This window comes from Kogia breviceps, chromosome 11 (assembly GCF_026419965.1).
Source record: "Kogia breviceps isolate mKogBre1 chromosome 11, mKogBre1 haplotype 1, whole genome shotgun sequence".
Lineage (NCBI taxonomy): Eukaryota > Metazoa > Chordata > Mammalia > Artiodactyla > Physeteridae > Kogia > Kogia breviceps.
This window is the reverse complement of record NC_081320.1, coordinates 53,218,447-53,362,625: the sequence shown is the minus strand read 5'-3', so window position 1 is coordinate 53,362,625 and position 144,179 is coordinate 53,218,447.

The following is a 144,179-nucleotide window of genomic DNA, read 5'->3' as shown; positions in this document are numbered from 1 at the left end:
TGCCGACTGGCACTCCCCAGGCCGAGAGGCTTGTCTGCTCACCTGCCGGGGCAGGCGGTGGCTGGGAGCTGAGGCTCGGGCTTCGGTCGGATGTGGAGAGAGGACTGGGGTTGGCGGCATGAACACAGCCTGAAGGGGCTAGTGTGCCACGGCTAGCCGGGAGGGAGTCCAGGAGAAGTCTGGAGCTGCCGAAGAGGTAAGAGACTTTTTCTTGCCTCTTTGTTTCCTGGTGTGCGAGGACAGGGGATTAAGAGCACCACTTAAAGGAGCACCAGAGTCTGACGCGAGGAGCGGCTATCAGCGCGGACCCCAGAGACGGGCATGAGATGCTAAGGCCGCTGCTGCCACCACCAAGAAGCCTGTGTGCGAGCACAGGTCACTCTCCACACCTCCCCTCCCAGGAACCTGTGCAGCCCGCCACTGCCAGGGTCCCATGATCCAAGGACAACTTCCCCAGGAGAACACATGGCCGTGCCTCAGGCTGGGTCGATGTCATGCTGGCCTCTGCTGCCACAGGCTCGCCCCGCATCCATACCCCTCCCTCCCCCCAGCCTGAGTGAGCCAGAGCCCCCGAAGCAGCCGCTCCTTTAACCCTGTCCTGTCTGAGCGAATAACAGTCGCCCTCAGGTGACCTACACGCTGAAGTGGAGACAAATCCAAAGCTGAACCCGTGGGAGCTGTGCGAACAAAGAAGAGAAAGGGAAATTTCTCCCAGCAGCCTCAGGAGCAGCATATTAAAGCTCCACAATCAACTTGATGTACCCTGCATCTGTGGAATACCTGAAGAGACAACAAATCATTCCAAATTGAGGAGGTGGACTTTGGGAGCAAAGATATATATATATTTTTTTTTTCCCTTTTTATCTTTTTGTGAGTGTGCATGTGTATGCTTCTGTGCGCGATTTTGTCTGTATAGCTTTGCTTTTACCATTTGTCCTGGGGTTCTGTCTGTCCATTTTCGTTTTTTTTTTTAACTACTTAAAAAAAAATTATTTTAATAACTTCATTTCATTTTATTTTACTTTATTTTATCTTCTTTCTTTCTTTTTTTCTTTCTATTTTTTCTTTCTTTTATTCCTAGCTATGTGGATTAAAGGCTCTTGGTGCTACAGCCAGGCATCAAGGCTGTGCCTCTGAGGTGGGAGAGCCAAGTTCAGGACACTGGTCCACAAGAGACCTCCCAGTTCCACATAATATCAAACGGTGAAAATCTCCCAGAGATCTCCATCTCAACGCCAATACCCAGCTTCACTCAATGACCAGCAAGCTACAGTGCTGGACACCCTATGCCAAACAACTAGCAAGACAGGAACACAACCCCACCCATTAGCAGAGAGGCTGCCTAAAATCATAATAAGGCCACAGACACCCCAAAACACACCACCTGACATGGACCTGCCCACCAGAAAGACAAGATCCAGCCTCATCCACCAGAACAGATGCATTAGTCCCCTCCACCAGGAAGCCTACACAACCCACTGAACCAACCTTAGCCACTGGGGACAGACACCAAAAACAAAGGGAACTATGAACTGTCAGCCTGCGAAAAGGAGACCCCAAACACAGTAAGTTAAGCAAAATGAGAAGACAGAGAAACACACAGCAGATGAAGGAGCAAGGCAAAAACCCACCATACCTAACAAATGAAGAGGAAATAGACAGTCTACCTGAAAAAGAATTCAAAATAATGATAGTAAAGATGATACAAAATCTTGGAAATAGAATAGAGAAAATACAAGAAACGTTTAACAAGGACCTAGAAGAACTAAAGAGCAAACAAACAGTGATGAACAACACAGTAAATGAAATGTACAATTCTCTAGAAGGGATCAATAGCAGAATAACTGAGGCAGAAGAACGGATAAGTGACCTGGAAGATAAAATAGTGGAAATAACTACTGCAGAATAGAATAACGAAGAAAGAATGAAAAGAATTGAGGACAGTCTCAGAGACCTCTGGGACAACACTAAATGCACCAACATTCAAATTATAGGGGTCCCAGAAGAAGAAGAGACAAAGAAAGGGACTGAGAAAATATTTGAAGACATTATAGTTGAAAACTCCCCTAATACGGGAAAGGAAATAGTTAATCAAGTCCAGGAAGCACAGAGAGTCCCATACAGGATAAATCCAAGGAGAAACATGCCAAGAGACATAGTAATCAAATGATCAAAAATTAAATACAAAGAAAAATATTAAAAGCAGCAAGGGAAAAACAAGTAACACACAAGGGAATCCCCATAAGATTAACAGCTGATCTTTCAGCAGAAACTATGCAAGCCAGAAGGGAGTGGCAGGACATATTTAAAGTGATAAATGACAAAAACCTAAAACCAAGATTAGTCTACCCAGCAAGGATCTCATTCAGATTTGATGGCGAAATTAAAACCTTTACGGACAAGCAAAAGCTAAGAGAATTCAGCACCACAAAACCAGCTTTACAACAAATACTAAAGGAACTTCGCTAGGCAGGAAACACAAGAAAAGGAAAAGACCTACAATAACAAACCCAAAACAATTAAGAAGATGGTAATAGGAACATACATATCGATAATTACCTTAAATGTAAATGGATTAAATGCTCCAACCAAAAGACACAGACTGGCTGAATGGATAAAAAAACAAGACCCGTATATATGCTGTCTACAAGAGACCCACTTCAGACCTAAGGACACATACAGACTGAAAGTGAGGGGATGGAAAAAGATATGCCATGCAAATGGAAATCAAAAGAAAGCTGGAGTAGCGATTATCATATCAGACAAAATAGACATTAAAATAAAGACTATTACAAGAGACAAAGAAGGACACTACATAAGATCAAGGGATCGATCTAAGAAGATATAACAATTCTAAATATTTATGCACCAAACACAGAAGCACCTCAATACATAACACAAATACTAACAGCCATAAAAGGGGAAATCGACAGTAACACAATCATAGGAGGGGAATTTAACACCCCACTTTCACCAAAGGACAGATCATCCAAAATGAAAATAAATAAGGAAACACAAGCTTTAAATGATACATTACACAAGATGGACTTAATTGATATTTATAGGACATTCCATCCAAAAACAACAGAATACACATTCTTCTCAAATGCTCATGGAACATTCTCCAGGATAGATCATATCTTGGGTCACAAATCAAGCCTTGGTAAATTTAAGAAAATTGAAATCATATCAAGTATTTTCTCCGACCACAACACTATGAGATTAGGTATCAATTACAGGAAAAAAATCTGTAAAAAATACAAACACATGGAGGCTAAACAATACACTACTTAATAAGCAACAGATCACTGAAGAAATCAAAGGGGAAATCAAAACATACCTAGAAACAAATGACAATGAAAACACGATGACCCAAAACCTGTGGGATGCAGCTAAAGCAATTCTAAGAGGGAAGTTTATAGCAATAAAATCCTACCTTAAGAAACAAGAAACATCTCAAATAAACAACCTAACCTTACACATAAAGCAACTAGAGAAAGAAGAGCAAAAAAACCCCAAAGTTAGTAGAAGGAAAGAAATCATAAAGATCAAATCAGAAATAAATGAAAAAGAAATGAAGGAAACAATAGAAAAGCTCAATTAAAACTAAAAGCTAGTTCTTTGAGAAGATAAACAAAATTGATAAACCATTAGCCAGACTCATCAAGAAAAAGAGCGAGAAGACTCAAATCAATAGAATTATAAATGAAAAAGTAGCAGTAACAACTGACACTGCAGAAATACAAAGGATCATAAGAGATTACTACAAGCAACTCTATGCCAATAAAATGGACAACCTGGAAAAAGTGGACAAATTCCTAGAAATGCACAACCTTCCAAGACTGAACCAGGAAGAAATAGAAAATATGAACAGACCAATCACAAGCACTGAAATTGAAACTGTGATTAAAAATCTTCTGACAAACAAAAGCCCAGGACCAGATAGCTTCACAGGCGAATTCTATCAAACATTTAGAGAAGAGCTAACACCTATCCTTCTCAAACTCTTCCAAAAGACAGCAGAGGGAGGATAACTCCCAAACTCATTCTACAAGGCCACCATCACCCTGATAGCAAAACCTGACAAAGATGTCACAAAGAAAGAAAACTACAGGCCAATATCACTAATGAACATAGATACAAAAATCCTCAACAAAATACCAGCAAACAGAACCCAACAGCACATTAAAAGGATCATACACCATGATCAACTGGGGTTTATCCCAGGAATGCAAGGATTCTTCAATGTATGCAAATCAATCAATGTGATATACCATATTAACAAATTGAAGGAGAAAAACCATATGATCATCTCAATAGATGCAGAGAAAGCTTTTCACAAAATTCAACCCATTTATGATAAAAACTCACCAGAAAGTAGGCATAGAGGGAACTTTCCTCAAGAAAATAAAAGCCATATATGACAAACCCACAGCCAAAATCATCCTCAATGGTGAAAAACTGAAACCATTTCCACTAAGATCAGGAACAAGACAAGGTTGCCCACTCTCACCACTATTATTCAACATTGTTTTGGAAGTTTTAGCCATAGCAATCAGAGAAGAAAAAGAAATAAAAGGAATCCAAATTGGAAAAGAAGAAGTAAAGCTGTCCCTGTTTGCAGATGACATCATACTATACATAGAGAATCCTAAAGATGCTACCAGAAAACTACTAGAGCTAATCAATGAATCTGGTAAAGTAGCAGGATACAAAATTAATGCACAGAAATCTCTAGCATTCCTATACACAAATGATGAAAAATCTGAAAGTGAAGTTTAAGAAAACACTCCCATTTACCATTGCAACAAAAAGAATAAAATACCTAGGAATAAACCTACCTAAGGAAACAAAAGACCTGCATGCAGAAAATTATAAGATACTGATGAAAGAAATTAAAGATGATACAAATAGATGGAGAGATATACCATGTTCCTGGATTGGAAAAATCAACATTGTGAAAATAACTATACTACCCAAAGCAATCTACAGATTCAATGCAATCCCTATCAAACTACAAATGGCATTTTTCACAGAACTAGAACAAAAAATTTCACAATTTGTATGGAAACACAAAAGACCCCAAATAGCCAAAGCAATATTGAGAAAGAAAAATGGAGCTGGAGGAATCAGGCTCCCTGACTTCAGACTATACTACAATGCTACAGTAATCAAGACAGTATGGTACTGGCACAAAAACAGAAATATAGATCAATGAAACAGGATAGAAAGCCCAGAGATAAACCCATGCACCTATGGTCACCTTATCTTTGATAAAGGAGGCAAGATTATACAGTGGAGAAAAGACAGCCTCTTCAATAAGTGGTGCTGGGAAAACTGGACAGGTACATGTAAAAGTAGTAAATTAGAAAACTCCCTAACACCATACACAAAAGTAAACTCAAAATGGATTAAAGACCTAAATGTAAGGCCAGACACTATCAAACTCAGAGGAAAACATAGGCAGAACACTCTATGACATAACTCACAGCAAGATCCTTTTTGACCCACCTCCTAGAGAAATGGAAATAAAAACAAAAATAAACAAATGGGACCTGATGAAACTTAAAAGCTTTTGCACAGCAAAGGATACCATAAACAAGACCAAAAGACAACCCTCAGAATGGGAGAAAATATTTGTAAATGAAGCAACTGGCAAAGGATTAATCTCCAAAATTTACAAGCAGCTCACGCAGCTCAATATCAAAAAAACGAACAACCCAATGAAAAAATGAGCAGAAGACCTAAACAGACATTTCTCCAAAGAAAATATACAGATTGCCAACAAACATATGAAAGAATGCTCAACATCATTAATTAGAGAAGTGCAAATCAAAGCTACAATGAGTGTATATATATGTCCATGCCACTATCTCACTTTGTCACAGCTTACCCTTCCCCCTCCCCATATCCTCAAGTCCATTCTCTAGTAGGTCTGTGTCTTTATTCCCATCTTACCCCTAGGTTCTTCATGACTTTTTTTTTCTTTTTGCTTAGATTCATATATATGTGTTACCATACATTATTTGTTTTTCTCTTTCTGACTTACTTCACTCTGTATGACAGACTCGAGGTCCATCCACCTCACTACAAATAACTCAATTTTGTTTCTTTTTATGGCTGAGTAATATTCCATTGTATATATGTGCCACATCTTCTTTATCCATTCATCTGGTGATGGACACTTAGGTTACTTCCATGTCCTGGCTATTGTAAATAGACCTGCAATGAATATATTGATACATGACTCTTTTTGAATTATGGTTTGCTCAAGGTATATGCCTAGTAGTGGGATTGCTGGGTCATATGGTAGTTCTATTTGTAGTTTTTTAAGGAACCTCCATACTGTTCTCTGTAGTGGCTGTATCAATTTATATTCCCACCAACAGTGCAAGAGGGTCCTCTTTTCTCCACACCCTCTCCAGCATTTATTGTTTCTAGATTTTTTGATGATGGCCATTCTGACCGGTGTGAGACGACAGCTTGTGGGAAGTAGCCACATAGTGTGCTATGCGCACTAAGATCAGCTCGGTGCTTTGTGACCACCTAGAGTGGTGGGATAGGGAGGGTGGGAGGTAGGGAGATGCAAGAGGGAAGAGATATGGGAATATATGTATATGTATAACTGATTCACTTTGTTATAACGCAGAAACTAACATACCATTGTAAAGCAATTATACTTCAATAAAGATGTAAAAAAAAAGTATAATGAGATATCATCTCACACTGGTCAGAATGGCCATCATCAAAAAATCTACAAACAAAAATGCTGGAAAAGGTGTGGAGAAAAGGGAACCCTCTTACACTGTTGGTGGGAATTTAAATTGATACAACCACTATGGAGAACAGTATGGAGGTTCCTTAAAAAACTACAAATAAAACTACCATACGACCCAGCAATCCCACTACTGGGCATATACCTTGAGAAAACCATAATTCAAAAAGAGTCATGTACCACAATGTTCATTGCAGCTTTATTTACAATAGCCAGGACATGGAAGCAACCTAAGTGTCCATCAACAGACGAATGGATAAAGAAGATGTGGCATATATATACAATGGAATATTACTCAGCCATAAAAAGAAACAAAATTGAGTTATTTGTAGTGAGGTGGATGGACCTCGAGTCTGTCATACAGAGTGAAGTAAGTCAGAAAGAGAAGAACAAATACCATATGCTAATACATATATATGGAATCTAAGAAAAAAAATGGTCATGAAGAACCTAGGGGCAAGTTGGGAATAAAGACACAGACCTACTAAAGAATGGACTTGAGGATATGGGGAGGGGGAAGGGTAAGCTGTGACAAAGTGAGATAGTGGCATGGACATATATACACTACCAAACGTAAAATAGATAGCTAGTGGGAAGCAGCCACATACCACAGGGAGATCAGCTCGATGCTTTGTGACCACCTAGAGCAGTGCGATAGGGAGGGTGGGAGGGAGGGAGACACAAGAGGGGAGAGATATGCGAACATATGTATATGTATAACTAACTCACTTTGTTATAAAGCAGAAACTAACACCATTGTAAAGCAATTATACTCCAATAAAGATGTTAAAAAAATATTTGGATATAATGCTCATTATATATATTTACTCCACGGAACCCTAACTCTCCAGAGAACAGTTCATATACTCATTTACTCATTCCACACATGGTGACAAAGAGTCAGCTATGTGCCAGGCGCTAGTCTAAGCACAGAGGGCACCTTAGTGGACAAAACCCTGATGCTTACTGAGCTTACATTCTAATAGAGAAGGTGAACCATAAACAAAATTAATCAATAAATTAATATGAAACTATCAGAAAACTATAAGTGCTATGATGGGAATAAAATAGGGTGATGTGAAAGAAAGTGAATGGGGGATGGTTATTTGTTGGGTGGTCTGGGAAGGCCTCTCTGAGGAACTGACCTTTAACCTGGTGTCTTACCAACCACACTTTTCTCTACATATAAGTCAAAATGGACTCAAAATGGAAAAACGGGAAGGAACATATGGCAGCATCAAAAAAGAGGAAGCTGATATTCAGCATCTGAGTGAGACTTTCCAAAGTTTCATTTGAAAAATCATAGTGATAGGCAAAAAGGCCATGTTCACAATATTCCCACTTAAAAAGCAACAGAGAGCACACCTTTGCCCCTCACATCTGTTGAAGACTGTTTGTAGCCAGAGATTCATCTTTCTCATGCCTTCATGCCACTCATGTTAGACCATATTTTATTAAATCCAAGATCCCATCAATTGTGAGGTGCAAACGAAAGCTAGAGATTCTAAAATGTTAGCAGATGAATGTCTAAACCAGAGTAATTCTTACCCTGTTCTTTGTCTTCAGACTAAGTTTATATTTATTTCCTACTGGAGATCTCAGTACACTCAGCTGACTTCGTTTCATCCTCCCACTTCCTGCCACACCTTCTGAAAATCCTTTAAGATCATTATCTTTTATTTTTGAGGTACGCAGGCCTCTCACTGTCGTGGCCTCTCCCGTTGTGGAGCACAGGCTCCGGACGCGCAGGCTCAGCAGCCATGGCTCACAGGCCCAGCCACTCTGCGGCATGTGGGATCTTCCCGGACCGGGGCACGAACCCGTGTCCCCAGCATCGTCAGGTGGACTCTCAACCACTGCCCCACCAGGGAAGCCCCTAAGATCATTCTTTTAATGCCCACTGGGCGGTAGTTCAGGGACAATGAGAATTCTCTCTTCTACACTGACCAAACTGTCTTAGTTCTGAACTTCTCTCCTGAACCATGTCTCCTACCCAGTTCCACCATGTTCTTAACTCTCTCCCTAGCCTTTTCTATTTATCATCCTCAACACACTCTACGGACTTGACAGCCCCTGTTTCCCAACCCCCTCAATGCCCAGTTGTACCTGGTATGCTAACTCAGATAATCAGTCTGCCCAGATGATTTGGCCCAGGAATCTGGTTCCCACCCTTTATGGACAGCAGGAGGGCAGCAGCCTTGCTCAGGACACAAGAACATGAGTTCCATTCTACTTTACTTAGAACCATCAACCTCCATACCTCTCCTGCTCCTAAAGATTGAAAACTTTATTGATAAAATAGCAAGTTCTCTATCCTGGTTCCAAGGAGAACCCTTAAATAAAAATCAATCAGGGACTTCCCTTGTGGTGAAGTGGTTAAGAATCTGCCTGCCAATGTAAGGGACCCAGGTACGAGCCCTGGTCTGGGAAGATCCCGCATGCCCCAGAGCAACTAAGCCCAGGCACCACAACTACTGAGCCCATGCGCCACAACTACTGAAGCACCACAACTACTGAAGCCTGCGCACCTAGAGCCCATGCTCCACAACAAGAGAAGCTACTGCAATGAGAAGCCCGCGTACCACAATGAGTAGCCCCCGCTCCCACAGCTAAAGAAAGCCCACGTGCAGCAGTGAACACCCCACACAGCCAAAAATAAAAAATAAATAAATAAATTTATTTTAAAAATCAATCAAATCATCTCTTAATTTGGGGAAAAAAGGATAAGAAATGTAAATTTTTCATTTAAACAGTAGAGAATTTATTCTAAGGACTAAGGGGAGTGTGAATAGTGGCAGTATTAGATCAGATCCTAATGCAGAAATGCCTCAGAGTCTTGTTCATTCCAAAGCAGGAAAAGGAACTGAAATATCTAATAGTTTTCAACAGTTTGTCATTGAATACAGTGATGTACTTTGCTCTCACGTTCTGAAAGAAGAACCAAGATATACTGAGAGATTTTCATGAGCATTTCTAAGTAAAAGTGGGTGAAGTGACTAAATCATCAAATAACTGAAGATCAGAAAACAAGGAATGCACCAAAATCTTCCCTATTTAGTCTGAAAGTCAGTAAAACCTGGTAGGGAAGGTCAGAGAATTGGAACCTTTGGCTGTGGCACTGTCTCAGGGTCTGCGGATGCTGAGCTCTGATTATACCAGGCATGTCTGAATGGGTGCTGAAGAGATTGAGTTCACTGAGATTATTCTCCACACGATTTAGGAAGAGTCACTCCAGTGATACTGAAAAAGAGTAGATGGACATTCCCCAAAACTGCTCATCTGATGAAGCCAAAAATCTCTATATAGTCCAGTAAATCAGCAGTTCTGTTCTTATGGACAATTTTGAATGATTGACTGTTGGATATATAATGAGACTCCATTAAAATGAATAACTAAATAGGGAATCTTGACACCTAGAATTCATAATCCATCTTTTTCTTTATTTCTATAAAAGGTACACAGTATATTTCAATTAAAAATTCTGATGATTTTTATTTCAAGTTAAAGAAAAAAACAGAGGAGACTCTCATTAAATAGGAATAATGGTGAAGGGAACTGTGGCTGTGATTAGCTCTGCTCAGGGTTGGAGTTAATATTGCTTCTCCCCTGCAATATTTTAAAATTACACTTCTGATTTTCTATTTGGAGACATCATAGACCTGTTCTGGTAAATTGCCACACAACCCCAAGTCAAATACGTGTTAAATATGAGAAAAATGCTATCATTTTTATCTGATTTGTGGTTCATTCATGCACTGTTATCTACTTTTAATTAAATAATATAAAATACACATGGTCAGCAGTTTGACTTTTCATTTCCTTACAGTGTCATTCATTCAACTCGATAGTTCGCACCCACCCTAGAATTACACAGTAAGGCTGTAACCCTTGCATCTGGACAATGTATAAGCCCCTGCTAAAAAGAGCCACTGTCCAACTATACCTTCACACACACACACACACACACACACACACACAAACACACACACACACACACAAATGGGGAAGAATATGGTCCATCAAAAAAACAAGTGTGCTTTTTTAGTAATGGAGAAGCAGGCTTCATTGTCTGATTTTCTTCTGTTTCATCCCCTTCCCCAGTGTCACATCCCTTGTTGATTTATAACGTACTAGGTTCCTTAAAGATCTGGTGTGACTCCCATGGAATTGCTTAAGGCAGTGGAAGAAAGAACTTTACTTGCAGGTTGCTAAGGACTTAGACTGTTTCTACTTCATTAAGGCTGTTCTTCCATTGGACAGTTCGTGTATTGATGTGCCTCAGAAATCACTTGCTTCTTCCTCAGCCTCCTACCCCCACCCTTACTTACATTCCTCCAAAGCCTAAAGACACATTGAAAACAGGGAATTGAAGAAATAAAAACCAAAATACTTCCATCCCGATTTTTGTTATTATTACTGTTATCATCATCATCAAATCTAGCAAATTTATTATAATGACCTATTTAACAGGACACTGTTTGTTCTGTATGCAATTTTTTTTTCAATTTAGAACTAAATTAGGTGGGAACTCTACAGAGAAAGTCTTGAATACTGGGTAGGTGTAGGGTCTTTGCTGAAGAAATACACACTCAACCTTGCTCCGGAGGAAATGGGCACTGTCCACGGGAATTTATTTTCCTAGGATATTACTGAAATTCTCTCAAAGACAGAGGTTTTCAGGATAAGCCAGCTCTATTTGAAACCCAGAAGAAAAGAGATTCGTTCAGTGATAATAACCAGGAGGTGACCCGAAAAGGAAAACCCTCTTGTAAATAAACTTGATTTATTTACAGTTAAATGTGTGATTGCAAAAAAAAATATTTTCAGCCAAACCACAGAACTTCTGCTTAATAATAATAATACTTAGCACTTACACAAGCACTTTATATCTGCGAAGTGCTTTACAAACATTAACTAATTAATCGTTAATAACACCTCAGTGAGGTAGGTAAGTATTATTCAAGTATTCTCTTGAATGTTCAAACCAGGGTTACAGAGAATCCAGAATGGGTTGTTTTATATAAGAGAGAGAAAGAGAGAGAGAGAAGGAGAGAGAGGGAGTGCGTGTGTCCTGCTCCACTCTTACTAAATACTTGGAGTATCTTATAAATGGAAAGACAGCTCGTCTGGAGAATGTCTGAAGCCTTTCCAAAACTGTGGCTTTGGAGTTTCCCTAACAGAACCAAAACAAACTCTGAGGTGGTTTCTCCAAATCTTGCAAGGGTTTGAAGTAATTGGTAAGGAGTGGTTTACACACAGGAAGCCAACTGCCCCCTCCCATCCCACATTCTTCACTTCTTGGTGTTCTGGTTCTCGCCCCTGTTTGATAATCAAGACTGAAATCTTACTTTTCAAAGGATTTGGCTCATTGGTCAGGAGAGGAGTTTGGGACGGAAGGCACCAAAAACATGGCCCAGCACAGAGAAGTCTGGCACCCCCAGGGATAGATGAGACACGGGCCTGAAGAGCAACGGTTCTGGCACCTTGCAGTAGGTGCCAGGAGAGTGAATAAGTGTGCTGTAGAAACCAGAGAAATAACCACCAATGGCCAAGGGTGGCCTTGTGGAGCAGTGGCATTTGAGTGGCCCCTAAGGGAGGGTCAGGTGAACATTCAAAATGCCTGTGACAAACAATATTCCCATGATCCTTTGGCTGAAGGCATTGTGACCTCAGCAAATAAAGGCCACTGTTGAAGCACTGGTCTCTTTCCTGGGTCAGATAACATGCTGCCAAAATGACCTTGGGTTTTTTCATTGATTTCTTCGTTTACTCATTAATAATAGCTGTGTATACTGAGCATTTCCTCTGTGAAGGGCACTATGTTGAATTCTTTAGTTTTATTTGGTCACTTAATCTTCACCACAATCCCCTTAGGAATGTTCTACTATTAGCCTCATTTAAAGATCAGTAAAATGAGGCTTTAAAAGGTTAAGTAACTTGGTTAAGTCACACAGCTAGTAAGAGTTGGGATTAAAACCCAGACTCTTAGATTCCTGACACCACTCTCTAAACCATACTTTATATTTTCTTCCATTCATTTGATTACTATCTGAGTGTAAGCCTGGCCTAGAATTAGGTTCTAGGGTGTAAGTGCTGAGCAAACAGACATGATTTTCACCATGGTGGAGAGCCAGACATTTAAAAAAATTCTCACAAATAAATATGTCATTTCAAAATGTAATCAGTATTGTGAAGGAAAAAAAAATCAGAGTAGTGTGAGAGATAAAGGAAATAGAGATTCAGAGAAGTTCTCTGCAAGTAAATGACATTTAAACTCAGACCTGAAAGATGACAGGAGTTAGCCAGGCAAAGAAGAAGAGCATTCCAGGCAGAGAACGACAGGCGGGAAGGCCCTGAGGTGGGAAGGGGTTCAAGAAACTGACAGTAGACCCGTGCAGGGAGTAGACAGTGATCCAGGGGGACAGGCGCACAAGACAAGGTCAGAGAGGAGAGCCGGGGCCAGATCATCAAGCGGGGCCTTATGAGCCATATGTATCAGTTAACATTAAGTTCAGCTGCATGTAATCAAAATGCAAAATAACAGTGGCATGAAAAAAACAGAAGCATATTTCTCTCACACATTAAAGAAATCCAGAAATAAGTAGTCCAGGGCTGGTATCATAGCTTCACAGCCTTTATGACTAGGACTCCTTCTACTTTTCTACTCTGCCATCCAGCAAGTGGCTTCTGTCTGACAGGTCCCCTCATGGGCCAAGAAGGTTTGTGGAGATCCAGCTATCACATGTGTACCAGGCAACAGGAAGGAGGTTTGGAGAGCAGGCCAAAGGGGTGTCTTAATTTGGCTTCCTTGAAAGTTCCTTCCCAGAGCTCCCAGGCAACATTTCCACTCATATCTTTCGGCCAGGTATACATAACCACACCTGCTTGCAAGGGAGGGAGAGAAATGTAATCAGGCAGATTCTGTTAATCAGGAAACAGGGGAACATGGATATCAGCAAAGCCACTAGTAGTCCCAGCCACACCATGAAGGAGAGTTTGGATCTTATTGTCAGTATGATGCAAAGCCTACAAGGTTTCAAGGAGGAAGGTAACATTACCTAGTTGGCATGCCTAGAAACTTTGGCTGCTTCATGAGCACAGACTATAGAGTAGGTAAGAGTGTAAATAGAGACATCAGTCAGAAGCTACCATAAGAGTCCAGGAAAGAGATGTTGTGGCTTTGGTAAAGTCAGAATCATTAGAAATGGGAAAACCTGATCGAATCAAGATATATGTCAAAGATAGAAAGAACAGAAATATTGATATGTATGATATGGGAGCTGTGGGAGTTTTCCAGGATAATGCCTAAATTGGTGGTGGCAGATACAACCATATGGCTGGAGGTTTCACTTACAGAGATGGGACTTACTAGAAAAGAGGAATGTTTGGGTGCTGGTGGGGGAGAGATTTCAGTTCTGGACATCTTAAACTGAAAATGCGAGTGAGTTATTCAACTGAAGATGTAAAGTAGACAGCTGTACATTTAGGTCCAGGACTCGGAAGAGAAGATGCAGTTAGTGATAAATATTTGGGGAGCTATTGGTGTCTAACTCACTGGGAGTAAAATAAATTCTCTATGGGAGAGAACAGAAGTAAGAAGAAATGGATATCAGGGTCTTGGGGAAAACAACAAGTAGGACCAGGCAAGGAAAGAAGATAAGCAAAGGAGGCCAAGGGGAATGACCAGCAGTGCATAAGGGAAACCAGGGAGTATGGGGTCATGAACACCAAGGGAAGAAAGTATTGCAGATGAAGGAAGAAGTCAACTTTGACAAATGCTACTAAGTAGAGATCAAGAAAAATGAAAACTGTATATCAACAAATGGAGGTCATTGGTGACTTCTTGAGAGAACATTCAGTAGTGGTAGAGAAAAAAGACACTGAAGAACAACTGTGAGGTAAGGAAGAGGAGGAGGAAGTATCTGTACAAACTTCTGTTGTGTGGCTTAGCCATGAAGAAGAGTTAGAGTAGCAACTAGAGGGAGGTATTGGGGTCAAGGGAAGATATTTTAAGAGTGGGAGGTACTAATGCTTGTTTGCAAGTCACTAGAAAGAATCTAAAAGGAGGAAAAGGAGAAGGTACAGCAGAAAGAAGGCTCACCAATGAAAATCACTGTCTGAGAATAAAAAAGGAATGACATCTGGGACATACATGGAAGGACCAGTATTTGACTGAGGAGAGTTTTCAATGCCATGGATGGGAATCAGAAGAGACAAGAGTGGAATCATATATATTTATAGTTATGGTGGATATAAAATTAAAGAAGTTTTCTCCAATGCCTTCAGTTTTCTCTATGGAAATGCAGATTACAACCACAATGAGAAACTTTTCCCATTTATCAGATTGGCAGAGAGAAAAGAGATGAGTCACATGCTACAGTGGTGAGCTGGAAGACACTGGCGTTCTTACACACTGATGGAGGGAGCGCAAACTCAAGCAATCTCTGTGGAGAGCAGCCCAACAATATCTATCAAAAGTGAAAATGGGGCTTCCCTGGTGGCGCAGTGGTTGAGAGTCCGCCTGCCGATGCAGGGGACACGGGTTCGTGTCCCGGTCCGGGAAGATCCCACATGCCGCGGAGCAGCTGGGCCCGTGAGCCATGGCCGCTGAGCCTGCGCATCCGGAGCCTGTGCTCCGCAACGAGAGAGGCCACAACAGTGAGAGGCCCGTGAACCGCAAAAAAAAAAAAAAAGAAAAAAAAAGAAAATGACACACCCTTTGACCCACCCAGAATATTTCTAGGAACTTATCTTACAGATAAACCAACACATATGCAAAATGACATTGATATAAATGTGTTCGTCATAGCATAATTTGTAAAAAACTATTGGAAATAACCTAACTATCCATCAATAGTAGACTGATTAAATTAAAATACATCTATACAATGGAGTACTATAATATTATACAAAGAATGAGAACACATTCTGTATACTGACATGGATAATCTCTGACATATTGTTAAGTTTAAAGAAAAGCAAAGTGCTACTATATATGTAAGAGAGAAACAGTTGAAAATATACATGTATAGCTGCTTTTACATAGTGCATACATTGCATATATATATGCATAAGTTGTCTCTGGAGAATATACACTGAGAACATTGGTGCCCACATGAAAGAAAACAGAGAGTATGGGGAACTGGGGTAGAATGGTGACTTTTGTACCTTTTGAATTTTGGAAAATTTGAATGTATAGCTTAGACCAAAATAAATAAAATTATGTTTAAATAAATTTAGAGAAAAAGCATTTATCTACATATTATGAGGCATTGTAGACCACTGAGGTGGGATACAGAGATAATAGGAGAGAAGAGAAGAGGATGCACTGGTCTGTGAAGTGTAGGAAGGCAAGCCTACCAGAGATATGCAGGGAAAATGCCAGGCAATGTTGAGAGCCCACCTGACAGTTGTGAAGGTCAATTATAGTGAAGATGCCCTGCTTGGTCATGTGACAATTTCCTCTTCTCCCCACCTTGTCCTCCTCCTCTCCCTTTCCCTCTTTCTCTCTCTCTCTTTCCCTATCTGTGTCTCTTTGTCTCTCTCCCTCTGTCTGTCTGTCTCTCTCACCAGAAACGCTTTGCTATTTAATTATAGGCACAGAGATAAAAGGTTGTTGAGCTCATCTCGACTGTGTGTTTTCCTGCCAAGTGGAAATAAAAGAAAGGGGGCAAAGGTATTTGTAAGACTATGAATATAATAAGCTAGATACATGGCATGTGGAAGTAACAGAGAGAAAGTGGAGGAATCAATGAATTAGGGTGATAATGAGATCTAAACGAGTTATAGTGGGAATCTTGTGTAGGTGAGCTGTAAGGAGAAGGTTACTTTTACAGTTCCTTGAGTGAGCAAAGAATATTCTTCCTTTTGGGGGAGGTGGTTAGTGGAAAATGGTTAGATTAAGAGTAAGGCAGGGAGAGAAAGGGGGAAATATAGGGCACCTGGGAGTCATGAGAGCACTGGGTCTGTGGCCCAGAAAGGGATGCAGGATGCAGAAGAATGGTTTCTCTGGACCATGCCCAGGGCACTTAAGTGGATTAATGTCTTCCAAGGTCAGTGCTGTCAAGGCTTTGTGCTTGGACAAGAGCAGCCTAACAGCTCAACTTGGAGATGGGAGGGTTACAGGAAGATTTCTTAAACCATATTTAAAATTGAAAGGGTGTCCTTAGATATATAAAGAAGGGCAACTCTAAGAGCATGACAATTTCATTATCAAGAAAAATATCATTATCATTAGCCTTTGAGAAAGAAAGCCCCAAAAGGCACTCCCATTGAGACCAGCTACGGAATTATCACTACCTAATTCACAATTCTAACACTCTTTGATCCTTAAACTCACATGCTTTCAATGGCTCTAGGTTACCCATAGATTTATTTATTTATATAAATTTATTTATTTATTCATTTTTGGCTGCATTGGTTCTTCATTGCTGCATGGGCTTTCTCTAGTTGCAGCGAGCGGGGGCTACTCTTCATTGTGGTGCACGGGCTTCTCATTGCAGTGGCTTCTTTTGTTGTGGAGCATGGGCTCTAGGAGCACGGGCTTCAGTAGTTGTGGCAAGCAGGCTCAGTAGTTGCAGCACACGGGCTTAGTTGCTCCGCAGCATGTGGGATCTTCCCAGACCAGGGCTCGAACACCTGTCCCCTGCATTGGCAGGCAGATTCTTATCCACTGAGCAACCAGGGAAGTCCTACCCATAGATTTAAACTAAACCCTAAAGAACATGAGAATAAAGCCTTCTATCCATGCCCCAATCTTCCCTATTCAAGCTCAGCAACTTCAATTCCCTGCTTACATTCAGATGGATACACACATGAGCCCCAGAATATTCATTATTATACCTGCTTCCACACTTCCGTTCGCGTCATTTGCTGACTTGGAAAAATCTTCCTCCTTTCTATCTAAAGTCAACATTTCCAAAGTCCATGTCAAGCTCCACCTTCCCCTTCAGAGCCATCTGTCTAGCAACTTACAAAGCCCAAGAACTCAAAAAGCAGCCCAGCTTCCAAGAATGGTTCCCAGCTCTGTTGGCCAGAAGCCGGTGGAGAAAACTCATTCATTCATTAGCACTGAAAGAGATGCAAACACTGGACTCAGGTCTCCCCAGAGGGTTGTAGGCAAGAGAAATGCCTCCTCTCTTTTTCAGGGGAACAATTTCAGGCCCTTGAAGATCAGGTTTAAGCCATTTCCTGACTATATACCAGCACAGTTCCTCCACAACTCCAGCCTGGCTCAGCTCCTCTGGAAGATTCAAATGTAGTTTCTGAATTAATAATACCTTCCAGCTTTGATATCTTCATTTGAGAGTTCCAGAAGAACAGAGTGTTTTTAAAAGGAAATGGGAGAAGGCATGCTCAAGGGGGACATTATGGTAGAGAGAGAAGAGCTGTAACTTTCAAAAACGCATCTGGATGAGTGAAACTAACTTCCTATGACTAATGTCCTCTAAACATGAAGCTAATGATTAAACTAAAAAAATGCAAATCCCCAAGGTGTCATATACTGCTGGGCGGACTGATGGAAAGGAGCCTTGCAAACAGTCCCAACAGTGTGTGGGGAGCTGGAGAGGAGACATAGATGAAAACAACACTACCGTATGGTACTAGCCAACAGTCAACAACTAAAAAATTCGAAAGCAAGGGACAGAGAGAAAACTCCAAAGCTACAGAGCAATGTGTCTCTCTTACTCTCTTATTCTGGCACTCCTCTGGAGGTTCTCAGTTGATGGGGGATGGAGAACACAGCAATGTCTCAGGAGGCAAATCTGTAGGCATTCCCCATGGGGCTCTGCTTAGCAAGCCACGTGACAAGTGGTGATCTCTACCTGCACAAAGATTCTCCATCCTAGGAACACAAGTGAGTGCTAGGTTTGTGTGACCTCCTAACAGCCACCTAGATCTCCCCATTGATTTTCTACATGTCCCCAAGAAATGGAATAGTCCCGCAAGTCAAGAGGAGCCTGGAGTTGACAGGACATCCCAGAATGTCCAGCAAAGACCCAATAGGGGGTTCCTGTACCTTGGTGTCAGCAGTAAATAAGAAAGGTCTACCTTCGGGGTACAGGAGACTTAGCTACCCTCTGACCTGTTAGGGTCTGAAAACTGTAATTAGTGCTTGATTTTAGGTACCGTTTTTTTTCAAACTACCTCTAAGCAAATAGCTGATTTTTTCCTTTCCTCATCAACATATTTGTAACTGCACAACAGAGATTCTTGATCTGGAATATAAGGCCTTCTGAAAGGTCTAAGGAGCCCCCAAAATTGTTGGCCATATTTTGCATGTATGTGCATTTTAGGAGAAAAGAATCATTGCTTATATTCAATTTTCAAAGAGATCTGTTACCTAAAATTGATATAAAACTATCGGTCTGTTTCATGCAGCCAAGAAGTGATGGTCTTAGTTACAGAGAATATGAGATTATGTTTTCCAGATATGTGAAGGTCATGATAGTGGGACTCCATTAGAATCTTGGGTTTGGGTTCAGAAATACCCACGTCATAGACTGTCCTTTTTAGAGTAAAAGAGATACGATATGCATTTTTCTGCTCACAGTATACAACTTAATCTGAACAAATGCTATGAATAAGGACGCTTTAATTTAGTCTTCTAAGTGAGATTAATGAATGGAATGACTTACCCAGAAGTCATCCCCATTACTTTACAAACAATATTAAATTATAGACCTTAGAGGAGATATCACAAGCCAATAACATACCATTCAATGCACACATATCCTTACAGTCTGTTGTATTTTATTAATATGGTGATACAATTTTACAATTAGAAGAGAGCACAGAAACCCCTCTCTCGTTGTGCAGAAGAGGAGGACGTTAAGACTTAAGGTCACAGAGCAAGTCCTGTGCCAGGACTGGAGAAGGGTGGAATGGCCTGCAGCAATAGGGGAGCTATTTAGGGCCTTTGAAGCATCCTTCAAGTCCTTCCATGGAGCCCACTGACTGCCTGTATGAATCTGAGGCTGGTCTGCAAGGCTTTAGTATTAAACTCTACACTCAGAGCTGCTGCTCTTTTTAGCAATCCCAAGTCCCAGAGAGCTCTCATCAGGAAAGAGGAGAAATATTTGCAAGAGCATGTTTGAAAGAGAACTGGATTAAGCAGCATCCACTCCACCACTCAATCTGTTTAATATGTTGGTTACTTTCTCTTACCAGGCCTCAGTTCCTTCATTTAAAAACTGAGGGGGTCTGGCTGGTCAAGCACGAAGACCTTTCAGCTCTGAACTACTAAATTTTATATTCTGGCCTGTCATGATTCATTCAAAGATAGGGAAATGGGAAGTGGCCTCAAATTTCAAAAGTTAATAACAAACATATCAGGTTTGCTATATGCTATTCTAAGTCCTTAACCTGAATTAACTCCTTGGATCCTCAGAAAAACATCTGAAGTCACTCTTACAATCCTCATTTTTCAGATACGGAAACTGAGATGCAATCGCTTAGCTAGAGAGGTACAGAGCAAGAATTTGAACACAATATCATGACTATTCATGTTCTGAACCACTACGCTATGCGACCTCTCAAAGTAGAAAAACAATATGCCATGGAGGAATGAGGTAGGTAGGGCGGGCCAACGGCAAGAAGAAAGAGAGACAAGGATGCTGGCCAAGGCAGGTGGTTCAGCTGCCCCAAGCTTTGGGGTTCAAGCACCACAATGGAGAGTGTGGCAAGAGATCTAAGCAGGGAGCAGCCTGGCTCCGCCTGTCTGGGTGTGTGGATTTGGCTCCCTTGCCGATAGCTTATGTCTCTCAAAGCATGTGGAAGGCTCTGAGAAGAACCGGCAAGCAAGGCTTTGTCACAGACACACAGTGCAGCTTGTGTGGTCCTGAGCCCACCAAGGCCAGCTTCTCCAGGCCAGGACTCTCCAGGCTTGTGGCTGTAGGGCTGGGATTATGGGAGGATGTGAGGCCTTGAGGGTTGGTCTGAATTTCTTTCCCCTGGAACTCCCCAGACCTGACCACACAGACACACAATCTCCAAAATGAATATCCAAGGAACAGTTTCTTCCTTTTCTGGACTGCGGATGTCAAATAATCAAAGGTGTGTTTCTGATTGGGATCCATGTGTGCATGGGACTGTGCGAAAGAGAGGGAGACGGAGACACAGAGAGACACAGAGGGAGAGAGACAGAGACAGAGAGAGGGAGGGAGACAGACATAGAGAGAGAGAGAGGTAGAGAGAGGGAGGGAGAGAGACAGACACAGGGAAAGAGAAAGAGAGAGGCAGAGACAGAGACAAAGAGATATGCAGAGAGAGAGAGAGAGAGAGAGCTCCAGACAGGCAAGACAGACAGACAGACAGCTAGAGACAAGGCGGAGGGAGGTGAGGGGTGCAGGGAGAGATGGACAGAGAACTGACTCTCAAATAGCCTCCAAGCTTGTTTAAAGCTTCTAGTTTAAATAAATCTAGATTCTATTGTGGTGTTTTGGAGCCTCTGTTGGTGTCTTAAAATCAGTGTTTTAGCTCCACCTAACTCTAGCAGGTTATTTTATTTTTTTTTGAGTTACAGTCTGGCATGAAAGTGTCAGTTTGTTATGTGGGTGGGTAATGGTATGCTTTTAATTAAGGAAGCAGAGACTAAATTAAACCACATCAAGTGGCTAGTGTTTAATTTCAGATTGTGGGTCCCTTACCCTGCGCACAAGGAGTTGGGCTAGATCATGATTCCCCTTTAATGGTTATGGCTGAAAAACTCCATCTCGTGACCAGCTTCATAACTGATTAAACACAACTGTGGACTCCCATGATCAGGAAGTGCAATTTTGCTGGTGTCGCTTCAAATCTAAAATACCCCCAGGGTAATTACAGGCTCAGAGGCAACGCAGAAGGCTTTGAAGTAGGGAAAGAAAAGATTAGGGCGTCCAGGGGATCTGTGCCTGTTCATTTGTCCTTCATGGCAAACTCCTGAAAGCCTTTGGGGAAACATGCCTCTCTGTCTGCGGGGGCTCGGGGGTTCTGGACGTCCCTGTCTCACTGCAGATGTGAGAAGGATAGTGGTGTCCAGGTCATGGCAAGCTTCAAGGGTCACTGTGGGATCCCTTAGGAAAGGCTGCCTTTTCCTGTTGGCTCCTAATGCAAGTTTCATGCAGCTCTGATTCTCTCTGTCTTGGGTTTGGTTTGCCCGACCGGCTGAGACTTGAGCCGTCCACTCGAGGCAGGGAGAAGTGCACTCTGTCTGACCAGCTAAATTATTTACCTTGATAGCAATTATCAAACACTACAAGCCACTCTCTAAAGGCCTCTTTGCAGTTCATACAGGGAGGATCTAAACCTTATTCAGAAATGGAGAGAGTGGAGGGCTCTTTTTTATTTTTTAATTAATAATAGGTTAGAAGTAAAAACCATTATTAGTGACAGTACATAATGGGAAAGCCAGAGCTGCACTGTTAAGAGGACTATTTAAGGAAATGTTAATGAATTGAATTTGAAGTTCTCCGTAGTCAACCTGGAGACAACTAATGGTTTCAAAGTGGAAAAGTGAAGAGTTATTAAATGCTGTATATTTATTGCACTAATAATCAGATTGCCAGAGGCTGGAAAGATGCAAATAGTGGTCCAAGTCCTGTTTAACCATTAGCTGTGGAAATGCAAGAGATTCACTGGGGGGAAGTTAGTGCAGCAAACATTTGCCAGTGCCACTGTGATGAATAGTTCATGGATTAGGACCATAACTACTCCAATCCCAGGAAAGCCCACTTCAGCAGAGGATAGAATCATAAGTTTTTATTGGCACTTGGAGAGAGACAAGGACAATATTTCTGGCAGCTGCCATTTTACATATTCTAATGATTTGTATTTTAAAAATAAATAAATGAGAAGAAAAAAATAGAACACCCTTTCCAGTTGCTCAAGTTTTCCAGTTCTCCCTGAAGGAGGTAAAAGCAAGCATGTCCTGGCATGCAAGAAAGAGCTCTTTCTAAGGCAGAGGCCCCTCTGAGGCAAAATGGCAAAGAGCCTCTGGCACCTTTGTGATAACTTCCCTCAAAGAGTGATTCACTTTACTTTGAACAAACCTCACAGAGTAAAACATGTGTGGACTCTAAAAACAGAGCTGGAATTCTGGACTTGGAATTCTGGATTTGCTACCTCCTAGATGAGTGAACCTGGGAAAGTCATTTTTCTCTCTGGACCTCGGTTTCTTCATCGGCAAAATGGGGACAACATGAAGTGTAGACTCCATCCCAGTCCACTGGAGAGAGGATTCACTCAAATGAAAAATACAATAGTTGCACAAAGTAAGAGCTCATTCCTGGGGGTGACAGAACAAAAGCAGGAGACAGAGCAGTTCCTGATTCTGCTGTTGATGGCAAAGAAAAATGGTGCCAATAGAGAATGTTTCGAATATGGTATTTGCTGAGAGAATAAATGAGGCTCCAGACCAAGGTGAATAGGGTCAGATTTGGGAAGTAAAACACTGGAACAGCAAACAGGCACTAGCTGAAGAATCATTCTCTCCCTCCCAGACCCCTCTCCAAAATGTCACGTTGCCGTTAGGAACCCTACACGATGATGAAGATGTGGGAAAGGATATCCCTTAGAGCCTGTAATTTAGAACTACCAATGATTAGAGGAGATCCGAATTTTCCAGCTATAAGGAAACTTAAAGATCATTTAATCTGAACCCCTTGTTTTATGATGAGGAAATTAAAGCATGAGAGGTTAAACAAGTTACCACAAGCCATGGCAGAACTGAGATAAGAGCTCATGTCTCCTAATTCCTAATTTAACAATCTTTGTATTGTTCCAAGTTAAATCTCTAAATATAAGATTTGTAAATGCCTAAGAATAGAATCCTTTTGCCCCCATAGACCAGGGGTCAGCAACCTATGGTCTGCAGGCCAAATCCTACTTGTTTTCTGTTCTGGTAAACAAAGTTTGATTGGAACACAGCCTTGTCTATCCATCTGTATTCTCCATGGCTATGTACACAACACAATGACAGAGTTGAGTAGTTGTGACAGAGACTGCATGGCCCACAAAGCCTAAAATATTTATTATCTGGACATTTGCAGAAAAACTTCACTGCCCCCTCCCATAGATCATTAGGAGGTGGGCATTACCAAATGAACCAGCCTTCTACCCATGGGGGATGAGATTGGTAATTCAATCAGGTGACTATCTAAATGCCTTGCTGAGTAAACCCGAGTAACCTAAGGATGGATGGTGGTGGAACTGGCTGGAAGCTTTGCTGAGGAAGCTGATATCACAGAAAAGATCAGTCCTGCTTTCCCAAGGTCAGCCTACTCAGGAGCAGGAAGGCCTCACACTCCACATGGGTCATGGGGTTGGAGGACCTTGAGACCCTCAAAGTTACCTTGTAACTCTGTCATTCAAACGCCAACCAACAGACCTTCCACCTCACTCCCTGGCAACACACTGCTTTTTTCTAGTCCTCCAGGAAATGCAACCTAAAGGAAGGTGTGCACATGTCCCCTGCTTCAACACTACCAGCATTACCTCTGTTTTCAGTCTTGGAATAATCACATGTATTTAGCAGTGACAGTCCATAAATCTAACTGTTCTAAAAAGAAAAAAATTACTGATACTTGTTCTCTACCTGGTCAGGCTGATTCTTGGACAAAGGGAAGTGTATTTCACCAAACAACATGCTCCACAGTGTTTAAGGTGTACATTACTAGCATTTGGCCTGCAGAAAAACAGTCCGAGTTGCTATATAGGAAAGGATTCATAAATGCTGTTACTTCTCTAGCAGATAAATATGATTCTAAACACTGACAAATGATTTAATTAACATGATACCTTTCTGTGGACACTCTGGGGTTGGCTCAGAAGCTGGGTAAAGCAAAGCTGTCTGCAGATATCATTCTGGTTATATTGCTTGTTACTGAGGAATATTTTATTTGTGCAAACCTGAGATGTTTTTCTCCTCCCCATAAAAAGGAGGTGACCCCTTGAGTCTTGAAAGTCAAATCATCACCAGAATTAATATTTAATATAATTATAATAATATAATAAATAATTTACATGATATATATTGTAATATAATTAATAACACATCATTTTGTATTTTAAAAACTAAAGGAAGCGGACAGATGGTCTGAAGACCACTTCCTGCAACCAGGTGAGACTCAACTTTCAAATAAAATCCAGCTTTCCTACCTCCAATGCCTCAAAAGATGAGGTGAAATCACATCTGACAGCCTCAAGTGAGTCTTGGGTGCTATATGCTCTCACACACCCAGCATCCCTCTGACAAAAAGAATGCTGTGGTGAGTAGGAAGCTAACACTGTAAAGTGGAGAGAGTAAGAAAACATTCTGTAATATCAGCCAGAAGGGCTCCTCTGAGACCCACGTCTGCAGCAGTGGGCAGGGGAAACAGCTCATCTCAGAAGTACTGATAAACTGTGATATGTACAGCTGCTTCTCTGCCAAGACAAGATCGAGGCCTGGAAGTTGTTGATGCTTTTGGAAAAGCTCCCGCAGGAGGAATCACTTCTCAGAAGGGTTGGATACCTGGCTGGGAAGGAAAGGTGGTGGTTGCATGGGTAATGTGGCTGCTGTCCCCGAGTCTCTGGAGTGTCTAAATGCTCATATTGCCTGAGTATGTGCATATCTGAATGCCACATTTGGGCCAGTGAATGAAGCGAGCCTAAGACAATGATGGAAATGACCTTTTACTAATTCTAGCATCATTTACATGGGCAGCTGAGGCTCCATCCTTTCCCAGGGCTGCGCTGGGATGCTGAGCACTTACTCTACTAGCGCTGCCAGAACAAAAGGCTTTGGAACTCTTCGTTGGGACTACTTGTCAGAACCTTTTGCACATCCTTTGGAAAGGATGTGCAAACATCCTTTCCAAACATCCAGTAGTAACAATTTTTATCTTTTGAGAGTGGATTTGACTTTTGGAATGAGTCCAAAAGTTGCTCAGAACCAAGCCTAGCAAACAAGGTGAGTGATCAAACTGGAGGATTTAAATCAAGTATGCAGGATTTAAAACGAGGTTCGACCGTGAAACAATGAGTCTGCTATGCTTGGTTGGCTCAAATCCTGGTTTTAAAAGTGGTGGTAAAAGTCATGTTTTCCACGGCACCTTGAAAGATGGCAGCCTGTGCATAGGGCCTGATACTGAAAGACATGCTCACTGAGATGTCACTTTGCCTGACATAACATTAGTTCCATGATTTTTATTCCCACCAGGTATGTGAGAAGTCAAGGACATACTAGTGGAGTTTCACTTCACTTGGACAGCTGTAAATGTCCACATATCCACAAGGCAAGGGGAGTCTCCCAAAGCCAGGTCTTTTGTCAGAGTTGGGCAAACTATAGCCCAGGAGCCAAATCTAGACCACCAGCCCACTGCCCGTTTCTCAAATAAAGTTTTACTGGAGCCTAGCCATGCCTAGTTGCTTATGTATCGTCTACACTGCTTTCACTCTACGATGGCAGCATTGAGTAGCTGCCACAGAGAACCTGTGGCCAGCAAACCCTAAGATATTTACTATCAGACCCTTTACAGGAAGTTTGCAGACCCCAATCCTTTGTGATTGAGTCTGTTTTACAAGCTAATTAAAGTAGGAAACGTATGGTGAACTATCTTTCCTCTCCACTTTTCCTCAATGACATTTGACCTTTTTTTTTGTATGGAAGGGAGTAATAACATAGAATGTGGCATATACTTTTATTAGTCTCATAGGGCTGCCATAACAAATTACCACAATCTAGGTGGCTATTAACAACAGAAATTTATTTTCACAGTTCTGGAGGCTAAAAATCTGAAATCAGGATGTTGGCTGGGCCAGGCTATGCTCTTTCTGAAGACTCCAGGGGAGGATACTCCCTGGCCTCTTTGTAGCTTCAGGTGGTCACCAGAAAACCTTGGTGTCCCTTGGCGGAACACACATCACTCCACTCTCTGCCTCCATCTTCACATGGCATTCTCCCTGTGTGTCTGCGTCTCTGTGTCCAAATTTTCCTCTCCTTATAAGGACACTGGTCACATTGGACTTCGGGCCCCCTCTAATTCTGTATAACCTTATCTTAACTTGATTACATCTGCAAAGACCCTATTTCCAATAAAGGTAACATTCATAAGTTCTAAGACATAAATTTGGGGAGGACACTATTCAACTCAGAACAATCCAGTACTCGGTATTCGACAAACGTTATTTTTGTGCTCTTCATGATATTCTCTGACCATGATATATTTCCAATCCAGGTGACCCCCCCTCCCTCCACAGCAGCTCTGAGGAGCTTGTCATTCTGTCCTTTGTATGCCCATGTCTGTCCTCTTCTACTTAGAAACATAAATATCCACCCTCTTCACAACTATCTAATGCTCCCTTTTTTACTTCCTCCAGAATATCCACATCGGGGAAAGGCCATGAATCGCATTCTTCTTCTTTTTATTTCTCAAATCTTCACAAAACCAAGACTTCCCAAATCTGGGCTTAGGGTCTCAGTGGCCTTCTCTGATTTGTCTTGTGAGCAAGACCCAAAAACTCAGTCTATTCTTGGTATGACCACAATCACTATCTAACAAAGAGTAGCAATGCTGTCACCATTCTCTGCTGTTCTCTTTTCTCTGTGATTCTGTAGTTATATTTATTTATTTTGCTATTTCCGATAATACTTGCTTTTGTCTAGTGCTATCAAGGAGTCATAAATGTTAAAGGAAATCCCCACCCACCAATAGACAGTATCAACAATGTTAGATTGCCAGAAAAAATACAGGACTCCCAGTTAAACTTGAATTTCAGGTAAACAAAGAATAATCTTTTTTTATGTAAGTATGCCCCCTGCAATATTTGTACAAAAAAAAAAAGTCAGTCCTTGTTTATCTGAAATTCAATATTATTTGGGAATTGGGTAAATTTGCTAAATCTAGTAACCCTAAGTAATCCATTGGCTACTTATGAGTACAAAGAAATTCACTAACTGTACTACACAATATATTTACTTCCCTTACCCTGCTGTCAGTACCTCTGAGGAATCAGCTTTTAAGGCCAGTTGTTACCAAATAACACTTTTCAATTTTTCTTTTTCTTCCTGCATCTAAGGAGAATTCTCTAAGAATTCTGGCAGCATAGTCTATTGGTACCAGTGGTATTAGCATCAAACTGCCATCACTCGATAGCCATATGGCTTTGAGCTGGTTACTTAACCTCTCCCTCTAAGCCTCAGTCTACTCATCTGTAAAAGAGAGATAATCAGAGTTGCTATGAAGATTTAAGTAAACAGTCTATGTAAAACAAAATACAGTACTTGGCATATGAAAATCGTCTAATGAAAATCATCTAATGTAGTTCTATCACTTAGAATCATTATTACCCAACAGACTTTAATTGCATGAGTTGGGCGGGGTGCATTTGACCTGGACCTCAAAGTCACAAGGGCATCTCATATAGACTTTTAGCATACTCTCCAGATGAAATTACACCTGGCCTCACCAAGATACCCTGACAGGCTTGAAACAATGTGCTCACTACATAGCTTTAAACTAGTGTCATACAGTTATATTTTATGGGTATTATTTTATAAATATTATTTTATAAGTTCTGTGATTATTGTGTAAATAGCACATTTCCATCGCATCATAGTTTGGGAACCCTATTTTGGACCTTTCTTACTTTTAAAAATACTGAGACCCTAAGAAACTACAGATAACAGGGGCCTGCACTAATCTCTGCTGATAAATCTATGAATCCACTGCTGAGGGTGATGAGCGGTGGCCCACTCCAGCCCAGAGCATCTAGCCAGTGGGCACACAGGTATGCCTTATATGGGTCACAGGTAAGGCCTCAGGAAGACTGGAGGAGCCAGAGCCCTGGGCCAGTGCTCCATCCATAAACAGCTCATCCATCTTTTCCAAAGTGCCCTACCAATATTATCATTTAACATGTGTGCCATGATGTGGAAAATGGTGGGAAGCACTGTTCTAGCCTCCAGCGGAGCTCACAGCTTTCCCACCTTGACCACCAAAATCCACCCTTGAGGAGAAAGAGGAGTTCTGAAATGGATCAATGACAAATTGAATCTTTAGAGACATACAATTTGGGTCCCCGTATTAAAGGTAGAGGCTTTAATGGATGGGAGGAGTAGAGGGAAAGTAAATAAAACAAGAAAGGGGCAAATTATTCTTGGAGTGCTTCTCTTTCGCCTTCCTCACTGAGTTCCCTGTTATAGGTTCCAACTAGCTCTGTGATCAGAACGTCTCACCCTCCTGATCCCAGATTAAAGGTTGGGCAAAGAGAAGCAAAGAATGAAGGCTCGGGCCACCTCTGCTCTGTCCTTTGAGGAGGAGACTTGTTTTTCTGACATGCCCATTTCTTTCCATTACAGTGAGAGGTAAGATCCAGACAACCCAGGTCAGGAGATGTGTGGGCAACGCAGGAGGTAGGTATTCACCATCTCTGAGACTCTAATCTGAACAACAGGCAATAAAGCGGCATGTCAACGCAATGTCTCCAGGTGCAGTGAGAAAAGTATGGCTTAGGGCTTGAACAACTCTTGGGCTGCAACCCAACACAAAATCTGATTCTGTAACTTTGGGCAGTCTTTTAAATTCTCTGAGCCTTATTTTTCTCACATGTGTAATGGGGATAATAACCCCTTTCTCACTGGGATGTTGCAGGGATTTAAGGAGTTAAAGTAAAAAAGAAAAAGCATAGCACCATTCTGCCTGATGCACAGAGGAACTTAATAAATGTTAGTTTTCTGCCATGTTCCCCTCTCTCTTCCTCATTTTTCTCAGAGAATTCTAAGGAAATATGTTTCCACAGAGCTGCTGCCCATAGAGGCAGCCTTGCCCCCTTGGCTCTACCTTCCAATTAGGTTTTACAGTAGCTGCCTCAGCTGACCCCCCCAAAACCTCCAGTCTCACTCTGCATTTCTAACGACCATACAATGGAGATTCACAGGTACATCAGTCATTCGGCATCTAAAATCTGCTTTAACAATTCCAGTTTTTAAAGAGAAACCTTTCCGATCTTTTTAAATAGTTCAAGCATATTTGAACAAAAGATCTCCCTTCTAAATGATGCTCTTCATTCTTTCCTGATACTTCCTATTCCTGGGCTTGAGTCATCCTGTAGTTAGTCCCTACTCAGAGCCAAGCTAATCTCCCAAGACCACAGACCTAACCAGGCCTCTTCCGTCCTCAAGCACTCTCCGGAGCTCCCTAAGCACCTTGGCCTGGCCAAGCAAGTATTTCATCTGTGGTCACTCCTGCCCCAGCATTCCGACTTCAGCTAATGGAAATGCTTGCTGCACGTGACCCTCACTCTCTCCTGCCGTTCCTTTCTGCTGTTCCTCCTTTTGACACGCGTAACAACCCCCTCCAAAAAAATGCCTTCCCAATCATCCATATTGACATTGTTCCCTTCAACTTCCACACCAATTAACATGCTCTGCATTGAATGACAGATATTTAAATAATAATAATAACCATTTCAACCTCTTATATAGGCCTCACACATCCACAGGTGTATGATATAAATCCTCTAATATTTACATCTGTGTGATCTTATCAACTAGATTATGATCCCTTCAAAGGCAGAGTTTCTATTGCCTATTTCTCTGTATACTCCCCAGGGCATCTCACCCATTGCTTTTAACATAGAACCATGTACAATTAAAAACTTGGTGAAGAAATGAATGAATGAATGAATGGGTCTCAAGAGGGAAGTGCCATAGTCAGGTGCTGTTGAGAAGCAAGGTTGATGACCTCAAAGTTCCTTTCACCCTCTTTAAATGGTACTAGTCTGATATAACTTTTTATGCTATGTATTTATTCCACACATATTTAATGTTCACACACTATGTACAGACTAAGTGCTTGGATGTTGTGATTGATGAAGGGCCCCAGAAATGACCCTGATGTCTCTGCCCTTGAGAAGTCTTCATCTAGTAAAGGGACTTGAGGTGTGGTCATAAATATATACTGACAGGGCAACCTCAGATGAACAACATGAGGCAAGAGATATAAACAAATGCTCCAGGAGTTTGAAAGAAATGCAAACCTTTTGGTTTCGAGAGCTTCATCCAGATCAACAAGAGCCCGAGTTTACAGGAGCTAATGGGATCTGAGGATAAGTGAGTCCAGGGCAGTGGACCCCAGCAAAGTTATGGGTATGGGAACAAAGCACCCCATTGCGCTATACCTTGCCATGAGGTGACACATTCAGAGACAACCAGGTCCCCTGGACTACAGGGGAAAGAGGGCCTATAGTACAACTCAGTGGCTATGGGTCTTGGAATCCTCTCTGTAAAATGGAAATAAAATTAGCTCCTCCATAGGGCTCATATGAAATTGAAATGAAACACTTATCAAAGGTCTTCTGATACCTTAGGGACATCACATACGTCCAATAAATACACCTAGCATATTTATTATTACATGATTTCTTCAACTCTTAGCTGCCATGGGTTGGAAGGTATATCTTTGATTTAAAAACAGTGTTTTAGGGGAAAAAAGCTCTACATGTAGACTGTAAGAGGGATGCTGACCACAGCTATCTTAAAATGCTAAAAAGCTATTTCCTAGAATTGAGATGGTAGTAGACAGCCTGTTGCAAGAGTCTGTTGATTTTGCTTAATTTCTTCAGAATTTAAAGCTACACCAAGTCCTTAAAAGTAAGAGACCTCAGGATATTTGTGTCTATCAAAGTAGAGTCCTATAGCTCAGACCCCAGAGGATGGACTGAGACCTACACAGACACACAGACACACAGACACACAGACACACACACACACATTCCAGATATGCAAACCCAGGCACAAACCACCCTTCACATAAACTTGCTCATTGTCTGAGCAGAATCGTGTTCTTAAAAATAAAACTGTGAGTAGGAGTGCTTGCGTTCTGGAATAGTCTCCCTTTCTTCCCTTCAACCCATGTTCCTTGGCTACATGCTATTATGTGATATTCAGGACTGTCAAACCTTCTGGAGCCATGAGCATTTTGCAGACAACCAATCTCAATATGCATTATCAAAATTAGATCTTTTCTCTGCAGATGACAATTATGTGTGATATGGTTACACGCTTACGAGTCTGTGACACCGTATTGTTGGACTTGGGATACTGACTTTTAACAATGTGTTACCTTATTATATTTGGTGTCGCATTATGCCTGGATTGCAGCATTTGTCCCATGACCCCACTCAGGCTGCAGTTAGTTTCTCAGTAAGTGTGAAACAGCTTTGGGGGAAGAGTGGGTGAAAGGTAACTTGGAAATGATTTTCTTTTGCGACTGTCATTTAACTATCCTGTTCCTCAACAAAAGAATTTCAACTATGCCAGAAAAATACAAGTTGTATGTTCATCAATAAGACTGCCTCTAAACAGAATGGCAATTCTGGTTAGGAGTTCAAACATTCTGAAGGTCTTGGATACCACCCCACAGTCACAAAAGAGCTGACTGCAGGGTAGGGAGAGAGAGAAGGAATAGGACATAAGAAATCCTTGTATTCGTTTCTATAAACACAAGCTCAATGCAGTTTAAACTCATAAACATGCTAAAAGGAGCTAGAGGTAGCCTGTTACTTTGTCATATATTTTTATAGGCCTTTCTGAATGGTTTCAGATTTGATGTAGTAACTGCCTGTTACTAGAAATAAACTGTAAGTCAATTCCATGCTGCCATAATTCACTGCCCAGGGTTGTTCAAAGAGATTTATTTAGTGATGCCCATGATGGACAGCAAGTCCCTTGATACTTTCGTTGTCACTTGGTGTTTTGTAGTGCCTCCAGCTTGCTGACCTCCAGAGACCTAGAAGGAGAGGGCCTTCCCCAGGTGTCACTGGTCCACCAAGTCGGTAAAAGACCTGTCCTCACAAGAAAGCAAAAGAGACGTTCCCTCCAAGTCTCTTTGGATCTGTCTGCTTCCCTCTTTATTTCTAGAGGTTGACAATCATTGTTCCCATAAAAGTGACCTGCTTCTGAAAGAATAAATTAAACCAAGGTCATAATACCACCCAGCAGGAATTAGGTGCCTGGAAAGTAGCAATACCTCATCTCCTTGGCTGGCATTTTCTTTTGGCTCAAGACTTTGGCTGCATCTCCACCATGTCATGCACCCAGATGGAAAGTGAAAAATCCATTCAGCCATCTGGCTGTTTCGGTCTACACAATGCCATGCATCTGGGGCCATCTGGGAGAAGGACTGAAGTTTTTCACTTTCTGCCTGGTTGTTTGGTGTGGTGTAGATGCAGCCTTTTACTATAGGCTAAAGTACCAGATAACCCCCTGCCCCATTTGAAAGGCTGAAGAAAGAGTCCAGGAAAACAAGGCCGATAGCAGTATTCCGGAAAATAAATCAAAACATTGTGAATAGCAGTGTAATACAAACTGCAAGAAATAATAAAGGATAAAACTATTGCTTATTAGACAAAGCAAACACAGAACTGAATCAAGTGATTATTTGTCAACTTAGTTTGTCCCAGACAGCTAGTACAATATTCTCAAGGGCATATTATTACAGCTCTTTCCTATGGTTGGACATTAGTCTAAGAGACATCTTAAATGGACTCCTGTACTTGGAATTGTGGTTGAACTAAAAAATATATGATTTCTACACCCTAATTAGTATCTCCAACAAGAGACTCTGTTTCTCAGAATTAACTCAAAAACAAAAAATAGAGGAATTTATGAAATGCTTCTCAAGAATCATGTTCATCCTAATAGAATTGCTATACAGCTTTCAGAAACTTGGTATATTCACAATACTAGGAGCTTAATAGTATGAGGTGGAAAGCTGAGAGTAAAGGGTGTATACATTGTGAGAAAGCGTAGATAGTAATTGTGCAAATGAGGGTTTCCCTGGTATTGTAATTAAACATCTTGGAATTCAGGGGTACTTTCTCTGCCCCAACTCATTTCTGAAGCTTATCTCTGGCAAGTTCTGGCAGCTTTCCCTTAGCTTCAGTCTCTGCAGACAGCAATGCTCAACTCAGTTTCTAGAGTTTTCTTCCCATATTCTGCTGGGCAAAATAATAAAATGGTTAAATAATAGGAATAGATAAGAAAAAAATCACGATTAAAACTTCCAACCTAGGGAGGCAAGGTGGGGACTAGGTCAGCAGGCTATCACGACATGCACCCAAGGACTTGAGCCCAATCTTGGCCCTGAAGTCGACTTTAGATTTGCCAGAAAAAGGATGGAAGTCATCTAGGGCCCAAAGGAGAAAAGAAAAGTTAATTTATGAAAGGTAGGCTTACAGGAGCTGCTTCTATCCCAGCATTACAAACGGGAATCCCCCTGCACACATTTAAATGGCATGTTCACATTTTATGAAACAGACCCTTAGTTTTAATTGCTTCTTGGACTATAGGCCAATTAAGGATGGGTCGGAAGGGCAGGGATCATTCCCACAGCCTCTGAGGTTCTGAGAGGTGGAGTTTGCCTAGCCTGAGGCATTCATTCCCACTGGTATTAAAAAAAAAAAAAAAAAAAAGACAGAATACACCATTAAACACCTCTGGTAGGAATGCTTACTTTACATGGGCAGAAAGCAAAAACTGTAGACCAAAAGTTCCCCTTTGGCCCCATCTCTTGCTTTCAAATAAAATCAATTACAACATTTCTCCTTGTCTGAGCCATGGAAAACTAAATACCTATATATACAGACCTGGTACTGTATCTTGAGAAACTGCCAATAGGTTTGCAAGTCCTCCGAGATCTCCCCTCTTTTTATCTATAATTGATCCCTTGCACCTTTATGCAATACTGAGGTTAAAGATTAAGTGTTTTTAAAAAATATTACATGTAATACCAGCTGCATAAGATACACATCTTAATGGACTCCTAGTTCCCACAAAGCAATTCCAATATTGTAAATTACTGAAGTAAGTAGTAAGACCCAACTGGGAAGAAAAATACAATCTGTTATTAAGTTATACATTATCCTTACATACCTTGACTCATATGTAGTTTTCCCCTGCTTTGTTATTACATAAGAAAGTTAAAATTTGTAAATTTAGACATATAACATATTTTACCAACCTTTTCCAAAGTTTTTAAAAATCAGCTTTAGATCTGATCACCAGGATAAGTGAGACAGTCATTTGTACCCCATTTTCAGTGCTGAACATATCTAAATGTTCATTCTGAGGAGCCCATGGGGGGAGGTGAGACAGTCAAACTAAAAAGCAATAGCAAATAGCATTTCTCGCTTACAGGTCACTGGTTCAAATCTCACTCCAGCCAGCAGGACCCCAAACCACGAATGACCATTTAGTTGTTCAGAGATCTGGTGAATTGAGTTGCTATGGGACGTCTGGCTGCCAACTCAGCTGGACATCTCATCAAAATGAACACATTTCATAACCCACCCCTGTTCCTCCCTGCTTCCTTCCCTTTTCCCATATTGTCCTAGCTATGGAGCCCTTACCAAGAAACCCCAAGTGACTGGGCCTAGAGGCAGAAACCCTGCCCTCCCATTTCAAGAAATGTAATCTGGGCTTCCCTTGTGGCGCAGTGGTTGAGAGTCCGCCTGCCGATGCAGGGGACACGGGTTCGTGCCCCGGTCCGGGAAGATCCCACATGCCGCGGAGCGGCTGGGCCCATGAGCCATGGCCGCTGAGCCTGCGCGTCCGGAGCCTGTGCTCTACAAGGGGAGACGCCACAACAGTGAGAGGCCCGCGTACCGCAAAAAAAAAAACAAAAACAAAAAACCAAACTACACACACACACACACACACACACACACACAAACATACACACTGCCCACCATCTGCATTCTATATCTATAATCCACCAAACACACAGTCATGAGGAAGTCCAGTCACCATCCACGGTCTCAAGAGGCAAGTCGCTTTCTCTGCTTATGCTATTAATCCAGTAGCTTTGCTGATCTCAGATTTGCTTATAATTTTTTTTCTTAGTGTAATATACACATCCACCCCACTGTGCAGATAACCAACTAACTGAACAATATGAAAAAAAATTTCCCAATTTACGATAAACAGTACAATAAAGCTTTTGCATTTTGCTAATGAAGAATGAAGCATCGAGATAAAAGTAAAATGATTTATCAGATTTTGTTCCTGTGCCATTGAAATAAAATAGTAAACCAGCTTGGCAGTTACTACAGGGACCCAGCATGTGCTCATTAACTCTTTGCCAGGTACAAAGGTGTCCTAACAGCTCTGTTTTAATTTCATGATCCGGCCCATAATCCAGTGCTAAACAATAATTAGTATTGACTTGTTAAACAGTAGTTGAAGGTTTCCTTTAAGCACCTCAAATATACTTTACTTTCCATAGACAGAGAATCAAAGGAAGGAGGAGGCATAGTTAGGAGAAGAGAGAGGGAAGCCTGAAGGCATTTGTAACGTTTTTAACTGTGAAGAAAGAACTGTTCTTCTGCCTGGGAACTCTGCACATATTTATGGTATTTATGCATTGTTTCCAGACCCACGCCAGCACTTTATCCCACCCCATGCCTGCTCTTCAGAGCCATTGTGCTTTCCTTCTCTAATAGCTTGCCCCCACCCAATATTCCCTTTTACCTTGTCAGACCGACCAAATGTTGGACAACTTTCTCCACTCTTCTAATGTAGTTTAAACTCTTTCCCACTAATGGCTCTTTCATCCTATGCATCAAGGTTCACTTAAAATCAGCAATGAACGAAGACCTGTGGCACTATGAATTTTCCGTTTCATTTATTGTCCAATTGTGTATTTGGATAAGCAAGAGGGGACAGTGACCACATTTGCTGAGGAAGTGCTGAACGCACCCAACTACCTGGGCAGAGGAAACAATGAGCTACAAACTGCCATGTGCTTGCTAGAGAGCGGCAGGTGCACACGTGCACACACACATGTACTCTGCAGTGCTGGCCTGCAGACTCACCTGGAACACTGTCCCCTCATGCACCCGTCTCTTCAATCTCTTCCTGGTACACCATGAAAGAAAGAAAAGCATTCGATGTGCAAGGTGTTGTGAATTTATCACCCCAGGTTATTTCCACTAGCCTCATCCCCTCTGCCCCTGAGTGGCATCAGGGGTTCAGGATCCAGATACTGTTCCATTGCTTGGACAGCTGGATCTCTGTGACAGAGGGATGCAGGAATCCTTCTCATACAGACTGCATGTGCCAGATTTATATTTCAAGGCAAACCAAGTAGAAGCCCAAAGAAATATCCATCCATCCATCCAGTGTTTTTGAGCACCTTCTAATATACTTTAGAGAAGAATAAAGATATGGTCCTGGGGCTTCCCTGGTGGCACAGTGGTTGGGAGTCCACCTGCCGATGCAGGGGACGCGGGTTCGTGCCCCGGTCCAGGAGGATCCCGCGTGCCGCGGGGCGGCTGGGCCCTTGAGCCATGGCCGCTGGGCCTGCGCGGCTGGAGCCTGTGCTCCGCAAAGGGAGAGGCCACAATGGTGTTACAACCTGGTCATGGAGGCTAAACCATGAACCAGGAAATCGAACAGGAGTTCAAAGGTGTAACTAACAAAGAGCAAAGGGTGGAAGCACAAGCACGGGTGTTTAGAAAGAAGACTTTAAAGAGGGTGGGGATGGTTAGATTGTGCTTCTGGAAGACGGGAGCTTGTGCTAGGCCTTGAGGAGTGGGTATTACTTTAAAAAGAAGAGGGGAGGAGGGGGAACACTCTAGACACAGGAAGCAGCAAAAAGACTCAGAAGCCAGAATCAGCAATCTGTCTCTCTAGAATGCAACAAATAAGAGAGCACACTAGTAGAACTCTACATTTTATAGAATATGTCCATGTTCCTTATCTTATTTACTTCTCCCACTGACCCTGTGGTGTAATCATAACAGGAAGATTTGGCATAAAACAGCACTAGATGATGGGAAACCTGTACAAGGTCATTGCAATAATTTCTAAGAAATTGATGAGGGCTGCTCTGGGGACTGAAGGACATTGGATGGATGAGAGAGAGGTTTAAGATGAAGAATGAACAGGTTGTACTGACTGGAATGGTTGTAGGAGGTGAGAAAGGAGGAGCGTGTAGGACTATTAGCAAATTTCCCCAACGGGTGACAAGGAGAGTGGCATTACTCAGTAACAGTCTATAAGGAAGAAAGAGCAGCTTGGAAGAGTACAGAAATGATTATTTTATTTTGTATTTAGTGAATTTCGGGGGACTGTGGAAAACCCAAATGGAAATGGCCAACAAAAAGTAACAGGGAGACATCTGGTACTCAAGGTCAGAGGCAGACTGGAAACACAGATTTAGGAGTCATTAGCATAAATGTGGGGTCGTAGGGATCCCCCATGAGAGGGGAGACAGCCAAGTGTTAAACCTGGGGCATTCCATTTAAGGGGCAGAAGACGGAAGAGTGCTCTTTTAATTAAGACCCATTATGTACGGAAAGCCCTTGTCAAAATGTAAGAATAATGTGTGGAGGTTCATGGATCACATATTGAAAATGAAATTGAAGAAGATGGGATCTTAGATCTTCTTCACACCTGCCCCTTCATTTTTCCAAGGAGGAAACTTGATAGTGTGAGGTAGTGGCTGCACCATTATTTATTAATTCCATTAGAGTCTAAGAATCTTCAGGTTCTTGTGGAGTTATTTTATTAACCAGCTAGAAAGCACAGAGCATAGCCTGAGGAGCAGGAACATTCAAGTTGCACTTTTGTTGGAACTGGGAAGGGAAGATGCAGATCATGGAATCCTATCTAGGAAGGGCAGAGCTGGATGGGGATGTCCTTGGAGAAGGGAAGAATACCAAGGTATCCAGAGGACAGGATGAGGCAAGAATGCCAGAGAAATAGTCATGAAAACTGGAAAAGAAGAACACAGGAGGATGTACCAAAGATGTTTCCTCAGCGTCAGCATGCACCATTGTGAATAAGCCTGAAGTTGAAGTCTAGATGGTCTGTTTAATATATGCAATCTGAAAAGATCTATTTAGTCTTACTACCACTAGCTCTAAATTCCAGAGACAGTGTAAAGATAATTGTTTTGAACTATAGCATTTCATATCTACACAGAGATATAAGAATGGAGTTCACCCAACTCATGGAACTTTATCAAGCTGAAAGGTGGTCTTGAGTAATGCCAAAGAGCCAGCATTTGGCAAATTCACCTAAGACAAGTTGTATGACCCTAGGCAGGTTACCTCACTTTGTAGAACCTCAGTAATCTCATGTATTAAATGGAAATAATCTACCAACCTCATTGGGTTATTGAGAAGATAATGGATGAAGTTGCTTGGTAAAGGTAGGCTATCAGTAAATATGAATTCCCTTCCCAGAGGTACTTCTTAATAAGATATTCAACGTACATACACACACATATACACCATTCAAATTTTCCAATAGATTATTGCAGGATTCTAGATTTAAGAGAAAACTCACAATATATAGAGGAAGAGCCTGCAACAGATCTTTGTACCAGAATTTGAATGGAATGTGATTTGGTAGAAGCTATTTATGGCATAAATAGGGGATTCCACTGTATGTCATTAGTAATTAAGATGGAAGCAAACCAGGAAGATGGGTCAACCTAAAAGAAATACATATGTACACACACACATATATATACATACATACATACATATGTACACACACACACTACCTAGTCACCCTGAAGAAAGAGGTTTAAAGATTAAATTTCCAGACCAACCTCTTCTTATCTAGGTGAAATTTTTGTACCTGTAATTAGTTCCCTCAGCCTTCAATCTAAGAATCAGCTGGTTAATTGTGCATGCAAGTGGCTAACAGCTCCAACGGGGGGATGGTGCAGGCCTAGAGGTCACATACTTTGTTCTTCTAAACACGTTTAGTTGTTACATATTACAGACATACACACACACACATACACAAAGGAGTGAAAAAAAAGGAAGGAAGAAAATATGATTTTTAATACCTCAAGAGACATAAAATGGAATAATTAAGCCACAGCCTATTTAAAAAAAGAGTAAGCCTAAGAAGTATTATCAGCTTTATGACTCAGCTGGAATATCTGAGAATTATCTGTGAATGTTTTGGAATCAAACTGAGTCCACAATAGAAAAAGAGAGAACAATGCAGAGAATCCCATTCAAAGAGCCAATGGATTACTCTGGGGTCTGGAAAGAGTGACTCTCACTTCTCAGAGAAAACAACTACAGTTCAGATAGAGTTAGGGGGGTGGGCACAGTGAGTGGGATAAAATGACAGAAAAAAGTTTTTGTGGTCAAGGTCGGGCAACCTGCTTACGGCATAGCCATCTCTACTGTCTACCGTTAAGCCAACTTGATTCTCCAAACCTCATCCACAGTCAGCCTATTATGCAAGCACTCATCAGTGTCTTGAGATATTCATTCCAGCTCCTCTTCTATCATGCCTCTCTGGACTTGTCTTTACCACCCAGCACTCTGGCTCCTGGCATTAATTTGCCCCTCAAAAATATTAAGGGCATTTTCTCCAGCAGCTCTCCCCACTTTGAATGGACTACTTTGAGGTCATATAACTGTTTGAACTTGGCTCTTTGGGGACCTAATTCTTGGTTCAAACAGTGTTCCCAATAAACATGCCTTATCACACATGATATAAGAAAATGGGCCACCAATCCCAGTTTTAGACAGTTGAGTTATTTACAATTAAAATATTGTTCAATGCCTCAAGTTGGCTGGAAACTTCTATCTGGTTGGGCAGCTGAGGACCTAGAAGCCCAGCAGACTCAGCAGATTGTAATTAAAAGGTCAAGGACTTGACTTGTAGATCATACTCAGTTTCTCTACATGGACCTGGTTTAATAGGATGGAGCATACAGAGCCTTGCTCAATCCTATTCTCATATGAAGGCAGTGTAGGAGAGCTGGCCTTGGAAGTCAGAACTACAAAAGCAGAAAGCACTATTTTGGAGCTACCTAAGGAAGGCAAGCCAAAGTGTGGTATTGCAAATGGGGCCTCTGGACCTAATGAAAGGGGCAGGGGCACTAAGAGAGGAAAGAGGCTTCAGCACTGATTAGTTGCCTGATCTTGGGCAACTCACTTAACCCCTCTGAGGCTCAATATCCTCATCCATAAAGTGGGACTGATAGTAACACCTGTTCCACATATTCAATTCATCCAAATAAATATTTATTAACCATCTACTGTGTGCCAGGCTGATCATGAAAATAATCAGAGGCGTATGTGAAAGTGTTTTGCATATTTTTATACTTATGTGTGTGTGTATATATATATATATATATATATATATATATATATATATATTTTTTAGTTTAGAGTTTAATGGGCTCAAGGCCATCTGCCAATGGACCAAGAAAATTCCAGAGATACAAGATGAGAATTCTAGGACAAAACTGTAAGTGACAAGATTTGTAGAACTGCTCATGTCACTTGAAGGACAATCCTAAGGCAAAGTCCAAGGTTGGTCAAATTCACTTTGATGGTCTCCCACAACTCCTTTCCATCGTCTCCCCATTCTTGGTGCTTCCCCCCCTCCCCCCAGTCTTTCCACTCTTCATGACAACCCCAGGTCCCCTTTTCAGTGCACCACCCTGGCTTGCCTATCTTAAGCAACTCCAAAGAAATTCTTCCTCCTCACCAAAATACCTCTGTTCTGCATCCCCTCCTCTTAGGTCCTGATTGTTCAGTCTGCTAAATTCTATTGACACTAGTTCTCACCATGGTGTCAATGACTGATAAATGTCTATTCCCTTTCTCTGGGCCATTTGCATTTTAAATAGGGATTCCTGGGGAGTCTTTGCTTTAGGGGAAAGAACAAGTTGAATGGTAGCCATGCCAGCCAGAAACTTTTTTCTGCTGCATAAATAATATCATACAAGTCGCTGCCAAATTTGTCTATGCATAAGGCTGCATTAGGTTCCAGGTCTGATTCCCTTGGGATGTCACTAAGAAGAGGGGAAAGAGAGAGGAGAATGCGGAGTTTGACACCTTGACTACCTAGAAAATGCACACAAATGTCAGTTGTCAGATGAAAGTGTCTGTACCTGTCCAGTGTCCTGCCCTGTGCAGGTCTGGCTTGGGCCTAGGCAGAAAGTCACGGGAAGCTGAATTTTCTCCCTTTAGTCCCTTGAATTCAACCGTCCTCCCCACAAGCCATCATTGTACCATCAGGGGTTTCTTGTTACAATTTAATTTTTCTCAGTTGCACACTGGGGTTCTAATCTGTATCACACCAGCAGTGGGAACATTTTTAAGAATCATTTCCCAAGATGCTTTTAATATAGCTCCAGTAAATTGTACCTCAACCTGTCCAGCTGCCTGGGTCATTTAACAGTGACACACCCACTGAGACCTGAGGGCCCCTAGAGGTTTACCTCAGTGCTTTTCTGACAAAAAATCCTGCCCACAAAGGGGATAAAGCTTTTCTAATGTGCAAGTACTACAGGGAATACGATGGGAACTGCCCATCAGAGCCATCTAAGATCTCTTTAAGTTTCGTTATGGGAAAGCCTATACACAGGATTAGACAAAAGGTTTTGAAGATCCGCACTGAAATTATACCAGCTTCGGGGGAAGCTACATTCAAAAAGAAAAAAAAAAAAAAAAAAAAAAAGCCGGTAATTATTTAAAGCCCTAAAACAGACGGTATAGTTTATCAAGTATTTTTAGCCAAATTCAGCACTGCTTTCAGTGACTTAAAAGCACACTGCCAAATGTAAACAAAGTTCTCACAGGACAGGAGCCAGTGAGAGATCGCCCCTGAATCTGCAGAGTCAGAAGGAAAATATAATTAATCACAACTCACTCCCAGCTGGCTAGCTAAAATAATACCAATGAGAAAAAGTGAAAAGCTAATAGGAGGATTTGGGGGCAAGGGTGGGAGGGGAGAGGGGAGAGGCAGCTCCCTCCTTTCCTTTCCAGAGCTTGCGTTGGTGCCATTTGGATCCAAGCCTGTGAAACAAACAAGGGTTTTGTTTTTGTAGGTTTTGGTTTTCATTTTTCATAATCCAGTTTATTTGACCTTTATTTTTCTGATAATAAAGGGAAAGGGAGAATGTGGCTGAGACACATTCCTCAAAAGTATAGCCGGTGAGACCAAAGGCCTGGGAAGCCAGGGGCCAGGGCAGCCAAAAGAACCCCAAGGATAGTCCAGCAGCCCCCTCATTTCACTCTCCAAGAAAGTTGGTTTTTTTGTGGGGGTTTCTTTGTGGGGGAGTGGGGGGCTTTTTAAAAAATGTATTCCTTTCAGAAATTTGAGGGGAAAATAAATTAAGGAATGGGTGATCTGCCCTCAATGCTTAGTGGGAAAGAACGCTGCCGGCTTAGACAAGCTTCCTTTCGTTTCCTGGGAAAGACAGAATTCTATTTAGTGTCACAAATAACAGAAAGGTCCTTCTGAGGGATGCAGTCGGCTCCTCTGTCCTGCAAACTCATCATCAGTGCATTACCCAGAGACTTGATGTCCCCACACGGCAAGCCACATGGCAGTGGGCACCCTTTCAAGAATGGTCCCCGAGGGCTTCCCTGGTGGCGCAGTGGTTGAGAGTCTGCCTGCCGATGCAGGGGACGCGGGTTCGTGCCCCGGTCCGGGAAGATCCCACATGCCGCGGAGCGACTGGGCCCGTGAGCCATGGCCGCTGGGCCTGCGCGTCCGGAGCCTGTGCTCCACAACGGGAGAGGCCGCAACAGTGAGAGGCCCACGTACCGCAAAAAAAAAAAAAAAAAGAATGGCCCCCGAGGTCCCTATTTGCTGACAAAGCAAGGAGGAGGACATGACCACCTCATCCAGTTCACGAAAGTTCGGAAACATTAGCATCTTTGCCTCTGCTTTTCATCAGTGCCATTTAAGTGAATTTAGAACAATAATTTTATTAAAATGTTTTAGATGCCATATCTCCAATCCATAAAATTTATTGTACCTTTATGCAGAATTATTCTTGAGTTGAAACATATAAATCAATTTATAAGGTCTAATGACACACAAACGCTTAAAAACTAAAGGCAATGTAGTAAATTCAAATTACCATTACAAATGTAAGCTTTGTAGTCAGTGTGTGACCCGCTAAGGATTATATTTAACTCCCCTGAGAGTGGTTTATCATAAAACTTTATACTTTTATTACAGTGAATTATTAAGTCCTCCATGACATGAGTCATTCCTCGCACTGACTATGGCTTTTTTAATGACACTATAATAGACATCTTGCTAATAGCAGGAGGATTGCTACCTCTGCAGTTAAGGAGAAGGGGTGGGAGGAGGAGGGAAAAGAAAAGACAATATAGGACACATGCATGGAAAAGCACGCTTCCCAAGGGACTCCCGTTAACAATCATACAAAGAAATATCAAGAGCTTAAAGACTCAGACCCCTCCATGTTCTGTCCTGGGTAAAAGAACTACTTATTGCCTAAAAAGAAATTCAATTTAAAAGTCACACGTGGAGAAAGGAGAACTGTTTAGATTTTCCTGAGCAATTTTTGTTTTCCACCAAAACTTTGAAATCCTCTCCCTGCTTCTCGGCCATAGATACGCTCCCTCTTGTTCCAATAAGCTTTGCACTAATAACAGATAACTGCGCTCACATAATGTACAGGGACCCACTGCTCATAATGCCCTCCTTTGTGTTGTGTTCACACCAGGGGCCCCAGCAGGAGGCTCTTTCCAGAGGCCATTTGAGCCCACAGATTTTGCAGGTGTGCAAAATCTCCAACCAAAATTAAGGAAGGGTTTTAGATGAAATATTCTGCATGTGCCAGTCCCAGTGAATTAGATGTCCCTGGGTATTATCAACTCCTTCCAAAGACTAATTGAGGCCTAGGATGCTGGTGTCACGATTCATACACAGTGCCACTTCCACATTCAGGACACCAGAATTTAGGAATCCTAAGCTCCTATCAGGAGAGAAGAGCCAATTCACATAAAAAATGCTTCTGTATTGCAATTGATGAACAGTCCTGGATTAAAAATAAGACTGATGAATTTGACCAAAAAGGAAAAGAAAAAATGGATACCTAGCCTTGTTTTCTAGGCATCTGTACACAAGAGTGATTTCTTTGTAGAAATTTCCAATGCACTCTGTTTTGTTTTGTTTTTAAACTACTCTCTGGTAATCGTCTCTGTGTTCTCATCCCCGGAGACATCCCGGTCACGTCTGAGGCCATGATGCAATGGCTGTGAATCTTCACTTCTTGCCCAGTACCTCGCCAACTGCCTGCAGGCATTTTGCTGCTAACACATGCTTCTCATGCGCACCAAGGTAAAACTTAAAGAGCCAACACATATTTCCTCTAACTAGTATATTGTGAACCATTTAAATACAGAGAATGTGTTTACATGGGGTTACCATGGCATTGGTTTGATTGAATTGGCTGGGCAGCTTAGTCAACTGACTTAACAAATGTTTCATAAACTGAGTCATTCATTGACCAATTATGGTTGCCATATATATTTTTTATAGGCTCAGGCAAATAAAAACTACAGAAAATCTCATCTCTCTCCCCACCGCCACACAAACACACAACTTAATCTATTTTGAAAAGTTTCACTAAAGAGTTCAACAAAGCCTTAACAAAGTTAAACAGGATTTTACATGAATTGTTCCAAAGCATTAAGCTATAAACATTTTCTACCCAAAATGCTATGATTTTTTTCCCAAGACTAGCCATTCTGCCTCCTTCTCAGGTATTACCCCATGAGTACAATAAACTCACTAAATTCAATTTAATTTAATAAGTATTTATGCAGTGTCTGCTGCAGGCCAGGTCACTATGCCAGGGACCCAGAGTTGAACTTCATAAGCACAATGCCTTTTCTTTAATAAATGTGATAGTCTAGACTCTAGAGTAGGAGTCAGCAAACTACAGTTTGCAAGCCAAATCTGGCCCACTGCTTGTTTTGGAAAATAAAGTTTTATTGGAACACATCCATACCCATCAATGGCTATTTTGGCACTGCCATGATAGAGCTGAGTAACTGTCACAGAATTGTGTGGCCTGCAAAACCTAAAATATTTACTATCTGGCCCTTAACAGAAAATGTTTGCTGACCCCTGGTCTAGAGCAGTGGTTCCTAGTCCTAGCTGTAATTTAAAGTCATCTGGGGAGCTTTTTCAAAAGTACAACCAGTGTCCATACCACCCCAGACTAGTTAAATCAGAATCTCTAGGGTGTAGGCTGCTAACATCTCTGTTTCTACAAAAGCTCTCCCAGGTGATTTTGATGTAGAGCCAGCACTGAGAACCATTGGTAGATAAAAAAGACTTTGTACATGTAATAGCAGAGGCACTCGTGAATGTTACACAGGCAGTAAGTCACTTTCTGAAAGCACTGGTGAGGAACTGGACATTCTCAGCTTCTCCAGGAGGAGAGACCAATTTCTCTGCTGTTCCCAGAAGTTCTGCCTTGTGGCATAGAGGCCTATCTCAAAGGGAGTTGACTCAAATATTTGTGTACCCACTTCTCCTTCCCCCTAGTAGCTAAGCTTATCGCAGCCTGAGTGAGTTTCAATATTATTTCAGTAGCTAGAATGGGTAAACCAGACTGGTCTACCTGTAGAAAGGACCCACTTTATTCAACACCCAAAATTATTCGACAGCACCTAATTTGATGGAAGCTGAAGGACCTCAGTGCCTATGAAAATATCTGAAGATGGATGTCTCCGGTCAGCTCCAGGGTGGGGACAGGGGACCATACTAGAAGCCTTAAATCAGGCCTGATTTCCCTTGGGCACCACGCATGTGGTCCAGGTAGTTATGGAAAGAGTTGAACAGCAACTTAAACATGCTAAGGCTCTGCTAACAACTCCTGCAGACCAGTCTCATAGAGAATAAATGCAGAACCTAAGAGACCTCCAGACACCTAGGGAAAACCTTAAATTCAGGCAATCTACATGGTCTAACTAACTTTTCATTAAACAACTATTTATCAGTCCCTAACTGTGAGCCAAGAACGGCTTAGGTATTGAGTGTCACATATTTCAAAGCATTTACAATCTCTGCACACACTCAGTCACCCAAGAAGTACTTACATAATAGCAAAAGGGACTGTGTGATTGCATTCTGAAGGGTGCAACTCAGAGCAGCAATCCTTTTCTGTCTAGAGGCTGAAGTTATAGGACAGTCCTTGGAAGAAGATGGCCTTGAAAGCGGAGACAAAGTTCCATACCCATAGGGAAGCAGCGAGGGGGTTTCAGAACGAACTGATAATACCTTTAAAAGAAGGAACACAGGAATGTATAGGTGTAAGGGAGGAAAAACTTTTCCTCGATCCTCTTAGGGTCCCTGGCTGGCCCTGGAAATTAAACGGACAAAGACAGATTAAACGAGAAAAGCAGACCAATTTAAAAGAAATTTCACGTGACACAGGAGCCTTCATAACTAAATGAAAACCTAAAGAAGCAGTTAAGCATGAGCATTTTTATACTAGGCTTGATGAAGAGTGGAAAGTCTTGGAAAAATGTGATAGGATAAAGGGGTATGATTTAAGGGTAGAAAAGTAAGGGAAACTTAGCAAGTCTTATTTGTTTGGGTTTCTCTTGGTGTCTCTATGTCCCCCTGTCTTCAGAGATAAGGGTGCTCCTTTCCTCTAGGTATAGGGAGGGCACCTCTCACAGAGATGATGTTTTGACCTGCCTCAGGGGAGAAGGGGGAGGTCAGGGAGCCCTTTCTGTACCTGCCATTTCTCAAATTCTTTCAGCTTAAGATATGCACTATGCCAAGTCACCATATTTGGGGGAACCATGCTGCGGACCACATCACAGGCCTTATAGACAAATAGTTGTGTGGTATCTGGGGAAAGGAGACATTTATGGACTAACGAAAGAGCCACTGAAAGAAAGAAGAAGATGGGAGATTGTTAAGCAGAGTCTTACACCAGTCCAAGAAATAATTTTGCTTTCTTTGACCTCCATCACCCTCTTTAGTAAGGTCCTTGGTTGCTCAGAAGAGTCTTGAGTAATCTGGTGACCACTCTTGAAAGGTTCTCCAATTTCATACTTTGCAAGGCACTTTTACATCTGTTATTTCATAGTGCCCTCTCAAGAACTCGTGAATTAAAAATTATTAATTATATCCATTTTAAAGAACAGGTAACTGTACTGGACTTTCTAAGAGGTTAAGTAATTTCCCCAAGGTAATAAACGTAGCAAGTAGTCAAGCTGGAATCTTAATCCAGTTCTTAAGGTTCAAGTTCAGTGTTCTTTTTCCTACATGATGGTGTTGGGAGATGAAGTGAAGACCCGCTCTCTCATCATAAAAAATGCCAGCAGGAGCCAGGATCCATCTCAGGGCTGCCCTAGCCCTCAGGCCCCAGCTCTAAGTAACAATGCCATCTAATCATTAGAATTTCAAAGACAAAAGCCACAGCATCTCTTTATGATCCCTGTGATAAATTAGGACTCCTATCCTTTAAACACACACTCAAGGACTGGAAGATGCTAAGGGAAATAAATGAAAAATCCGTATATTGCCCCAGGCAAATTTTAGTTTGTTCTGCACAATCAATTCATATTTCAGTACCCTGGCCTTTTCCAAGGCTTGAAGGAAGAAGAGAAGGGAGGAAGGAGGGAGGGAAAGGAACTAGAAAAGCGAAGCTGAAAAAGCAGAGGCCGCTTTTTGGTACTCTAGCTAGGTCATGTCCAGGTGTAAAGGATTGTGGCAGGTCCAGATGGGGCCATCTAAATGGATTTCTTAGACGGGGTCTTGACAAGAAGCTTGAAGCAGGTGTTTACTCTTCCTATTCATGAAACCCTGGCTCTGAGAACTGCATGCCTGCGCCAAGTTTTGTGAGGGCAGAACTCAGCTGGATTTCTGCTTCCTGAGCTCAGTCCCCCAGCAGCACAGCTGGCTCACACACATCCCCTCAAGGGCTCCATGTCACAGGTAAGGAGGAGCATCTGAGAAGGAGGAAGCTGGGTTGTAGCTGAATCTATGCCTGTTGAGGAAGTCCAGTGATTTTCAGAGTCAGGAGAGTGGGGCTGTGTCTCAGGTTTCAAGTTCGAAAATGACATGAGAACTGGGAGTCACTCGTTAGGGTAGTCTGATGATAAGACACCTAAACCCACCCACTCTTCAAGGGGCAGTACAAATACCACTTTCCCCAGGGGAGGCTCCCCTTTCTCCTCTTGACTCCTGACACTTACTTCTAACCTGGGCTCATACTGTCGGGTAGCAGTCGTGTACTCAAGGGTGTCACAGACTTGTGCCATAGCAACAGAGATTCAGGAACACAGAGCTGGCATTTAGACTCTATTTTTTCTAGGATTCTACACCAGGGGTCAGTAAACTATGGCCTGCACGCCCACTGCCTGTTTGTATAGCCCATGACCTAAGAATGTTGTTTATAATTTTAAGTGGCTGGAAAGAATGAAAAGAAGAATAATGTTTTGTGACCTGTGAAAATGATGTGAAATTCAAATTTCAGTGTCCATAAATTTTATTGGAACACAGACACACCCATTTGTTTATGTATTGTCTGTGGCTGCTTTCACAATACAACTCAGAGTTGAGTAGTTGTGACAGAGACCATATGGCCTCCAAAGCCTAAAATATTTACTACCTGGCCTTTTACAGAAAAAGGCTGCTGATCTCTGGTGTACACCATAGTGAGAACTCAACAATGTTTGGGGCGTGAGAGAAAGTGTGAGGCCAGGAGGAAGAAGGAAGGAAGGAAGGAAGGAAGGGAGAGAGAAAGGGAGGGAGGAGGTTTGGGAAGGGGGAGGAGAAAAACAGATATGAGAATGGGAAGAATAAAGAAAGGGGGTAAAGATAGGGAATTATTTTAAGGGCTTGAAATTGAGCAGAGGTCAGTCATTCAGGTTTTTACCACCACTGGGAGTGAGAATAGCTATTTATGTTCCCAGATTCAGAGGTTCTCCCTGTGAGCATTGACACAACATGGGTGGTACTCCAAGAAAAAATATCAAGAGGACAGCTGGGGACCCAGCAGGAGCAGCTGGGAGCCAAGATCCCAAGACAGAGAGCTAGTGGGAAGAGCTCAAGATTTCCCAAGCTCTGGACACAGTCTAAATTTCAACCTTTTATCCATTCTTTTCACCCTTTACGCCTTCCATGCCCAGCCCTTACACCCCATTCCAGTGAAGCAAGAGTTTCTTCTAGTTCCCCATCTACCTGATTTCCAAAGCTTATGACTATACCTTTTGCTCATGCCATCCCGACGGCTTCTCAGCAAGCTCTCAGTCAACAAGTATCACAGAAGCCTTCAAGTCCTACTTTAGGTCTTCTGGAATCTTAGATAACCCATCTGTACCGGCTACTCTCTCCCCATTGGTTTCACTCAGCATTTTCCCAGCAGCATCTCCCACTCGAGATATTGCATTGAACACAATGACAGTTAAACACTGAATGCTGAATTGCCTTTATGTGGCAATCTCATAAGGGATATCCCAATGAGAGTCACCTTTTTATCTCTACAGCATTTGTAGTCCCCTCTTTTGTTCCTAATTTAGTTTGCCTTCTTTTTGTTTATGGATTAATCCTTCCAGAGATACTATACTGTAAATGCTTTCAAATAATCAGCTGTTGAGTTTGCTTATCTTCTCTACTGTGTGTTTGTTTTCCATTCTATTCATTTCTACCTTTATCTTTATTACTTCTTTCCTTCTTTTGTTTTTTTTTTTTTTTTTTTTTTTGGTGGGGTGTCGTTTATACTGCTCTGCTTCTCTGCCTTCTAAAATTAGATGCTTAGTTCATTATTTTTGAGCTTTTCTTATTTTGTGATATAAATATTTAAGTCTATAAATTTCTTTCTAAGTACTTCATTAGCTATACCTCATAGTATTGCTCTATAAACTATTATTGTCATGCAGTTCTAAATACTTTGTGATTTCCCCTTTGACACATGACTTACTTGGATGTATATTTCTTAATTTCCAAACATATGGCCTTTTACTAGTCAATGTTATTATTTTATAATGTAATTGCATTGTGGTCAGAGGTGGCCTGTGTACTAATGACCCCTTGAGATTGGCTGAGACCTGCTGTGTGGCTTAGTAAATGGAGGATGATCACACATGTGTCATATGCCTTTGAAAGAACTGTGCTCTGAAGATGTTGGCTGCAGTGGTCTACATACGCCCATTAAATCAAATTCATTAATTGTGTTGTTCAAGTCTTCCATAGCCTTACTAATACTACCTCTCCCTTTTTTATCAGTTACTAAGAAAGGTATGATAAAATCCCAAATGCTGCGGTAGATTTGTCTACTTCACCTAATAGCTCCCCTATTTTTGATACATAAATTATAAAGATACGGTACATTTTTGAAATGTAATATCTTCCTAGCAATTTGAATTTTTATCATTATATGATACCTCTCTTTATCTCTAGTAATGTTTCCATCTGAAATTAACATAACAATCTCAGATTTATTTTCATTAGAGTTTGCATTGGGTATCTTTTTATATCCTTTTTTTCAATTTTCCTGTGTCCTTATGTTTTAAGTATATCTTTTGTAAGTAGCATTTAACTTAATTTTTTAATCTAGTATGAAACCTTTGTTTATTGATTGGAGAGCCTGTCTTACTTATATTCATAATGATTACTGTTATAATCAGATTTATTTCTACCATTTTATGGTATATTTTCTGCTTCTCTTTTAAAATTTTCTTTTATTCCATGTTATTAAGTCTCTTTTCCTCATTCTATTTCGCCCATTTGTTTGGAAGTGACATCCATATGATCTACATTTTCTCTTTTGTGGTTACCCTAGCAATTTTAACAAGCAGATGTAAATTATGTAATTAAATAATTTACATTTCAATAAAATTATGTAAATCCAAAGTTGACTAATACTGATGCCCTCTTCCCCAAAATTACAAGAACCTAGAACATTTTACTTTGATTCCCCATCCCAATTCTTATTTTCATACAGTCAGTGTTTGCTAGTGCACCCACCCAAATACTGCTGCCTGTGTTCATGGTTCCTCCCTTCATCTCAGGCCTTCCATCTATGACCATTTTCCTTTCACTGGAAGCTTATCCCTTAGGATAGCCTTTAATGAGGATGTTTGTGGGTTACTTATATTTGTCTGAAAATGTTCTAATTTAGGCTTTATTCCTCAAGGTTTTCTCTCTATATAACTCAAAATTGAGAATTATCTTCTTTCAGTACATAGACTATGTTATCCCACTGTATTCTGTGGTTGCTGTTCAAAAGTCTAAATACCATCCCTTGTAAGTAATGTCATTTCTCTCTGGCTGTTTTTAAAATCTTTTCTTTGTCTTTTTGGTTTTGTAATTTTTCTGTCTAGGTGTGGGCTTATTTTTATCCTGCTTGACATTTGTTGGGCTGTCTGGTTCTGAGGATTTGTGCTATGTAATTCAGAAATGCTCTCAGTAATTATCCACTTCATATGTTGACTCTTTTCCATGCTTCCTATAATAACTATCTGGGTCTCTGGTCAGATATATGTTAGATCTTCTAAGTCTATCTTCCATATCTCTTAATCCCATGTCTTTGACTCTCAGGTCTCCATCTGCAATCTGTTACTATTGTTGTCACAGCTCTTCTGGTTCACTAAATCTCCCTTTAGTTGTGTATACCTTGCTCTTTAATCTATCCTGTGAGTTTTTAATTTCAATTATTAAATTTTTTCTCTAGAAATTCAATTTTACTATGTTATTTGAATCATTTTGATCACTCTTTATAGTTTCTTGTTTCTCATCTTTTTAAGCTCCCCTTTTATTTCTATAAATATATTGAACATTGTTAATTTAAATTATGTATCTGGTAATTACAATAGCTAAATTATTCTAAAAGTCTGATTCTCTTTTCAGTTATTTCCACCAGGCTTTATCCACGGTACGCTGTTTCTCTGTGTGTTCTATGGTTTTTCATCATTGCCTTGTTTCCTCTTTAGTTCTTCTAGGTCCTTATTAAACGTTTCTTGCATTTTCTCTATTCTATTTCCAAGATTTTGGATCATCTTTACTATCATTATTCTGAATTCTTTTTCAGGTAGACTGCCTATTTCCTCTTCATTTGTTAGGTCTGGTGGGATTTTGCCTTGCTGCTTCATCTGCTGTGTGTTTTTCTGTCTTTTCATTTTGCTTAACTTACTGTGTTTGGGGTCTCCTTTTCGCAGGCTGCAGGTTCGTGGTTCCCGTTGATTTTGGTGTCTGCCCCCAGTGGCTAAGGTTGGTTCAGTGGGTTGTGTAGGTTTCCTGGTGGAGGGGACTAGTGCCTGTGTTCTGGTGGATGAGGCTGGATCTTGTCTTTCTGGTGGGCAGGTCCACGTCTGGTGGTGTGTTTTGGGGTGTCTGTGGCCTTGTTATGATTTTAGGCAGCCTCTCTGCTAATGGGTGGGGTTGTGTTCCTGTCTTGCTAGTTGTTTGGCACAGGGTGTGCAGCACTGTAGCTTGCTGGTTGTTGAGTGAAGCTGGGTCTTGGTGTTGAGATGGAGATCTCTGGGAGACTTTCGCCATTTGATATTACATGGAGCTGGGAGGTCTCTTGTGGACCAGTGTCCTAAACTTGGCTCTCCCACCTCAGTGGCACAGCCCTGACACCTGGCTGGAGCACCAAGAACCTGTCCTCCATACGGCTCCAAACTCTGGAACTCCACACTCCAGAGGCCCTCCTTTTGACCTGCGGCCTCTCCATTTCCTTGCAGGTCCTCTGTTCTATGGTTTTTGACTGAGCTGTTAATTTGCTTTGCAACTTCATCTTTTTGAAATTTTTAGGCATGAGTTGCAGTTGTTTTTCTTCAAAGAAAAAAGGAAAGCAACCCAGCTTCTAATTAGCCCAGAACCATTTTCAATTAAATTCCCTATTTGAACTTTGTTGGATTATACAGTTAACATGAATTCTGACCTCAAACTCACATGAAAGTGAGGTTATAATTCTCAGGGAATAGTTTTCCCCCTTTGCTCAGCAACAGAAGTAAATTTTATCCTTGCTATATTCTTCTGCATTGTTTTTTTCTTATTCACCTTCATATTTATAATGCAGCCCTTTGGGGTTCTACAGTTATATGGAGGACCTTGTCAGACTTCCTACATTGGGGAGGTTTTATCTCCACCTTTCCATGGCCCCATTTCACCAATGGGTCAGAATCCAATGTCATTAGGTTTCAGCATCAACTCTCAGGGCACAAGTCACTATTGGTACTAATTTACTTATCATATTTCTTATTCTCCTTTCTATTTGGTCTCTATATACTCCTTCCTTTCATCTCTGCAAAACATTAAAAGTAAGTATAGTTTCTATTTCATGTAGCATTTTTTTATTCCAATCAGAGGTGTTGATCGAGGTGTTTAGTCTGCCATTCTGCCAAAAATTTCTACTACTTTCCAACTGACACATAAGCTCTGGAATGGAGCTTTAATGCACTCAAGACAGGGTGGACTCTGAGATGATAGAGAAGCAAAGATTAGCACCCATCATGCTGAAACATTTGAGGTACAAATACTTCAATTCCAGTTTGAATCTGGAAGTGGATTGGATTTATATTTGTGGATTACATTTTTTCAATTTCCCTTAAATCCAGTCTCTATCCCTCACCATGTAGATCCCCTTAATCTGGCCAGTTTCTCTTTCCCTATACCTGACATTATGGAACTGAAATGACAGTTTCATTCTGAAAGGCTGGTTTAGATATTTATAAATTAATGGAAAACCCATTCTTTTGCTTATTTTTTTATTCCATATCCTCACCCCTTACTCAGTATTCATTCTCAACTATGGCCTGACTACAAGAAACTCACTTTAAATACAAAGACACAAATAGAGTAAAAAGAAAAAGTGGGAAAAGATATACTTTGCTAAAAGTGGTTAAAAGAAAGTGGGGAGTAGCCACATTAATATCAAACAATGAAGATTTCAGAGAAAAGAATGTTACCACAAATTAAGAGGGTCATTTCACAATGATAAAGGGGTAAATAAAAGACATAATAATCTGAAATATTCATGCACTTAATAACAGAACTTGAAAATACCTAAAACAGACTTCCCTGGTGGTTCAGTGGTTAAGAATCCACCTGCCAATGCAGGGGACAAGGGTTTGAGCCCTGGTCTGGGAAGATTCCACATGCTGCGGAGCAACTAAGTCCATGTGCCACAACTACTGAGCCTGTGCTCTAGAGCTCATGAGCCACAACTACTAAGCCCACATGCCACAACTACTGAAGCCCGTGTGCCTAGAGCCCACGCTCCACAACAAGAGAAGCCACCACAATGAGAAGTCTGTGCACCGCAACAAAGAGTAGCCTCTGCTTGCTGCAATTAGAGAAAAGCTCATGAGCAGCAACAAAGACCCAATGCAGCCAAAAATAAATAAGTAAATAAATAAATTTATATTAAAAAATACCTAAAGCAAAACTAATAGATGAAAGGAGAAATAGATAAAATAGCAATTATCATCAAAAATTTGACCCTCTTTTATCAATAACTGATAGAAAAGGCAGAGAGAAAATCATTAAATATAAAGAACAGAACAACATAATCAACCAGTTTGACCTAATTCACATTTATACAACAGTCCACCCAGAACAGGAGAACACACATTTTTTTCAGAAGCACATCGAACATGATTTAACAAACTAAGGACAGAATGAGACTACCTTAACAGAATAAAGACCAAATACAAAAAATCCACAACTAACATCATGTTCAATGTTGACAGACTGGAAGTTTTTCCTCCAAAATCAGGAACAAGAAAAGGATGCTCGATTTCACCACTTCTATTCAACATAATAATTGAAGTCATGGGCAGAGCAATTAGCCAAGAAAAAGAAATAAAATATATCCAAATTGGAAGGGAAGAAATAAAATTATTTCTGTTATTTCTGTTCATAGACAACATGACTTTATATGTAGAAAATTCTAAAGATTACACACACACACACACACACACACACACACACATACACACACACACACCTCTTAGAACTAATGAATGAATTCCACAAAGTTGCAGTATACAAAATGAACACTCAAAAATTAGTTGCCTTTCAATTCGCTAACAATGAACAATCTGGAAGGAAACTAAGAAAATAATTCCATTTACAAAAGCATCAAGAAGAATAAAATACTTAAGAATAAATCTAACTAAGGAGGCAAAAGACTTATACATTGAAAACTACAAAATGTTGCCAAAAGAAATGAAAGAAGACACAAATAAATGGAAAGTTATCCCATGTTCATGGATTGGAAGACTCAGTACTGTTATGAGGCCAAAACTCCCCCAAACAATCTATAGGTTTAATTCATTCCCTATCAAAATTCCAATACCATTATTTGCAGAAACATAAAAATCTATCCTAAAACTCATATGGAATCTCAAGGACCATGAATAGCCAAAAACAATCTTGAAAAAGGAGAAAAAAGTTGGAGGTATCACACTTTCTGATTTCAAAACTTATTATAAGGCTACAGTAACCAACAGTGTGGTATTGGCATAAAGACAGACATATAGGGCTTCCCTGGTGGCGCAGTGGTTGAGAATCCGCCTGCCGATGCAGGAGACACGGGTTCGTGCCCTGGTCCGGGAAGATCCCACATGCCGCGGAGCAACTAAGCCCGTGAGCCATGGCCGCTGAGCCTGTGCGTCCGGAGCCTGTGCTCCGCAACGGGAGAGGCCACAACAGTGAGAGGCCCGCATACCGCAAAAAAAAAAAAAAAAAAAAAAAAAAAAAAAGACAGACATATAGATCAATGGAATGTGAGAGTCCAGAAATAAGATTCATATATATGATAAAATGATTTTTGACAAGAGTGCCAAGACCATTCAATGGGGTAAATGAAAACCTCTTTAAAAATTATGTTGAGAAAACCAAATTTTCACCTGCAAAAGACAAGCTGGACCTTTGCCTTACACCATATACAAAAATTAATTCAAAATAGATCAAAGACCTAAATGTAAGACCTAAAACTATAAAACTCTTACAAGAAAACATAGGGCAAAAGCTCCATGACACTGGATTTGACAAGGATTTCCTGGATATGACACCAAAAGCACAGGCAAGAGAAGTAAAAATAGACAAATTAAATTACATTAAAATTAAAACCTGTGCATCAAAGGACACAATCAACAGAGTGAAGAGGCAAACTATAGAATGAGAGATTATTTGAAAATCATATATCTGATAAGAGGATAATAATAAGGGCATATATAGAGAACTTCTACAATTCAACAACAACCAAAAAAAAAAAAAAAAAAAAAACCCAATCAAAGAAGAAGCAAAGGACTTAAATAGACATTTCTCCAAAGATGATATACAAATGGCCAACAAACATATAAAAAGATGCTCAACATCATTAATCATTAAGAAAATGCAAATTAAAGCCACAATGAGGTATCACTCCACACCCATTAGAATGGCTACTATAAATAAATTTTTAAAGTCTTGGCAAGGGTATGGAGAAATGTGAACTCTTGTGCACTGTTGGTAGAAATAAAATGGTGCAGTCACTATGGAAAATAGTATGGCAGTTTCTAAAAAAATTTAAAAATACAATTACTGTATGTTCTTACAATTCCACTTCTGGGTATACAGCCAAAATAATTGAAAGCAAGGTCTCAAAGAGATATTTACACACTCATGTTCATAGCAGCACTATGCACAATAGCCAAGAGATGCAAGTAACCCAAGTGTCCATTGACAGAAGAATGGATAAACAAATTGTGGTATATACATAGAATGGAATATTATTCACCCTTAAAAAGGAAGGTAATTCTGACACATGCTACAACATGGATAAATCTTTAGGACATTATGCTAAGTGAAATAAATCAGTCACAAAAAGACAAACACTGTATGATTCCACTTAAATGAGGTATCTCAAGTAGTCAAATTGATAGAACAGAAAATAGAACGGTGGTTGCCAGGCCCAGGAAGAAGAAGAAAATAAGGAATTGTTTAATGAGTAAGGGTTTCAGGCTTGTGAGCCAGAAAAGTTCTGGAGATTTCTGCACAGCAATGTGAATATATTTAACAGTACTGAACTGTACACTTAGAAATGGTGTTTGTTATGGATTTTTACCATAATAATTTTTAAAAAGCACAGGAAACATTTACCAAGATAAACCATATTTTGGCCTAGAAAACAAACGTCAATAACTTTAAAAGAATTCAAGTAATTTGTGAGGTCATGTGGGTATGAAAACTTTGTGGAAAAATTTGAAGTATAAATTAAATTTCCTTAATTGATATATTTCTTTTAATTCTAATAAATATATTTTCTTCAGAATTTATTCAATTTCAAAATTTTTCACAAAAAATTTTCCCTAATTTCCTCTTTCATAATTGTTTTTTAATATAAATTTATTTATTTTATTTATTTTTTTTTTGGCTGTGTTGGGTCTTCATTGCTGCATGAAGACTTTCTCTAGTTGCAGCAAGCAGGGGTTACTTGGTTACTTGGCTAAAGAAACCCAAAACAATTAAGAAGATGGTAATAGGAATATACATATCAATGATAACCATAAATGTGAATGGATTAAATGCTCCAACCAAAAGACACAGGCTCAGGCTTCCCTGGTGGCGCAGTGGTTGAGAGTCCACCTGCCAATGCAGGGGACACAGGTTCGTGCCCCAGTCCGGGAAGATCCCACATGCCAAAGAGTGGCTAGGCCCGTGAGCTATGGCCGCTGGGCCTGTGCATCCGGAGCCTGTGCTCCGCAATGGGAGAGGCCACAACAGTGAGAGGCCTGCGTACTGCAAAAAAAAAAAACAAAAAGACACAGGCTTGCTGAATGGATACAAAAACAAGACCCATATATATGCTGCCTAAAAGAGACTCAATTCAGACCTAGGGACACATACAGACTGAAAGTGAGGGGATGGAAAAGATATTCCATGCAAATGGAAATCAAAAGAAAGCTGGAGTAGCAATATTCACATCAGATAAAAAAGACTTTAAAATAAAGAATGTTACAACAGACAAAGAAGGACACTACATAATGATCAAGGGATTAATCCAAGAAGATATAACAATTATAAATATATATGCACCCAAAATAGGAGCACCTCAATACATATGGCAAATGTTAACAGCTATAAAAGAGGAAATCAACAGTAACACAAGAATAGTGGGGGACTTTTAGCACCTCACTTACACCAATGGACAGATCATCCACACAGAAAATTAATAAGGAAACACAAGCTTTCAATGACACAACAGATCAGATAGATATAAATGATATTTATAGGACATTCCATCCGAAAACAGCAGATTACACTTTCTTCCCAAGTGCACAGGGAACATTTTCCTGGATAGATCACATCTTGGGTCACAAAACAAGCCTCTGTAAATTTAAGAAAACTGAACCCACATCAAGCATCTTTTCCAACTGCAATGCGATGAGATTAGAAATAAATTACTGGGAAAAAAATGTAAAAAACACAAACACATGGAGGCTAAACAACACATTACCAAATAACCAAGAGATGACTGAAGAAATCAAAGAGGAAATCAAAAAAACCTAGAGACAAATGAAAATGAAAACACAATGATCCAAAACCTGTAGGATGCAGGAAAAGCAGTTCTAAGAGGGAAGTTTACAGCAATTCATCCTACCTCAAGAAACAAGAAAAATCTCAAATAAACAATCTAAAATTACACCTAAAGCAACTAGAGAAAGAAGAACAAACAAACCCCAAAGTTAGTAGGAGGAAAGAAATCATGAAAATCAAAGCAGAAATAAATGAAATAGAAACGAAGAAAACAATAGCAAAAGTCAATGAAACTAAAAGCTGGTTCCTTGAGAAGATACACAAAATTGATAAACCTTTAGCCAGACTCATCAAGAAAAAGAGGGAGAGGACTCAAATCAATAAAATTAGAAATGCAACAGGAGACGTTACAAGAGACACCACAGAAATACAAAGCATCAAAAGAGACTACTACAAACAACTCTAGGCCAATAAAATGGACAACCTGGAAGAAATGGACAAATTCTTAGAAAGGTATAACCTTCCAAGACTGAACCAGGAAGACACAGAAAATATGAACGACCAATCACAAGTAATGAAATTGAACTCTGAATAAAAATTTTCCAACAAACCAAAGTCCAGGACCAGATGGCTTCACAGGTGAATTTTATCAAACATTTAGAGAAGAGCTAACACCCATCCTTCTCAAACTCTGCCAAAAAACTCCAGAGGAAGGAACACTCCCAAACTCATTCTACAAGGTCACCATCACCCTGATACCAAAACCAGACAAAGATACTACAAAAAAAAGAAAATTACAGACCAATATCACTCATGAATATAGATGCAAAAATCCTCAACAAAATACTAGCAAACAGAATCTAACAACACACTGACAGGATCATACACCATGATCAAGTGGGATTTATCCCAGGGATGCAAGGATTCTTCAATATAAACGAATCAATCACTGTGATACACCATATTAACAAACTGAAGAATAAAAACCATATGATCATGTCAATAGATGCAGAAAAAGCTTTTGACAAAATTCAAGACCCATTTATGATAAAAAAAAAAAAAAACTGTCCAGAAAGTGGGCATAGAGGGAACCTACCTCAACATAATAAAGGCCATATATGACAAACCCACAGCAAACATCATTCTCAATGGTGAAAAACTGAAAGCAATTCCTATAAGATCAGGAACAAGACAAGGATGTCCACTCTCACCACTAGTATTCAACATAGTTTTGGAAGTCCAACCATGACAATCAGAGAAGAAAAAGAAATAAAAGGAATACATGAATTGGGAGGTTGGGATTGACATATATACACTAATATGTATAAAATGGATAACTAATAGGAACATACTGTATAAAAAAATAAATTAAATTAACTTCAGAAAATGAAGGAAACATACTTTCTCAGATTAAAAAAAAAAAAAAGGAATACAAATTGGAAAAAGAGTAAAAGTGTCACTGCTTGCAGATGACATGATACTATACATAGATAGTCCTAAAGGTGCCACCAGAAAACTACTAGAGCAAATCAGTGAATTTGGTAAAGTTGCAGGATACAAAATTAATGCACAGAACTCCCTTGCATTCTTATACACTAACAATGAAAGATAAGAAAGAGAAATTAAGGAAACAATCCCATTCACCACTGCAACAAAAAGAATAAAATACCTAGGAGTAAACTTACCTAAGTAGGTAAAAGACCTATACTCACAAAACTATAAGACACTGATGAAAGAAATCAAAGATGACACAAACAGATGGAGAGATATACCATGTTCCTGGATTGGAAGAATCAATATTGTGAAAATGACTATACTACCCAAAGATATCTACAGATTCAATGCAATCCCTATCAAATTACCAATGGCATATTTACTGAACTAGAACAAAAAATCTTAAAATTTGTATGGAGACCCAGAAGACACCGAATAGCCAAAGCAATCTTGAGGGAAAAAAACGGAGCTGGAGGAATCAGACTCCCTTACTTCAGACTATACTACAAAGCTACAGTAATCAAGATAATATGGTATTGGCAGAAAAACATAAATACAGATCAATGGAACAGGATAGAAAACCCAGAGATAAACCCATGCATCTATGGTCAACTAATCTGTGAAAAAGGAGGCAAGGATATACAATGGAGAAAAGACAGGTCTCTTCAATAAGTGGTACTGGGAAAACTGGACAGCTACATGTAAAAGAATGAAATTAGAACATTCCCTAACACCATACACAAAAATAAACTCAAAATGGATTAAAGACCTAAATGTAAGGCCAGACACTATAAAACTCTTTTGAGGAAAACATAGGAGGAAGACTCTTTGACATAAATCACAGCCAGATTTTTTTTGACGCACCTCCGAAAGTAATGGAAATAAAAACAAAAATAAACAAATGGGACTTAATGAAACCTAAACGCTTTTGCACAGAAAAGGAAACTATAAACAAGATGAAAAGACAACTCTCAGAATGGGAGAAAATATTTGCAAATGAAGCAACTGGCAAAGGATTAATCTCTAAAATTTACAAGCAGCTCATGCAGCTCAATATCCAAAAAACAAACAACCCAATGAAAAAATGGGCAGAAGACCTAAATAGACATTTTTGCAAAGAAGGCATACAGATGGCCAAGAGGCACATGAAAAGCTGCTCAACATCACTAATTATTAGAGAAATGAAAATCAAAACTACAATGAGGTATCAACTTACACCAGTCAGAATGGCCACCATCAGAAAATCTACAAACAATAAATGCTGGAGAGGGTGTGGAGAAAAGGGAACCCTCTTGCGCTGTTGGTGGGAATGTAAATTGATACAGCCACTATGGAGAACAGTATGGAGGTTCCTTAAACAACTAAAAATAGAATTACCATATGACCCAGCAATCCCACTACTGGGCATATACCCAGAGAAAACCATAATTCAAAAAGACACATGCACCCCAATGTTCATTGCAGCACTATTTACAATAGCCAGGTCATGGAAGCAACCTAAATGCCCGTAGACAGATGAATGGATAAAGAAGATGTGGTACATAGATACAATGGAATATTACTCAGCCATAAAAATGAACAAAATTGGGTCATTTGTTGAGATGTGGACGGATCTAGAGACTGTCATACAGAGTGAAGTAAGTCAGAAAGAGAAAAACAAATATCGTATGTTAACACATATATGTGGAATCTAGAAAAATGGTACAGATGAACTGGTTTGCAAGGCAGAAATAAAGACACAGGTGCAGAGAACAAACGTATGAACATCAAGGGGGGGAAAGTGGGGTGGGTGAGGGGGCGGGTGGTGTGATGAATTGGGAGACTTGGATTGACATATATACATTAATATGTATAAAATAGATAACTATTAAGAACCTGCTATATAAAAGAAATTAAATAAAATAGTCTTGAAAAAAATTAAAAATAAATATATATATACCTACTCTTGACTTATCAATGCCTAATGTAAATTCAGACTTTCACTTGTTCCTGAGTAATTCAAGTGCCCCCAAACACTTTAACTCTATTATTCTCCCACCCTCAACTAACATGCTATTGTTATGGTGCATTTTAATTCTACACATTTATTCTTCCTGCATGACATTACTATTTTATTGTTAATATTTATTTATATCTATCCACATATTTCCACTTTTCATTTCTCAGTGTGAAATCATTGAAGAATAATACCCTTTATATTTTCCTTTAGTATAGATCTGCCAGTGACACATCCTCTCAGTTTTTGCTTATTAAAAAATATTCCTGGGCTTCCCTGGTGGCGCAGTGGTTGAGAGTCCGCCTGCCGATGCAGGGGACACGGGTTCGTGCCCCGGTCCGGGAGGATCCCACGTGCCGCGGAGCGGCTGGGCCCGTGAGCCATGGCCGCTGAGCCTGCGCGTCCGGAGCCTGTGCTCCGCAACGGGAGAGGCCACAGCAGTGAGAGGCCCGCGCACCGAAAAAAAAAAAAAAAAAAAAATTCCTATTTTGCCTTCATCTTTTAGGATGTTCTCACTGTATAAAAAATTATTAAGTACCCACTTTTTTTTCAGTGTTTTTAATGTACCATTCATTAACTGCTGGCTTCCACTGTCATTGTTGAAAAGTCCATTGTTAATCTTGTTGCTCTTTTATCTTTGACTACTCCTTAAGTTTTTTTTTTTATATGGACCATTTTTTTAAAGTCTTTATTGAATTTGTTACAATACTGCTTCTGTTTTATGTTTTGGTTTTTTGGCCGCAAGGCATGTGGGATCTTGGCTCCCCAACCACGGATCGAACCCACACCCTCTGCATTGGAAGGCTAAGTCTCAAGCACTGAACCGCTGGGGAAGTCCCACTTTGACTACTCTTAAGATTTTCTCATTGTCTTTTGCTTTCAGAAGTTTAGTGCTGCATGCAATTTTACTATATTTATTCTACTTCAGGTTCAGAGTGCTTCTTTAATATATGACTCAATACCTTTCATCAGTTTTGAGAAACTCTGAGCCATTGTCTCTTAGAACACTGCTTTTACCCAATCCTCTCTCTCTCATCCTGCTGGGCTTCCAATTATACACCTTAGAACTTTTCTCCCTGTTCTTTGTTCTTTTTCTTTTACCCATTTCCTTCTTTTATATCCAAAGCTCGATTTTTAATATTTTATTTTACTTCTATTACAGTTTACTTATTCTCTTTTCAGCTGTGTCCATTCACTGTTAGTCCATCCACTGAGCTCTTAATTTCCATTGTATTTTAAGTTCTAGAATATTTGAGTGGTTTATACCCCAAATTCTCAATCTTTCATTTCATTGAATATATCAATATATCATGGTTATTTGAAAATTCATAACTGATAACTCCATTATCTGGATCCTCTCTGGTCTGTTTATATTATATATTGTTGCTCTTAATGTTTTTATCACATTATCTTATATTTTATACACTTGGTTATTTTTGCTAGAGTACAGAACACTGTATATAGAAAATTATTGTAGTAATTTCAGGATTAGGAGTATACAGTTGTCCTCCAGAGAGAATTTATACTTGCTTTTGAAAGATGGCTAGAAGTACTAGCACCCCAGCTCACCTCATTCCAATAGAAGATTGAGATGATTTGAAACTGGGCTTCAATCTCTGCAAATAAGTATAAAATCAGTTTACCCCAACTGAAAGCCTAGTGTTTTTCCTGAGTTATCTATCATTCCTTTGCAGTCCCTGAACTCTTATTTTCCCCCTAGCCTTGTGAGGCTGTCAAGAGTTGTGCCCAGCTTCTCAGCTTCCAGATAACCTCTTCCAGGATTCCAATAGTTGCCACTGGCAAACACTGCTCCAAATTCTGGGCTTACCTATCTAGGCTTCATTACTCTCCCAGATCTTAGCCCTATTAGTTTGCACTGTCTTATTAGCTCTACCATGCCTTTCCAGCCTTTCTAGTTGTTCTCATTGGGTGGATATCCAAATTACTCAGTCCTCCATTACAGAAAGTGAAACTCTTGAAAGGAAATGATTTTAATGAATCAATAATATTAGTAAGTTTCCCTTACCCTACCCAAGCAATCTGCACCATCCCTATGTATTTCTAAACCCTCTGTCATCCATTCTTCAACTACAAGGACAAAGTCAAAATCCAGGTCTTAGAGAAAAGATGAAAAAGTTTAAACACTAACAATAATCTTTTTGTTTGTCAGAAATGTCACATATTGTTTAATCTCATGTAATGTAATAATTTTATAATGTATTATACTTTAGGTATGACGATACTGAAGCTCTAAGAATGAAATCATTTTCCAAGGTATAGCCCAAATTTGAACCCAGATCTCTCTGTTCTCATGTCCAGATACTATTTCACTAGATAACAGAAGCTCCTAAAGAGATAGTGAATGCCTCGGTAGGAGCATGGTGAAGAGGTAGAAGGGAAATGTCTCATTCTCTCATAATCAGGAACATGAAACCCATGCATGTAGTTATCCAGCAGAACACAAGAGACTTTTTTAATAAAATAAATTTAAAAGAGGCAGAGAGCATCATCCAGCCTCTTCCCATGCCTAACCAGAATTATCTTTGCTATACCTGGCTAAACAGTTTCAAGTGCTTTCTGATGAACCACTTCACCAGTGGGACCAACTGAACACCTAAGAATCTTCTTTTTCTTAGGAAGCTAGATTCTGGTGCAGGATGAATTACTGTTCGAGGTAAATCATGGAGAGCCTTGATCTTGTGAGATTAAGATCCTTTGAATGGCCCAGCCTCTTTGTTTACGTAAGATTCTGTCTATTCCCAAACCTCTTTATAAACTCAGTTCTTTGACCACTTATTACATGCCATACAATGACTCAAATACAATACAGACCAAAATAGACAAAGTCCCGTTCTCATGGAGTTTACAGTTTAGTGGAGAAGACAGGGTTTACAGATCATCACGTAAGTGCTATGCTGGTGAATGTTTAAAAACTAGCTCTCTGGTGGGGAGTTGGCAGGGGAGTTAGCTCTGATTTGTAGCATTTGCCCATTCCAACTCCCCCTGTGACTGTTTTCAGGTTATCATGATGATATAACTGAACATGGAGTTGGTTATATATAACTGAACAGATATACAAAATGAGCTCTCATCAGACAGTATGAGCCCACTCCAGTGGACCACTGACTGTAATAAATGGAAATGAGACATGTGTTCTAAAGCAAGAGAGCCCCATTCTAACTCTACAAGATATATAGCAATGGAACCAGACTCAGTCTACATGTGAGGCTTTGAGGAAGTGAGACTTGTTCTGAGATCTGAAGGATGAGCTGGTGTGAACTAAGCAGAGAGTGAGCAAAGTGCCAGACAGTGGAGCACAGCCCACATTCTACCATGAGAGGGCTGGAGAGGGAAAGCAGCCAGTGAGGAGCTGGAAGGTCTGTCTCCATTCTAGTCCTTTCTGGTCAGTTTCCTGCCTGATCAATTCTTCAGTTTCCTTGCACTAGCAAAAGCTGAAGAATTAGTTTAAACCCCTGAAAAGGGGGGAAAATGCACTTGAAGGCACTTGGGAGAACATTCTCCACATTATAGGAGCATATTCCTAGGACCAGCAGTCTCCTTCACCATAATAATCTGGATTTCAAGAGCCTAACAGATTTGCTCAGCTATTCTCAGCCAATGACACAGCTTTTCTTGCTGAAGTTTGAGATACACTTTCTTATTAGACTTTTAAAAAATGAGAAATATGGTACAAATGGAGAGAGGGAGGGAGAAAAGAACAGAAAATGATTGCACATTGAAATAAATGTGCTACTTGAGAAAATTATAAGTGCCTAAAAACAGGAGTTTATAATGAAAGTGCCTTTTCAAGCATAACTATGGCATCACTATTCTGATGCAAAGATACAATAAACTGTCTTATTAAATCCAAGGAGTTAGATTTAATAAGATGGGTGGTATATTAAATAAATGCCAACTGATTATTAAAGATCTTTTATTGAGGATTTACAACTATGCCATCAAATAGCTGAGCAGTATTCAGGTATAATAAGACCCACATGAGAAACTTAATTTAAACTACTGCAAAGAACCAAAAACACTATTACAAACAGACCATGAAAACTTGGAAAATAGATAAGAGGCAAAAAACATCCCATCAAATTATTGTCAATAGTGGGGGCTGAGGCAATGAGGGAGGACAAAATATCATTTACATATAAGTCAACTAAGTAGCTATTCAAAAGCGCTATAGCGTGACAGAATGGCACATTCTGTAGGTAGATATGCCCTCCCCTAGGAGCTGATCTGGCCTGCCTTTTTTCCTTTGGAAAGAAAATTAAGTTTTTTAATGTGAATTTTCTGTAGTGAAGAAACCCTAGGGTTTCTGAGACAATGATTCTGGCTTCCAAAGTGAAAGTGAGTTTTAAGAGCAAATGGCTTGTATCTCTACCCCAGACCTAGGGCTGCTAAGGGGGCTGGAGAAAGCAAGAGGGAAAGGAATAGAGAGAGGTGAGGGCTAGGGAGGGAGGGGTGGCTGGAAGGAGAGAAGGAAGAGGAGGGAGGGGAGAGCAGAGGAAGTGAGAGATGGAGAAAGGAGGAGGGAGGTAGCTGGGGCAGAAGAGGGAAGGAGAGAGGAAGAGAGGAGGAGGAGGAGGAGGAGGAGGAGGAGGAAGTGGGGAGAGAGATGGAGAGGAGCTGTGAGGGGAGGGAAGAGGAGAAAGGTTACTCGCCTAAGAGTCAGAAAACTGAGTTTTCTTTCTAGGCTTATGCTTCACAAACTGTGGGATATCAAATAACTTATTCCAAAAATTTAGACTCCACCAGGTTGCTCACAAGTCAAATGAAAGGGTTAAACTACAAGACCACTAAATTCCTTGTGAATTCCATACTTCCTTCTATTCTCAAGTCTAGTCCTTAGGTCCTTTGGTAAAGTTCCCTGGAGTAGAAAAACCTTGCAGAGTAATAAAACCTTCTTGGACTACGAGAGAGAGAGACTGAGACCCAGAGAGAGCAAGGAGAAATCTTTGAGAGTAATCATTATACCCTCGTGGTTTATATGGCCCTTTCCGATTTTTCGAAGCACTCTCATGGCTGGTACACTAGACTCCTTGTTAGGTGAGCAAGGAAAGTACTGTTATTTCCATTGCACAGAGAAGGCAGCTGAGCTCAGGACTTGCATGCTGGCTCACCCACGAGTGGCCAGACCCCCCCACAACTCAGTGCCAGCCTGGTGGGAGGGTGGGGTGGGTACCTCGTATGCATGAGCAGAACATTCCAAGATGGGAAGCCCTGGACACATGCTCAGGCAGGACGGACAAGGACACAGCTTCCCAACCAGGCCACCACTTGCCTTTGGCCCACAACAGGCAAAGAGGATGTTACGGACAGTATGGAAAAAAGAGCCCCCAATATTGCACTATTGACAAATGACTCCATTTATAGTCCAGATTTTGGACACCTTGTTCTTAGTCACAAGTGACGTGTAATTTATCCTTAAACAACTAGCCTTTATATCTTTGGTACCTGAGGCTGTAGGTTAAGACACGTGGATGTCCCTAATAAATCTGATCTCCTTCAAGACCTGTCAGCGATCCACACCCCCCCCCCCCCAGTAACCACCCAGGAGCAACACGGCTACTTCCTTTTCCTCCCAACAGGCTTCAGTAGGAGTAAAGAAATTATCCTTAAAATATACAAAGCAATTCCTCACATAGGTAGGAAAGAAGTCATCTAAGCTGTAAACAAAAGGGGGAGCAGAAAACTACCAAAAGAAAATTGAGGAGAAGGGGAAAATGTGTATTTCTCTCTCTCGCCATCCCTCTTGTATGTCACAGGCTGGGATCACGGTGGTTCTACACTGTAGAGGAACATCCGTCAACACTAATCAATACATGGGATGTTAGTCATGGATGATAAATCTGAAAGGGATTATAACTGCAAATAGTGATCAATAGAGACTTGCTGGAGGAGACAGAGAGGAGAAAACAACCTGAAAATGTTACACGGTTAATAAACTAAGGGGGAGGGTCACTCTTAAACAAAACTCCAAGGGACCTACAATGTTCTAGCTCCTCTTAAGAGAGGTGGGATGGAAGGGGGAGTGGAAAAATAATCCTCCTCCAGACTTTTTCACAAGGCAACTGCTACCTAAAAGGGTGCATTATTAATTTACAGCATATTTGCTGATCCTTCTGATTGGAAGGCACATTCTCCACTAGCATTTGGTTGAAGATTTGTTTCTGGATCTGAGCTGGCATCACTTAAAGCCCTCAGAGTATAGCTTGCCCTTTCCCAACACCCACCCCCCCTCTGCCCCCTTCCCTCCCTCCTCTCTCTTCTCTTCTCCCCTCCTCTGATTTCACCACTGGCACATGACTGAGCAGTGCATTCAAAAGCATGGCATCCCTCTCTGCAAACAAATACATCCTGAAACCAAGCAAACAGGGGGAAAAAATGCAGGGAGCCTCCGCTGCTCACCCATAGATGAATGGAACTATCCGTCTTGTCACCAGAGGTTGGAGTGAGAGGTTACTCCGAGTCTATACCTTAGCTTCTCTGCTGACGTTTGCAAGAAACTTCCTTAAAAATAAGACAAAATAAAGACTGAAAAAAAGAATCCTGCCACATCAAGCACTTAACCGGTCCCTCTAGAACCCTTCCCAGATCATGTCTTCTCACCACCTTCAGAGTCACAGCTCCAGGCCTGACATATAAATTTTTTTTCCGCTGACCTTTTAGTGTCCTTTCTGCCAGAGTGTGTAAACCATAAGCTGATGTATGAAGGCAATTTTTAGTGGTGCCACTTGTATCTGAGTGATCGCACACACTTTACATTTCTGGCTTGCCACCCCTTCCACCTTTCAAAGATCTCTCTATTTTCTTTTAAGGGAACTGCAACAAAGGTGAAAGCAAGTTTAACTGCTTCAAGACTCTGATGGCCAGAAGCACCTGTATGCAGGATTCATAACTGACCAGGGCCCATCTTCAAAGCTGGAATTTTTTCTTTGCTGCTCTTGGGATCAGCAGGGCAGGGGTAATGGGGTAGAGAGGTTACAGTGGCACTTCTCCCTTCCATCCCCCCAACCACAGCCAAAGCTGACAGGCATCAAAGCTCCAAGCCTTGCTGGAGACTCAGAGGACACAGAGTCATTGTCTCCATAAATCCTGGGCCTCTGGAGACTTCCTTGGTCAGAGTTCAGGAGGAGGGAGATGGGGTGGAGGAGTAAGTGGGTATAAAGCCAGAAAAGATACCTGGCTGGTAGAATCACAGAGAGTCCTAAACTCCACCACCCTGCCATAGTGCTGTCACCCCCTCAAAAGCCAAGTTTGCTGTTTTTCCTCCGTGTGGACACAGATTCAGTCCTGCTAAGGCTCTGAAACATGCCGTGGTCTTAGAAGAGAGATGATAAGAAGCACAAGAGGAGGCAGCATCGGCTCTTCTTATTCCAGCTGGGATGAAGGCTATAGAAAAAGTGCAGCATCCACCGCCACCCCAGGATAGTGCATGTTCTTGTTCTTACGGTAGCTCACAACGGATCAGGCATCAAAGTCTGAAGCAAGAGGACCCCGCCAGGTGAGATGAAGCTCACGGTGAAGGAGGAAAGACAAAAAAGAGTTGGACTGAGCTCAATGAAGCTATTCTCAGCTACTAATATCCTCCATGCAGGAGCAACATGGGTGAGTGAAGTCTGCAATAGGAATGTGGCTCTTAGTGAACCAAATTCAAGACCACTCCACCACCATGTCGTTACTGCCCTTCTGCCACCAATCGTGGAGGATCCAAGTGCAATTTCATCAAGGGGTCCCTTTCACTGGAGCATGTCTCAAGAAGGCTGAATAAGAATGCCTGCCCACCTCAAGTAAGACCCATGGTCACTCCCCAGCTACTAGGCCCCAATTATCCCAAGAGACTAGGAATGTCTAGGTAGCCAGTGAAGCTGTCCTTCACTGAAAGACTGAAGATGACCTGGAGAGACCTGCATTGGGCTCCTCACCTTAAGTCCATGTCCTTGTCTGTGTGTCTTAACTGTCTGTGGGCAGATCACAGTAATTTACTACTAATAATAAGGTTGTAAGATTTAAAAATTTCTTTAACATATTATTTAAAATTTTGGTTTCAATTCCTCACTCAAACTATTTAAATTTTGAGTGCTAAAGAAACCAAGGAAATACAGCTAGTGTCTGGGAACTGCCAAATCTGAAGACCATCTGATCTTTGTCCCTGGCCACAGAGAAAAGGACTACTGATACACCATGGAGATACATGGCAGTTATAAGTTATTATAAGGCTGTGCCTCCCCCACAAAGTCTTTGGGGAGGTGCTCAAAATCCGAACATGTGTTTGAGAGTATTTTGAGTATGTAAAAATCACCCATCACAGTTGCGGCAGCTGAGAAAAGGAAGAGAAGTTAGGGATCAACCGATGACCAGAGCAGCACAGAATAAGGGGATGGGAAAGGATACAGGCAAATGGTCAGTAGACATATGTCTTATGCCAGACCTTGGGGAGGAGAGAGGAGTTCCAAAGACAGACCCATCCAGCATCCTCTGCCAGGACCCTGGTCTGGATGCCCAATGCAGGAAAAGTGACCAAGTTCTATCTACCATAGGGCCATCTGGTGGGGACCACAAGAGCTGGAAAGCCCAAAACATTCCATAGAAAAGGAGTGCTGGGAGCCATAGCCTCCCCCTGCTTCCAGGATGAAACACCATCTTGACTGATGATCCCGGCTCCAAGGATTGTTGGGGACATGGCCATTGGCATCTATGTTTGCCAAGGACCAAGAACTCCAAGAAAATGGAGGTGCTGCTGAGGGTTCTAGCTTAGCAACTTCCTCTTCAAAACATGGTGACAAGACTTTGAGAAGTACTCCAGTGAGAACTCCAGGGAAAGCAATTGTGGTACCCCCAGGCATGGACTTTGGGCATAATTTCAGTGTGAGTATAAGGGACTAGGCCTGTCTTGGGAATGCCTGTGAGGGGCAGATTGGGGTTGGCCAAAGCAGAGTTCCAAAGAACAAGAATCCTTGTGTGCCAAATGCAGAGCTGGGGCAGCTAGAAATCAATACTAAAGAAACAGGAGCCTGGGACTTCCTTGGTGGCGCAGTGGTTAAGAATCCTCCTGCCAATGCAGGGGACACGGGTTTGAGCCCTGGTCTGGGAAGATCCCACATGCCGTGGAGCAACTAAGCCCGTGCACCACAACTACTGAACCTGCGCTCTAGAGCCTGTGAGCCACAACTACTGAGCCCATGGGCCACAACTACTGAAGCCCATGCGCCTAGAGCCTGTGTTCCGCAACAAGAGAAGCCACTGCCATGAGAATCCTGCACACCACAACAAAGAGTAGCCCCCGCTCGCAGCAACTAGAGAAAGCCCGCACACAGCAACGAAGACCCAAGGCAGCCAAAAATAAATAAATAAAATATAAATAATTTTTTTTTTTAAAAAGAAAAAAAAAAAACAGGAACCTAATGTTCACCTCAATCAAGACAGTTGACAGATCTACCACCCTAGGAGATGCCATTGAGGGTCAGCCTTGAGACAGAAATTTAATACTCATTAAGAATCTATACCAGTCACTGTGCCAAAAAGCTTATATATATTTACCTCAGTTAAACTTATAACAATACTGTGGTATTTTAACTCCATCTTACAGATGAGTAAATTAAGGCTCAGAGAGCCTAAGTAATTTATCCAGTGTCAAAGCCCAGAGCTGTCAATCTCCAAATCCACTGATCTTTTCTGCACCGAATGCCACTTCTCAGGTGATCTGCCATATTTAGCCTTTCTCAAACAGAATGGATGGGACTCCGAGGTTACAAAGGGAAAACGATGTTCTGTCCTCTTGAACCCTGGACTCAAACAACTTTTGGACTATTAAGAATGCCATACTGTTTGTAGAGTGGCCAATAGCAAAGGTTAAGATTGAGGAAGGTCAAGAAAGTAAAAGATATTTTTAAGTTATGGATTAATGGACAAACTTGTGCCCACATTAGTTGGAAGACACAGCCTGTGACTTACTTATGTCATTCCCATGCTCCCATCTCCATCAAAGTAATGGTCTTGTGCTCTCATTCTTGCCTGTGTGGTGAATCTGAGAGTCCTTCCTGTCCATCTCCTCATTTGGCAGATGAAGGGAGGATGAAGAGGAAACTGCTTACAGAAGGGCTGTCCTCAGAGAAATTCAGAGGAAAGGCCATGTTTCCAGTGGCACAAGAGAAGGCACCCCATTCCACTGCTTCCTGAGGTAAGTGGTGGTTGCAAGGATTCCAGAGGCTAATTCTAGGTGCTTTTCACAATTTAAGTGAAAAGAGGATTATGTCAAAACAGGGGTTCAAAAGCGTCTTGTCCCAGAGGCAAAAAATTCCATTACTTACTACTCAAAAGGGAAAATTCAGCAAAGACCTCTTATTCCAGAAGTCAGTTCATTCATTCACTAATTTGTTCATTTATTCATTCATTTATTCATTCATGAATTACTTATTGAGCCCTGCTCTATGAAGGGCACCATGCTAGGGCTAAAAGAAACATGGTCCCCATCCCATGGAGCTGACAGTTCCACAAGGAAGTTAGACACTAAGCACATAAAAGCACAAGTACATGTGAAATTACCACTGTAGAAGTGCTACAAAGGAGAAGCACATGCGGCAATGAGAGCTTACAATAAGGGAATATAACTGAATCGGGGGAGAAGAAGGATTCCCTGATGAGTGAACGAAGAGCTGAGGTTGAGGAGGAGGTATCTAGGTGAATGGGGTTAGGGAGAGAGTTCCAAGTAGAGAAAATAGCAAGTGCAAACTCCTTGTGGCAAGAGAGGGCATGGCAAGGATGTTGGTGTAGATGGAGAGCAGAGAGAGGAGGAGGAGATGTGAAACAATGCTGGAGACACAGACAGAACCCTGACCATGCAGTGCATGGGGTACCTTAAAGACTGAGGTCTTTACCCTAAAACCAATGGAAAGCCACTGAGGAGTTTTTGCTGGTAGAGGAAGAGACATATCAGAGCCGCAGTTCAAAAACGTCTTGCTGGTTTGCATATGAAGAATGAATTTAAATGAGACCAGAATGAAAGAGGAAAACCAGTAAGGAGATGGCTTGCCAGCTCCAACAAGGTTATGGTGACTTGGATCAGGGTATTTGAATGAAGACAGAGCTAAGTGGACTGACTCAGATTATTTGGGAGGTAATTCAACAGATCTAGGTGATGACTGATTATAGAAGATGAGGAAGGTAAAAGTAACTAGGGATAACTTGTAGCTTTCTAGCCAATGTGAGCAAATTATTTCTCCTAGGAAGCAGAAGTATGAAACCCTCTGTCAGAAGCACATGAGTTCTTTTAGGGAAAAAGCACTGTTGCTGGAGAAGCAAGGGAAAGGAATAGAGGGATGTCCTGGAGACCTATAAGGCCACACCTTCTCAAGGATGGCCAGAAGCTTCATAGATCCATGCACAGCCTGTTCTCCCCGCACTCCCCTCCCCTCCCCTTCCCTCTGAATCACTGGTGCACATCAGGATGCTTGGCACAAAGCAGATGCCCCATCTTAAGGGGAAAGGAGACATCAGAGGACCAGTTCCACCAGGAATTATCAGTTTGCCTTTCAACAAGTCTCACAACCTCCACGCTCCTCAATTTAAGGGCAATGAACCAGATTCATGGTTTTCAGTGCTTCTCAGAAACCAAGTTTTCTGGAGCGTCTACATGGCCACTGGTGTTTGCACCCCAACATACACCTCCCTCCACTTCATTCCATCCCAAACCACCAGATCCTTATTTCCCTTCCTGATGTGTTTGCCTGTTGGGCTTTTACAAAGGAAGTTACTTTCCTTTGGGGAGAAAAAAAAAAATGTTTCCCAGCAAAAGTAAGGAAATACCTGTCCCCAGGAGAGGTATCTGATCTCTGAATAGAATAGAAATTCTATTTTGGAGGTCCTAAATAGAAAGGACAGTAAACTTCTGAAAGGAGAATCTCCTAGATACTGGCTCTCCACCACAGGGGATGGAAAAAAAAAAAAAAAAAAAACCACTTCCAAGTTTAAAGCAGCTGCCATAGCATCATTTCTCTCAGGGAAAGACTCTCTACTGTCTGCTTTCCATGACCTTCCAGTTACCACCAAGCCTCACCCTTCTGGTCTCCCTCATGCCTTCACCAAGGCCCATGTGAGGTAAAGGAGAAGCAGTTTAGATGAACTATAGTCTTCTTCTGCCCCTTCGCCCATGGCCCACTGTCTTATCTCCCCACAGCCTCTCTAGTTTTTAGGAGAAAGGTTTCATTACTGAGCGCAGCCAGGAGTCATAGTAGCCCTTGACTGATGCTGTCAGTTAGATGAAGAGCTCTTGTGGCAGAAATTGTCTTTTCTTCATTAAGTTTGAAAAGATGCCCACAGGCTAGTCTGTGATCTGCTCATCAATAAATGGAAATATACTGAGAGACCCAAATCATGCCAGGACTTAGTCAAGAAAGGATGTATACCTTGTCAGTTTCCTGCCTCAGGTAAGAATTCCTAAAATCCCCTGTCTTCACTCACCTCAGCCTGAGGTCTGAGGGGAAGAAGAGAGACATCAGTTTTGATGTGAGGCTCTCCTTGAGATGGACCATCACTTAACAGCCTCCAATCTACGGGACAGAAAGGTCTTCCATTTATACACAGAGGTCTCCCATCTCTGATTCTTTCCAGGACCATCTGGGGAACTGGTCCCCTGAGAAAGGGATACTGGCAGAACTCTGAGTATGTCACCAGTGACTCAGTCATGAGGAATCTCCTTCAACACAGCCTCCAAGGACTTCAGGAAGGCTGAAGATGGTAGGGGCTGGGTTTACCAGGATTCCTAAATGTCTGTGCAAGACTGCAGGACAAGGGGCAGCCATTGCTAAAGGGCTAGAATACAATGAAGAGAGAAAGAAAGTAAAAAAGGGAGTGGTGGGGAGGAAAGAAAATAACTGCTCAGAAAAGCCAAGCAGGAACCTAACCTGCCTTAGGAAATAAAATTAAAAAGAGTTCTACTTTTTGTCATCAAAGTCAAGAGAACAAAACACACCAAAAATAAAAACAATGACAAGTACAGTAAGCACCAAAACTGCCATTAAGCCAACAGGCATTATTAGCTCAAGACTCTAACCTGCAGGTTCTCAACAATTAACTTTTAAAGTGATTGTTCAGCAATCCACCTTGATATCATTATGTGGAGTAATGTCAATATTGGCAGGCTTTTCCTAAAATTCCGGCTGTGCAGAGATAATGCCATCAATGCTGGGTGCCTGGGCCATGGGGTGAGGATGGGGGTAGGAGGCTGTTCTCACATTGTTTGGCTCATGATTTTCATTTTCTTGCATGTTTTTTTCTTTTCGTCACCAGGCTTTGCTCTTTTCCTTGCCAAGTAGCATTACTTGTCATTGAATTGCAGCCTCTGGTGGCAGTTTCACAGAGAGGCTCACAAAGCAGCGGTGACTGGCCATGCTGTTGTGTCCCTGAACAATGCTACTTCTCAATTTCTCCCGATTTCATCTAGGAATTTGGGGGCCTGTATTTGTGCTCATTCAGACATTTTATATCAGGGGTTTTTTGTTTTTGTTTTTGTTTTCTCGGTACGCGGACCTCTCACTGCTGTGGCCTCTCCCGTTGCGGAGCACAGGCTCCGGACGCGCAGGCTCAGCGGCCATGGCTCACGGGCCCAGCTGCTCCGCGGCATGTGGGATCCTCCCGGACCGGGGCATGATCCCGCGTCCCCTGCATCGGCAGGCGGACTCTCAACCACTGAGCCACCAGGGAAGCCCTATGTCAGGGTTTTGTACTCGTCCTTTTCATCATTTTATTTAACAGTTTTAAAAAGCCAATCTTCATTCATTCATTCATTCAACTAACATAACTGGTCACTTACCATGAGCCACAGTCTCCCTCCCCTTGTGTGGAGATGAAAGAGGGAAAACAATTTCAAAACATTAATGGGGCACCATGGAACATGGAGAGCATCCTACTAAGATCAGAAGGTCAGGGAAAGCCTCCCACATGAGGAAAGGCTAGAGATGCAGCTGAAAAGAGAAGTAGAACATAGCAGGGAAGAGTGTATGGAGCAGGAAAAGGAGAATGTCCAGGCAATGGGAGAACCATGTCTAAAGGGCCAGAAGGCAGAGAAGCAGAACATGATGTATTTGAGGAACCATCACAGTAATCAATTATATTAATGCAGCACTTACTCTATGCAAGACCCTGTGGAGCACTTCACACATATTATTTCATTTCATGTTCACAACAACCCTGGCAGGTATATAGTATTATTACTCTTATTTTCAGATAAGATATTAAAGAAGTTAACTTCCCAAGATCAGACAGCCATTAAGTAGGATTTGAACTGTTGCTTTGATTTCAGAACCTATACACCACCACTGAGGCAGACAGCTGAGGCTTATTAGTTAGAGTGCTTGGTGTAATGGGAAAGATGAGTGGTGTTAAAAATGAGGATTAGGGGCTTCCCTGGTGGCGCAGTGGTTGGGAGTCTGCCTGCCGATGCAGGGGACACGGGTTTGTGCCCCGGTCCGGGAAGATCCCACATGCCACATGCCATGAAGCGGCTGGGCCCGTGAGCCATGGCCGCTGGGCCTGCGCATCCAGAGCCTGTGTTCCGCAACGGGAGAGGCCACAGCAGTGAGAGACCCGCGTACCGCCAAGAAAAAAAAAAATCAAAACAGGTACGGGAGCCTTGCATGAATACTAAGGAGTCTGGACACTACAGGCATACCTCCTTTTATTGTGCTTGGTTTTACTGTGCTTTGCAGATATTACATTTTTTACAAATTGAAGGTTTGTGGCAACCCTGCATCAAGCAAGTCTATCAGCGCCATTTTTTCCAATAGCATTTGCTCACTTCAAGTTTCTGTGTTACATACTGGTAATTCTTGCAATATTTTTAACTTTTTCATTATTATTATATTTGTTATGGTGATCTGTGATCAGTGATCTTTTTTGTTACTACTACAACTTGAAGGTTCAGATGATGGTTAACATTTTTTAGCAATAAAGTATTTTTTAATTAAGGTATGTACATTGGGGTTTTTAAAACATAATGCTATTGCACACTTAATAGACTAAGTATAGTGTAAACATAACTTTTACATGTACTGGGAAACCAAAAACTCCGTGACTTGCTTTATTGTGATATTTGCTTTATTATAGTAGTCTGGAACCAAATCTGCAATATCTCCAAGGTATGCCTGAATTCAGTAGTCATTCAGGAGCCATGAAGTATTTAGGAAGAAATGAGAGATAACTAGATTTGGAAAGATCACTCTGGTGGCAAAGAATTATGATGTTGATAAAGGAGAAAAATAATCTCTTTAGCATTTTAACCAAACCTTTTCTGGTTTGTCTCCAGAAGCACCCCTACCTCCACTTTAAAAAATAAAATGAAAATAGAGAAGAGGCACAAGACTCTTTTTCAAATATAAAGGATACTGTATACTTTGCTTCTACCCAAAATTGAGTAAAAGATTGGATTTATCCTCCTGCCTAAAACAACAAAAAAGCAAACAATATATATAAAAAATTGATTTTCAAAACAGTGGACATCAGGCAATGAAGGTCAAGGATCCCTGAGAAATGTGCCTACAATATTCCCAACTTACTGCCTGGAGAGAACTTCCAGGTCACAGTGGAAGGAGAGGGACCCATATGGAGCCCAGTGATCTCCTTGAGTTAAAAAGATAGAGCTGGGAGTCCTGTAGACAACTGAGTTTTCAGGGAAGAGTAGTGGAGAGGAGAAAGATGCACAGAAAAAGAGAGAATTCTGGAAATCTGAAGAAGGTTCCCCTCTAGAATTAAGTTGAGCACTGATCAGCTAAAGTGTGTGAGGAAACTATTCAAGACCAGAGGCAAAAAATCATTTGAAAGGATTAGAGGTAAAAAGAAATGGCACCTCTTTCTACCAGCCAGAGTGCAAAAACTTAATAACTGTACAAAGAAGAATTTTGCCTCAGTAGTAGGGAAAATTAACCCTAGACTACACTGCTCTGATCCTGCCTAACAAAGCATAGAAACAAGAACGGAAAGGCTCAAACTATTTCCAACTAGTTTAATAATGTCCCGGGGGGGAAAAATATTTATAGAAATACTAAAATATATAACATCAAATAGTATAAAATTCTCAATATCTAGTATCCAATTAAAAATGATCATGCGGGCTTCCCTGGTGGCGCAGTGGTTGAGAATCCGCCTGCCGATGCAGGGGTCACGGGTTCGTGCCCTGGTCCGGGAAGATCCCACATGCCGCGGAGCAACTAGGCCCGTGAGCCATGGCCGCTGCGCGTCCGGAGCCTGTGCTCCGCAACGGGAGAGGCCACAGCAGTGAGAGGCCCGCATACCGAAAAAAAAAAAAAAAAAAAAAAATGATCATGCATGCAAAGCAGAAAAATATGACCATAATTTAGAAGAAAAATCAATAAATTAAAAGTGACTCAGAATTGATACTGAATTAGTAGACAAGGACCCTAAAAGAATTGTTAAAACTATACTCCATGTGTTCAAGAAGGTAAAGGAATACTTTAGCATGTAAATTGAGACATGAGAGATATAAAAAAAGCTCAACTCTAACTTCTTTTTTTTTTTGGTTGAGAGGCATGTGGGATCTTAGTTCCCTGACCAGGGATCGAACCCATGCCCCCTGCAGCAAAAGGGCAGAGCCTTAACCACTGGACCACCAGGAAATTCCTAAATCTAACTTCTAAACATAAAAACTACTATTCCTGAGATAAAATACATACTAGGGACTTCCCTGGTGGCCAGTGGTAAATAATCCGCTGCCAATGCAGGGGACACAGGTTTGAGCCCTGGTCCGGGAAGATTCCACATGCCATGGAGCAACTAAGCCCGTGTGCCACAACTACTGAGCCTGCGCTCTAGAGCCTGTGAGCCACAACTACTGAGCCTGAGTGCCACAACTACTGAAGCCCACATGCCTGGAGCCCATGCTCTGCAACAAGAGAAGCCACCGCAATGAGAAGCCCACACACCGCAATGAAGAGTAGGCCCCCGCTCACCACAACTAGAGAAAGCCCATGCACAGCAATGAAGACCCAACACAGCCAAAAATAAATACATAAATACATAAATTTATTTTTAAAAATACATACTAGATTAGATTAAGAACAGATTAGACATTGCAAAAGAGAGCATTGGTAAACTTGAAAATATAGCAATAGAAACTTTCCAAAATGAAAAAAAAAAAAGGAACAGAGAATCTGTGAGCTGGGGGACAAGTATGAGAGGTTGAATATTAATGGTATTGATATTTTAGTCTCTGAAAGGGAGAAGGGCATAAAATAATACTTGAAAAAATATTGGCTGAAAAATTTCCAAATTTGATGAAAATTATAAATCACATAACCAAGAAACTCAGTGAACTCCAAGCACAAGAAACATGAAGAAAAACATACCAAGGCACATCCTAAGCAAATTTCTCAAACCCAATGATAAAGAGGTAATCTTAAAAACAGCTGGAGAAAAAAAAGACACATTACATCCAGAAGAACAAAGATTAAAAATAGACGCAGATTTTCCCTTAGAAATGGTCCAAACTAGAACACAATGGAATGACATCTTTACAGTACTGGATGGTGAAAAACTGTAAACATAGAATTCTTTACCTTGTGAAAAATAAAGACAAAATAAATATTTTTTCAGACATTCAAAAGCTAAAAGATTTCATTATCAGTAGATCTGCACTGTGAAAAATATTAAAGAAAGTACCTCAAGCAGAAGAAAAATGATAGCAGATGTAAATCTGAAGCTACACAGAGAAATGAAGAGTACTAGATATGGTAACTATATGGGTACAAAAATACTTTTAAATTTATTATTTAAATTACTTTAAAAGATAATTGACAATTTAAGAAAAAGTAATAAAAATTCATTGTGGGGTTTATAACATACATAAAAGTAAAATTTGTGATAAGAATAGCACAAGGGTCAGGAGAGAAATGGAAATACACCATCATAAAGATTTTGTACTACACCTAAAGTGGTATAATATCACTTAAAGGTAGACTGTGATAAATTATGATTTGTACTATAATCTGGGCATACTTCATGTTCACAGGAGGGGCAGTTGTGTGGAGGAAGTCCATATCGAGTGCAGAAGCACATGATGTAGCCAATATTCATGGTGAGTTATACACAAGATACAATGTGGCTATATCTATTCTATTTCTGCCATCCTTCACTTGCACAGCTGATTCTCAAGAGAAACAGTTCAGTGGAATTTGATATTGGTAGGGCTACCCATCTTTTCATTCCTTGATCAAAATACCATTTTTATACTATTATGTGAATTGTATTTATGTTTTATAATTTAAAGCTGATAACATGTGTACTTGACATATGTACTTGACCATAGTTCTTATGGTTTCAAATTTTCTCCCTTTGGGAAGGTAGGGGGCAGGAAGATGTGTCTTCAAATACATTATCTTAAGGGAGTAAAATCTCTCAGGAAGGTTTTTTTGGGGGAGGGATCTCTACTGTTTGATTTCAAGAGTTCCAATATCCTAAAAAAATGACATAAAATCTTTGGATGGGCCTAAATCTGGAATTGTTATCATGTTTTTTCAATGCCAAGCCCCTGAGGGAAATAATATTTATATTTTAATAAGTCTGGACAAAGTTTAAAGGCTGCTGTTCTCCCAAAAAAGATGACAATATGTGAGACACTTGGTTCAGATTCAACCTCTGACTTCATCCACAGAAGGTAAGCTATGCTCTTGAAACAATGACCTTCTCCTGGAGCTACTACTAGAATATTCAGCAGAATTGCCCCAAGAAGGAGCCAGTACAGCTCTAACAGGAATTCTGTGGGATTTTCATGGCCTGGTGAGGCCCAGAACAATAGTATTTACTGTTGACAGAAGCATTTTCCTGCTGACAGAAGTGACTTGAGTGATGTGTCAGGTGCTAGATAACTGAATGTAGAGTGCCATTTATTCTTCTGTTGTTGAATGCAGTGTTCTATAAAGGTCAATTATGTCAAATTAGTTGATGACTGGTTAGTATTGTTTAGTTCTTCCATATCCTTATTGGCTTTTTTCTATATATGTTCTATCTATTATTAAGAGGAGGTGCTAAAATCTCTGATTACCACTGTATGTTTGTTTTTTCTCTTTGCAGTTCTATCAGTTTTTTGCTTCATGTTTGGAAGTTGTTATGTTCATAATATTAGGTGCATAAATGTTTAAGATTGTTATGTTCTATGATGAGGACACTACTTTATCATCATTAAATGGGCCTCTTTATCCCTTGTAATATTCTTTGCTCTGAAATCTACTTTGATATTAATATAGCCACTCCAGCTCTCTTTAGTTTTAGTGATATATCTTTTCCATCAATTTACTTATAATATATTTATGTCTTGATATTTAAAGGAGGTTTCTTGTAAAAAGCACATAGTGGATCTTACTTTTTTTAATCCACTGTGTCCATCTCTGTGACCATTTACATTTAATGTAATTGTTGACATAGCTGAGTTTAAATCTATAAATCTATCAAATCTATCATCTTGCTATTCATTTTATATTTGAATTATCTGCTTTTCTTCCCTCTTTCCTCTTCTTCTCCCTTCTTTGGATTAAATATTTTTATGATTCCATTCTATCTCTATAGTTGATTACTATGTACAATTCTTTGTTTTGTTATTTTAATGATTGCCCAGCCTACCAGCATGACCATTTTGATTAAATTAATTGTTCAAGTTAAAAAAAAAAGATTTTAAGTCAGCTGATAAAAAACAAAATGTTGATTGGAACTATGTCTATACATTTCTAGAATCCTGAACTGGGATCTATATCTACTGAAAATATCTCCTCCATACATCTATTCACGTAAAGACTTAAACACTATTAAATTCTACTTGGAGACCAAGCTGCCCCAAGCAAAGAGCAGTCAGTGAGTTTGAGATGGGATGAAGATGAGTGCAGAGGATGCAACTATCAATTAATAAGTGAGAGACCTACTATGTGTCCAGCATGGAGTGTTAGATTCATCATTTATGGAAACTTTACCACAGTTCTATTTGGTAATTGTTATCCAATTTTACAGATGCATAAAGTAAGATTCAGATGACAAATTACTGAGCAGATTTACAGAGTAACACAAATAGCAAAAGGGGAGAAGCCACTAGAATCCAGATCTGTCTGGCCTAAAGACCATATACAGGCTCTAGCTTAGATGACCTCTAGATATGGGACAGTTGTCAGAAATTATGTCCCTATCATCTAACACAGCATCTGCCTATCACCAAATGAGTGCTCAATAAGTATTCATTGAATGAATAACAATGTAGAGATGTTGAGGACAAAGATGGACTCACATAGTGCCCACCTCATGAGGGTGTCTGTGCTGATCCTAAAGATATCCAGTCACAGAGGTATCTCCTTTTATAAAACGCTGTCACACCTCCCCCTTAGCACACCACACAACTTTTGGGAGGGAGACTCTTAAACTCTTCCTTTCCCTAGAAGAAAATTTCTGTATTCCCAATCTACTGAGAAGCCAATAAGTACATCTTTCTCCAAGACTGGGATGGATTCCACTAATGATGGCTTAGTTGAAATAAAGAGCAACTTTTCAAAAGTTGGGAATTAGCTATAGATATAAACAAGTTAAAGTCATCTATAGCCATAGATGGGTCTGTTTTTATATCAATTGAAACAGAAAAAATGTAGATGGGGACTGGTTTTAGTTCAGGCCTAAACTCAGTAGCACTTCTTGATGAGGAGGCAGAACAGAACTACTTAAGCATGATGAAAGTTCTGTCTTCACTTTAGGACTGATTTTTAAAAGGTGATGTGAATTTTCATGTGGACCAAGAGAGTCACCAAAGACATTCCCCAATGTTGCCACACAGCCTATAACAAGATCCCTGACAGAACACAGGAGGTAAAGATGGGATCTAGGCCTAGACCTGGTCCAGCAGAGTATTTTAGGCCTCCAAAATCAGGGTGTGAGCATAAATCAAGAGTCAGCCATTAAGTAGAACCAGTCAGGCTTTTGGAGCTGCCCTCTGTGAGCCCTCTGTCTCCATTTTGGGCTCATGCCTCCATTCTCAAGATTAGACATGGGCTGTAATCCTTGTTCACAGAGAATCTAGTCACGACATTCATTGCTAGAGCCGTTGTGAACTAGATCTCAGTGCATTAAGATGACCCACCTGTCCAATCAGGTGCTCCTCTTTGCCCCCAACTACATCATGAAGACTCAGAGTTATAAACTAGGTTATTACTTTTAGTAAAATAGTAATCATCTCTTACATTTAAATGGTGCTTTACAACTTACAAAGCACTTTCATTTCTATTATCCCATGGACAAGGCCAAATAGGCCTGGCAGCAGAACAAACAAAAGCAAGAAGTATTTAAAAAAAAAAAAAAAAAAAAAAAAAAAAAAAAAAAAAAAGCCACCCTGAGTACAAACACTGAAAACCCAAAGAAAATCAAAAACTAGAAACTTAAACCTATAACCATGGCCAAAGAGGAGAGAAACAAATGATCAAGAACCTACAGAGCAAAGCAGCATACAAATTGGAGGAATCAATATGAATCACAAGAAAACCAAAGCTACAGATCAAAATCTAAACCACACCAGCCAATTCTGAAATAACCACTTACATCTCTGAATACAGGAACAATGTGACTTCTCCGAGATGAATCATTGACATTAATTACCTGCAAAGATTTGGTGAACACAGAGCCTCTATTTTATTTAGGTAGCAAGACACTATAAAAAGAAACCTTAACTCAAGCAGAGTGTCCATTCTTGCATTGTTTTTCTAATTCTGATCCTAAGTTCAAAATAAAATGTCCAACTCAGCATACCCACTCAATCTCAGTCATCAGCAACACTTACTAAAGCACACTGCTGGGCACACATGTCTCTGAGCCTTGTCCCTGTAATGGTACAAGATGATTGTTATTTTATTCAATATAATAACCTTTTACAAATATAATAATAAAAATAAAATTCTAATATAATACTATAAAATTACACACACATTATATATAGTAATCTTGTTTATAACTCTGAGACTTCTTGCTCGGATCAAGCGCAGAGGGGAAGACCCAGTTGGATTACATCATCTTTGTGAACTGGTTTTCACAGAACAACAAGACAGACTACCATATTAATAGCACACAGTAGTTTACTTGCTTGTAATGATTAGAAAGGGAGAGTGACTTTCCCTCCCTAACACCCATCCTAGTGGGGTCTCTGAGGACCATCAACTCACAAAAATGTTCATTCTAGGACACTTTGGCTCTCCATAATTCAAACCCAAAAGTCAAATTTAATTTATTCAGATTAATATGAGAGACAGCTCAGCCTGGAAATTAACCAAAAGTCAAAATATTACATAATGGTAGTATTACTCAGAGTGCATTCAATAAATTTAAACAGGCTGTCAACCATTAGTTGATTGGCGTCCCTCAGTACCCTAACAAAAAGGATGATCTCTAATGGATTTATCAATATTTGTTCACGTGAACTTCTAATAGTCTCAAAAATGGTTGGTTGGCCCTCTGAGGCTGGCTAAGCATTTTCTTGCTAGTTTGTTTGAATGATGTGTAGCTTTAGAATTGGGGTGATCTGTATTTGGATCTATATTTAACTCCTGTAACACTCAGTTTCCTCATTTGTAAAAAGTTCACCTCACAAAACTATTACAAGGATTAAGTGAGATAATGCATGTAAAACAACCATCTTAGTACCTGGCATACGTTGGGCATCCAGGAAATGTTTCCTTTTGTGTTTTCTTTGAAAAACCTTTTTTGGCAAAAAAAAAAAATCATCAATTTGGCATGCCCTAGGTCTAAATTATCACCAATTATAAATGAGTGGAAAGCCAAAGAATGAAGTGTGTATAATTATACATACATCAGAACATTTCTACAGCCTGTGTTTATAGATACATATTTAGACCTGCCTTGAACTCTCTGTAAAATTTTAGGCTCCTTAGAAGAGTCAATGATTTTACTCCTTACTTCTTTCATAATTCCCTTTGAAAACCTAGTGCATCTTGTTCTTAGCTAGCATTCAGTTACTGTATCGGGTATATTTACAATATGTGCACACGTAAAGCTGCATTTCACTGATCTGGAGTCACTGGGGAGTGAGCTATCCATGCTTGCGAATATTCCTGATAGCTGAACCCTACTGTATTATGAATATGCCTTAGAATGTTGAGACAGTTTTAGATGAGCTATTTCTACTATTTTATGCATTTCCCCACCTTTTTATACAAAGTTTATTAAATGTATCCTGATCTGTTTGGTTGCTCAGAAACAAGGATTTCATGTTACAGGATTAGCCTATAGTATAGCTATGCCTTCATGAATGCTGGAAATGGAGACTTTCTGCACAAATGTCCCATCTTCCAAGCAACAGCCACGAGCTTCAACCCATGCATGTGGAAACATCTACTTGGAGAGCTCTTTTTGCATATTTTCTGGCTCTTGGTCATTATGATGGCTAATTTTATGTGTCAACTTGACTGGGCCATCGAGTGCCCAGACATTTGGTCAAACATAATTCTGGGTGTGTCTGAGAGGGTGTTTCTGGATCAGATTAACATTTGAATAGGTAGACTGAGTGAAACAGACTGCCCTCCCTAATGAGCGTGGGCTTTATCTAATCACTTGAAGAGCTACCGAAACAGAGCAGAAGGTTTATTAAGAGAGAACTCCTCCGGACTGGCTGCTTAAACTAAGACAGCGGTCTTTTCCTTCAGACTTGAACTGAAATATCAGCAATGGGACCCGCTGGCTTTCAGACTGAAACTTACAACATTGGCTCTGCTGGTTCTCAGACCTTTCAACTCAGACTGGAACTACACCATCAGTTCTCCTGTGTCTTCAGCTTGCCAACTGCAGGTCTTGAGACTTCTCAGCCTCCATAATCACATGGGCCAATTCTTTATAATATATATAGAACATATATTTTAAATATATTTAATATATTATATATTATATTTATATATTTCATTATATATTTTCATTTTTATTTTAACATGTTTAACTTACTATTTTATTATACAATAAATAATAATATGAATATTCATAAATATAAATACTTATCTTTTTATTGATGTATTTGATATATTGTATATTTATTTTACTATTTATTATATTTTAATTTTTATTTATATTATATTTTATTATATTTATAAAGTTATTTGTTAAATATTAGATAGACAGATATCGAGGTATATATATAGCTCTCTCCTGTAGGTTCTGTTTCTCTGGAGAACCCTAACAACACTGTCATGTACAGCTACCCTAGACCTAGACAAGAAGGATTCTTGCCATAGGCCTCATACTTCAGAAAAGGCTATATATATCACAAACAAACAAAATTAAAGACATTTATTACAGAACACATTGGCACCTCTGTCATTCAGGACACAACACTCATTGCTGCCACAGCATAACCAGTAACCCTAAACATACACTCTCATGATCAACCCTGTTGAGGCCCCAGGAAAGTCTTTTCTACATCTCTCTCCCTGTATTCTCAAAACACGAAGCAGCTGTGTTTGAATGCCATGAGCATTTGTGGGCTGCACTGCTGCTGACATTGATATTGACACTACTTCAGAAAAACTGAGCATTAGAATTGCTTGGCTAAAAGAATAGACATATGAGTTATCTTGTCAAATCTTTCCTCTTAGATAGCTTGAATTCAATAGATTCTCGCATAACTTTGGTTTCCCAGCACTGCTGAGCATTCTTTTCATGCTTTTCTTTGTGTCCTAATTCATGACTTCAGAGGTACTTCTGAATAAGCACAGTATTCAAAACAGCTGCACAGGGTAACTAGGAAACGTTTTGCATATTCAACAATTCATATAATCCTTAAACTTATATATTTAGATAAACCTAGCTGTAACATTTATGAAACATGATACTAAATCTTTAGCCTAACAAGTAGATGGACATTAAATACTAAAATTAAGAATAATTTTTTAAAATAAATTTATTTACTTTTAACTGTGTAGGGTCTTCGTTTCTGTGCGTGGGCTTTCTCTAGTTGTGGCGAGAGGGGGCCACTCTTCATCACGGTGCGTGGGCCACTCACTGTTGCGGCCTCTCTAGTTGCAGAGCACAGGCTCCAGACGCACAGGCTCAGTAGTTGTGGCTCATGGGTCCAGTTGCCCCATGGCATGTGGGATCTTCCCAGACCAGGTCTCGAACCCGTGTCCCCTTCATTGGCAGACAGATTCTCAACGACTGCGCCACCAGGGAAGCCCTCTTTTTTTTTTTTAATTTTAAATTTTATTTTATTTATTTATTTATACAGCAGGTTCTTATTAGTCATCACTTTTACACACATCAGTGTATACATGTCAATCCCAATCTCTCAATTCATCACACCACCACCACCACCACCCTACTGCTTTCCCCCCTTGGTGTCCATACGTTTGTTCTCTACATCTGTGTCTCCATTTCTGCCCTGCAAACCGGTTCATCTGCATCATTTTTCTAGGTTCCACATATATGCATTAATATACAATATATGTTTTTCTCTTTCTGACTTACTTCACCCTGTATGACAGTCTCTAGATCCATCCACGACTCAACAAATGACCCAACTTCATTCCATTTTATGGCTAATATTCCACTGTATATATGTACCACATCTTCTTTATCAATTCGTCTGTTGATGGGCATTTAGGTTGCTTCCATGACCTTGCTATTGTAAATAGTTCTGCAATGAACATTGGGGTGCATGTGTCTTTTTGAATTATGGTTTTCTCTGGGTATATGCCCAGTAGTGGGATTGCTGGATCACATGGTAATTCTATTTTTTGTTTTTTAAGGAACCTCCATACTGTTCTCCATAGTGGCTGTATCAATGAACATTCCCACCAACAGTGCAAGAGGGTTCCCTTTTCTCCACACCCTCTCCAGCATTTGTTGTTTGTAGATTTTCTGATGATGCTCATTCTAACTGGTGTGAGGTGATACACCAGTATCACAAAACTACACCATTGTAGTTTTGATTTGCATTTCTCTAATAATTAGGGATGTTGAGCAGCTTTTCATGTGCTTCTTGGCCATCTGTATGTTTTCTTTGGAGAAATGTCTATTTAGGTTTTCTGCCCATTTTTGGATTGGGTTGTTTGTTTTTTTAATATTGAGCTGCATGAGCTGTTTATATATTTTGGAGATTAATACTTTGTCAGTTGCTTCATTTGCAAATATTTTTTTTTCCCATTCTGGGGGTTGTCTTTTCGTCTTGTTTATGGTTTCCTTTGCTGTGCAAAAGCTTTTAAGTTTCATTAGGTCCCATTTGTTTACTTTTGTTTTTATTTCCTTTACTCTAGGAGGTGGATCGAAAAAGATCTTGCTGTGATTTATACCAAAGAGTGTTCTTCCTATGTTTTTCTCTAAGAGTTTTATAGTGTCTGGTCTTACATTTAGGTCTCTACTCCATTTTGAGTTTATTTTTGTGTATGGTGTTAGGGAGGTTTCTAATTTCATTCTTTTACATGTAGCTGTCCAGTTTTCCCAGCACCACTTATTGAAGAGACTGTCTTTTCTCCATTGTATATCCTTGCCTCCTTTGTCATAGATTAGGTGACCATAGGTGCATGGGTTTCTCTTTGGGCTTTCTATCTTCTTCCATTGATCTATGTTTCTATTTTTGTGCAGGTACCATATTGTCTTGATTACTGTAGCTTTGTAGTATAGTCTGAAGTCAGGGAGTCTGATTCCTCCAGCTCTGGTTTATTCTCTCAAGACTGCTTTGGCTATTCGGGGTCTTTTGTGTCTCCATACAAATTTTAAGATTTTTTATTCTAGTTATGCAAAAAATGCCATTGGTAGTTTGATAGGGATTGCATGGAATCTGTAGATTGCTTTGGGTAGTATAGTCATTTACACATATTGATTCTTCCAAACCAAGAACACGGTATATCTCTCCATCTGTTGGTATCATCTTCAATTTCTTTCATCAGTGCCTTAGTTTTCTACATACAGGTCTTTTGTCTCCCTAGGTAGGTTTATTCCTAGGTATTTTATTCTTTTTGTTGCAATGGTAAATAGGAGTGTTTCCTTAATTTCTCTTTCAGAATTTTCATCATTAGTGTATAGGATTGCAAGAGATTTCTGTGCATTAATTTTGTATCCTGTAACTTTACCAAATTCATTGATTAGCTCTAGTACTTTTCTGGTCACATCTTTAGGATTCTCTATGTATAGAATCATGTCATCTGCAAACAGTGACAGTTTTACTTCTTCTTTTCCAATATGTATTCCTTTTATTTCTTTTTCTTCTCTGATTGCTGTGGCTAGGACTTCCAAAACTATGTTGAATACTAGTGGTGAGAGTGGACATCCTTGTCTTGCTCCTGATCTTAGAGGAAATGCTTTCAGTTTTTCACCATTGAGAATGGTGTTTGCTGTGGGTCTGTCGTATATGGCCTTTATTATGTTGAGGTAGGTTCCCTCTATGCCCACTTTCTGGAGAGTTTTTGTCATAAGTGGGTGTTGAATTTTGTCAAAAGCTTTTTCTGCATCTATTGAGATGATCATATGGTTTTTATTCTTCAAATTGTTAATATGGTGTATCACATTGACTGATTTGCATATATTGAAGAATCCTTGCATCCCTGGGATAAATCCCACTTGATCATGGTGTATGATCCTTTTAATGTGTTGTTGGGTTATGTTTGCTAGTATTTTGTTGAGGATTTTTGCAGCTATATTCATGAGTGATATTGGTCTGTGATTTTCTTTTTTTGTAAGTATTTTTGTCTGGTTTTGGTATAAGGGTGGTGGTGGCCTCATAGAATGAGTTTGGGAGTATTCCTTCCTCTGCAATATTTTGGAAGAGTTTGAGAAGGATGGGTGTTAGCTCTTCTCTAAATGTTTGATAGAACTGACCTGTGAAGCCATCTGGTCCTGGACTTTTGTTTGTTGGAAGATTTTTAATTACAGTTTCAATTTCATTACTTGTTATTGGTCTGTTCATATTTTCGATTTCTTCCTGGTTCAGTCTTGGAAGGTTATATCTTTCTAAGAATTTGTCCATTTCTTCCAGGTTGTCCATTTTATTGGCATAGAGTTGCTTGTAGTAGTCTCTTAGGATGCTTTGTATTTCTGTGGTGTCTGTTGTAACTTCCCCTTTTTCATTTCTAATTTTATTGATTTGAGTCCTCTCCCTCTTTTTCTTGATGAGTCTGGCTAATGGTTTATTAATTTTGTTTATCTTCTCAAAGAAGCAGCTTTTAGTTTTATTGCTCTTTGCTATTGTTTTCTTTCTTTCTATTTCATTTATTTCTGCTCTGATCTTTATGATGTTTTTCCTTCTGCTAACTTTGGGTTTTGTTTTTTCTCCTTTCTCTAGTTTCTTTAGGTGTAAGGTTACATTGTTTATTTGAGATTTTTCTTGTTTCTTGAGGTACACTTGTATAGCTATAAACTTGCCTCTTAGAACTGCTTTTGCTGTATCCCATAGGTTTTGGATCATCATGTTTTCTTTGTCATTTGTCTCTAGGTATTTTTTGATTTCCTCTTTGATTTCTTCAGTGACCTCTTGGTTATTTAGTACGTATTGTTTAGCCTCCATGTGTTTGTGTTTTTTACATTTTTTTCCCTGTAATTGATTTCTAATCTCATAGCGTTGTGGTCAGAAAAGATGCTTGATATGATTTCAATTTTCTTATATTTACGACGGCTTGATTTGTGGCCCAAGATGTGATCTACCCTGGAGAATGTTCCGTGTGCACTTGAGAAGAACATGTAATCTGCTGTTTTTGGATGGAATGTCCTATAAATATCAATTAAATCTATCTGGTCTATTGTGCCATTTAATGCTTCTGTTTTCTTAGTAACTTTCTGTTTGGATGATCTGTCCATTGGTGTAAGTGAGGTGTTAAAGTCCCCCACTATTATTTCATTATTTCCTCTATTATCGCTGTTAGCAGTTGCCTTATGCATTGAGGTGCTTCTATGTTGGGTGCATATATATCTATAATTGTTATATCTTCTTCTTGGATTGATCCCTTGATCATTATGTAGTGTCCTTCCTTGTCTCTTGTAACATTCTTTATTTTAAAGTCTATTTTATCTGATATGAGTATTGCTACTCCAGCTTTCTTTTCATTTGCATTTGCATGGAATATCTCTTTCCATCGCCTCACCTTCAGTCTGTATGTGTCCCTAGCTCTGAAGTGGGTCTCTTGTAGACAGCATATAGATGGGTCTTGTTTTTGTTTCAATTCAGCAAGCCTGTGTCTTTTTGTTGGAGCATTTAATCCATTCACTTTCAAGGTAATTATCGATACGTATGTTCCTATTACCATTTTCTTAATTGTTTTGGGTTTGTTTTCTCGGTCCTATTCTTGTGTTTCCTACTTAGAGAAGTTCCTTTAGCATTTGCTGTAGAGCTGGTTTGGTGGTGCTGAATTCTCTTAGCTTTTGCTTGTCTGTAAAGCCTTTGATTTCTCCATCGAATCTGAATGAGATCCTTGCTGGCTAGAGTAATCTTGGTTGTAGGTTCTTCCCTTTCATCACTTTAAGTATATCATGCCACTCCCTCTGGCTTGTAGAGTTTCTGCTGAGAAATCAGCTGTTAACCTTATGGGAGTTCCCTTGTATGTTAGTTGTCATTTTTCCCTTGCTGCTTTCAATAGTTTTTCTTTGTCTTTAATTTTTGCCAATTTGATTACTATGTGTCTCGGCGTGTTTCTCCTTGGGTTTATCCTGTATGGGACACTCTCTGTGCTTCCTGGACTTGGGTGGCTATTTCCTTTCCCATGTTAGGGAAGTTTTCGACTATAATCTCTTCAAATATTTTCTCAGGTCTTTCTCTCTCTCTTGTCCTTCTGGGACCCCTATAATGCGAATGGTGTTGCATTTAATGTTGTCCCGAAGGTCTCTTAGGCTGTCTTCATTTCTTCTCATTCTTTTTTCTTTATTCTGTTCCACAGCAGTGAACTCCACCATTCTGTCTTCCAGGTCACTTATCCATTCTTCTGCCTCAGTTATTCTGCTATTAATTCCTTCTAGTGTAGTTTTCATTTCAGTTATTGTATTGTTCATCTCTGTTTGTTTGTTCTTTAATTCTTCTAGGTCTCTGTTAAACATTTCTTGCATCTTCTCGATCTTTCCCTCCATTCTTTTTCCGAGGTCCTGGATCATCTTCACTATCATTGTTCTGAATTCTTTTTCTGGTAGGTTGCCTATCTCCACTTCATTTAGTTATTTTTCTGGGGTTTTATCTTGTTCCTTCATCTGGTACGTAGCCCTCTGTCTTTTCATCTTGTCTGTCTTTCTGTGAATGTGGTTTTTGTTCCACAGGCTGCAGGATTTTCGTTCTTGCTTCTGCTGTCTGCCCTCTGGTGTATGAGGCTATCTAAGAGGCTTGTGCAAGTTTCCTGATGGGAGGGACTGGTGGTGGGCAGAGGTGACTGTTGCTCTGGTGGGCAGAGCTCAGTAAAACTTTAATCTGCTTGACTGCTGAGGGGTGAGGCTGGGTTCCCTCCCTGTTGGTTGTTTGGCCTGAGGCAACCCAACACGGGAGCCTACCTGGGCTCTTTGGAGGGGCTAATGGCAGACTCTGGGAGGTCTCACGCCAAGGAGTACTTCCCAGAACTTCTGTTGCCAGTGTCCTTGTCCCCACGGTGAGCCACAGCCACCCCCCGGCTCTGCAGGAGACCCTCCAACACTAGCAGGTAGGTCTGGTTCAGTCTCCCCTGGGGTCACTGCTCCTTCCCCTGGGTCCTGATGCACACACTACTTTGTGTGTGCCCTCCAGGAGTGGAGTCTCTTTTTCCCCCCAGTCCTGCTGAAGTCCTGCAATCAAATCCCACTATCCTTCAAAGTCTGATTTTCTAGGAATTCCTCCTCCCGGTGCCGGACCCCCAGGTTGGGAAGCCTGACGTGGGGCTCAGAACCTTCACTCCAATGGGTGGACTTCTGTGGTATAAGTGTTCTGCAGTCTGTGAGTAACCCACCCAGCGGTTATGGGATTTGATTTTACTGTGATTGTGCCCCTCCTGCCATCTCATTGTGGCTTCTCCTTTGTCTTTGGATGTGGGTATCTTTTTTGGTGAGTTCCAATGTCTTCCGGTCAACGATTGTCCAGCAGCTAGTTGTGATTCTGGTGTTCTCACAAGAGGGAGTGAGAGCACGTCCTTCTACTCCGCTAGCTTGGTTCCGGACCACAAATTTCTTTTAATTTTCTTATAAATAAGATTTAATTACATTTTCAAAAAATAAATGAAAAATGTCAGCTTTCTTTATAAACTTCTATTTTAAAACTTGATGTTTATTACAGTTTATATTTTGTATTGTAATACTTTCAGATATTTTAGAGGTACCTTTTTGAAAGCATACAAATATATTTTCAACCTTTTTATGTTTTACATTTAATGTGTGTTACACTTTTATGAAAGTATTTTCATCTGTACACTTTTATTACAATTACAGTTTTTATTTCCTGGACCACTACTGTCAATAAGAAAACCAAATGGGTGAAAATCTTGATTATCATCCCACAATTTGTGATTTTTGTTACAATTAAGAAAATGAAATACATATATGCATTTATTAATTAGCCAAACATCCTCAACCATAAAAAATTACTCCAGTATGCACAGGAACAATTAAATTCTGTCATCTTTGATTTCCTGCCAACCTTCAGTCATATAATAAGAATAGTTTTAAACATATTTGTCAACTTTGCCATCAGGAAGGTATAACTGTTGAGATTGGAGGATAAAAGTATTCGATGTAATAGTCCATTCGCTTGATTTACAACACTATGAAATATTTAGACATATATTATATGGTCCTCCATTTGCTCTCTTGTCTTAGACCCTACAAATATGAAGAGTAGGACTATGGCCATGCCCCCAAGCTGTTCAGGTTGCCAGGTGAGTAAGCTCCAAGGGTGAAATATGACTATGTGCATATGGCCACAGAAATGACATTTTTTGGGTTTTTTTAGTTCAAAATAGAGACATACTGAATTTGAAGGTCATGAAAATACAGGGAACATTCAGCCAATCAGCTGGTACTTGAAACATCACACATAAGAATGCATGAGAGGGAGGTTGCCAGGCATTCACGACAGAGGATGGCATCTTCTTGATTCCTCAGGCTGCCTCTGTGTGTTGTGATACAAGGGTTAGCACTGTAAGCCTTCCCCACCAGCCTGCTATAGTGGCTGCAATTCCTGAGTCTCTGATTGAGTCATAGTAAGCTCCAGGACTCCCCTCAAAATGCAAATGCCCCAGAGAAGAGAGCACAATAAAGTGTTCTCAACCACCAAGTCTTCATGTATATTTTTCCACTGGAATACAGCTAATTGGTTCCCTGGTAATGGGTTAGGACAAAGAATAGTAATTTGGGGCAGGAGGCATGGACCACTAAGTGCCCTACTTGGGGCAGGTCCAGGAAGGTGAGGAATGGGAATGGTCAGTATCCTGGTGTTTGGGAAAGCAGCACCAAAAGGGAGGTGAGGGGGTGGGGAGATATGATGGACAATAGGACCCTACTTTATAGTTATTCCTTGGGCCGGCCCATTTCCTTGTTCTTAATCATCTATCTGGATCTCTGGCAGCCTAGATTTTCCTGAAGATGGTTTCATTTTCAGAAGGTTGATGGATCATCAAGGGGGAATAGGGTGAGTCAGCAGCCTACAGATGGGCAAAGCTGTAAAGACTTGGGTATTCAGGACAGTGAGTCATCTTCTTTTCAGAGAAGTCACCAGATTCCAGTGCTTCTGTGGCTCCCATCTCTGAGGAGAAGCAGGCACACTGCTGTAAAGGCCTCTTCCCCCTCAGAGAGGGACAGTAGTAAATGGTAGGTATAGTGCTTCTTATTCCAGATGGTAAACTCACAAGAGCCCATTAGGCCCAATTCTCAGAGTGTGGGAGGGAGACGCATAGCACCACTGAAAGAATGCTGATATAGAAATGAGCTCTGAGTTTTCATCAACTAGACACATAACCTCTAGTGAGTCACCACATTTCTTTGTATCTCAGTTTCCTCATTAAAAACTGCCAAAATCCCTTCTAGCTTTAACATGCTGCAGAAGGGATCTGGGGAAAGCAGAATCACGTCCAGCTCCAGCAACACTAAGGGCTCACATGCAAAGAAACAACATCAGGTGGGTGTCGCATTCAGCCTGCCTGTTCAGGATTTGCTGGCCAACAGCATAACGAAATACAGTATCACCTTGCCATAGGCAGTCCTACGAAACTAAAGGGAAAGGAAGTCATGTTCTTTTGTTGTTGTTTCTTTCTGCATGTGTGTGTTTGTGTGTGTGAAATTCTACAGGAATTTCTTCTCCAGGGCTATGAATTCATCCCAGTAGGGAAAATTTTTTTTTAATTGAGATATAATTGACATATAACATCATATTGTTTCAGGTGTACAGTGTAATGATTCAATATTTGTATAGGCTGCGAAATGATCACCACAATAAGTCTAGTTAAGATCCATCACACAGTTACACATTTTTTTCTTGTGATGAGAACTTTTAAGATCTACTTTCTTAGCAACTTTCAAATATACAACATAGTATTATTAACTATAATCACCATGCTATACATTACATCCCCAGGACTTATTTATTTTATAACTGGAAGTTTGTACTTTTTGACTATCTTCACCCATTTCACTCACCACCTGACACCCCGCCTCTGGCAACCACCAATTTGTTCTCTATATCTATGAGTTTAGTTTTGTTTGCTTGTTTGCTTGTTTTTTAGATTCCACATATAAGTGAGATCATATGGTATTTGTCTTTCTCTGACTTATTTCACTTGGCATAATGACCTCAAGATCCTGCCATTTGTCAAGTTATGACAAATGGCAGGATTTCCTCCTTTTATACGGTTGAATAATATTCCAGTGTGTGTGTGTGTGCGTGTACATACACAACATTTATCACACTTTCTTTATCCATTCATCCACTGGTGGACACTAGGTCATTTCCATGTCTTAGCTATTGTAAATAATGGTGCAATGAACATGGGGATGCAGGTATTTTTTGAAGTTAATGTTTTTGTTTCCTTTAGATAAATACCTAGAAGTGGGATTGCTGAATCATATGGTAGTTCTAGTTTTAACTTTTTAAGGAACCTCCATACTGTTTTCTATAGTGGCTGCACCAATTTACATTCCCACCAACAGTGCAGGAAGGTTCCCTTTTCTCCACTTCCTTGCCAACACTTGTTCTTTCTTGCCTTTTTGGTAATAGCCATTCTAACATATGTAAGGTGATATCTCATTGTGGTATTAATTTGCATTTCCCTAATCAATAGTGCTGAACACCTTTTCATGTATCTGTTGGCCATCTGTATGTTCTCTTTGGAAAAATATCTATTCAGATCCTCTACCATTTTTAATCAGATTTTTTTCACTATTGAGTTACATGAGTTCTTTACATAGTTTGAATATTAACTCCTTATCAGATATAAGATTTGCAAATATTTTTTCCCATTCCATACGTTGCTTTTTCATCTTGCTGATGGCTCCTTTACTATGCAGAAGCTTTTACTTTGATGTTGTCTCACCTGTTTATTTTTGTTTTTGTTGCCTTTGCTTTTGGTGTCTAATCCAAAAAATCATCACCAGGACCAACGTCAAGGAGCTTACTGCCAATGTTTCTCTCTAGGAATTTTATGGTTTCAAATCTTATGTTCAAGCCTTTAATCCATTTTAGTTAATTTTTTTATAATGTAAAGATAGTGGTCCAGTTTCATTCTTTTGCATGGGCTGTCCCGTTTTTCCACTACCATTTATTAAAGAGACTAGACTGTTCTCTTCCCATTGTATGTTCTTAGCTCCTCTGTCATAAATTAATTCACCATATATGTGTGGGTTTACTTCTGGGCTCTCTGTTCTGTTCCATTGACCTATGTGTCTGTTTTCATGCCAATACCATACTGTTTTGATTACTGTAGCTTTGTATTATAGTTTGAAATCAGGAGGCATGATGCCTCCAGCTTTGTTCTTCTTTCTCAAGATTGCTTTAATACTTGGGGTGTTTTTAGTAGAAGTCATGTTCTTGACAAAATTATTTCCTCTTCTGTTTATCCAAGTGATACAGATGTCCTTGAAATATCTAGGACCTACAGGACACAACATCTGAAAACACTCTGTACTGCTAACCCCTCAAAGGAAAAAATGAGGGACGCCCTCTCCAGTTTTTTCCTCTGGTAGGAATCATCTTCCTTTGACTAAAATCGGCCCCTGTCAGAGAAAGGCCTTTGAGTCCTGGAGTCTCACCTAGGCGGCAGCCTCAGTAACTTGACATTCTGAACATTTGACCACTTGGTTTTGCCATTAAATTTGAGGTCCTGAAAAAGACCCTTAGCCTCTTTATCCCTTCATTTTTCCATTTTTGTAATATAGACAGCACCACCTGTTTTCTTCACTGATTCACAGAAAAGGCTTGAGAATAAATGAAGTAACATGGGCAAGACAGAAACTCTCTTTATCTGATACCTGTTTGATCTAGTAAGAAACTGCCCCTAGTGGTAGAGTAAAACATATGGATGGGTTTGGGGAAGAAAGGAAAAAATAATGGAATGTTTAAAGGAGATAAAGAACAAGTCTTCAATAGAACTACTGAAATGATGGAGTAAACTGCCTCCCCGTGGCCAGGAATGGTCCTAGAAATAAATGAGAAGGTGAAGCTTGTCATTTCCTTCCCATTTAGACGCCCTTACTTTTCTCTTGTATATGGTCCAGGATTCTGCACTCCCAACCACCCATCCCTATACTCACTCTCTTCCCACATTCTGAAGACCTTTGCTAAGAAAATGGTGTCATTTATACACTAATTCATGGATGATTGCTGTGACGTAAACATACTTGTCCTTTTAAAGTTACCTTCAGACAGCACACTGACTTAAAGTGACCAACACTAGGGGTTTCAGATATGGAGGATGGTATCCTGACAATGAGGGACGACTTTTGCCACCCCAGCTCACAAAATGTACAAGTTCACCCAGCTCTTCCACTGAAGGATCATCTCTTCCTTAAGACATGCAATCTGGAGAGAAAGATAGCTACAAAGTTCCAGCAGAACTGTATACCTTCAAAGCGTAAGTGCACACCTTACTTTAGTTAATCCTCAGAACAATCGGATTGGGTAAGCATTATTGTTAACATTCCTATTTGACAAATGAAGAAATGGAGCCTTACAGGTGAAGCAGTATCCCCAAGACATAACAGTCAATATGTAGTAAAACCTGGACGTGAACACAAGCCTGTCCTTCCCCAAAGACACTAACCACTGTGCATAACACCTCTTAGAAGAGAAAGTGACCTAAAAAACCAGACCTGTATATAAGAGCATCCTTTGACAATTATGTCTTAGTAAAATTCTTAAGGACTACAGAGCTTTCTTGAGGTCTAAGCTCTATGATATTACCCTTCTGCTTTGCTTTTACCATCTGGATTTATGAACCATAGACAGGGAAGGAAAGTTAATTCCAACTGTGACTTGTTTCACTCAATGTGTCTAAGAGTTCACTCTTGTTCAATGGGCCTGTCTTTGCAGGAGAACCATAACAGGAGATGGAAGGGATGTGGAAGGTGGAGAAAGAGAGAAATTGCAGCTGGGGGCAACAAGAAAACACCAAATGCAATTCTTCATCTCCAAAGACTTTGGACAGTTCCCTCTCTTGGCAAAGCAAGACCTAAAGCATATAATTATCCCTCTGGGAGCCTATTCTTCATAATGCTCTCTGGGGCCTTTAAAGCTGGCAATGTTCTGGGTTATGTCCCTTGGTCCTCCTCTCATCTGTGTGTGTGAGGGTCACATATTGGTTTTCATCTCATTTGACAGACAGGTAACACAAGACCCAGAGTTGTGAAGTGCCTTGCTTATGGTCACACAGCTAGAAACCAGAAAAATTGAGATTAAATCCAGATTTGCTGACTGCCAGTCCTATATTCTTTCCAATCACCCCTGCAGCGTCTTAAAAACCATATGGCTCTGCATTCCACTCCTGTGTATTTACCCAAGAGAAAAGAAAATGTATATTACCCATATAAAGACTTGTACACAAATGTTACAGCAGCTTTATTATACAGCCCAAACTGGAAATGCCCCAAATGTCTATCAAGAGGTGACTGGATAAACAACTGTGGCATACGCATACAACATAATACTTCTCAGCAATTAAAAGCAGGAACTATTCAACACAGAACAACATGGATGCACCTCAAAATAACCATGATGGGGCTTCCCTGGTGGCGCAGTGGTTGAGAATCCGCCTGCTGATGCAGGGGACACGGGTTCGTGCCCCGGTCCGGGAAGATCCCACGTGCCGCGGAGCGGCTGGGCCCGTGAGCCATGGCCGCTGAGCCTGTGCATCCGGAGCCTGTGCTCCGCAATGGGAGAGGCCACAACAGTGAGGCCCGCATACCACAAAAAAAAAAAAAAAAAAAAAAAAAAATAACCATGATGAGTGAAAGTAGTCAGACGAAAAGAGCCCATGCTTCATGATTCCACTTATATAAAACTCTAGAAAATGCAAACTAATCTATAGTGACAGAAAGCAGATCAGTGTTTGCTTGGATTGTCAGAGGGGACCAGAGGGACAGGAACAAAGAATTACAAAGGGACACTGAGGGATGGATATGTTCACTATCTTCATTGTGATGATGGTTTCACAGGTGTGTGTAGTTATCCAAATTTTTCAAATTTTACACTTCAAATATGTTTATTATATGTCAATCATACTTCAGTATAGTTGTTTTTAAAAAGCATATGGCTCCCTTTGGGCTTAGAATGTGACAGTTCAACCGTCCCTCACCTCAGCCAACCCCCAAAGATGCTCTCCTTCTTTAGGTTTTGGTCTACAGCAATGTTGTTGCTGATGAGATGGTAGAAAGGGATCTGACCAATACTGATGAGTGATGACTATAATCACAATATTAGTCTTTTCCTCCTCTTTATGAATACAAATTTAGGGTGATGGTATCTTCCCCCTAGGCAGAGGATTTTCTTTTTTCCTGCCTGAGGATCACTTAGTAAAACAAACAGAAGCACTTATCATTATTCTTCCTATTAAATAAGCCTAGTAAACATTTGTACTAGCCTTGCAGATTTAAGACAGATGTTTCCATTGTAAAGGGCTGAAAAATGCAGAGAGGGAACAGAGAGAGTGAAAGAGAGAATCAAAAAGGAAGGAAGAAAGAGAGGAGAGAGGAAACCGGGTGCTGGAGACAGCAGACATGGGACTGAAGAGGAACCACAAAGACTCCCCTCGCAAATCAGCAAGCAGATTGCAGGGCTGCGGGTCAAATGCTAAATCTCAGTGTGTTCCTGCTGGTCTGCAGTGAATGTCAAGAGCTGACCACACAGCCCAGCTGGGATTCACGATGCTGTGGGACTTTTATGCCTGTGGACTTAAGAAGCTACAAACGACCCTCTTCACCCATGATGAGAAGGAGGACCCACCCCTTCCCCTAAGAGTCCTCACCACCTTTCCCATCCTTACCCAGGAAAATAAACTGAATTACAGCTGGGCTGTCTCACATTCCTGGCCAGCTCAAGGACAAATATGCAATCTGAGACCCAGAAACAGAACACTTGAATAGGGTTGTCAAGAAGTAGGCATGATGTCAAGGTTGGGGGAAAGTTTTCTGCCCCTGTATCTGAGTGAAGGAAGAATGGGTTTAAAGTGGTGGATTCCCTCTGAAGAGATGCCAAGACTCTGCCCTGGGACTGTCTCCAGGAGGGCAAGCAGCTCATGAGATGGGAGTCCCTGGCCAGGAGCCACTTTGCTATTGCTAAGGGTTTGCCTGGAAAAACTATCTGGCATTGAGGAAGAGGGAAACTTCCTGTCTGTCAGTGACACCTCAAACACCAGGGATGGGCTCTGAGAACAGGAGGCACCAGGAATTTGAGGGTGCCGGTGTTGTCAGCATCACTGATTCTCAAAGTGGTCTCTTAGGAGAAGCAGATAAAACCACCTGGTGTTGCTAATTAAAATGTAGACACCTACTAAATCTGCATCTCTGCGGGCACTGCCAGATAATCTGCATTTGAACCAGCTCCCCCAGATAATTCTCACCCATACCAACCGTTCGGAATCACTGCTCTTCCAGCTTAGAAAGCTGGGAACCTGGTGTCCCTCTTGTGAGCAGTTCATTACTGACATTCCTCTGTTTGCAGGGAGGAAAGGCAAGTCTCCCATTAAATAACCAAGACCTTTCCTGCAGTGAACATTTCCCAGTAAAGATTTCTCCTGCGTACTATATTATATATTCCATATCACAGACATAAAGGGGGTGAAAGCTTCGCACTCAATGATCTGCCATTCCATGGAAAGGCACAGAGGAAGGCCGGCAGGTAAGATGCCCCGGTGTGCTGGGGGCTGTGAGTCAAGCTCCACACAGGGCCTGGTCCTCCCTTCTGTTGTAATCCCCATTCGTCCTCCTAATGGCCCCATGGACTACAGGTCATTACTCTGGTTTTATGGTGGAGTCTTAAAACCCTTGCTGCATATTCCTCCTGATCAAGCAAGCACTGCAGGGAGTGCTGCAATCATGAGGGCTCCAGACAGCAGAATGTCATCAAGGAAGATGCTCAGCCCAGAGAGTTCACTGAGTTCCAGAGAGCATCATCTTGTTCCGTCCCCAACACTTCCTCTCCAAAAATCATCCCACCTTTCCCAGTTCCAAATACCTGGCTTGGGTTCTACCACCTCTGCTGGCAAGTCTCTTCCCCTCCCTCCAACACTTTGGGCTAAAAGGTTCCCCCCAAAGGACATGCTGTGACCCACACACAGCCCAGATCTCTAAGGGTGGAGAAGATAATCTGAAAAAGAAGAAAGTCACACCTGTACCTGAGTCACTGCAACACAGAACACAGCAGGACAAACACAGCCTGTCCAGTCACGTCTACCCAGGCACTGAGGCTGGCGTTTCCAGAATGTGTCATGCTGTTTTCAACCAGGTGGGCCTAGGTGTCTTGGCTGCATGTCTCAACACGAGTCCAAACTCCAGCCCCACAGGGATGCCTTCTCCTTGCCAGAGATCCAGCTTAGTCAAATGCTTTCAGATCTCAGAAACACTTGGGCCAGGGCCTAAGAACCTGGTGACCAAAGATGGTTATGGTTCAGCTGGGGAGATGGGAGCCAGTCTAGGAGGCTCCAAACTGATTAAAGAGAAACACGAACTGGAGGCATGGAGATTCCTCTGCTCCTTCTCTCTGCAATGTCTTCATCTGCAAAACGGGGATCAATTATTGCCCTGGTGTGGGTTCTCCCAAAAGCAGACTCTGGGAGAAAGATGTGAGCTCAGCTACTTTTATTTTATCAGGGGTGACTGCAGGAAACACAAGTGAGAGAGGGAAGAAAATGAGACAAGGGAGGGAGAACAGCCAGAAAGTGAGCTGGTCACCGTGGTGGGCAATGAGGCCCTATCTCCTGGGGACCTTCTTAGGATCCATGTGTGATGCACCTCAGAACTGTCCCACCAAAGGATGGAGATGCTGGGGTACGATCCATCAACTCTTGTCCCTTACTAGTTAAATATTGCCCCTGAGGGTATTCAGACCCCTATATGTCTGAGCTGCCTTGCTTGTGGGCAGAGCAAGCTACCACACAGAAGGAGAAAAATCCCTCAGGCAGAGAACTGAGAAACATGCGGACTTGTGGTGGAAAGCTGTCATTGGGCATGAGAGATGTCCACTGCACCCGCAGGTGACCTCAGGGGTGGGGTCAGGGAGATGGCTGGGGCACCAATAGCCTCTGCTACACTTATCTTCTCCATAGAGTAGATTAAATGAGACAACGTATAAAACCCTCAGCACTGTGGCACATGGGCACAAGTGTAAGGAAAGGCATTTAGTAGTAGTAGTAGTAGTATTACTATTACTACTATTCACTGTGGGATTCACATCACACCTCACAGGCTCTCTTTACCAAACTGGAAACACATGTACCTCCCTCCTGCCTAGACTGAAACTGAAAGTGCCTCAGCACCAGCGCCTGGTCAGGCCTAGGTGTGAGTGAACAGATGGGTCACCGGCAACACCACCCTATGGCACTACCCAGAGGATGGTCAGCCCAGAGCAGCACGTGTGCTGCACAGAGCCTGCAGCCCAACTGAGAATCCACCCTGCCTGCTTTCTCAAGCCATCCTAAGCTGGATAGCAGCCTTTACTAAATTCCCTTGTGATCTCTTGGCACTCGTGTCCTCAAATGCCCACAGCATTCTCAACTGATCTTCTACTGTTCAAGTTCCATGACTAGAACACTCCAGCCAAATGATGCAGAAATCCAGCCAAGCAGATGCCTTCAGGATTCACACAGAACTCATGGGCGTTAAACACACACTAACCTCATGGCTGGATCACAGACAATGACTGTGGTCACCCAAATGACCTTCATTCGGGAAGAATAGAATCCGGAATAGGCATTAGTCAACGGGGAGCCAATTCTCTTGCTTTGTAGACGATAAAAATTGATACCAATAAAAATGATTTACCCAGGATCATTTAGATGGTGCGAATTTTGTTTGTTCATTCATTCAGCAGACATTAGTTGTGTACCTACTATGTGCCAGGGGCTCTTCCAGGTGCTCTAGGAACACAGCAGGGAACAAGACAGACAAATTTCCCCACTAGTGCGCCCACATGCTCTTGGGGAAGACAGACAGTACACAAATAAATAGAGAGCCCATTTCAGATGATTTGTGCTATGAAGAAACTAAGGAGATTGGAAGTGATGGCCTGAGAGGGAGTACTGTTTTAGACAGAGTTGTCAGGAAGAGCTTGTTTAGAATGTGACATGGGAGCAGGCCCGTGGGTCAGAAAGAATGAGCCATGCGAAGATCTGGAGGAGAGCACTAGAGATGGTAAAACAGCAGGCATGAGGGCCCTGAGACTGCAGGTGCGACGAGCAGAGGGTTGAGCTCTTCAATGTTCAGAGGTGGCACAGTCCACTGGGGAGGTAGGCCGAACACGAAGGTTCCCGTGCAGGGAGGCCAGTGCACCTCATGGTGCACATAGGAGAGATCCTCATCCAATTACTCCTATTTGCCTCTAGGAAATAAGAACTGAGACCCTCCACACAAAGGAGGGAGGAGTATTGGTGTTTTGAAAGGCGAGGAGGTTTGAAGTAGCATCTTGAAGAGAAGGCAGGTAAATTCACAAAGGGAATATGCGGTAAGACTGCGGGACTGAGATTTGTCCTCACAAGTATACAGTCAGCACAGTGGTGTAATTTCTCCAGCCATGTTTGGCTTCTTGGGTGTGGGTCCAGGGTAGGCAGAGAGTTGGGGTTTTGACAGGAGGATTCAGTGGAGATGGAGTAGGTAAGAGGCCTCAATACATATAAGGATACGCCTTTGTATCAAGAACTACGGAGCTAAGCCTGAGGAGGGCAATGGACGGTGAATAGGAGGTAGAGTCCATGGATTGAAGGTTTCCCTTGTGTTTGAAAAGTACTGAAGAGGGGCTACTGAAAACATGATTAGTGATATCAAGCATCTTTTCATGTGCCTATTGGCCATTTACATGTCTCCTTTAGCAATTCTTTTTCCTTCTTCCAATTTCATAGATGAAAAGATTCATTTTTACCACAGATCTTAGGATTCTCAATATACATTTTTTTTCCTTTCCTTAAGTCAAGAACTTTCAGCTGTTCACTTAAAGGAAACAATATCTGAATTGCCAGCAACACTCTTCTTGAGCTCTGGGGCCATTATTAAGTAAAATAAGGGTCACCTGAACACTAGCACTGGGATACCACAACAGTCAATCTGGTAAGTGAGATGCTACTAAGTGACTAAAGGGCAGGATATGCTGGACAAACGGATGATTCCTGTCCCGGGCAGAACAGAGATGGAGGGCATGAGATTTTATCATACCACTTAGTGTGTAATTTAATAATTATGAATTGTTTATTTCTGGAATTTTCCATTAATATTTTCAGACTATAGTTGACCACAGGTAAATGAAACTGAGGAAGGTGAAACTATGGATAAGCGGGGACAACTGTAATGTGAAATTTTAACTTTATATAAAGATTAGTTTAGCAAGAGCTTTCATGAATATTCTCTTTGTTGCACATATAACATTATGTCTGCTAGTTTCTTATTATTATTTTATAAATGAGGACATTGAGGCTCAAAAAAAAGCAAGGTCACTTGCCCAAAGCCCAACAGTTAAAGTGAGGCAAAACCGTAAATTAACTACAATTTTTAAAAAAGAAACATCTAACCCCCACGAAAAATTTGTTTTAAAGTAAAGTGAGGCAAAACCACCACTTCAGTCTTCTGATTACTGGTCCAGCTCTCTTTCAACTAAACCACAGAGTCTGATATAGTATCATGAGATCATAGCCTCTGAGGTCAGACTGCTTGGGTTCAAACTCAGTTCCCCCCTTATTAGCTAAATGACTTTGAACAAATTACTTACTCTCACTGTGCTTTAGATGTCTCCCCTCTAAAGGGGAAATAGTATAGTACCTATCTCAAAGGGTGATTTGAGATATAAATAAAATAAAGCTTGAAAAGTGCTTAAAATTTTGCCTAGTACACAATAAGTGCTCATTACTTGTCAATGTTACAAATAAAGTGAAGAGGTTTATGATGGCTGCTATAAGTATTGCTATCGCCCCACTCACACAGAAAACCACAAGCAATGCCACCTGCCCTCCCCATACCAGTTCTGCCTCTGATGGAGGCTTCATGGGCCCCTGGGAACTTGAGCGGGTGTTAAAGGTTCTCAGACTTAGATTTGTGAAGGGTGCAAGGAGAGCTTATCTTGTGGGTAACAGCATGAGCAAGAACCTGGAAGGGCAGTTTAAGGGGGTACATATTCATGACACAGTGAAGAAACCAAGCATCCAAGAAAGGGTGGGTCCTGAGAGGTCTCGGGATGGAGGAGAAATAAGTTAGTCCATGGATGGAAACTTTCTCAGACTTCTGTTTTTCAGATGCTTCCACAGAAAATAGAAAGCAATGCTGCCTGCCCTTCCCCACTTTCTGTTCTGCTTCTCTTTTGGTGCCTTCTGTAGAGCAGAGAGTCATTCTACATAAACACTGAGCCCACAAGAATCCATCTGAAATGGTCTCCTAACGAACGGAGTCCATCAGAAGTTACAGAAGCATCAAGGCGATCGGGGACAGGAGCCACTCATCTTAACCTGAATTGACACCCATTATAATACCCTGTGTATTCTCCATCCCCCTCTCCCCAGATTGGTAGACAAAGAAAAATAGTGTGTGAAAAAAATATTGGATTTAACTTCAATGAAAATAAGAAGATTCTGAATGATAGCAGACCCTCTGTACTTAACTGACCCTACTATGAGCAGCTACTGAAGGATTTTCAGGATAAAGAGCTATCTCATCTTCCATATGACAAGCTGTGGGCAGATTGCTCAGACATTATAGTCTGGAAAAAAAAAACACAAAAACATGACAGATATCAATGGCCCCCATGACAACAACAACAAAAATCACACTGAGGATGAGGCTACTTCTTGAGCCAGGCTCTCTACCATCAGGGGTCTTGGGTTTCATGAATGCGCAGCTAGGGTGGTATTGTCCCACCATCCACACCCTCCCAGGCCAGGAGTTGAGCTCCCAACACTTGCCACCTAGGCAAAATTTATCTTCAACAACTCCACCCCTTTTGGTAAGCTATACATCACCAGCAAGGAGCCCACCCAATCAACATCCTCCCCAGAACTGAGCCCAAAATGGCCAACCCTGATGTAATATTTATTTATTTATGCCCTCATGGAAAATCATTTATGAAGCATCTTTTATGTGCTCAGCAATGAACAAGACAAATATATTCCATGCCCTCTCAAAGCTAGCATGGAAGACAGATGTTAAATTCACAAGCCCAACAAAATATGGTAAGTGCTCTGGTCAGGGCAGTACAGGTTGCACTATCAGGATCCAGAAGAGAGGTACTGCCAGGAGTCAGGAACAGGTCAGGAAACATCTATGCTCAAACACCCAGAGCTTGGGGACATTTAGTACATGCTCACATACACAGAGAGACACTCAGAAGCACACACATCATCCCTGAAAATCATGAGGCCTATATTTCAGGGCCTCACGCAGGTCCTTAAGAAGAGAACTTGCTAAGCAGCTAAGTGAACAGGAAGCACCAGGATGAATTCATTCTTTCACACCTGCCAGCAATTTGCTGTGTGAACTTGTGTAAAATACTCAGTTTCTCTGAGTCTTAATCTCCTCCACTAGGAATGAAGGAATTAAGAGAGATGACCCCTTGTACAACAACCATCTATAATTTAGGGCTTGGGAGAGGCAGTGGATGTCCCCTACCCCCATCCCTACCAAGCCCCCTCTCAACCCTCAAGGTTCCTTCTAACTAGCCCTCTGTGGACAAAGTTCTCAACTTCATTTTTTTTTTATATATTGGGGTATAGTTGCTTTACAATGCTGTGTTAGTTTCGTTTAGTTCGTTTCACAACGAAGTGAACCAACTATATGTATACATATATCCCCTCCCTCTTGGACCTCCCTCCCATCCCCCTCTCATGCCACCCATCTAGGTCATCACAGAACACCGAGCTGAGCTCCCTGTGCTATACAACAGGTTTGCACTAGCTATGTATTTTACACTGGGTAGTGTATATATGTCAAACCTAATCTCCCAGTTCATCCCACCCACCCTTCCCCTCCATGTCCACATGTCCGTTTTCTACATCCACATCTCTATTCCTGCCCTGCAAATTGGTTCATCTGTACCACTCTTCTAGATTCAACATATATGCATTAATATACAGTATTTTTCTTTCTGACTTCGTTCTGTGTAACAGACTCTGGGTCCATCCACATCTCTACAAATGACCCAATTTCACTCCTTTTTATAGCTGAGTAATATTCCATTGTATATATGTACCACATCTTCTTTATCCATTCGTCTGCCAATAGACATTTAGGTTGCTTCCATGTCCTGGCTATTGTAAATACTGCTGCAATGAACACTGGGGTATGTGTGTCTTTTTGAATTATGGTTTTCTCATGGTATGTGCCCAGTAGTGGGATTGCTGGGTCATATGCTAGTTCTATTTTTAGTTTTTTAAAGAACCTCCATATTGTTCTCCATCATGGCTGTATCAATTTACATTCCCACCAACAGTGCAGGAGGGTTCCCTTTTCTCCACAACCCTCTCTAGCATTTATTGTTTGTAGATTTTTTTGATGATGGCCATCTGACTGGTGTGTGGTGATATCTCATTGTCGTTTTGATTTGCATTTCTCTCATAATTAGTGATGTTGAACATCTTTTCATGTGCCTCTTGGCCACCTGTGTGTCTTCTTTGGAGAAATGTCTATTTAGGTCTTCTGCCCATTTTCTGATTGGGTTGTTTGTTTTTTTGATATTGAGCCACATGAGTTGTTTATATTTTGGAGATTAACCCTTTGTCCATTGATTCGTTTGCAAATATTTTCTCCCATTCTGAGGGTTGTCTTTTCACCTTGTTTCATTAGGTCCCATTTGTTTATTTTTGTTTTTATTTCCATTACTCAAGGAGGTGGGTCAAAAAAGATCATGCTGTGATTTACGTCAGAGTGTTCTTCCTATGTTTTTCTCTAAGAATTTTATAGTGTCTGGCCTTACGTCTAGGTCTTTAATCCATTATGAGTTTATTTTTGTGTACAGTGTTAGGCAGTGTTCTAACTTCATTCTTTTACATGTAGCTATCCTGTTTTCCCAGCACCACTTATTGAAGAGACTGTCTTTTCTCCATTGTATATCTTTGCCTCCTTTGTTATAGATTAGGTGACATAGGTGTCCATAGGTGCATGGATTTATCTCTGGGCTTTCTATCCTATACCATCAATCTATATTTGTTCTTGTGCCAGTACCATACGGTCTTGACTACTGTAGCTCTGTAGTATAGTCTGAAGTCACAGAGCCTGAATCACCAGGTACATTTTTCTTTCCCAAGATTGCTTTGGCTATTCAGGGTCTTTTGTGTTTCCACATAAGATGTAAAAATTTTTGCTCTAAGTCTATGAAAACTGCCATTGGTATTTTGATAGGGATTGCATCGAATCTGTAGATTGCTTTGGGTAGTATAGTCATTTTCACAATATTGATTCTTTCTTCCAACCCAAGAACATGGTATATCTCTCCATCTGTTTGGGTCATATTTGATTTCTTTCAGCAGTGTTTTATAGTTTTCTGAGAACAGGTCTTTTGCCTCCTTAGGTCAGTTTAGTCGTAGGTATTTTATTCTTTTTGTTGTAATGGTAAATGGCATTGTTTCCTTAATTTCTCTTTCTGATCTTTCATTGTTAGTGTATAGGAATGCAAGAGATTTCTGTGCATTAATGTTGTATCCTGTAACGTTACCAAATTCATTGATTAGCTCTAGTAGTTTTCTGGTGGCATCTTTAGGATTATCTATGTATACTATCATGTCCTCTGCAAACAGTGACAGTTTTACTTCTTCTTTTCCAATCTGTATTCCTTTTATTTTTCTTCTCTGATTGCCATGGCTAGGACTTCCAAAACTATGTTGATGAATAGTGGCAAGAATGGAAATCCTTGCCTTGTTCCTGATATTAGAGGAAATGCTTTCAGTTTTTCACCACTGAGAATGATGTTTGCTGGAGGTTTGTCATATATGGCCTTTATTATGTTGAGGTAGATTCCCTCTATGCCCACTTTCTGGAGAGTTTTCATCATAAATGGGTGTTGAATTTTGTCAAAAGCTTTTCCTGCATCTATTGAGATAATCATATGGTTTTTATTATTTAATCTGTTGATATGGTGCATCACTGTGACTGATTTGCATATACTGAAGAATCCTTGCATCCCTGGGATAAATCCCACTTGATCATGATGCCTTTAATGTGTAGTTGGATTCTGTTTGCTATTATTTTGCTGAGGATTTTTGTGTCTATGTTCATCAGTGATATTGGTCTGTAATTTTCTTTTTTTGTAGTATCTTTGTCTGGTTTTGGTATCAGGGTGATGGCGGCCTCGTAGAATGAACTTGGGAGTGTTCCTTCCTCTGAAATTTTTTGGAAGTTTGAGAAGGATGGGTGTTAGCTCTTCTCTAAATGTTTGATAGAATTCACCTGTGAAGCTGTCTGGTCCTGGACTTTTGTTTGTTGGAAAAATTTTACAGTTTCAATTTCATTACTTGTGATTGGTCTGTTTATATTTTCTATTTCTTCCTGGTTCAATCTTGGAAGGTCATACCTTTCCAAGAATTCGTCCATTTCTTCTAGGTTGTCCATGTTATTGGCATATATTGCCTGTAGCAGTCTCTTATAATGCTTTGTATTTTTGTGGTATCAGTTGTAATTTCTCCTTTTTCATTTCTAATTTTATTGATTTGAGTTCTCTCCCATTTTTTCTTGATGAGCCTGGCTAAAGGTTTATCAGTTTTGTTTATCTTCACAAGGAACCAGCTTTTAGTTTCATTGATTTTTGCTATTGTTTTCTTCTTTTCTATTTCATTTATTTCTGCTTTGATTTTTATGATTTCTTTCCTCCTACTAACTTTGGGGTTTGTCTGTTCCTTCTCTAGTTGCTTTAATTGTAAGGTTAGATTGTTTGTTTGAGATTTTTCTTGTTTCTTGAGGTAGGACTGAATTGCTATAAACTTCCCTCTTAGAACTGCTTTTGCTGTGTCCCATAGGTTTTGGGTCGTCATGTTTTCATTGTCATTTGTTTCTATGAATTTTTTGATATCCTCTTGGTTTCTTCAGTGATCTCTGGGTTATTCAGTAATGTATTATTTAGCCTCCATGTGTTTGTGGTTTTTTACAGATTTTTTTTTTCCTGTAATTGGTTTCTAGTCTCATAGCATTGTGGTCGGAAAAGAAGCTTGAAAGGATTTCAGTTTTCTTAAAATTATTTGAGGCTTGATTTGTGACCCAAGAGGTGATCTATCCTGGAAAATGTTCTGTGTGCACTTGAGAAGAAAGTGTATTCTGCTGCTTTCAGGTGGAATGTCCTATAAATATCAATTAAGTCTACTTGGTCTATTGTGTCATTTAAAGCTTGTGTTTCCTTAATTGTTTCCTGTCTGGATGATCTGTCCATTGGTGTAAGTGAGGTGTTAAAGTCCCCCAATATTATTGTGTTACTGCCGATTTCCCCTTTTATGGCTGTTAGCATTTGCCTTATGTATTGAGGTGCTCCTATGTTGGGTGCATAAATATATATAATTGTTATATCTTCTTCTTGGATTGATCCCTTGATTATTATGTAGTGTCCTTCCTTGTCTTTTGTAACAGTCTTTATTTTAAAGTCTATTTTATCTGATATGAGTATTGCTACTCCAGCTTTCTTTTGATTTCCATTTGCGTGGAATATCTTTTTCCATCCCCTCACTTTCAGTCTGTATGTGTCCCTAGGTCTGAAGTGGGTCTCTTGCAGGTAGCATATATATGGTCCTGTTTTTGTATCCATTCAGCCAGTCTGCATCTTTTGGTTGGAGCATTTAATTCATTTACATTTAAGGTAGTTATCAAAATGTATGTTCCTATTACCATTTTCTTAATTGTTTGGGGTTTCTTTTTGTGGGTATTTTTCTTCTTTGTTTATCACCTAGAGAAGTTCCTTTAGCATTAGTTGTAAAGCTGGTTTGGTGGTGCTGAATTCTCTTAACTTTTGCTTGTCTGTAAAGGTTTTGATTTCTCTGTCAAATCTGAATGAGATCCTTGCTGGGTAGAGTAATCTTGGTTGTAGGTTTTTCCTTTTCATCACTTTAATTATGTCCTGCCACTCCCTTCTGGCCTGCAGAATTTCTGCTGAAAAATCAGCTGATTACCTTATGGGGATTCCCTTATATGTTAGTTATTGCTTTTCCCTTGCTGCTTTTAACATTTTTTCTTTGAATTTAATTTTTCTTAGTTTGATTCGTACGTATCTCGGCATGTTTCTCCTTGGGGGATTCTCTGCGTTTTCTGGACTTGGGTGGCTATTTCCTTTCCCATTTAGGGAATTTTCAACTATAATCTCTTCAAATATTTTCTCAGTCCCTTTTTGTTTCTCTTCTTCTTCTGGGACCCCTATAATATGAATGTTGTTGTGTTTAGTGTTGTCCCAGAGATCTCTGAGAGTGTCCTCATTTCTTTTCATTCCTTTTTCTTTATTCTGCTCCTTGGCAGTTATTTCCACCATTCTCCAGCTCACTTACTCATTCTTCTGCTTCAGTTATCCTGCTACTGATTCCTTCTAGTGTATTTTTCATTTCTGTTATTGTGTTTTCCACCACTGTTTGTTTGTTCTTTAGTTCTTCTAGGTCTTTGTTAAACATTTCTTGCATTTTCTCAATCTGTGCCTCCATTCTATTTCTGAGATTTTGGATCATCTTTACTATCATTACTCTGAACTCTTTTTCAGATAGGTTGCCTATATCCTCTTCATTTATTTGGTCTTGTAGGTTTTCACCTTGCTCCTTCATCTGCAACATATTTTTTTGTCATCTTATTTCTTGATGGGTGAGGCTGTGTTCCTGTCTTGCTAGTTGTTTGGCCTGAGGCATCCAGCACTGGAGTTTGCAGGCAGTTGGGTGGAGCTGGGTCTTGGTGCCAAGATGAGGACCTCTGGGAGAGCTCACTCTTGAGAACTAAAAAAACTCAGTATTATACTATGTGTGGTTTTCTGAAACTTACTGTCTTTATTCAGTATTATTCTGCAAGATTTATTCATGTTGTAACATATATTGTATTCCACTGTATAACAGAGTGTATTTATCCATTTTCTTGATGATGGGCATTCAAGTTATTTCCATATTTTTGGTGGGCTGAGAAGGACAGCTATGAAGATTCATGAATATGTGCAAGAGTTTTTCTAGAGGTGGGTTTGCTAGGTTATAGGGTGGGCAAATGTTCACCTTATGAGACAGAGCTAAACAATTTTCTTGAGCAGCTGTACCACTAGCAAAGTGTAAGAGATTTTACTGACCCACATCCTCTCAAACTTGCTTTTGTTTGATATCTTACATTTTTCTAATTTCTAATGGAAATTCATTCACTTTTAATCCTTCTCCCAAATTTCTCCCCAATTTCTGAACTATCAAAACTATGCAAGAGATATAGGGCTTTAATCTTTTCTTCAATTTCAAATTAATTCAATTGAATAAGAATTCATAAAGTACCTACCACATCTCAGTGCTATGCTTCCTATTTTAAGAAATGGAAAACACAGCCCCTATGCCCAGGAGTTAAAGAACATCACCATGCAAAACAGAACAACTAGAGATGGGAAGCAGCTGCATAGTACAGGGAGATCAGCTCGGTGCTTTGTGACCACCTAGAGGGGTGGGATAGGGAGGGTGGGAGGGAGACACAAGAGGGAGGGGATATGGGGATATATGTATACATATAGCTGATTCACTTTGTTATATAGCAGAAACTAAGACAACACTGTAAAGCAATTATACTCCAATTAAGATGTTTTTTAAAAAGAGAGAACAAAAGAGGAAGGGAAGAAAAAAAAAAAAGAACAACTAGAGAATGACACCAAATACAGATTCTAAGGAAAACTAAAAGAATTTAAGAAGATGCAAGCCAAATGGAATATTACTCAGCCATAAAAAGGAACGAAACTGGGTCATTTGTAGAGACGTAGATGGATCTAGAGACTGTCATACAGAGTGAAGTAAGTCAGAAAGAGAGATATAAATATCATATATTAATGCATATATGTGGAACGTAGAAAAAATGGTACAGATGAACCTGTTTGCAGGGCAGAAATAGAGATACAGATGTAGAGAACAAATGTATGGACACCAAGAAGGGAAAGTGGCGGGGGAGTGGGGGTGGTGGGATGAATTGGGAGGTTGGGATTGACATGTATACACTAATATGTATAAAATAGATAACTAATAAGAACTTGCTGTATAAAAAATAAAATAAAATTCCAAAAAAATAGATAAATAAAAATAAATTTAAAAAATAAATAAAAGAAGATGCAAGCCAAAATGCAAAAACCAATTTTCGCCTCTAAACTTATTACTAATTTTTTTAAATGACAACGTAGAAGGTGTTAAGACAAAAATATCATTCTCATATATAACAACTGGTGGGAGTATAAACTGGTAGAATCATTCTGTTGGACAATTTGACAAAACTGTTCAAAAGCACTCAAATTTTTAAATACTCCTTGATTTAGTTATTCTACTTCTAGAAACATATTCTATGAAAATAATCAAGGAAGTACACAAAGATTTATACACAGTAAGGTGTGATATAATAACCCTGGATCAAAGACAAAAACTAAATTTATCAAATATCCAACACTGGGGAGATTGGTTAAATGATGTTTGTTGTAGCCAATAAGACTAACACTGTAGAATGATATTTACTGATGTGGAAAGATACCCAAAGTACATTCTTAAGAAAAACAAAACAGTTTATACAAAGAAATGAGACTTCAAATTTGCAAAAAAGGAAAAAAAATGTGCAAATGACATATATGCATAGAAAATTTTTTTAAATAATCAGATGCTACAAAGCTTGACATTTTCTGAATTCTAGGAGAAATCAGAAAGGGTACAAGTAAAATGAGAATTAGGTTTATTAGGAATGCTGCATGGAGTGAGACCTTGAGGGAGTATGTTTTCAAGAATGAGCAAAGTGCCTTGGGGCTTTGATTTCCAAGGAAAGGGTAGTAATAACATGAGGGTCTTCAACTGACTGACTGCCACCCTCCCACCAACTTCAGCATCTCTGGGAGAACAGGGATCTAGACCACAAAAGGGTGTTCATCTCTTTAACAGCCTGTGTAAGAGTCACCCAGGCCACATGCTCTCTGGCTCCAAAGCTACACCAACTCTTCCTATCTGTTCCACTGCACTGCCAACTGGAACATTTGGACCAAGTCGGCTGGTCAACCACCAACATTTAATACATAGGCTGCCTGTTTGACTGAAAAATCACCCCATCACATACAATAGAGCCAAAAATGCCTCAGCGGCCAACTTTGAGTGTTTTTGTGTTCAATAAAGGAGGGTTGGTGTGGATTTGTATTCTCTAGACCTGGTTATTATTAAGTGCCTTTTGTGCCTATCAATGTCAATATCATATCCAAACGTATTATAATTTCATAAACAAAATTGTATTTAAGATATTGCCTGACATAAAATGAAACTCAGCTTGATGAGTTCGCTGAGGTAGGAGTGAAGGGGGTCCGGAAAAAGAGAAGGTGATTGTTCAATTGATGGTCTCAAACTTCCTTCAGAAAGTGGCACCAAATAGTCTATAAGATACATTTTAAGACAACGAAAGAATGGGGCAGGGATGTTACGTATTTACTCAAACCACAGAACTCACTGAAATGAGTTTCTTCCCCAGAAAAAGGTATACAGACTTTCAATTTTGGAAATCCTAAATCAATATAGATATTCTAAGACCCTGATTTCCAGAAAGAAACGCTCCTCAAGGAGCATAGACTCTGGAGACTCTATGCCTTAATAGAAATATGTTAAAGAGAGAGACACAGAGAGAGATAAACAGATAGATGCTTGTGCTAGAATATTCATCAGCAAGATATGTGTGAGTCCCTGCTTTTAACGCAGAGCCCGGTGGAATTGTCCCCACCACATACAATGACCAGTCAGTGGAGCCAGATTCCCATTTTCAGTGAGCATGGCCTCCAAATGACCAAGAGAAGATCACCTCTGCTCCCGAGGTTAAATGAGTACTCTGTGGACATTGATTCCAACATTCTTTCCGCGGAGACAAATGTGGTCAGCACTGTTAACCAGAAAAAATATTATTTGCATACAGTTCTATGAGGGAGGTGGCTGCTCGATGACACTTGGGAGTGGGCTCCCCGGCACGGTAGGAAAATCTCTGCAGCCATTGAGTTTATGAATCCATTGGCTTCTAGTAGGTTCTATTCTGCAAATAAAAAATAACCAGTTGCACATATCTATGACACTAAAATTCATCATTGAAGTCTCACTTGATAATAACAAGGACACTGCTAGAGTCTCTATGAACACACCAGACTTCAAATTAAAGGGTGAGTTTATTGGTGTTAAGGAAAGCATGGATCTCTTTGCATTAGGACTTGGTGAACAATAAATAAATTTCCAGGAGAGGTCTCCTAGGCTGAATATGTATTCAAGGTATTATCTTTGCTCTGACTGTATGTGCTTCTGGGTGAAAAAATTCTAATTGCACTCCCATTCAAAAATCAACCGTGGGAATAAGGAATCATGCTCATTTTATGCACAGCTGCCCGAAGGCCTTATCCTTAAAACAAATTACAGCACCTCCTGTGCGACACAGACTCTGAAGCTGATTCTAACCCTAGAGCAAAACTCCAAAATTAAACTTTAATCTGTGATCTAAACAATTTGGTGTTTGTGATCAATCTTGGTATTTTTATAAAATGCCAAGGTAATTGTTAGAGCAGAGGAGGATGGAGCCACCGAAGAGCACATTCTGGTAGAACCAAATGAGGCTCGTGGGGTAGGAGCTGGGGGCAGGCACCATTCGGCTGTATCTGTGGAGAAGCTGGGCCTCTGTCAGAGCCAGAGATGAAGGGAAAAGGGAAGAGAGAGAGAGAGAAAAAGAGAAGGAAGGCAGGATGGCAGGAGGGAGGGAGGAAAGGACAGAAAGAAAGAAGGGAGGGAGGGAAGGAGGCAGGGAGGGAGGAAAGGAGGAAAGAAATCTTAGCATGTATCATGTTTACTTCCCCCTGTCAAAGGGCCAGGCAGGCTGCCACTCCATTAAAGCAATCACTTTGGCCCTATTAGCCATATTAGAAATTAAATTTGGGCTCTTGAAACTGTACACTCAGAAGCCAGTGGGGTGAAAGCAAATTTGCCATGATATCTCCAAAAGCAAAAGGGGCCTGGGGAGGAGCCGTTCCAGGGCGGGAGGAAGCCCACCTGCGAAACGTGCCCGGAGAAGAGAGTTCAAAGAGCTTCCAGCCGAAGGTCTGCCTTTCCCCACCTGGCTGCAGAGCCTCTGCATCCTACAGTGACCTGCTCAGCTGCTCTGATAAGTCAGACAGAATTCATGGGAGATTACCACACAGCTCCCGTCACGCTGTGCTGCGGCGCGGGTAATAGATATGCTCCAGCACTAAATCCTAAAAGGCCCTGCTACATCTGTCAAGCGTGCCCCGGAAAAGCACCCTCAGTTCAGATGTTATCACTGCTCTGCCTGCATCAGAAGATTTAGTGTCCACCCTGGAGGTTGCTTTTGCTGCACAGTTTTCAGGGGCAAAACAACAAGGGAGAACGATGAGAGGAAAAAGGCAAATTATTCTTGCTTAAAGCAAAAGAAAAAAGTGACGTGCTTGCAGACTAGTTCAGCTCCTCGCCCTGCATCCAGAAGGTCCCAAATCCCACATTAAGGAGGTACTGATGTTCTAAGCTGATTAGCTAGGATGGTTAGAGTCCCTGGACTGTGACATCATGTAGATGATCTTCTATAGAGCGACTCTTTCCCAAGGAAAGCGAAACAACAAACCCAGCAGGGATCCAGAGGCAAGCGATAGAAGATGCAAGATTTTGATAATTAACTTTAAAACAGGTTTGAGAAAAAGCTGTTCCGATATAAAATGAACTTTTCAGAGCATTTGCTTAGGAAAAGGAAAAAAAAAATTAAACCCCTCCAAACAGTTGTACTTCCCACTAACCATGTTTCCAGATGCAGCTTCTGTTTGTTCAAAAAGTATTTTAAGCACTACTTTGGACATTTTGTTCATTATGAGCAAAAAAGAGTGTTACATTTATATGTATTTTTAAAGTGTAGAGAAAAAAATATATACATATACATACTCTCAGTGTTTTAAGCACAGGAACTCTGCATATTTGAACTGCCTGTTTTCTCACCAGAGCCTATAACGAATCCAAGACAAAGGCACGGGAGTCTTAACCCGACACACCATCTTGGCTTTCTGGAAACTGCTCACACTTAAAACTCACATGAATGCCCAGGGCTCCCGAGAGCTGGAGTGTCTATGGGTCCTGGAGAGGTGTAGATGGCAGGGCATCTAGTGGCACTGCAGATGCAGATACTTGTGGTACCTGCCCACTTATGGAGGTGGACAAACAAGCTGTCGGGTTGTTCTAGAAGAGGACACTGGATAGGACTCTGAATCAAGAGACAAGAGCCAAGGACCCACATCTAAGCATCATGTTTAACTAAAAATATTAAAAGCTTCTTGAAAAACGGACAGCTTTCCATAACTCTGTGTGATGTCTTTCTGTGAACCATGTCCCTGCTCCTAAAATCAAACTCAATGAGAGAACCGAGAATTGACCATGGGATTACAACTTCTGGGATTACTCCATGCATCCTCTCACTGGAAAACAAAAGGAGACTTGTTTTCAGAGGGACTTCCCAAAGCTGACAGTGCTGAGTTCTTTACATGAATTGCCTAATTTAATGCTCTCAACGCCCCTTACAGGCAGGTAATATCACTACCCTTTTTCCTGAGAAGAGAAAACTGAGGCTCAGAAGCGAACCCTCCTACACTGTTGGTGGGAATGTAAACTGGTGCAGCCACTATGGAAAACAGTATGGAGGTTCCTTAAAAAACCAAAAACAGAGTTACCTTATGATCCAACAATCCCACTCCTGGGCATATATTTGGAGAACACTCTAATTCGAAAAGATACATGCACCCCAATGTATCTATTACAGCACTATTTACAATAGCCAAGACAGGAAAGCAACCTAAATGTCCATCAACACTTGAATGGATAAAGAAGATGTGGTGTATATATATATATATATATATATATATATATATATATATATATATATATATATATATACACACACACACACACAATGAAATGCTACTCAGCCATTAAAAAAAGAATAAAAGAATGCCATTTGCAGCAACGTGGATGGACCTAGAGATCATCCTACTAAATGAAGTAAGTCAGACAAAGAAAAACAAATATCATATGATATCACTTATATGTGGAATCTAAAACAGTACAAACGAACTTTTACTTAAAAAACAGAAACAGACTCACAGACATAGAAAACAAACTTATGGTTACCAAAGGGGGAAGGGTGGCGGGGGGGATAAATTAGAAGTCTGGGATTAGCACATACAAACTACCATATATAAAATAGATAAACAACAAGGTCCTACAGCACAGGGAATTATATTCAATATCTTGTAATACATTATAATGGAAAAGAATATGAAAATATATATATATGGATAATTAAATCACTTTGCTGTACAAATCACTAAACACAACATTGTCAATCAGCTATACTTTGAGAAAAAAGAAAAAAGAAAGAAAACTGAGGCTCAGAGAGGTTAAGTAATTTGCTCAAAGTCACACAGCTCATCACTGTTCTATTACTTCAAGTCATCAACCCAGTTGTAGACATCTATTAAGCATTTGATCAGATCTTTTTAGTCTTTGGATTGGATTGATACTTATTACCATACTGGATGTTTGGAGTGCTTGAGGAACACTGGGAAGCACATTTTGTCAAGAAGTTGTTTTCAAGCACCCACAAAACCCAACCATGAACAGGGCTCATTGATCTTCCCAGGAGCTGAAGGTGACAACAACTTTCTATGAGGGCCCTGACAGCTCCCCCACCCCCTGGAAAACAGCAGAGGCAGCAACTGAAGGTAACAGCTGCTTCAAATCAATGATAAGGTGTCATTGATCTTCCTGATCTTCCTCACTCACACCTTCGAGACATTGCAAGATGTGGCTCATCCCAGCATTGAGCTCACAGGCATCCTTGTCAGAGGTATGGGATGTTTGTGATCAGAGTCCAATTAGCCTAAGGGGAAATTAAACAATTGGCTGGCAGCTCACTATTAACAATTATTTTCTCAGAAAGTTGGTCGAAGCCGTGGTGACTGCTGAGCCCCAAATCCCCATGGCCTCTTAGTGACTTTGTGTAAAAAAGCTCCCATGCGTCTGTGTTTCCCCAAACAAGCTGCAGCTCCACTGACAAACATTCTGACCTTATGTTCTCATTTTTGTACCCTTTCGTGGCCCCATTTCCCCCTAAATCAAGGTCAGTCTGCCATATACTATGGTCATTTAATTATCATTCACTCTTTCCTCAAACTCATTGCTCAGAAGAGCTAAGTTGGTGGTCTGGTCCAAGGATGGAAGACAGATTTGTACCAGCATCTCTATGCTCTCACCCTGCGTAAGTCAGACATAGCTGCTAAAGAGCCACAGGACTATGGAGGCCAGATCTCTTCCCAGCTATAATGAGCTGGGCCACATGAGACTGAACCAGATGGTGTACCCTCATCATTCAGGTCATGACTCTGGGAATCACAGATCTGGTATGAATCTCACCTCTGCTACTTACCATTTAGGCAAGTTAATTCATTCTGAATCTAAATGTCCTCATCTGTAAAATGGAACAACAAAAGTACCCATCACAGGAGGTTGTAATGAGGGTTAAGTTGGATAGTACATGGAGATCACTCAGCACACAATGTCTAGCATAGAATAAAAGCTTAATAAATGGCACCTGGCATTGTTGCTGAGACTTTATTACAATTTATAATCACGGGCTCATTAACACTACTTTCTAACCTGCTAACTTAGCTGAAGATTTTTTCTTTTTGTCAGTTGGATGACTGTATAGAAGACTTTCAGAACTAGTTTAAGGACCTAATCTGATAGTCAATAGTCGGCTAAAATTGACTGTCTTCTCAACCTCATAATTAGGCATCTCCTTCCTGCACAACTTTAGGACATCTGTGGTGTGCACCTCCTATACCACCTTCCATTGCTATTTAATTATTTCATGTATGCTTTTCCAATGAGACAACAAGTCTTTGGATGCAAGGTACTATTTTATACTTATAGGCGTCTTTCTCAATACCTGGCACAGTGTCAGGCACTTGGTGGTCACTCAGTTAATATCAGAAGGATAAAAATATAAATGAAGACCTCAACTGCCTACCTTAATTGGGCCTCATGACCAGTTTCTCCAAATGTAAGAATTCCCTACCTGAGAGGAAGTGGAGAGATACCTCTACGTATCACACTGTCTTGTTGACTTCTTCAACGAGACACAGGACTTGATTAGAGAAAACAGTATTTTGTAAGCCACCAATACCAGCACTCAGCACAGACTTGGGCACATGAGTACTCCCAAAGTATTCATGATTGAAAGATTGATTGATTTTATTTCTGAAAGAGTTTCAAGACTCTAGTGGCTTAAAAGATGATTCTTCCCTTTCCAGCATCTCCACTGGGGTAGAGAAGACATGCTGGGAAGGTACCCTGGGCCTCTCTTTGGGTTTTTGGCCCTCCTGACTGCATCCACAATCAGGTAAGGAATTAGAAGTTTATTTATTAGCAGTTTATTAGAAGTTTATTTCAATTAGAAGTTTATTTCAATTAGAAGTTTATTTCACTTCATGATCTCTGGCCTCTAATATCGAAGTCAAAACCACGTTCACGTTTTCTTAAAAGCAAGAAATGTCACCATCGTTTCCTTGCAATGTTTCCAAGATGGTAGGATTGTTTTTCCAAAAGGAAAGCACGGTAGTGGCAATCCTCCTTCATTCTCTATTCACAAAGCAGTCATACTTTAAGAAAGTGCATATGTCAGAGGGAAAATGCTACTAATGTATTATTTCCATGAAAATTAATCAATTCTTGAATGATCCGCGATAAGGGGACTGAGTTATATTTGTGTTTTTACATCCATTACACACTTAGGTTCATCCAACTGAATTAAAGAAAATGACATGTCGTGTGTTTGAAATACAGAATTCCCTGCATTGGGCCAGACTGACCTTACATTCTCGTCTGTACAATAGCTTCGAACTCACACGGAGGAAGAAACAATTGTCGGCATTTGGGGACTTCCTCTCCAGCCCCTTAGACCCCAAATTGCCTCCGCCAGCTTTCAAAAGCAAACAGCAATCCCCAGAAAGTGACTTATTGCATAAAAGAAACTGAAACACAATGCCCAGATTGGGCTACTCTTCCTTATAGAATGAGAGCACGTTCACACTCCAGCAAAGCCATTGGCCCCATTTCAAGAACTTCAATTTGACTCACAGAGTAGAAGTGGACAGTGGGGAACACACGTAAGACCTGTGGTTCAACATCAAAGGGGAAATGTTCACATATGTTAGAGACTCTGCACGGAGGTGTATTACGTGTCTCCACAGATAGGCTTGGGCATACAGGTGGAAAACATTTTTCCCCATTTGTCATGTTCCAAACATCTCTGCTTTAAAGCAAAGCATGAAAACGAGGAGTTAAAAACAACACCCGCGCCTTTCCTCAATGATTTCTGCATGTTTGCTACATTTGATGCAGACGTGTGTCCCACAATGGTTGAAAAAGGACTTTGATTCTGACCTTCTCCTGTCAAAAACAGCTACTGTCAAGAATAATCTAAAACAGCTTCATAAGGGACGCTTTAACTGATTAATCTCTGAAGGTCACACCGTCTGTTTAGACTCTAACATTGGTGCCACTTGCAGAATAGCTAAACTTGTGAGGCCCCAGCAAGCTCGCTATGGGGAGCTCAGCTCCCAGGGGTAGTTGCAGATAATTAGCACAGTTAAAAGTTCAGCCACTTCAGGTAGCTTTTACAATCCCATTTCTTCAAGCACAGAGGCGGTGTCTCATCACGGTTCTCATCATCATCAAGCAAACACATTTATTCTCTATCAGCTTGCGAGGTGACCTATGAGGGGAGCTCAGATGCACCCACTCGGTGCCTCAGGAGCCAGCGTCTGAGACAGTGAGCCACGGGGGGCCTCTGAGGATGGACGTGGGGACACTGAACAAGACCCAGTGAGGAGATGGAGACTGTGTTTAAACAGAGTGGCTTAAGTGGCACTCAACCAAAGGGACCAAAATTGTTATTATTTTCTAGTTCACCTGTGGGCAATGAATTCACTCTGCTGGATAAGACCATGTCCCGGCACCACCTGTCAAGCAAAAAATAGTAACCCGATTCCACGATTGGCCACAGAGTGTTCACGGCGCCAAGCATTGTGCTAGATGTCATGGGGGAAACGGAGCCGAAAGAAAGGGCCTTCCCGCTCATGGCCGAAGCAATGGTTTCTGAAGAATGGCACATGGGTCTTCTCAGGGCAATAAGCCCTGGAAAAACCACTCAAGGAAGTAGGAAGGAGACCCAGGCCGGCAGGAACTGAATGGAAGCGAATTCCTCCCCTGCCCGTAAACATCTATTTGTTTCTTTTAATTGGGATTGACGCACTCTCCACTAACATCTCTGGCTTTCGCTTTCTCTTTTTATTCCTTTGGAAACTGGGGAGGCTGGTGGAACTGGAAAAGTTTCCAGGACAGACAAGACAGGGATATACTGAATACAGCGGATCTTCTTCACCAATGTCTGCGTTAAGCGAATATACCCAGGCTCACAGCCTCCCCCTCCCTGCTCCTTTGCCACATACCAGCACATCCAGAAATGGCTGAGGATCAAAGATCAGGACTTAAATCGGAGCTATGCTGTGGGATATGGAAAATAAAGTGATAGAACCATCTTGCCACTGCCTGTCTCACTTAAAGATGATAAGGAAACATTATCACATTATTTTAAGGTAAAGCCAGCATTTCCAGAGCTGATTGAGGCAAGAATTAGACAGTGTTTAGGGGATTATGAAAAACAGCTTCTTCTACAGGTCAACAGCTAATCAGAATTCTCAGGAGATTTTCCAAAGATTTTTTTTTTTTTTCCTCCTTATGAATAATTTCACCAAAGGCACAAAAATGGGCACATTATTTAGAGAGAGTCTTTTGATGTATTTTCTCTGAATAAGCATGGGTATTCGAGGATTTCTGCTAGTTCAGAGCAACAGGGACCAACTTATTAAATGTTCCTACTGCAATGCCTGCAAGCTAGCTGAGATTAATATCAGCATAACCTGTTACTTAATTCATTATGGGGATACAGGCTAATTTGATTTGATATTATTTTAATAAAGTTCTGTGATATATAAGATTGTTTCAGGCTATCAAAATAATTTTCCAGTTATTACAGTTATTCAAGCAAGTCCTTTGATAGCAGCAGTTGGTCCTCGTCTGTTGTGAATACATTAGCGCTGATGATTCATAGCAGCTGAGAAATGTTAAGCCTGTGAAGCATTGTGTTGATGCTCAAATTTATTCTGCAGGCCATTAAAAAAAAAAAGAAAAAATATTTTGTATGCATCAAGCTTACACGTGTCATTAACACAGTTCATTTTTTAAAACCAGTCTTTCAGAGAAGACAGGGGTTTTTGCAAAGAAAAAAATCTGCCGCTCGCTTTGAAATTCATTGATGCTGTTTTACATGTTTTTTATATACAGTTTGCATCAGCCTGTATATTAAGTGAATCAAATAGTTCTAAAAATGATGCATTCTCTCATTGCAGGGGGTATTGTAAGCCATTACAATATAAACTGTTCCAGTCCACCACCCTATATGTTCATTTGGCTGTCATGCAGACAAAAGCTTTTAATGTTGTTAATGTGCTCTGTTTAAAAATCCCATTTCTGCTTTTATGCCATTTGCAGATATTTCATTTGGTCTTTACCCTTCTTTCAAAGGGGAGGAGGAAAGAAAACAAAAAATGCCTCAACGAACAGCACAAAAGGAGGCACCCTCTTTAGGAGGCTCTCCGGTCCTTCCCTCGTCCCACCCCGCTCTTCTTCTCTCCCTCCCCCCTCCCTCTTTTCATCTCTGTTCAAGTGGGTTGACTTGTCTGTCGGTCCATTCCAGGGGGGTTGGTGGAAATAAAAAAAGCATGCTATCATTTGGCAGACATTCAAAAACTTGACCTAAAAATTATTAACAGGGCTCCACTGCCACCTCCTCCCTTCAGATCCTGAGCTCTTCTCCTCTGATCCGCACTGCAACCTTCCTGCCCCACGGCTGGCTGCCCTGCAGTCAGTTCACGCTCTACCCTCTGGCCAGAGTGGTCTTCCCGCTAAAATAGAGAAAGAACCCCCTAGTCCTGCCACTTCTAACTCTTCGTTGACTGCCCACACGAGAAAGTCCAAGCTCTCCAAGGCCCACCGGACCCAGACCCTGAGCAGCTGCTTTCTTCCTCCCCACTCTCCCTATGCACCTCTACTCTGTGTCTTTTTTCTCCAACCTGTCTGAGCCCCAAGCTGCACCCACGTCACTGCTCTACCCACACCTTCTGCCCTTTCTCACCTGGCCAACCCTCATACGGCCCTAATGACAGCAGAGGTGCCACCTTCACAATTAATGCACTTATGTGATGCTGAAACTATTATTTTCCTTCTAATTCTCACACTGGACTGAAAGCCCCCTGAGAGCAGGCCCTGGGTCTTTTTATTTATCATGATGTCTACAGTAGATGTAGCGGTCTTCAAGTGCCTCAATTCATATTTACTGAATGAATGCACAGACCTTCTGCCCAGCAGGAATGAACCCACTACTTCCAGAAGTGCCTACATATTGTAAAGATGCTGTTGTAAACCCTCAACTTGAGTTACCACGTATTCCCTAAGATAAATACCCTATATTTATTTTAGTTCCACTTATAAACCCCTCTTGAGCAGGAACATCACTCACCCACACAGTCCCAACCTGGCCAATGAGAAGAATTATCCCACTGATAGCATGGAATTAACAAGGTTGCTCTGAGCATGAAAACACCGAGGCCTCGGGGAACCACAGGATATAATCAGGGACAAAGGGGAGGCAATGTGCTGTGGTAGAACAAGGCTAGTCCATGAGTCAGGAGCAGTGGGGGCAGCTTGTTTCACCCATACTGAGCCTCTGTGGCATCAGAAAAAGATGCCCCTTTCTCCCAGCCGACACAGCTAGCACACAGCTTAGTGAGCCTAGCACACAGCTTAGTGGCGGAGCACAGGCTGGATTTCAGGCCCTCCTCACCCTGTTGGCCGGGCACCTTTGTTTAATATATGAACTGTACTTCCAGACGCAGCCCTGTGCTGACCCCTTATCATTCTGGCCGGCTCACCAAACCCCTCTCTTTGAGGTTGCCTTCTCTGTTGGAAAGGGACACATGAGACTCTCTATCTACTTCCAGTAGGATCATTATAAGGATCAGTGTAACAAATATAAAAACATTTTGAGAATGGTAACTTCAGTAACTACAGAAGAAAACGTTTGAGAACTACACTTTGGAGTACTACGGGGGAAGTGTGCTATCACTCTCCATGTGGAAACGAGACCTCCTTTCCTGGGCTCAGTTTCCTCATCAGAGGACCAAATCCCATGTACCTTCTGGAGGTGGGAGAGGTGGCACTCCTGGCACCCAACGTGCCGCATGCCGTAAGCCCTGATTATAGACTTACTGCTGTGTGGTTTTTCCATATGGTTTTCCCAAACGAGAATCCTGAACATCCGATCTTCGTTCTCTCCATGTGCGCACTGAACAGCAGGGGTATAAGAAGTTGGGTTTAATGGTATTTAATCTAAGATTCCCGATAGTCCTCTAAATCTGCCTCACCAGCCGGCACCCAAGTACATAACGCATGGCCTCAATTAGCAGCAGAACCTTCCACTACCCTCCAAGTGGGCCTCCTGTTCAGCCTGGCCAAAAAAAAACCCACACAGCTCTGCAGTAAAAGAGAATGGCCTGAACCTTATCAAAGATATGGTGGGACTCTTCCGCCGGGTCCCTATGTTGAGAAAGGCAGAGAGAGTACTGGGATGCTTCAGGGGCACGGGGAAGACAGCCATGAGAAGGGGTGGAGTTCCAGCATGCTTGCTCGAGAGAATATTCGAGAACATCTCTATCTCAGGCAAACGGAGAGAACACGGCTCACGGAAAATCCTGCAATCTAAAAGTAGTAAAAAAGCAAATGTCACACTGGAGACAAACAGCCTCTTGGCTCCCCTTCCAAGCAGAGGCCGCCTGAATGCCTCCCCAGTGTCTCTGAGGCCGGCAAGAGTGCCTGTCTGTCTACTTGAGGACATTTTAGAGCTGTGCCCCCTACATTTGACACATACATCTGGGGCCCAGGGAGAGGAGAGAAGCATCACGGGGCTCTCAGCAGCAATCCGCAGGCTGCAAGTTGGAGGCTCAGGTTTCTCTGGAGAGGCAGTGCTGAGATTCAGGTGCCCCCCGCCCCAGACCACTGGCAGTAGGACATTAATGAAGGAAGCAGGCTTTCCTTCCTGCGGTGGAGGGAGGGAGAAGGTCACAGTGAAGGTGACCACACCCTGAGACAAGTGCTGCCTGGGATCACACCTGGGAGTGAGGTTGACCTAATTCCTTCAGTATTATTTTCTGCTACCCTGATTAGAATCATAGTGGACAGAACAGAGTAGGGAAGAGGGGCCAGCCTTAAGCTGGGACTTCCTTCTCTAAACTGCCTGGGCATCTTCTCCTGATACACAGCCACCTGGTGAGGAACCATCATGGAACAGGGAAACGTAAGCTTTGAAGCCAGAAAACTTAGGTTCATTTACACAAGCCTCAGTTTTATTTCTTCAATATGGGTAGAATTCTTACTTTGCAGAGTAATGATGAGGCCTATGAGAAAGTAAAAGTCTACGTGCATGGCAAGTTATCTGGGGACATAACAGGTGTCCAATTAATGCTTCCTTTCCTTTCCTTCCTTCCTTCCTTGTAATGGTAAACCACTTCAGCTACCTTTTCTCTCTGAGAACTTTGTAAAAGAGCACTTTATCTTCTGCTGGACATAAAAAAAAACTGCCTACTTGTCCCCAGATAATAATATTTGGGTCTGATTCTTACAGGGAACAGCTTCTGTTGCCTTAAATGGGAGAGGCAGAAGAGATGGGGTGTGCCTGCATCATTTCCATAAAGCCCCACCACAGTTCTGGGGCCACGCTGCCACACTGCCTGTACAAACCTAGAAGGAAGAGACAAAATGGCACATTCTAATGAATTCTGGGCTGTCACAAAGGTGGTTGTGTACTCTCTGGCCAGGTTCCTGCCGCTGAGCAGGCTGGGAGCCCCAGCGAAGGTGCCAAGGACTGGACACAAAAGTGGCCAAGCCCTGGGGCCCAGCTGCACACGAAGCACTGTGGGGCATGCTCCCAGTCCTGGCCTCCCAGCCCCCAGGCTCTGCCTTCTCCACACCCCGGCAGGATGGGTCTTTGGAAAGCACAACTCTGCTCCTGGCTCTCCCTCGCTCAGAAATCTTCCCTTGATCCCTGTGATCCACCAAAGGAAATGGAAGTTCTCCATCTGGCACCTGGGACCCTCTGCAACACCATCACATGGGTCTAATCGGCCTCTCCTCTGTGAACCCCAGACTGCAGTCAAGGGATTAGATCCACATTAACTGAAGTGCTCTCTGCCATCCCCCAAGGCCTGCTCCCCTCACCACCTCCTGCCTGACGCTGTCTCCCTGACCACTGGCTGCACCTCAATCAGATGAGATGACTGTGTCCTTGGTATTCCCACAGGAGAGGGTCTCTCGTGGCACTCCACAAACTTTTTAGGATAGTTATCTGTACGCTTACTCTCTTCTACCCCAAGCAGCAAGCACGCACACACACACACACACACACACACACACAACATCATTTGCCTTTTGAGGGCAGGGACTCTTACCTCTTTGCACACAGTAGAGACTCAATAAATACCTGCTGAGGCACATGCTCAGATGCATAAGGACACCCAAGAAAACACTCAGTTCTCTCCTATCAGTGGTAAACAGAACACTAACAAAGTCAGGACTTCTAAAGTAGGACATATGCCTCAACAGCGACGATAACTTAGTAATAATAACGGCCACCACCCGCCAAGATAGCATTGATCCATAGTACTTGACAGGCACAATCCTATATACTTCCCCAATATTAACTTGCTTCATCCTCACAAAAACCAAATGAGCTATCTATAATTACGGGCATCATATTACAGAAGGTGAAAATAGGCACAGAAAGCTTAGGAACTGACCCAAGGTCACATATCAAAGAATTGAGCCGGTACCAGCCCTGGGCAGGCTGGCCCCAGAGCTGGCACACTGCACTGGCTCTTGTTAAGGCACTTGGTTACCAAATGGATGCTAGTTAAAAATATCCCTTCTCTATATAAAACTCCCAAGTACCCTGCAGGCTCTTAAGGAGAAGGAAACATCACCAGGTAAAACCTCAAACTGTCCACACCCACTGCATAGCCAATGAAGAATGGGACTCGTTTTTCCTGTTCAAACTCTTTTGGTAGAAATGAGGCAGCATCTTCCCTGGCCTAGGTCACTGCCTGCCTTGGATTTTCTCTTTGAAGATAATAGATCTGGTCAATTTAAAAGGGCCAGAGGTGAGGTGAGAAACCAATAAACTCCTTAAAGTTTGGCTGCCTAACTAATCAGTGTATTATGTGCTCATCAATGAATCATAGACATGAGAGATAACAGAGGCCGCCCTGGGTCACGTGCCCATTCCCCTGCATGAGAGATTTTCTCTGCAGCATTTTCTGTGAGTGCTTCTCCAGTCTAATTAGAAATGACCAAGCAATGGGGTTCCCACCACTGCCTCTTGGGGAACTATTCCGCCGTCTTAGAGACCTAATTATTAGGAAATTGATCATTATATTCATACTAAATTCTTCTCCGCACAGTTGTATCACATCACTTCTTAATTGTTCTCCTCTTGACCCTGCCTCTTCCTCCCCCAAACAATTCCTCTCAAGCACTTCAATTACTTTTTCCCTCTGCTGATTCCCAGCCAGCCCACCAGGGAATGAAGTTGAAAGAGAGAAATGAGCGATGGGGGAGGAAGGAAAAGAGGCCTGGCAGCCCAGGAGGGTCACTGAGTCCACTGGAAGGCCCTTCACATCACACACAGGCTTTCTCCTACCTGCCAGAAACCACAGCAGACAGCAGGACACTAAGCGCTGGAATTCACTCCCATCTTTGACCACTTAGTGGATCCTCCCTTGGCCAGCTCCAGGCCTGCCAGTGTGTCCAGCACAGCAAAAGGCATGGCGCAGCATCTGGACCTTTTCTGGACATACTCCACTGCCACTGCAGCAGCAGTAGGGTCCTAGACGGACTGAGGTAAGTCAGGTAGAGCAACTGTATAGAGGGGAGGGGTAGCAGGAAGGAGGGTTCCATTACGAGATCATCCCCTTTGGCATAAGAATGCTGGCCTGAAATCAACAACTCCCACAATCTCACTTAAGGCAGGAGGGAAGGAAAAGTCAAGAAAAAATGGACTAAGCTCCCAGTGACCCTTGCACAGGTTTGGCCAGCACAGTGTGATTAAATCAAGATCGTGGAGGCCAGCCCCCTGACCAATGATTCTCATGGAGCATCTGGGCATTAGTGTGTCAATGGCTCTCATGTCCTCTCTCTAGACCCTGGCTTGGGTCTTCCCTGGAGAGAGAAGCTAGGAGCAGCACCTCCACACAGAGTTTTGTTGGTTTTGCCCTGTACAGGCCTGGTCAGTGGGGAGTGGAGATGGGAAAGTCTAATCCACGCTCCATTAACCAAGCCAGGGGAAGGGGAGTGATTTTGTACTCCACACAAGAGGACTATATATGCTACTGACTGCCCTTGTCCATCTGTCCCCCAAAGACTGTGTTTCTTCTCACCTTAGATATTATCTTACACTCACTCACGCGTCCTTGTAATCATAATTTTTATATACCTATAGCCCTCACAAACTTAAGCACAAGCTCACTGAGGGCAGCGATCATGTCTTAAACTTGTACTGTGCTCCTCACAGCAAACAGGACTATGGCCTTCACACACAGCAGATACATCAGAAATGTTTACCAATGAACAACAAGATTCTGAAGGCGTGAGATTCAGCAGGGACACTTATTCTTTCTTTCTGAATGCTTTTCTCATTTTATCTTCCCTTTTACTTGCCTTGCCTCTTCCTTGCTTTCCCCACAAGTTGCTTCTATGTAGTGCTTCAACAGACTTTTGATATAAGCTTCATCTATATGTCCCCTAGCGGCCTCTCAGGCAGATCCAAAATCCAAGAGATGTCAGCACAGAATCACAGAAATTTCAGACCCTTTAGTCCAATTCATTTCTCTTACAGAGGAGCAAACTGGGGCCAAGAAAGAGAAGCAACTGCCCAAAGTCACCCATTAAATTAGCTTCAGAGCAGGAACAATTATTTTTTCAAGAAACATGTGGAATACCTACTATATGTAAAGTTCCATGTTAGATGCAGGGGTTACGAATGTGACTAAGGCTTGATTCCCAAAATTAAGTTCATAGCTTAGTGGAACAGACTGAGATATATAGCACTACCTCCAATGCAATAAATACATGCTTTAATAGAAGATTGGGTAAAGTTATTATAAGACAGGGGAAAGACAGAGAGAGAGAGACAAAGGAAGCCTCTTGAGAAAGGTGACACTTGAACCAGGTCTTGAAGAATAAATAGGAGTTGACCAGAAAGGGAAGGTTAGAGAGACATTCTAGGACATGAAAACATGTTCAGAAAGCAGCTAGTAAGCAGGATGGCTGGAGTCCCACAGAGAGTATATGGTTAAAAGGGAAGAGGCAGAAAAGGAGGCTGGAGAGGTAAACTGAGAGATGTTGAATATCACACTAAGGAATCTGGATATGAGTTTCACATGGTCAATGGGGAGTCACCAAAGCTTTTGATCGGGGGAATGACAACACCAAACTTGATATTTCAGAATGACATAAAGGGAAGTGACTGAAGTCAAGGTCAAGGGACCAGTTAGGGCTTACTGAATTTGTTCACTCAAGAAATAATAAACTAAGATGTTAACAGAGGGTATAAAGAAGGTCAATGTGAAGGAACATTTTGATGATTGACTCAACTGATTTGCTAGAAGGAGGATGAAAAAGAAAAATTCAAAACTGATTTGAAGCTTCTAACTTGGTTAACTAGGTGAATAACTATGCTTTAATGCAGAAAAAAAATTCAAAAAGAGGACAGGTTTAGGGCAAAAGATAGTTTGGTTTTGGAAATACTGAGCTTGAAGAACTGGATCAGGAGTTCAAAGGGGAAGTGTAAGTTAGAAAATATGATATGGGTTTCATCAAGGAATGTATAGGTGAGTAGCTGAAGCCACAGGAGTGGGTAGTCACTCAAAGGAAGAGTGTAGTGTAAGCTGAGAAGAGCCAGTATGCGACTTGAGGATCAGACAAGTGAGAGATGCCAGAAAAGGGGACTGAGGAAGAGGCACCAGAGAGGTGAGTGGGGAACCAGAATGGAATGCGTCAGACACAGGGAGAGCAGGGTCAAGGTGACAGTACAGAGAGGATGGATAAGATGAAGACTCAGAAGAACCAATGAACCAATGGACATTGGGGGATCACCAGGAACTCCAAGAGAGTATACGGTATAATGATGGGAGCAGAAGTCAGATAAAAAATTAGATTGTACTGCCTGGGTACTGCCTGAGGATAAGGAAGAGTGTAGAACATCTTTCAAACCCACTGGAGTGAGGACTAACTCAAAAGGAAGGAAAGGTAAAGAAAAATAGGTTTACTCTATTTTTAGTAAAGGAGAGATTCAACACTATTTACAAGGTACCAGTGCAAGAGAGGGAGAGGATAATTGATGGGTGAGGATTCTAGAGAGTTTAAGTGATGCGACCAAGAGCAAAGGTGAGAGAATGTGAAACATCTCTTAAGGCAAAGAGAACGGAAGAAGGTAAAGGATTAGGTATGTCTGGTGGCAGGATGGAAGCTGAGGAAATTCAAATCTGGTGACCGGTATTTTTTCACTGAAATAGATAAAGTCATCTTCTATGTATGGTTTACAGGTAGATTGAGGACAGCGATAAAGATGAGAATGGCTACCTCGAGCGACCCATGAAAGAGGTAACTAGAGATGAGTAAATGTCTGGGTCAAGCCTAGAGTGCGGCTAGTGGGGCACCTAGGGCACACAACTTAAGAAGGCACTCGTTCTTAGGATCCAGCAAATGCAGAGTTGGCTCCAGGAGTGAGTGTCTCTTTAAATTTTGCATTCTTGGCACCTCACTCACCGCCCCCTGGTCCCTGCCCTGGAACTACTAAACAGCTTCACCATTGAGATAAGGTTGACAATCAAGGATTTTTAATGAGGTAGATCATTTTGGTTAGGAAATTGTCTTCCATAGTGCCTAGAAGCCCAGGACAAGAAGTGAAGAGAGAGAGAGAAGAGAGGAGAAAGGTAGATGGGGAGAAGGGGAGGATGAGGGAAGAGGGAGAGAGAAATCATTAGCCTGAGACTGGAATGAAAGATAAAACAAAAACTCAAAGGAGTGAGAGAACTGAGTGCTTGTGAGAGTACAGCTGAAATGACTGTACAAACAGGGCAGGACTAGGGATGGAGTTGGGAGGGAGTGAGGGACTGCTAACATAAGGAGAGGTCAAGAGACCAAGAGTCCCAATGAGACCAAAGAACATATTTCAAGGGCATGAAAGAGTGGGGACTGATAGAAGGATCAGAGGTTGTGGTCAGAAAGGAGGATTTCAGAGTTCAGGATTTCAAACATGGAGCAACTCCTGTTGACGACAAGGGCTAGTAGTTGCTACGAGAGCAGCTGCTAAAGTGAAGTTGTGGTGGAGATTGGTGGAGAAAGAGGCATCAGGAGTTGTGAGGCTGAACCCCTGGATGAGGCATTCCATGAGAACGTAGCTGCAACAGCTGAAGGGAAAAAAATCCCTCGAATGTCCAAACACATTGTTTTAACATAACCAGAGGGGATAACGATAATTCTTCACATCCACCATCTGTCCTTTTTGCCCAAGTCAAAGTAGTTTTACTAGCATAAAATATAGTGGACTCCTCATCCCACATTGGTTTGTGGCTTTCTAGATCAACTCTTCTATGTGATGTATTTATTGCACATCGTTATATATCTTGGGATGATGTTAGATGAAACCATGCAGCAAGGTAAGTATAATTAAGTGCTGTTGTTATATCATCAAGAACAAAGCTTCTTCTATCTTCCATAGCTAAAAACTTTCTTTTGATGCTGTGGTAGGTAAAGCTTGTGTGTGGAAGAGGAAGATTTCTATTTCCTATATTTTCTGCTCTAGTGTGTGAAAAGGTTTGTTTCTGTCTTGAGCCCTATTTCCTATCAATGAGTCAATTCACATTGAACTCCTTAATGAATAAAGAAAACCACCTGGTCTAGCAGAACTTAACTTTTAAAAAGATAACAGGTAAGTTCTAGCCATTTTTACTGGAAAAAAAAAAAAAAAAAACCACAGTCCAGCATTCAAAGACCTAAAGACCTAGGTCTGAAGTAAGCACACTTGACCCAAGAGTTTTGATGGAGGTCATTTTATTTAATGATGACCCAGTTGAAGCTAATGAACACTTTTACAAGACTATATCCATTAAAGAGCTTGTGTCAGTGCTGGCCTTATTCATTTTGGCTACTCTGCTCCAAGGCAAAAATCCCCTGGAACATCTCAAAATTAATTTCTATAGACTCCACAAAGCTCTTTACATAGAAGAACGCCAAAAGTTAAAAAGTACCACCGAACATTGGAGCACGCAAGCATGCAGCCGCTGCCACATAAAGGATATGCAACTTGTCCCAATCTCCACCACTGAAGTGTTCAGCAGACATTAAATAATTATGACTATTGGTATGAGCTCAGTTGGCTCCCTCTCCCTTCATATAGAAAACACTAAGAATATTTTAACTAAATGTCAACATTTTGGAGGGTCTGGATTAAGGGAACACACCTTTGTAACAGTGGAGAAATCCATGATAGACTTCAAGTCTCCTAAGAACAATGACATTTAATAAGTCCTTTAGGACCCCATCTCTGAGCTAGTTTTTTCTACTATCTTTCCCAAAGAGACACACAAGAATCTTTCCTTTGCCCCAAACAAGCATCTGTCCTTCAAGTACCAAGACAAGTGCCACCTCCTCCAGGAAGCGTTCCTCAAACATTTAAGCCCTCTACACTTCTCCTTTCTGTAGCAAAGGAGAGTTTGGATGGCTTGGGGACCCATGCCTGAAGTGAGCAGCATTTATTCAGATTGTTAACATACCCATGTAAATAATTTAACATTTCCCAATTCCAGTCTAGAACTGGATGTGAATAACGAGTCTATGAGAATCTATACTTCCTTTTGATTTTAGCCAAAAACTCTAACACTTGATTACATTTTCTTTTTTATGATATTTACCTATATTAACCTTGAGGGAAAGACATCATATACTTCTCTGTATGTCCAACAGGACATAATGGTGTACATACAAAAGGTGGATTTTAGAAAATGGAAAGTCATACCTAGCACCTAGATCCTAAAAACCAAAGTTTCTAACACCATTCTCTAATAAAAGGAACCAGGGGTCCTTGGAGAAATGGTTGATTGCAGGGCCAAGGCAGGGAATACACATGATGAGCCTAAAGCATCATGCAGTGACAGAAAGTACAGAAGTGCTCACAAAACAAAATGATGAGAGCATGTCAAAAGTTACACAGAATCCAACTTGAAAGAGCTCCTAACAGCCAAAACTGTAACAATTTGAAGAACAAAATAAGGAACAACAGTTTTGGCTTATAATCTAAAATTTAAAATATATATTCACATTACATGTTGTTTATGTCTCAATAAAACTGGAAAAATAAAATATATATCCACAAGTCCACATTGATAATAAATAAATGATTGAATAAATACACGGGGAGAAGAGATCAAACTCCCTTACAGAAGTGTTCCAAATAATTTATGTAGATACTCTCCCACCAGGAGGTGGAACTTAATCTCCTCTACCCACGCACCTTGCATGTGGGCTGCACTTAGTAACTTGTTTCCAAAGAGTGGAGTATGGAAGAAGAATGGGGAGACTTTACAGAGGAGAAATCTGGCAAACACTACCTTGGCCAGGTGATCAAGGATAACATTATCAGCTAAAAGCATGTACCACTCATATGATGTAATGAGAAAGGTACTTTACCTCTACGGTCTTCCCCCCAAAACCCAAAAATCCCTGTCTAACCATGAGAGAAACATCAGACAAACCCAAATTGAGACATTCTACCTGACAAGTATTCTTCAGAACTGTCAAAGTCAGCAGAAACAAGAAAAATCTGAGAAACTGTCACAGACCAGAGGAGGCTAAGGAAACAACTAAATGGTATCCTGGATAAGATTCTGAAACAGAAAAAGGACATTATAAGACTAGTAAAATCTGAGTAAAATGTAGACTTTAGTTAATAGTAATGCATCAAAGCTGGTTCCTTAGTTATGACAAATGTAATATGTTATTCATAGGGGAAAGCGTGAGGGACTTACACGGACACTCTACTGCCTTTGCAAATTTTGTAAATCTACAGTTATTCTAAAATAGTTTATTTTAAAATAGAAAGACTGGAAAAAGAATGGTACCAGAATGGTTTGATGATGTGGTCAAGGTCATACAGCTAGAAGAAGAACTAGACTGAAGCCAGATCTCTTCAAACCAGTGCAAGATGCTCCTGGTTACACCATGTTAAGAAAGGATAGGAGATGAACGTGACCTCTGGATGGCAAGGTCCCCCTCTGAATAGAGTGGCATGTGTTTTAGGGAAGGCAAGGAGGAGGAAGAGCCAGCCCTTCACACTGCCAGGTGGTGTCGTGGGGAATCATCACAGGTAGAGGCAGGCGCCTCCAAAACAGCTCCATGGACAGAACTGGGTCTGCGTTTGCCATTAGCTTCAGAGGCTAAGGATATCTTCTTATTTTGCTTGTTGTGCCTGTTCTCCTCTGGTGGGGAAAAAACAGAACTTTGGTTCAAGAATTAGTTGAGAGCCAGCAAAAATGAATAACAATGAGGCTATTTCTATCAAAATAGCTTCATTACCATGCCAGTCTGATAAAACCAAATGCTCAATTCTCTCCAGCAAGAAAGGTGTTGAAGGCAACATCCTTGCACCTTTGAGGAGGAAAAGAATCCATGTTTAAGTATTTTAAAGACCTCCTCATTCACACACACTCATTTCTGATTGAGCCAAATTGGGATACACATTTTCTCCAGTACAATCTTGAAATAATCTAAGGCGATAACAAAATAGCACTAGTCTTGGCCCCTTTTTTTAATGCTTGGTTTTATTTAAAAAAAAAAAAAAAAAAAAAAAAGAGCACATGCACTTGAGAATGCTATAAAAATCTGCCCTGATTCTGGGAGGGAAAAATATTGTTGAAGATTTAGAAAACTATCAGGGATTGTGTAAAACTATTAAGATGTTCCTTGGTGTTTTTCATGCACAAGACAGCAGACACCGTTCATTCAGTGAGATAGTGGAAGAGTCTGCCTGCTGAACTCTGCTGCCCTGGTGGACACTGGATCCTAAATGAAGTCAAAATCAGGTTCTTCCCTCTTGCACTGTTGGTGAGAATGTAAATTGATACAGCCACTATTTAGAACAGTATGGAGGTTCCTTAAAAAACTAAAAATAGAACTACCATATGACTCAGCAATCCCACTACTGGGCATATACTCTGAGAAAACCATAATTCAAAGAGAGTCATGTACCACAATGTTCACTGCAGCTCTATTTACAATAGCCAGGACATGGAAGCAACCGAAGTGTCCATCAACAGATGAATGGATAAAGAAGATGTGGCACATATATACAATGGAATATTACTCAGCCATAAAAAGAAATGAAACTGAGTTATTTATAATGAGGTGGATGGACCTGGAGTCTGTCATACAGAGTGAAGTAAGTCAGAAAGAGAAAAACAAATACTGTATGCTAACACATATATATGGAATCTTAAAAAAAACAAAAGGTTATGAAGAACCTAGGGGCAGGACAGGAAAAGACGCAGATGTAGAGAATGGACTTAAGGACACGGGGAGGGGGAAGGGTAAGCTGGGACGAAGTGAGAAAGTGGCATGGACTTATATACACTACCAAATGTAAAACAGATAGCTAGTGGGAAGCAGCCGCATAGCACAGGGAGATCAGCTCAGTGCTTTGTGACCACCTAGAGGGGTGGGATAGGGAGTGTGAGAGGGAGACGCAAGAGGGAGGGGATACGGGGATATATGTATATGTATAGCTGACTCACTTTGTTATAAAGCAGAAACTAACACACACCATTGTAAAGCAATTATACTCCAATAAAGATGTTAAAAATAAATAAATAAAAACCCCCAAGAAAAGAATCGGGTTCTTGTCTCCAACCACGGAGGGGCGCCCATCCGATCTCTATTATCTCTATCCCTAGAACCCACATGTGACAAGGCTACATCTCCATGACAGAAGTTGGTTTCTATGCATTGGGCATTCTCCTTTCACTCTTCCTTTCCCCCCACTCATTATAACCTGTAATCAAGGAAGTGCAGAAAGAAATTATGCAAATGAAAAAATATCTCACAAACCATAGAGAACAAACTCCAATCTAAAGATCACTGTCATTTTAGCAGGATGTTATTTGTTTCCTTCAAAAAAGGAATGAATAGGCTGAACTCCAGATTGGTAAGTCACAAGCCCCTCAACTCCTGTTACCACCTTACCCCTTTTTCTTGTGAAAGAGCCCCAGAAGTTTCTCACTTGGCCTCTGAGTCAGAGCAGTCTGTCTGTGTACTTTGCCAAGCCACTAAGAGTCAACTTCAAAGATCATTTTCCACTAGGTAGTAAAACCTTTCCCTTTACACATCTTGAGAGCTCTGACTATTCACTTTTAAGCCAGAAACTCCAGGCAGTGTGAGTAGAGCACATCATTTGTAAACTCAACTCTCCAGTTGAGCTGAAGGGAGAGTTGGAGTGCTTTCTGAAACGCCACCACGGAGCCCTTTAACACTGAACAGTGACCACTGTCCACAAGGGATAACTTGAAACATCTCTGCAATGCACAGCGCCTGGTGCCTACAGCCTGGCTCCAGCTGAGTTTCTACCACTTTCCAAGGACTTCTACAAAACAGCCTCACGGATCCTCACTGGTTCTAGTAAAAGAGGCAGCTTCAAATAAGTTAGAGAAAATTCAAGATGGAAGACAAAAGAAGGGAAATCTTCTTGTAGAAATCTGAATCACTTGCCCCTGAACAATATACTATTATCTTTCTAAACACACCACACACACACACACACACACACACACACACACATACACACACACACACACACACACACACACACACATGCAGCTACTGAAAGCAAATCCACTTGTTAATGTTCAACTCTCCTATCTGGCTATGGAACAGGCTAGCCATAAAGGGCAGATAGATCAGTTCTTTTAGGCGAACACACCACCAATAAATCAGAAACAATAAAGCTGGAGACAGTCTTGCTGGGTCCCAGCTGGTATTGCTTATATCTGTCCTAAGCAATCAGGAATCATGAAGAAACTTCTTTTTGGAACGCCTAACCGCAAACTTCACAGTGACCGCTTCAATCCCACATGCCCATGTGCTGCAGGGGGGTGCTGGGGCCTGGATACCTTTATTCTTTTTGACAAGATCAATCAGTCTCTCTGGAATCTCCCCATGGCCCACTTCTGCCTGGCCTGCTCCCACCCTCCACTCCAGCCCATATCTAAGAAAGAAGTAATAAAACAATGAGGCATCAGCTCCTTCCTTTGCCTTTGCCAGAGGCTAGCCAAACCTTGGTATGTCCTGACCCAGAGCACATCTCAAGCAGGGCAGCCCAATCATCCCCAAGAGGGTAAACAGAGGCATTGTGCCCTGAAAACCAGAAATGGCAAAATCACACCCAGCAAACCCAAGACCTCAAACAGTGAAGGCCTGTAGTCCCACCAGGCCAACAAACTGGATTTCTACCTGGAATCTCTCTCATATCAAACTAAAACTACCAGCCAGGTACAGGGGTTTTAGTGATGCAAGATTAGCCAGGAGGATCTGCACACTCATTTTCCCACTGCAGCTCCGGGAATGATGACTGTTCTCTGGCCAGAACCAAGCCCTCCCTCCCACTGTGTCATTCCTCTCACACCTATTCACACACAGAGACACGAGCCCAGCCAGTTGTGGTCTAGAAACACACTCTGGGCACATCACAGGCTTTGCAAATAGACTGGCCTCTTCTCCATCCTCTCATTGTGGGGGCCACAAATGGCGTCTCATTTCCATTAATTACTGCAGCCTCTACCTATTGTCATCAGAACCTGCCATATGGTTACCATCAGGTGCGCTCAAGTTCCTATTATGTGGCATTCCCGGATGCCCTAAATAGATATTGCAGAATCTGCTTGTGTTTTTACAGGGCCACTTATATTTCAAAGAAGCTCATTCTGCTTCGAGTGATTGCTAAGGGGGGCCTCTCTGTTCAGTACTGTGCTCTATTGAAAACCCCAGTGCTTCCTAATGAATGCAGCTTCCCTTCTCTCCTACACCACTGCCGTGCAATGCGGAATGTCCTAGACACCACTGCCTTTGGGGAAGAGAATTTAGGGAGTGTTTTTCTATAATTGCAGGCAAGTGAAATGTTGGGGAGGATGCCAGGATGATTAGTGAAAGAGTATATCAACTCTCCCTCAAAACTAGACACACAAAGAACAAGAATAACCCAAAAGAGCCCCAAAGAAATCATGTCAATAAACTATTGGGTTGGCCAAAAAGTTCGTTCGGGTTTTCTGTAACATCTTATGGAAAAATCCAAACAAACTTTTTGGCTAACCCAATACATCACATCTTGCATGACTATGAAGAAATCATTTTAAAAATTTTTTTATCTGCCACTGATCAAAATACAAGTGGCTCCCATCTTTTGCTTTTGAGGATACTACAAGAAGAATGTCACTTCATTAGAAACCCCCAAACCATATAGTGTGCTCATGAACGCCCAGCCCTCCCTGCCCCCATAAGTTCACTGCTGTCTGATCCCTGCGTATCTCCATTCTTTGTCTACCATCAGAGGTGTAACCAACTTGGGGCACTCCTCTGTGGATCTGACACTATGAATGAGGTACAGCGCCATGTGGCCTGAGCAGATAATGTCTTGTTTTAAATCCTGAAATAAACGTGGCATCTTACGGGGCCTGATCTTCTACCTACAGTTGCAGTGGCTTTTGAGTTACTGGCCCTGTTTCTACTGACTGATGTTGAACTTTATAATTTTGTGATAGCATTACCATCAGTAGGACTTTCCTAGAAAATTACTCCAACATATAACTTTGTCAGTGGGTTTATATAGACACACATACTTAAATGTCTATGTTGAACTTGGTTTATAGATACAAACATTTCCTATTTCTGAGTTTAACCTGAACTCACCCTTTTCAGAACCTGGGAGCCCTAAAGAGTGAACCACTAGCTCAGCATAAAGGTCCAGAAGTGACACACATACACACACTTCTCCACTGGGATTAGGAAAATGGATATTTGATGAAATGCAGAATTCTGGCTTAAATTCCAAGTTTCTCTGTTCCAAGTTATATCTAATTAGCCAAAGATTTTCAGAAATGCCAATAACTTCTCAGGATGGACTAAACTTAATTTTCTATACCAGGGGTCCCCAACCCCCAGGGCATGGACCGGTATTGGTCTGTGGCCTGTTAGGAACCAGGCCACACAGCAGGAGGTGAGCAGTGGGTGAGCAAGTGAAGCTTCATCTGTATTTACAGCCGCTCCCCATCGCTCACATTACCGCCTGAGCTCCACCTTCTGTCAGACGAGTGGTGGCATTAGATTCTCATAGGAGCGTGAACCCTACTGTACACTGCTCATGCAAGGGATCTAGGTTGCACGCTCCTTAGGAGAATCGAATGCCTGATGATCTTGATGATCTGAGGTGGAGCTGAGGCAGTGATGCTAGCGGCTGGGAAGCGGCTGCAAATACAGATTATCATTAGCAGAGAGGTTTGACTGCACAGAGACCATAATAAATCAATTGCTTGCAGACTCATATCAAAACCCTATCCGTGAGTGGCAAGTGAAAACAAGCTCAGGGCTCCCACTGATTCTGCTTTATGGTGAGTTGTATAACTATTTCATTATATATTACAATGTAATAATAATAGAAATAAAGTGCACAACAAATGGAATGCACTTGAATCATACCGAAACCATCTCTCCCCCGCCCACCCCTGGTCTGTAGAAAAACTGTCTTCCACAAAACCAGTCCCTGGTGCCAAAAAGGTTGGAGACTGCTGTTCTATACTGATAACAGAAAAGTCATTGGAACAAGGCACCTTCTGTTTTCCTATAGGCATAAGCTGCTTTAAGGAAGCAAGTGTGACATCAGTATACTCTGTTTGCCATTTTTTTGTAGACAAACTTATGGGGGACAAGGGATGACTATACCTCTGGCTGGAAGGTATGCAATGTACTCAGCAATTTCTCTGCTTGGTGAGGGGAGCGCCTGCATATACAATGGTGATGTCCAGGATGGTCACTGTGGCCTCGCAACCATTTCATAAAACAGAAACCAACCCCATTCAAGGAAAAATGAGTCACCAGAACAAAAGAGCAGGTCAGTAGCCAGGGCTCAAGGTCACATTTCTACAAACACCTGCTTGTTCTCGGATAACACCTGCTCAAAATCTCAAACATAAAAGGGGCAGGGCTATATCGACAAAGTCCTCTGCTCTAGGCTGCGAAGGGAGGCACAACTTTCCTGGTACGGTTAAGCGGAGATAATGGGTGGGGAAAATTCTGGAGTGTCCCAAAGGATTAAGTTTCCTCCACTCTGCTTGAGCCCCGACATGGAGACTGGTTGGCAGGCAGTCCAGGCAGCTTTTAGGTGGTCCCACAGCCTGTGCTAACCTACGCATTGAGAAGGACCAGAGCACTAACCCAAAGGGTAAGCTGTGTCAGCTGGGCAGAATAAGTTCCTAGATGGGACTATATCTGGAGGAAATTACCATGAAGTATACGGTACTCTCTTTTCTCTGTTATTCTCACACACCAAACAGCTGTTATTATAGCTGTCGGATTCAAATTACAGCTCCAAAGCTCTTCTACGAAGAGACTGTGGGTTAGAAGAGCCCAAAAGGAGTCTCTAAGTCTCCCACCTTCTGTTTTACATACTGGCCTTCTGAACATGACTTTATTCTCATCAAATTGTAATACACTAAAGGTGGCCACAAATCTGTGCTACTCCTCCCACTGAGAGGTAAAAATCTAACCCCTTCCACTCTGAAACGGGCAGAGACTGTGACCCGTGGAGGCCAACAGATTATGGCAAAAGGGACACTGAGCCAGTTTCCCAGGCCCAGGCCTTAAGAGACTGGAAACTTCCATTTCTTCTCTTATAGAACACTTGCTCCTTGAGTTCTGAGTCAGGTTTAGACTAGGGCATTGCCAGCTATTCCTGATCTGGCTGGCCCTATTTGGGCAACAATATCTCTCAAGCTTCTCAAAGCTACAGCTACAATGAATGGGGTCTTTGGCATCAGAAACCCTCCAGGATGCACTAAAAACAGAACTTGCCAAGCATCTGAGAACTTCCCAGACCACAGGACATGGCACATCTACTCCTGGCAGCATGCCTGTTGTCCTTGAGCTGATTTCCATATTATTGTTGAGATGAAATGAACTAGACCACACTGAGAGGCTGAACTGAGTGATATATTAGGAAGATCATTAGGTAGCTGGGAAGGGACTGGAGCCCCACGGCCAGTGGTGTGGAAAGGTTTCTTGGAGGAATGGAATATGTGCGTGGTCTTGGATAGGGTTGGGCAAGAGGGAAATAACGAAGGTAATAATATCAGCAAAGACATGCCACTAAGAGTAGATGTGCCTTGTCTTATCCTCTTCTCCTTTCCTCATTCTTGATGAAATGAACCAAGCACAGGACCAGTACATAGCAGGCATGCAAGCAATGTGACTTGAATCTGGAATTGGAATTGGAATTGAGTTGGAATTGACTTCTACTCGATATATATTTTTTAAAAGCCTGAAATCCTGACCACAATTAAACAGAAGACTAGGTCTTCCTGC